Raw genomic sequence first — 144,179 nt, 5'->3', positions numbered from 1 at the left:
GATCAAGTGGAGAGCCTCTCATTTATCCTCTCACAAACAAATCGATTAACTCCACTTTTAGGAAATGTAAGGAGTATTGAAAAATTACTGTCGGAAAATATCTATGAAAATACTTGTTAATGCAGAAATATTCTCTATCCAACCAGGACATGGTTCTTGCAAAGAGGCACCAACTATGCTTGGCCGTACTATCGCAACTGGCAGATCTTTGCACTTGCTTGCTACAATCTGCTCTGCTAAATTCTTACTAAATGCGTATGTATTTGGATAAGTTTTTAAAATCTCTTTTTCCATTAGGTTTATCGAATTTTTGTCGAATTGGTCGCTCATATCTATCACCTCTGAAGGTTTCAAGCTCGTACTGCAAAGTCGATAATAAGTGAACATATTATTCACGTTATAATTATGAATATAATATTCGTAAGTCATGGAACAACGTTTACGTATAACTTATTCTTACGTATAAACTTTTTCCCCAATCTCATGTAGATTAGCATTACTAAAAGCTGTGCTGACGTGGACGAAGCTAATTGGATGCTTTAGTTCGTTCCAAAGTTCGGTGATACGATCTGTACCTTTCGTATTCACATTAATAGCCACGTGTAATGGCTCGTTGAATCTCACAGTGGCCGCGGCGTGAAACACTATATTTACTTCCACAAGTAACAGATTTCTATGTTCTCGCGAAAGACCTAAATCTGGCAGACTCACGTCACCTTTCACGGGATAAACCTTGTTCAAAGCTGAAGGGCGTTTTGCTTTGATGGCATCGTAAATCTAAAGACGAAAAATTAGCAACTCAATTCCAGAAAAGAAAGTCAATCTATTTGGCTCCTGACTGCGTTAAATATTGAAAGGAACAAATATATATTTACGAACCGGATCATCTATGAGCTTCTTAAATCGTTGTTCTATCGTTTCGTTAGTTTTTGGACGAATTAGTATAAAAATGGCAGCGATGCGTGGACACATGCGGATCAGTTTTTCGAGGAGACCTTTTCCAACGAAACCGGTTGCTCCAGTCACAAGGATCCCACATCCGGCGTAGAATTCCTCGAGCGAATTCGTCTTATTCAGTCCTTCGTTTGTCCCATTTTCATTTGTTTCTCGATTGATTGTATCCATGTTTCAAGATCTTAACACTTGCAGTTCCAATAGTTGCCATAAATTGCCATTTCCGACAAACAGTAAGTGGATAAATGTGTTAAATAATATACCATATTGGTTACAGTTGAGATCTTTTCATATATATTACCTTCTAAAGAAATATACGCAATTCAACAATTATTTCGTCTTGCATGAATGATTATAATTTTCATGTATAATATATGTAAAAAAATTTATATCATCATGCTTATGTATGTTACGTTGCATTATTTGTTTTCGACTTGATCTTTACAATACCGAGCTTTTTATAGCACAAACAATAGTGTTACAAAGATTTCATACGTTGAGTATTGTACACGCACATTTATATATAGTATAAAAGTGAAGAAAATTAATATAATCAACTAACAACAATTTTCTAAAAATACTGAACATAAAGCCCTTTTAACTCACAAATACCTATGAAACGATGTTAGATTGATATTCGAAGAGATATTTTGACGCAGCATCTCAATAATTAAAAAGTATAATCATAAAGAATGTGATTAATATAACAAGAGAAATATATTTTATCACCATGTAGGGTATTTTGCTTAAATGTAATAAAATAGTTGCGTAATTATGTGCTCTCTCTACTACCATTTCATCGTTTCTTTTAAATGTTATCAATTTTATGTATGTATACTTCAGTTCATTTGCTTACATTTCAGTTTATTTATTAGAAACAAGGGATCTTACCAGTTAAAATGTAAAACGCCTAAAATACCTCGCATGGTTAATGTTGTTACCGCGCAGCGTATTCTCAATTTCCATAAACGCGAGAATCGAAACAAGTCCCAACAATAACTTGTGAAATATCGTCCCCAAACTCAATTTTTGACAAAAATTATCCGATATCTCGGGCAACTATCTCGTAAAGGCGAATGTTCCGATTACGTCTATTGACTGGTTGTAAATTATTGAAAAATCAAAATAGTGAACGATTTCACTGCGTAAAATGTAAAATACAAAATATTTGAGTATTCAAAAACTTCATTTAAACTATTGTAATAATTAAAGACCCGAATGATATTTTGGTATATATCATATTTATAATAATAAAATTGATAATAATGACATTAATGAAAGACACAATTCAATACAAAATAACAAGGAATCGTCTGTTACCTGATAATATTTCCACTGCGTGTTGTTTACCAAAGATCGATCAAAAGTACACTTCACGATAGTGAATACCTACACGTCTTCCACAGTACTGTAACGATATTCCATTAATCGCTCCTCTAGATTCTTATATTATTATCAAGCCCACCCTACTACTGAAACTGGATAATGATATGCGTTAAAGAGTCGGTTAACTAATTCATCTCCCACATCTTTGGTGTTTATGAAAGTACAAAATATGCTGCTCAGCGTTAATTACATCAACCATGCGAGATATATTTTAGTTGTGTAACATTTTAAATGTCAAGATCCTTTGTATTTAGTAAAATAAACCGAAACATGCGCAGATGAAATGAAGTATACTAATCTAACATTGATTACATATGTATAAAAGATACCATGAAATGATAATGGAGAGATATGTACTACGCAATTATATTATTAAGTTCAAGTAAAATATCGTTCATCGTGATCACATACATTTTCCTTATTTTATTTATCACTTTCTTCATGAATATACTTGTCAATTATTTAGATGCTGTGTCAAAATATCTTTTCGAACATGACGAAACTGTACGGTTAATGAAGCAATTACTTTCATATGAAATTTCATTTATTCAAATACACATCAAGATTGATTGATAGTACCTTTTACACTAAATCTACCGACACATCGTGTACATCTCTTCCTACCTTATCGGGTCAAAATGACCGGTGATTAAAGAAATAACAGTTTTTATGATTTAGTTTTGATAATGGTTAATTTATAACTCAATGTATATAAAATGATGAACTTTCAGAAAATTTCGTCCAAATTTGCTTTTGTTTAATTTCAATTCTAGACTTAAATAAAATTACACTTTTATTTATGTAGAGATATATCTTCTTCAACCTCGCTGCATTTTGTACAAATTATCTTATTATCGAATGTACATTTGCCGCATACATATTTCCCGCATCTTAAACTCATTTTCGTAATTTTGTAACATTTACAATTTTTTATTTGACAAGATATTGTAGTAATGAATCTGAACTTATTGATAGTATTATTACGTGGTCTTTTTGCCACAGTCTTTATACAAAGGTAACGTATGCACCAGGTTTATAACTACTTTGTGAATTCTCTATAAATGGGTCACCATGCTGTAGATACCATTGCAAATTTATTGGCTTCATTCGCTCTTCATTATCAAATCGTATAAATCTTATCCTTTCAGCAAAGTCATTCCTGCTCATTGTTTTCGAAAAAATGCAGGCCCCCAAATTTCATTCCACAAATATGAGACATCTAAATTCTTTGCCTAATACGCACCGCGGGCATATAGCGGAACAATAAATGCATCTAGATTTGTTGCATCTAGCTCCCTCTTGGTCCCTAATACTCTAAATGCTTTTTCTTCCGTATATTTTATTATATGATTCCTTATACGGTGATCAGTGATAAAATAAAATGTCGTCCTTACTTGTCCTTTCATTATATGCCGTTTAGCATATCTCTAAAAATATTATGAACTGATGTCTTGGCAGGTTTGGGACTTGCATCTATTTCTTTCCAAGCTGTCCCATCGGGCCCAGTTTCGATACGTTGGATCTCTACATCAGTCTCAGTCTCTACTGTTAACGATAATTTCTTTCCTTCTTGCTCTAAACGTGAACGATTAATAATAATATTGAACATTCATTCGCTTATAAATAACTTTTCATGTGTTTCCATGCTGTTTTCTCTTGCTGAAGTTTTTTGTTCATCGCACATTCAACATTCTTCTATGTCCGTTATTTTTTTTAATAATTTTTTTTGGAAACTCTTGACATTTTTAGGGTAAATATTTATCACAGAATAATGCAATGAAAGGAATACAAAATTGTTGTCAAATTATATATTCTCCTCCTTCTCCTTTTATGACAACTTTACACAAAACGCTCTGAGATGCTTGCTCTCAGTTTTAGAGATTAGAAGTTTAGATGTCGACTTATTGACTAACAAACTGAGATATATTCTGGTCGAAAGAGCAATAGCGTAAGAATATGGTCTGTGATGGCGATATTTAAGCGAAAATATCGATGAGTATTGGCCGTTCTCCACCAACGGTTCCTCGGGGGTGGAGTTGGGAAAAACCCATTTTTACCGTGTTTTAACGCAATGAACAATAACCCTAAGGAACTTCTTGACATTTAAAATGTTTGTAATAATTGACCGTAAAAGATGCTAAATTTTATGGCGGTTCCTTAGGATTATTATGGGCCTAAGTTGATGCTTTGATACCTAGCGGCCATCTTGATCGAGGGATGGATTACAGTTTATGACAAGATTACGGGCGTAACAGTTGTTATTATTTGTTATTACTGATTTTATTTGTCATCTGACGTGGAGATAACCTTTTCTTTGTACTGATTGCATTTATTTTAAGAATAAATAAAATATTATATCGGCTGGTCAAATTGATCGCCCGCTGTAGGTAGGGCAGAATACAAGTTTTTCTTAGAAAAGAAAAAAGCAAACTAGAAGTAAATACCGAAAAATATTTTGTATGCATGTTTTAGGAAGCATGTTATGTCAGAAATTCTGAAGCGATATGATAACGTTTAAATATGGCTAAATTTGTGTAGAAGTTTGAAAAAGGTCAATTTGACTAGCACTGGTAGGTTTATTGTTAAACATTTATGGATTCTATATCTTGTTGGCTGCTAATTTAAATAATGCTTTTAACATAAACAACTGCAAAGAGTTACGTTCTTTTTGTACTTTGAGCCAATGAGGCCATTTCTCGAATACACGTGCGGTTCATCATTGAGAAGGCATCTCTTCATTACAATTTCATTTGCTGTTTTACAGATAAACAAAATCATTACATCAGTATATCCGACGTCTTTAAATGTGACTTTTCCTAACACTATGTATATTTGTTAATTCTATTGCATTTACATCACTTTCGAGTTTTTGTTTTGTTTTGTTTCGATAGCTAGAGCACTATTAGTTTCATACTATTCACTGAACCGAATAAAGGAAAGAATACATTGTACATGAACGCTAATAAAATATGTGCACAGTAGATATTTGAAACGGAAAATAGTATCATTTACTGCAAAATGTGATGTTCGGATAATAAATCGTTTTTACATTAAAATATTAGGATAATGGGTGCTCGGATTAAGGGGGGGGGGGAGTCTTTAATGGGGACTCAACTGTATACAGTGTTACGATCTGGTGTTGATCTTCGATGTACGTAATTATAATGTGTAATTCTACATGTCGAATCTGCTGTTTCTCGAATTATATCTAAATCAAAACGGTAGTTGCTGTCAGCAGACATACGCGTTAAACTGTTTCGATTAATTCGAATTTCGTTCATTAATTTTTGAAACAAGGCGAACGACTGACTAGAATATTTTCAAAAACTTGTCGTACTATTTTGAATATACCAATATATCGTGTTCCTGATATGTTTACGACGACTGAGTAGAATAAATTCGAAAACTTGTCGTATCCAATTAAGCTCGGCAATATTTTTAGCTGTTTTTTTTGTACGTCATCCTCATGGACACTCCGCTGTTGCAATGATCGCGTAACAGCAGAGTAGTGTCGGACTCCTACCGACTAAAACTCAATGACCATCCTGCGCGTGTGACAGGAATGCTCCAGGAACCTCTTATGAAGTAACTTCCGTTGCACCCCCTTCACGCGGCCTCTTGTTCGAGGATATTTTTTTGATGATGAATAAAAAATATTTATTTGATGATGAATAAATTAAAAATTTTTTGGTGTCCCCGCATAACTCGCTCGCAGAAGAGGCGGAGAACCTCGAGTTTCTGTGGCTCGCTCAACTTCGCTTCTACGATCGCCGAGGGGGTCAATCTTTCACCTATGACGTGCCGCAGTATGTAGCGGGACAGTTCCTACGCCGGACAAAGCTCCAGCGCGTGCTGCGCCGTGTCCCTGCCCTCTCCGCAGTGGTGGCAAATATCTGTCGTCTCCCGTCTGATTTTCCTCAGGAACTCGCCAAACACACCGTGTCCAGTGAGCACCTGGGTCATCCTGAACGTGAACGGGAGGCCGTGGCGGCTTTTCGATGCCTCCCAGTTTGGGAGAACCGCCTCCGCGCCTCGATGTTTGCCTCCCTCGTTGATCAGTTGCGATCGCCACAGGTCCCACGTGTTTTCCTCGGCAGTTCCTAGGTCGCTTGGAGCCGCCTGCTCGGACAGATCTTCTCCCGGATACCATACTCTCCGGCGGGCGTATCTCCTTTTGAGCGCCAGCGCCCGGAGCACTGGGGGGACGCGGCTTGAGCGGTCGCCGACGCGCTGTACACCGTCCGGTATCCCCTAATGATTCTGATGGCGGTTTCCCTGTGCAGCCTCCTCAGGAGCAGGATACTGAGGCGACTCGCCATCAGGTTGTTCGTCCATACCGGGGCCCCGTACATCACTCGGAACCGAACGACGCCCTCGTAAAGTCGGCGCACCGCAGCTCCCGCCCCGCCGATGTTCGGTAGCAGGCCGCATAAGGCATTGGCAGCCGCCGACACCTTCGGAATCAGGGAGTCGAAGTGCGGCTCGAACGTCCACTGGCTGTCGATGACGAGACCCAGATATTTCGTCTGCGATACCATCCGGACGATTTCGCCTGCCATGTTTATGCATAGGCCGGGCGGTGGAGTCCCTCGTCTCTTCTTGTCGTAGAACCAGATGGCCTCCGACTTCGCAGGAGAAACCCTCAGGCCCAATCCACGCACAACACGGATCGCGCACCAGGACTTTAGATTCCAAACTGCTGTACCCTTGATGTTTTAATTCGTTAATATAACTGTATAGCTAGCGTTAACTAGCGTATCAATAGAATTGATAAATACAATTTCAATTTCGGATTAGCCGCTCTGTGCAGGAGTAACAGCTCGGGGAGGATTAAAGTTTTCTTGGAATATTAAATATTCTCAATATCTTCTTGATTGTTGACAATAATAGTCAATAAATAATTTTACTCCAGTAAATGTGGTGCAAGTCCGAAATCGAAAAGGAAAGTGTTACAATGTTTATCTTCTCACCTTGCTTATATGTGGTGTCGATCGCACTCTTGGACTACCGTACGAAGGTAGTGTAGTTGTTAGATGATTGACTATATTAATCGTTGACGATTGTTTTCATTTTAAATGCTTGGTTTTACTTCCTGACTTCCTTACTCAAAGACTATTGTAAAACAATTCACAGCTTCGTATTAACTCTCAACCAATTTTGTACTCGACTCAACTGACTCATACTGACTGAATGACTGAACCCTTAACAAATTTTTAACTGAGTGACGTCTTGATAACTGGAGTCTGGACAAATTTTTAACTCACTGACTACTGTCTCTAAGTGACTACACTTATTTATAGTACGGCTATGATGGGCTAATTGTTACGTGATTATTCAATGCTAGAGCGAAGTTTTGGTACGTGATTACTTTCTTTGGTTCTGTTGGTATCCTTCCAGAAATATTAGGGTTGCAGCTGATGTGATTTACGTGGAAGTATTATTCAAGTTTCCCATTTTCTTTAACTAGTTCTTGTTACCGCGTTCTTTTTGCAGTATTAGTTTCTGCCGATACTAGGTTGTACTCTGCTAAACACGTGGTTACCTTGCTGATGCCGGTACTTGATCCTTATGCGTGAGCTGCTTATTGTACGGTGTATGGTCACAGAGAGCGGTACGTGATAGTGGACGTCTCATTGTTCCTTGTTTCTATTTCCATATTCTTATATTTTAAATTTGTTCAATAATGCCTTGGATTATTGATTTATTGCGATATTCAAATATTTGGATGCGTTGTATCTTTTATTCCCTTTAAGATTTCTGTTTTTAATTCCATATGCCTAGAGTTGTGGCTCGTGCAAATCGCGAGTTACGGCGTAATAAATACGTTACGGCTCGTGTGGAGCGCGAGACCTCAACGAACGAAATCGAACAAATCGTGAGCGCCAGCTTACCTCATACAAGTCGCAGAAAAGGAGATTGTGACATTCGAAATCGCAATCCATTCTGCGTGATGCTTTTTAAGAAAAGTCATAGATTATAGATTAAACCTGTTTACTTATTGAAATCTATAACGCCGTATCGCAAATATGACTCCTTTTGCTTCCATAAATAAATAATTCAAAGAGGCGAGGAAAGAGGCAGAAATAGAGATAAGGATACAAACATTGAAAATTAAAAGGAACCAGAGGAGGATTTGATGGAAAGATTAAAATAGATAGAGCAGAGAGAAGAGTTAGAAGAAATAACATAATGCTTAAGGCAAATGATATGCCAATAGGTCGAAGGGAATGGTAAAAATAGCAATAAAACAAACCACGCAGGTGGAAACTGAAGGAAATGGCAACAAAGAAAAGAAATGATGGTGAAGAAGAATAGGATGAAAAGGCAAGGAAGCAATTTACGTTAATAGAAAGTTAATAAATATTTCGAAAGATTGGGGCAAACCATAATCATACAGGTATGTAAAATAAAAACACAGAATAAAATCTGAAGAATACTAATAGTGTAGAGTAGAGATACGAAAAAAACGGCAGAGAAGATGGAGAAAATAATCGGAAACGTAAAGGAAGAACGGGTGCCGATTGGCGAGGATTTCAACGCAAGGATAAGAATGGGTGGTCCGTTACGAAGCAAGGAAAGAGGAAGAGGAAACGAGGAAGCCAAAGTATAAAATAAATGCACAGAAGGAACGAAACTGTTTGGATGAGAAATTCTGTACGGGAACATGGTAGGAAACGATGTAGGGGATTACAATTTCATCGGCAAGAAGGACAGTTGAGTAACCGATTATGTAATAATACAGCCAATGATAAAACACCAAGTTAGAAGAATCAGAACTAAAGATATAATAGAATCAGACCACTTACCGATGAGGGTGGAGAAATGTAGAACAACTAGCTCGAATATTCAAAGTGAAGAGCAGTGTAAAAAAGGAAAGGTATGAATAACAGAACGAATAGACTAGACTTCGAAAACGAGGAAACAAGCGAAATGATGGAAGAAATAATACGAAAATAAAAGAGGCGCCACTGAAAAGATTTGAGGTGTGTGTGTGTGTGTCCGTGATACTTCTAGATGTTGGTGTAGTTTACTTGCTTAAATTTTTAACAGTGTAGAATGTAAATATGAAAGAGGCAAAGAAAACAGAGGAGCGAAGGACCATAAGAACTTCCGTCATCCTGTTATCGATTAACGTTTAAGTTTCACTAGGAAGTAAGTATACGTACGAAGACGCGTATTTGGTTTCCATGTAGAACGTCATAAAAATCTTTCTGTTACACGCCGACCTAATTGTCTCGCAAAACTTCCTCTCATTTATTCTGATAATTTTTGTACATGATCTTATAATAATAAGATTTTTAGATATTTTCTCTGTCTAGAAACAAAAATTAATAGATATATTTCTTTTTCTGAAGATAAGCCAGAAGCACATGTACCAACACTCCTCATTGCTGTGGTATACATTGGTTTTGTTTCTTCTGGAATTGGTTCCTCGTTATTAAAACAACGTAAAACATAATAACATAATAGATACTATACGAGTAAATATAATATTATTTACTATTTTTACAAATTCAATAACACACAGTGGGATATTGCAAGATATAGCAAAATATCGCAAAACATCGTATAAAATGTAAGATATTGCTCAAGACATGGCGGAAAACATCACATGATACATTACGCAAAATTTGATTCTGAGTTTTAGTACATTCGTGATACACTTGATTGATCAATAAATATTTACCCACAGAGGCACGTTTTTGTTTATCCTCTTGCTCTTTTATAGCTCTCGTTGTTGTTTTTCTTGCTCTCTTCACTGAGCGTAATTTGTCATTTTGTGTTATTCATAGGTTGCGTTGCGATTTTCTGAGGCAAAAGTACGTGCAAGTGTAACATTCTATATTTTCTCTGTGATTACAAGATATCCTTTCTATATTCTACTTATATTTTTGTAGATGTTTTCTGTTTTAATGTTCATCCAAGTTGCTGCTATATTCAATAGATAACGTTGCATGTAACACAAAAAAGGTAAGTTCAGGTGATCCCCGGGATGAATTACGTGAAAAGACATTGCATGTCCTGCCTATTCTGTACTTTGTGTTGTCAGAGACGAAGTTTCCGCTCTGCTACCACAATCGAAACTTGACATGCGCCATCTATGAGTTGCTGTTAGAACTAGAGTTAAGTGTAAGCGATTAAACAGTGGGAGGTTCGTATAATCAGTCATTGCATGGTATGTTTTACATGAAAGATAATCATTTACGTACTATAGCACCATTCACATATAACAAATATTACAAATATAATTATTACTAAAATTTACTTATGTACGGCGTTTTCCATGGGCTTTAAATCTCTACAGGGCAATTACGGGCACAGTATTACTCTAAATCAAACATCAAATTAGCACACCATTCGTGATGAGCTAAAAATTTATGTCTACTTAAGAAGTCAATGGAAGGAATCAGGTATCATGAAAGTCGTTGCATCTACAAAGAGTCTACAGCTCTGCTTTCTGCCGAAAATAGCATCTACGTGATCTAATTTCAACGTTTAATTTTCTATTTAAATATTCTCAATATTCTCTACCTATACCATGACTTTGCACTGCTTGCGATTTAATTATTTAATGTAATTGTATTTTAAATGTGTTTTAGAGGCTTTCATTAAATGTTTTGTTAAACTGGTTAGTTAAATTAATACAAAGTGTCTAAAATTCAATTACATGTTTATTTATCTTTACAATTCCGTGTTATTTATTTTCATTTAATGCAACGATTAGGAATATTCATCAGTCTCTAATACAATTTATCATCGGTATATGACTAATTAATCTCATCACGGCTACTTAAAGGAGTATCCTCGTATATACAGACACTCTTATAAAATTCAAATTATACCTAATAAAATTTGCAATTCAGATAGTTGCGATGGCGCTCGAGGTAGCCTAGACCTTCGTAATCTAGATATAGACGAGGTTATGTCATGACGAAGCCGCAAAAATCCATCTCTACGTAGCAGGTAAACGAGCCAAGGTAAACTATGCAAATCAGGATTGAGAACACAGACTGTAAGAATTTATGACCAGCGAAGAACTATGTCGCATAAATGTACTTGTATTTGGTGACAACATATAACTACCCCCGGTAAAAGAACATTGTTGTTTCGTACAACTACAGTTGTTATTATTACAGTCACATTGCAGATATTAATTCTTGGTACCAATTTTCAATCTGCGAACTCGTCACGAATACCATATAAGGCAGAAGGACGATACAGAGTTTATCGACCTATTAAGTAATTTACGATTTCACGACATAACAATTCCTCAATAGGAAATACTATGCGAGCGAAGGAGAATTCCTGTATTCTGAGAGTTTGTAGTTGGTGCAGCATAAGAATATTCCCGACAGCAAAATTAATGGACGAAAATGATACAAAAATGAGATAGCATAATCACATTGTATACACATTACTTACTCAGTAAGACGAGTTTCGCTAGATATGGAAAAAGATCATTCAAGAATGTTATTTCTGCAAATGTAAATAAATGCAGCGGAATGTTGCATACAATAGCATTATCTGAGAGATCACGAATTATGTTACAACGAAACATGTCAACTCTCACCCTTGTAGGATAAGACGATGGAGAGGGATGGCAGTCAGATGACCTAGAGCCGTTCCACCGCCGTCCCAACGTATCACTACTGGAAGAAGCGACAGCGCTAGGGGCAATGAACTCCCTAACGCCGAATTCAATAGTCAGGAATTAGTAGGAATTGCTAGAACAAGAGGACGCGTGAAGGGGGCGCAACAGAAGTTAATTCATAAGAGGTTCCTGGAGCACTCCTGTCATACGCGTAGGATGGTCATCGTGGAGTTTTAGTCGGTAGGAGTCCGACATTACTCTACTGTTACGCAATTATTAGAACAGCGGAGTGTCCATGAGGATTTCTCCACGTACAAAAAAGAAGGTTAAAACGTGTATAAATATTTATAAAAATTATATGCATCAATGTGTAATAATATGAATTTTGAAAGACAATTACATCCTGATACAAGACAACTATCCAAAACACAATAATACACGATACACAATGCTATAAAGTACAATGCTAATACACGAGCCCTAATTCTGTATCATGTTTAGAAACGCATGAGAACAGTTCCGCAATATGTGCGTTATTAAAAACATATAACTACCTGAAACGAAAAATATCGATTCACCATATATCATCATAAAATCATTTAAAGACGGTTTCCTTTAAAAAATGGAAAAATATTTTAAGTGGAGTACTCAGCAATTTGATAAATTCAATGCCACGATAATTGCAAAACATAATGGTATCAAAACGAAACTTCAATAACAAGAAAAGATCCCGAATAAGCAGACTCAGATTTTAATAAAACTTAAGACTTGAAGAACAGCGCGAAATATTAAACACGTATCCTTTGTTAGTTGCGGTAAATCAAATTTATGAGGCGTAACCATCCTCTAAAGTTTAACCCTTAAAGGATTATCTCGGATACGGTTAACAACAGACAAATATTTGTGAGTAAGAATTTCAACGTATTGAACGAAAATGCGACAGTTAATAAGAAATTTTCAAAATTGTTTGAAGAAATCACGCAGTAATATCTATTTGAAAAGTTGTGGTATCAATGCATATGACAAAGAAAAGTTGCATTTTTTATCACGAATGCTACTATGTATTATGCATATATATGTCGGGTTCACATTAGAATTAGGGTTAGGGGCGTGAAACGAATCTTCGTTTGGGTTACACGTTGTCGTTATGCAATAGAGAAGACATTGATTAGTGCAAATACGATTATTATAGAACCGGACAAGTAACCGTGGTAGTTAGGTACTCGAGAAACTAATGACAATGATCCTAGGTTCAATAACGAATCCGCGGTCGACGGGATGATAGATGAACGTGCTCACAAAATTCACTGGTCGTAAGGGGTTACTCTTTTCGTCGATGAGATCGTGAGAGAGAATGACTTTCCCGTCCCGATGATGCCACAGAGGAAAACTATAATGGGGTGTGTCTAAGGATACGAGATCATCGGATTCGTCGAGAAAAGCCTTCGTTCAGAAAGTAAGAGAAATTGACGTTGCTGCTAATTGGTCAATCTCCATATCGGTGGTTAGAAAAAGATGCTAGCCGCCCTCGAGGGAAAGTTGCTAGTGGGAGATGCCGCTCGTTGAAAAATAGGTCTCCCCTATCTTCCCGTAGTTGGGACAAAGACCGTTTGTCTGTTTGAAGGACTTTAGTTGACTAAATCTTAAGATTTATGACGGGCCCTCGAGCTAGCTGAACATGTACTGTGGATACGCGTCGGTATCTGGTAACCTTCATACCCGAAGAATAGGATCTGCGTGTGGCGAGCCACGGGACAGAAACCGTTGGAATGTTTACTGTCGCGTGCCGCCACAAATATTTCTTTTAAGGAGAGCTATAGAATTACTCCATACATTTGTTAGACAAAGCGTCCATCCCGTGACCGTGGCAACGTTCGGCGACTGGTTGTCGCCTCGAGCCCAAGCTCATTATCACAAATCTCGAATAAATACAATCAGATCAAATGACGACAATTGTTTAATTACGCCTATGATAGAATCTAGATTACGGTCTTAAGGGATTTTTCCGAAGTTCCAAAGGGAAGGCTCCGATGTCCTTTCATCTCCGACATATATATTACAACTATATTATAATTATATCATGTTTCAGATAGAGGAATATGTTTAATATACTGAATATAAAATATTTTTTTCACACTTTCCTGTACACTTCTTTTCATATTGGTCTTTACAATGAACTTTCTTTTAAACGTAAAATATATAATTTTGTTATTCTTTGGTAAATTTATCATTAACGCATAACTGAGCAATCTCTCCACGGATACAGAAGAAGACATTGGTGTGTTATATCAAAGAAAATTCTTCTCTATTATAGGTTTTATGCGGTCGTAAATTACTTTTCTCTAGTATCTTAGAGAATACAGGAAATAACGAGATTGGTCTGTATGGTTTGGTTTCGTGTGGGTCCTTGCGTGGTTTGGGTAACATTATGGGGAAGACAAGTTGCGCAAAAAATTACTACTACATACGCTATCACACTAATAATAAGAAAATTGTTTTATCTGTACGTACATGTCAGCAACAACCGTTTTAAGTTCTGCATATAATTCTGGATGGTGACTCATTTCGATGTAATTCAGCCAACGCAATTTGAATTGTGAAAGCGAGAACGCTGTAGCTGCAGTTTGCTTACCCCCAATAGTGCCAAAATAAAAAGAGGATTCCAATCTTGTATAGAAACTCTTCAATAATCCTTTAACTAATGGCATACAGTACTTGCATTACCTTTTATTAATGTTTCTAACTTTTTTTAAACATACATCCCATAGCACAATGCCACGATGTGGTCCCTTTATTCCCTGGATGATATCTAAAACTTTTACTAGTGGTAGTAGATGTTGTAGATACTCTCCGATATATTCAAATTCAGTGCCCTTTATGTTAGCGTTTAAAGTTTCTCACGAATTTTAAAAATTATTTGCAACGAGATCGCATGGAAAATTCCATCTTGCTATTCCCGTATAGCAAGTTCTGTTCAAAGTATGTCTTAATGTATTTTGCATTATTTTGGCAAACTTGGGACGTGCGATACGTTTCCGTAATGCATTCCATTTGGACATAACGTTGTTGTTAATTAAGAGCAATGTATCACATTTTTCATACATTGCCGCCATGCAATCAATTGTAATACATAAACTTAAAGTATATGCACGTCTAAAATGTTGTAATAAACACGGACTGATATCCAAGGTGAAAGATGCATCGTCGTCTTTATCGACAGTTACATAATTTTCATCTTCATGATTCATTACATGATCTCGATATTCCTGATACAGATGCTGACGATAGTTTCTCAATGTATCTATCACATTCAAAAGTATCTGAGGCATAAGAGTTGTCCGTGATAATTGTAGCTGCTGGCTATAGATGTTGCCTGCTGAGGTACTGCTGTATGTTTCTTCTCATTTTAACACGTTCCTAACCTAAGGCGCTAACCACTGCACTACCGTTGTCCGGTATTAGTTAGTGTCGAGTGGCGGTATTCGTTGTCGAGTGCCGTCACATATCTATACGAATGCTAAACAAACGAAATGGATTTACGGAGCTACCGGCGTTGTCTGTAATTACTGTCTGCATTCTAAAGAACTTTAATCGAATTCTAAGTGAATATGACCAAGAATATCAGATGGAATGCAATTCAACCTAAGCAGTGTACAATGACACCGAGGAACCTCCTTCTTCTATTACACTTATTATCACTAGCTATGTTTCTATGACTCATCATCTTAATTGCGTTTCCATGCTCTTTGATTCTAACGTTTCCAAAAATAAGTCGAAGGTCATCGACAGTTGATAAGGCTGCCATTCAGTGAACAACATATTCGTGATATATATGCGTTGCGTCGTTCCTCTAATGACCGTTCCTTTGCCTCTTTGCTCATTGTTACTTATGAGGAGAAATGTGTAACTAAAGCAATATACGAAATTTCCTTAATTTCATTAGATTTCTTGTTCTGTTTAACAGAAGCTTTATATTCGTGAAGGATTGTACCGTCGTGTTTACGCTTTCAATGTGATTTATAATTAAACGGCGAAGATGATCTTATGAAGTCTACTTGTTTGCAAACTGTCAACATTAAATTAATACAAAATTCTTATCATCTCTGCTCACAGCTGTACCTTCAGCCGATGTCACTGATCCCTCGAAAACGTTCTGACTTTTAATGTAATGGTTCATATTTAAATTCTGTAAAAAAGACATTCATAAACATTATGTAATTTTCCAAATGAATCACTGCAAATATTTCCTATATTATTCCTTTATCATAGAATACTTTCACTCTTACACTTCAAAATATCGACTTTTCATATTTACAACTTGTACGTGATTCGTACTGATAACGTTGCTGATAACATATTTATGTATTACGTTGTTGTGCGTCGAAATATGTCGACGGTTCGGAGGGAGATAAATTCTGATCCTGGAAATCGCTGGTCGGGTGGGAGCTCGAGAGAAGGCATCGCTCGTGACCGAGAGCATGGCAGGGTCATTAGGAATACCCCCGATAAGGTCGCCGTGCCTCAGAAGATGGCAGAGTCAACACTTAACCAACCGAATAAGGGGATCTCCTCTCTGCGAAGAACATCGCTACGTGACCGAACGGGAAGATCTCCCTTCCTGACTTTAGCAACGCGTTATTTTTTCTTTTCTCTCTTTGTTCTTATCATCAGTTATTGTTTACCTAGAATTGTTCCCAATTAATTGCGCTACCCTTTCTGCTTTCATAAAGCACAGTATATAATAAAATACACTAAATTAGTGGTGTTAAAATTAATTAAATATTTACATTATCAGTTATGACTAAATAAACTTATAATCGAACGATACCACACTGTGAAAGAATATCAAAGTGCATTATGAAATTTAGGAGAGAAGACATCCCGCAGACTAGCACAGGCAGGAAAACGAGAGAAGATGGAATCAGTTTCAGAGCTTGGTGGAGCAGGGGATCGACCTGGCGGTAGCTACTGAGCCATACTACGTACCCGACGAGTTTCAAGGCGCGGATGTCTAGGACAACCCGGTCGCCATTTTTTGGACCGGAATTAGGGGAGCATCACTTGCTCGGTAATTGGTCTGGGTCGGTTGTTTGTTGCGACGGGTGGGGGGGGGGGATAAGAAAGTGCGGCCGGGCTTAGTGTCATCGAGGCCGTCCTGCCAAACTAGAAGGTTTGGTTGGACGGCGGCGGGTTTCCCTTGACGTCCAAGGTTATGCAGGTGCTCACCGGACACTGATGCTTCGATGAGTACTTGCATCGTATACGGAAGGAGGCGACTAGGCGATTCTTCGGGCATTGCATGGCGTGGCTTGCGCCACGCCGCTGTGTTATCGTGGAGATAGAGGCTGATCTCTCGATGCCGGCGGTTCTAGGGATCATGTTGAAGAAGAAGGGCTGCTGATGGTCACTACCCTGTGTCCTCCCCCCCGAGGACGCGTAATGCCTATGAAGATTTCCTGCACGTAAAAAGAAAAGAGCAAGGTCCGTCTGAGAAGAAATGATCATTTTTAGCATAATCGTTTAAAAAAATTGCATATAACACGAAACCTATCGTCTATATAAACAGCTATGTAAGCAACAGCTTCATTTTCAACAATATCTCCTATTATTGTTTACGGATCTAGTGAATGACGTCTACAATTTGTTTGTTAATAACAAAATTTTGTTATAACAATAATTGACATAAAAAGCACAAAGGTATATAATTTTCACTTAGCAATGGAATATAAATTATTATTTTGCATCAATAATAATTTTTTGCATACATGTCGTTTAGAAAACAGATGTATTCAATTATACAATATTAACAATACATTTTTTCAGTTAGATCTTAAATTATATTTTTTCCCGATTACTTACAATTTATTAATAATGAATTGAATATACAGGTATTAATTGGACAGAAAATGATGTTTGTTTAACTGAAACTAGATGCGATACTCGTATCTATCTCAAATATCTTTACAGTTATTTGGCAACTCTCGTCACAACGGATCTCTCTCTCTCCCACCCCTCTCTCTCTCCCTCCCTCTCTCTCTCCCCCTCCCTCTCTTTCTCTCTCTCTCTCTCTTTCTCTCTCTCTCTCTCTCATTCACTCACTAGCAACTCTAACAACTCTACAACATTGATAACTCGATCAACTCTCTCAACTCTACTCTTCCATGTCTCGATCAACTCTGACTCTCGCAACACCCTCACTTTTCGACTCGCATACTCTGACGTCTCGGTCATCAAACCCGAAAGCGTCCTTCTGCTCTAACGTTGTTTATTGTTTTTCTCATATCTTTGCAAGAACTAGGTGACTTTAGTCACATAGGTGCTCTTAAATGTAAACGAACCACAGACGGCCGACGTACACGGTTTTTTCTATTTTCAACCGATTCAACGGGAGGTGTTGCGCCGCGTTGATGCCTCGACCTGTCTGCGTCCTATTGATACCGATCCGCCACAAATTCGTTAGATTATGCGACTTTAATTTTAATCGTCAGATCTCTCGATGTATAACGTTTGACTCTTCAGAAGGGACTGATTGCTCTTCGATCATTTCTTTGTCTTCTCTGGGAGACGACCCCCATGTAACGTCAATTCACATCAGAGACCAGGCCACACACCACGGACAGGATGGCACCCAGATGTCTGCATATCCTTGGTGCGCACCCTCAATAGTCTTAAGTGCCCACCAGGAGCCTTGGCATTTTCATAGTTAAGGTCCTTCGGACCAAGCGAGTATTTCCTGTCTTAGATTTCCCTTTACGTTTATTGTCTACCACGTGTTAGCTTAGAAAGTTGGTTTTCTCCACATCTGGTATGTTCCGTTCGCAACTTTCTCGCGAGGGCGGCTAAAACCCTTCCTGGTCCACCAACCGTCTTATTATCCAATCGGAGACGGTGTCTACTGCCCTCACTTCCTTAACCAAAATTGTCATCAACAAATCCGATAGTCCCGTGTCCTTAGACACACCCACCCCTAGCTTTCCTCAGACACAGTATCGTCGGTAAAACTTCACTTATTCTGTATCCTTAGAATAGTCAACATATCTATGTCGGTCTCTACTCTTATAAGTCGCGTACTTAATGTATTGTTGTAATTAAGTCTTACATAACGTGGTTGGAGTGAATTGTGATTTATGTTAATTCAGTGCGTGTTACATTGTGATTGCTGAATTCATAATAAAGGTTGATTAAAACCAAGTTAATAATTGTGTTACGACTCAACTATATTTTATTTTCACCAACCAACCCAAAAATTACGTGACACGCTCGTAGATACATTGTATATGTTCCGTAGGGCAGATAAGACGATTTGCCTGCGACTCTGTAGGACCGCGAGCGACGGTTAGAAATACAGCCTGTGGCGTAACAATTATACATCGTTACCAGATGAATGTACGGAACAAGGCTTTTGGAATTTCTCTGCCCAGGTACTGATTCATTTAAAACTTTACTATTAGTTGGTGCAAATCACAGGTAAATGCGACAACAATGCAGCAATGCTTTGTACAATTGAAATATGACGTCGTTTATTCTATCCTTGACCAGAAATTTATCGTAATGATAGAAAATAATTATCTTTTAATTATCTAACAGACCTCCGAGAATAACAAGTCTCACAGTTTTGCGAATTTGTGTGTTCCTTTTGTGTATTTCCATCCTCTGAGAAACGTATACGTGGCTGAAACAACTGATGCTTTTCGTTTCATGAGAAATAAAACGTTGGATAGAATGCCTTGGTGAACTATCATCTGAATAGCTCATTTTCTAAGCGTTGATAAAGCTGAAAATGGATAATGATTCTTTCTCAAAACGTGATAGGCTTCTGGACTCACGGTGCTCAATATTATGGCAGTACACATGGTTGCCACACTCCACTTGACTCTTTTTTTTTATCATTTATTAGAACATTACTGAAAACTCTCAACGCGAGAATTGATTGTAATTTTAACAAATAAATAAAAAAAAATTTATTAGAACATCTATTTGTTTTTGAATGAATATCCTCTTCAAAATATTACGTACATTTTCTTTGATTATGTTTTGTAATTTGAGATGTTCCTCTTTCTAATCGATTTAATTTTATTTCAGCATTTTGATTTCTTTACTCCTTTTCTTCAGTTATTCGTTTAAATCGTTTGTATCTTTCGTTTGACATTTGAAAAAAATACAAATTATTAAGAAAACTTTTTTTTCTGTTTATTGATAGGTTATAATAGTATGAAAACGTTGTGAAAATGTCAAATTTTATAACACCCTAATTTCTTTAGAATAAATATCTTTATTTATTTAAAGTAGATACTTTACTACACATTACACAAAATTAATTAGAGTAAATTTTTGTGATTCTCGGCTAGATTGCTCAGAAGATGTATCTGCATCACTTTCTATCGATGTGTTAATTACATTAGTTGTAATTGTATTGGGACTGTTTTCACTGATGAAAAAGAAATTTTAGATAGAGTGAATATATTATATTATATAATATACAATAGTACTAGTAGCATATATTAATATCAATAATTGACAATTTGCTAAATAAGCTGATTTTTCTTTGTATTTTCAGCATGGGGAAATGTATAGAGCTTATACGAGCTACAGAAATGTAATTAATTGAACCATTACAAATACATAGAACAAACAAATACTCATATATTATAACCGTGAATACCATTTTGAATGTTAATTTTTTTATTTTAGGCTTCCACCCATCTGAAAGCGATTTCCTTATTTTTAGAAAATAGAAAGAGAAAAACACTCAATGACAAACTTACTAACATTACACATGATATATCTAACTATTTATATGTCGGAGATGAAAGGAAATCGGAGCCTTTCCTTTGAAATTTTGGGAAAATCCTCTAATACTTTAGCCTAGATTCTATCAGCAGTAATTAAGCAATTGTTGTCATTCAATCTGATTGTAATTGTCCGAGGTTTGTGATAGTGAGATTGGGCTCGAGGCGACACAACTGATCGCCGAACGTAGTCACGGTCAGGGAATGGACGTTTTACCTGACGGAGGTGTGGATTGGTTGTATGGTTCTCCCTGGAAATGTGGTTGTGCTGACATACGGCCTCAAGAACGGGCCTAGCCACGTGTGATTTTACCTCGGAGGTGCCAATATAATGGGACACACGTTGTATTAATAATGAAACTCCAGGCAGAAACTGCCTAGCAACGGCGATTGGAACTTTCTCGATGCTTCTAATGAGTATAAAACAAATGAACGCAATTGTAAAGAGTGGAAAGTTTTCATCAGTCTGGCGTGCGATTCGTGCGATCGCCTTGGAAAGTTATACATCGAGCAGTTTATACCGAGCGTCCCAGCAATAGTATTTTGTGCTTGAAAGTATTCTACGCTTAGTAAAGAGTTATCCTTGACCGTGGATTCGTTATCGAACCCAAGAACATTATCAATTGCATCTTGCGTGTTTAAACACCACGGTTGTTCGTTAAACTTTGTAAAAGTCATTTTTGTACCTGTAAATATAATCTCTGTTGTACAAAACGATGTCTAATTCAAAAGAAGATCTGTTTCGCGCCCTAAATTCTAACGATAACCAGACATATACAAATAAAATAGTTCTGATACACACAGAATAATTATGTAAATATGTATATCTATATTATAATATACTTTTAATTATTGCAATTAACTTTATACGGAAAATTTTTTCTATAAAATCAAAAATGATAGAGGTACTATATGGTTGCCATTTAAATGTCCCGCTTTGTATATTCAAGATAGTGGTCAGATGGCGCTCTTGTCACGTAGGAGACACAAGAAATCACGAAACTGACAGATCACCGGTGATTCCTTGCGTCGCAGTTCGACCGTTTCACAAATAAGGTAACGAATTGAACTTTAGACACAGTAGTAAAATTTATTGTACGAATCCAACAGAGTGCCGGTTCAGACTGTTAGAACAGAGAATGTCGAGAGCTGATTTTAGCAAGGTTTATATACTATGGGTTTGGCTCTTATAGAGAGGGTGTTGCCGGGGGTGTCGCCCAAGCCCAGGTCAGAGATCGCCATGCTGTTACTGTTTTCTGACACTGGAACACTCTCTACGTTGTCGTTTCGATGGTCCGCGGGATGTTCGTTAGATCCCCTTGGATTTCCTATCGCAAATTTATGGCTCTGTGACACTCGCTTGGTTCAACCGCCATGACTACATAGAAATCTTTTACTCTCCTACAGAACCACGGTAAAATATACAACGTACTATATACAACGATATAAAGAACACAGTTTGTTTTCCTTCCAAATAAATTAAAAAATGTTTGCGTCTTGTTTGATGTTTTCACGGTTGCAGGATACAATATCTTTTTAAACGTACATATCCTTTCATAAAACTAGCATTTAATTTTACTGTAACACAAACTTAGTTCTCAGATTTCTACTCGGAATAATACTAAACTTTTACGTCATAAGTGTAAATTGCAAAGTAATTAATAAAATATAAAATATAATACATGTATAAATATAAACGTAATCTAACGTTATCTACATGATATGTATATAAATATCTATATTACCATTTTTCATTATTAGCTGTATTTTCGACCAGTTGCGGGGAGACGCGCTCGAGAGGAAACTCGTCAACGGGAGTTGTAAATTCCCGTTACGATTGTAATAATCGACGCCGCGAACAGATCGATCCCCTGATTTCCGTTGAAATAATAGGGGTGATTGAGGTGGTATAACGCTGCGATTAACGGGGTTATAAACTATGTATTTCCAACAACTTTACACAAGATAGTAACGCCGATGCGTAAGATGTCAGTGAAGAATAAATGGATTACTCTTAGATGAGAGAATCAGTGTAGAGGTGATGACTGATCTGAAGACAGAGCTCGAGTCCTGATAGATATGTTGTCGTCGAAGAAATCTTGAGGTGATTAGTCTGTTAGAACTGAAAGATAACTGAACCTCCGCTCTCATGTAATTACGGAGGAAAGCTCGGTGTGTGGGTATTTTTTGAACGAAGGAAGCGGATTCGTTGTTCACACTTTTCGTTATGAAAATTGAGTGTAACGATCCGCGATACCCATTGGTTATGTCCAGCGTTAATGAATGAAGATAGGAGGAGGAAGCCTCCTACCAACATGGTTCATGGGTGACCTTGTTTATGGAAAGAAGCAGCTTTTTCGTAAACCATACTCCACGTAAACCTTATTCCATCCATCGGTCAAGATAATCACCAGATGTCTCAGCATCCTTAGTCGGACCTGCAATAATCCTAAGATCCGTCATAAATTTTAGCATTTTTTACAATCAAGGCTCTTAAATTCCTCAAGTATCATTTAAGTAACGAGAATTTACGACTCTCGTTGGCGCATTCTACCATGAACGCGTCACTCCGCGAAGCGGACGAACAAGTCTATCTTTACTGCGTGTGACGGTAAATCCACATCAATATATTCTTAATCGTATGCGCTCGGCATTTTAATTAGCATAGGTTACTTTTAATGGACTCTGCACCTGCACACTGAACCGCGCGCATGTGTTTATAGCCGATATCAATGAAGTGTGTGGTAGAACAATGAGCGGCCTTGTGTTTTTTTTCATCGATTGTTATGTGTTTTCTTTTGTATCTACTTTCCTATAATATCTATTTGTTTATCTCTCATCCCTGTGAATTCTGTGGAAGGCATAAATCTGAAGGAAGGGCGAGGGCCAATACTCTTGATGTCGACAAGTGATGATTGCGACGAAACACGCAAATGTCATACACTTGCGAATATAACGCCTATCGTAATAGCAGAAGAAGGATTATCATCTACTTGCAATAAGCCTGCTATCGCGAATGAGATTCGTTGCGTGATTAAAAATGTAGTAAGTTGTGGTGCAGATATAATCAACGAGAAATTTGTAAAGAAGGCGATAACAAAATAAATGTTCGAGAATTCAATAACATCATTTAAATTATTGTAGTAATTAATGATCCGATGATATTTTTGATATATATTGTATTGATAATGATAATTGACAATTAATAGAAGACACAATTAAATATACAATGTCAAGGAATCTACAATCGCATGTTACTTGTTGTTATTTCCACTCTGTGTTCTTTACCAAAGATCGAACAACAATGCGACTTCACGATAGTAGATACCGACACGTGTGTCACAGGGCTTTAATGAATTTCGGCGTGAAGCACCTCAAGATACACATACCTTTAATAACATCACCCTCTTACTGAAACGGAATAATGTCATGCATTAATGATACGATTAACATTTTTACTACCAAAACCAAAGTAGAAATACCTTTGAATCATCTTAAGGCGTGAAAAATTGACAGCAGTTGACTTTTTATCATAGATTGCTTCTACGTTTACATTTTAATGATATTTTCATTACGTATAAGTTTTTACTGATTAAGATGAAGGTGAAAATGTTTGAATTGCTAATTGCATCTCATACGAACGATCTATTGTGGTGGTATTGAAAAGAAATAACACACAGTCAGTGTAAAAGATATTCATGCAATAACTAACTGTGACAAAAATTAAAATTATGGTAGAATATCGTATAGTAAGAAATTTTTTGCAAATGAATAATGTTTATATATTCTTACAGGTCTCCAAAATAATTTAAGAAAAAATTTCTGTTACATATTCCTGTTCTGAAAATATTAATAAGAATCTAGCTAATGATATAAATGTATGTGTAATATATATTCGAACAGTTCGCGGTTCATAGGATAAAACGTATATAAATATTTTTAAGAATAATCTGCATCAATGCATAAAAAATGAATTTGGACGGCAATTTCGTCCTGATACAAGGTAACTATCCAAAGCACGATAATAAACGATATACAATGATATGCAACACAATGCTAATACACGATCGTTAATTTTGTATCATATTTGGAAACACTTAAAAATAGCTTTATAGTACAAACATTATTGAAAATATATGGGACCACCTAAAACGAAAAATATCGAGTCACCATATTTCATCAAGAAATCATTTAAAGGAGGTCCTTTTAGGAGAACGAAAAAATATTTCCATGACAGTTTGAAGCCATAAAATCAAATGGAAACTTCCTACTAACAAGAAACGGTGGAGATCGGTTAGATTCTGAATTTGATAAAACTTTGTAGATTTGAAAGGCGGCGCATAATATTAGACTCGTATCTTTTTTAGCTGCGATATGCCTAATGCTAATGCCTAAGAGATTATTTCGGAAGCAGTTAAATGCAGATAAAAATTTGTTAATACAAATTTCACGATGTCCAGCGTATTGAAAGAAACCTCTCTTGTTAATCACAAGTATTCAAAATTGTTTGAAGAAATTACGCTAGTCATGTTCATTTGAGAGATTATGGCAGCAATACATATGACAAAAAAAATTGCATTTTTATTATCAATGCTACGACATGTATATATATGGGTTCTAATTAATGTAAATATCCTATTTATATTCCGATATTTCATTTTGTATTTATTACGCATACGACCGAAATCAGTGTCGCCGACGATCAACGGTACAAGCATTTTCACTGATGATTTGATAATAGTAGTGGCCGTGGATGCTATCGTTCGAGAATGTTTATTAGAACTAATAAGGATTACGATTTTTGTACATTCATATTTTTACTAATCTGATTACTACAAACCAATGCCATTATATATGCATATTGCTATATATCGCATTTTTAATTTTATTACATTCGAAGTCCAATATTGTGGAACCTGAAGAACGAGGTGGTCCATGAGGAGCAGGTCTGCGTTCTGTCCGCAAGAACACAAATGTTTAATTAAAAAATTGGCGAACTGGTCAACAATGAGGTAGGCCGTAAGCAATCATACATGCAATAGATTGAGTTTACGCCTGTGCATTAACATTAATACAATTTGTTATGGAGTCACGAACGTAAAAATCGCAAATATAATGCACTTGTTATCGATGCAGGTACATAATTCCATTCTTGATTAAATCAAAATTAAAATTATCGCATGCAGTCTTTCGCGAACCATAACCCTGATATATCTTGATCGAGGATGTTACTGCATTGGTTATATGGCATAAAAGCGTAGTTGCATCATAAGTAGCATCCGATGGCAAAATTTGTTAAAATTATAAGTTTTGTCTCACATTCGCCGATGATCGATTTAAAATATATTATGTAAACACTTTAAGGAATATACATGAGTAAAGGCGATATTTAATCTTCTTTTTAGGAACACATGGTCGATTTAATCTTTGATATGGATTTAAATGCCGTAATATTAAGTTCTGGATCGCCAAGTTTTTCACTTAGTTGCTGAAAATATATTGTGAATAACGCCAATTTAAGGAGTGGAAGGAGTAGTTTGCGAACCATATATCCCTGTGCTTGGCTTCATTTCCTTACACGAACGAAAATGTCAACTCGAGCATAGTGCAGAACGATTCCAAATGAACGATGCATGGTTAGTAGCTTACAAGTCGTAGAGAAGCAGATTACGGGATTCGCAGACGTAAATCATCCTGCGAGACGTTTTTTAAGAAAAGTCATAGATTGAACATCAAACCTGCATGCTCATTAAAATCCGTAACGTCATATCGTAAACTGCTCCAGGGTGTTTTCGTACTGAGAGGATTAGTATTTCCTCTGAACCTTCGCCTTCATAAATAATTAATAAACAAATATACATGTAAACAATTTTTTTGCAAGTTTACACATCGTAGGAAAATCACACACGCACTGCGGTGGCCGAACTGTTCTGAGATAAATCGTAACAAAAATAGCAATATTCACAGAAAAAATTTATGAGCTGTTAATAAATGTGGCAATACGCTGTCTTCTATGAATCACACACAATTTCTGTACAAATCATTGATCACTTATATTGCGATATTCACATACATACACATGAAATAAAACCCTACATCCTATTTATATCTAACTTGAATAGAAACCTACCTACTACTTATTATGTGAAATAATATTTTATTCAGCATGAATATTACATTTAGTCTGTATTTCGTTGATTGTATCATATATTTTAACGCCGACTGGTCAAAAAACGACAAGGTTTGTGAGTAAACAACTTGAGAATCAAAGTGAGCCTTTAGAACTAATGAGGGATTCTTAGAAAAGTTTTACTTTAGAATTATTTTATTTTAAAATATGTTTATTTTCTATCATCATTGTTTATTTCTCAGTAGACTTTTCAATGGTAAATTATTATTGTTAACGAATAACTATATCGTAACATTTGTATGTTGGAGAATGAAAGAAGTTTTTGTCATTATAATTGTGGCGGATCGGTATCAATAGGACGCCGACAGGTCGAGGCACCAACGCGGCGCAACACCACACGAGCAATCCGCTGGTACCAACCGCCAATACTAGAGGGCTACGACGACAACGAGTCTGTCTAACTTACTAGCGGTCGAATATACGGACGATTGATACAAATACCGCACCTAGCGAGACTCCCTCTACGTCTAAGGCAGGGACTACCGGGCATAGCCTTACTGACGAGTCCACCGGTAGTCCCGGGACGAAACACAAACTAACTCTCTTTTCATCCGCCACATAATGTTGACATTATAATGGAAAAATGTTCATATTCAGTAAGCAGATGAATTACTTACAGCTCTGAAATCATGTGCGTATAAATACCTGCATTCTTATTAAAATTTTATAGAAAAAATAAACAATGTCATAAATGGATTTATTTAGAAAGGAGACGAATGAAAAGACAAAGTGAAAAGGATGATAAATCCCTTCCTCATAAATTGTATTCATATTGTCTTTGGTTCAAAAATAAAAAAGTAACGTTCAAGTAGTCAGTATACAAAACATAGTATTATCCATAACAAAATTATTATACCGGATATTTTGGTGATCTGACGTATCCAGTACAACCTGAAATAACCAAAATATATGTATGTAATATCGTGATGTAATATGTTTACAAAACGTGGACAATAGAGATGTTAATCAGACAGAAGAGACGATTGTGGCTTAACTTGAACTATTCATACCAAACGTACAGAACACAGCGCAATCCACACTCTCTCGGCAACGCCACTCGCAACCTCCGTCTCCGCTCAACTCGCACTCGGCTCCTCGACTCGCACCCTGCTTCTCGACTCGCGCTCTGTTTCTCGACTAACTCTTTCTGGCTGTTGTCGCATTCTGTTGTCCTTTTCCTAGGCCCACCGCACACGTGTTCCGCAGACGCTCGTGGCCAGGGTCACGTAGGTCTTTTCCACGAAACTATGCACTTCAAAAGACCGATGACACATTGATGGGCCCGACGGCGCCTCGGCTCTCGCGACATTGTTCATAGTTCGCCCGATATTTCCCAGGCCTTTCGTCCACGATACTACATTCGGCCATCCTGCAATAACATCTGCCCTCAGATGTTGCCTTCTATCTCGCTGTCATCAGATGCGTCACTTTCGGCATTTAGGACCCAAGGTTTCATAAAATCGAGGTGTGCACGGGTCCTTCCTCAGGTACTGCTTCGCACGCTTTCTTCTTTTCTTGTAATTTCGCAGGTTCCCTTCTAGCTTACCTATGTTTCGCTCGGTTAGGCTACAGTCAAGGCAGTTGGACACCACGTGTTCGACCTTTTCGCGTAACCCCTTGAACCAGAAGTGCTTCTTGACCATAGCTTCTGTTTTGGTAACCTCGAAATGCCCACGCTCGTGCGCTTGCCTGACTACCTGAGCCCGCATCGCCTTCCATACTACTATTAGCACATCGTCCTCACACTCCTTATACAAAATATTGTTTCTTACTACCTGCCCATCGGCCTGACTGCACGTTGCGGCGTCCAAAATCCTACGGACTTCAGTGTCCTTGTTCTGTGCCCTTCTCAACCGTGCAATCAGCCCGTCTTCACTCTCCGTTACATACATAGTGCTCGGCAGGGGGTTCCTACTCGGAGCATCTACATGCTGCATACTTTTCCCCGGCCGATGACACGCCTGATACTTAATCTCGCCTAGTAACAAGGCCCATCTAGCCACACGCACACACAAATCTTTCTTTCTAACTACACCTATCGGACTCGCATACTCCGAGTCTGACGATTTGATGACACCCTCGTTTATCCACGCTTCCATCAGATCATCTACTTCCTTTCTTTCCGACGGCGCCAGTCTTCGCGGTCTTCGCGCTACCGCTTTGTCGCTTTTCAGAACTATTTCCTCGGTTATTCCGACGTCTCGCTTCTTCTCCGGCCTATACCCCCTAACGATATCGCGAATCGCTTCACGATAATGCGGTTCCCGTACGCGTGTCAGGTCTGTTTCGTCGGTCTGTTCTACCGCGTTTACCCCCAGTACATCCGGCGCGTCCTCGTGACCGTCGGTCTGATCGTCGAGTCGTAAAAATGTCACCTCGCCCCGTTTGACTCGCAACTCTACCTGGTCTAAAAAGTCGGTACCTAAGAGTAGACTGTGTCTTGTCATTACCTTATTCGAGACAACATGCAGGGTGACAGTAAAGTCGTACCCGTCAACCGTCATTACCCTTGTAAACTCGCCCCAGGTACTATTGCCAACAGAACCAAAACCATCAAACTTAAGTTTGCAGTTTCCCAGAGGTGGCGATCCTAACCTCACATACTCATCCGCTCGTATGAACGTAAGGTTACTACCTGTATCCACTAATGCCACAAACCTACAATCATCTATCGCCACTTCCTTCACATACTTCCCCTTTTCGGATCTTGACACTACGCAAGTCTCTTTCGGTTGTGCCGTACACCTCGCTGCAATATGTCCAAATCCGCTGCACTTGAAACACCTAACACCTTCTCCCCTCTCCGGACACGTAACACTTAGATGATCCTCACTACCGCAAATGAAGCATCTTCTTTTCTTCATTGCATCTACAGATTGACTGGGCTTCCCGTTCTTCTGGGTTTTAGCCGACTTCACAATCGACTTTGCTCTGCGACTCTTCTGCTCTTCGTACATTACTAACCTCTTCCTCAACTCTTTGATTGACGTAGCGCCATACAATACAGCCTTATTGTTCTCGTCGTCTATTATTCCATCCACTATGTATTCCACCTTTGCTTCCTCCTCCATGTCCACATGGCTGGCTATTTCGAGCATACGATACATGTAAGCCAAACATGCTTCATCACTCTCCTTTTTTGTTTCTTCAAGTTTCTGATGAACTTGCCTACTGTTGACTTTCCTCGAAAATTCTTTCACTAGCCCCCTCTTCAACTCATGCCAAGTCCGGGCATGACACTCGAAGCTCGCAAATATTTTCGCTGATCCCTTCAGCAGCTTCCTCGCGTAGACTGCCTTCTGCCCATCCGACCACATGCACGTATCAGCGACTTCCTCGAACGACTCGAACCATCGTTCGACATTTTCACCTCTGTTGCCACTAAACGACTCTAATGCATCTTCGACGTCTCTAAAACTCAGTGTCGAACCAACACATGCCCTTCGACAACATTCGTCACGGCCCTGATACAACCTTCGCGTACCTCTCTTGTATCCTCTGGCGTTTTTTCTGTCATCTTCATCCTCACTTTCGTCGTCGCTTTCTTCTTCCGACGATATGTCATTACCATCCATGGCCGCTCGTAGCCGTGCGCGTAATTCTACTTTTCTTCCCGTCGTTTTTAAACCCAAACTAGCGAGGCGCTCCTTCAACTCCTTCGTATTCATTTTCTCAACATCCTCACCTTCGTTGCAATCACGCTCAGCTCTCTGTACACTTTCTAAATCTCGTTGACCGGTTAGCTCTTCACCGCCTGTCGATCCCTTACGATACGATTGTCCAGCCCTACACGCCCGATTCAGCCTTGCAATCAGCACTGACCTCGCACCCGATATAGGGAGGTTCATTCGCGCGAGCTTATTCCTCAGCTCCTCCAGCGTCGAACCCTCTTCACCCGACAACCGTTCGTCCCCGACGTTGGCCATTTTTCACACAACACAAACTTAAACAGTCAACGATATCGTCTTTTACCGCACCGCGTACCGGTAAATTCACAACTAGCTCGAATAGCTCTGTTAAACCGTTTCGTTTTCTGTCTTGTCCAATCCCGGCTGAGCCCCCAAAATATGTAATATCGTGATGTAATATGTTTACAAAACGTGGACAATAGAGATGTTAATCAGACAGAAGAGACGATTGTGGCTTAACTTGAACTATTCATACCAAACGTACAGAACACAGCGCAATCCACACTCTCTCGGCAACGCCACTCGCAACCTCCGTCTCCGCTCAACTCGCACTCGGCTCCTCGACTCGCACCCTGCTTCTCGACTCGCGCTCTGTTTCTCGACTAACTCTTTCTGGCTGTTGTCGCATTCTGTTGTCCTTTTCCTAGGCCCACCGCACACGTGTTCCGCAGACGCTCGTGGCCAGGGTCACGTAGGTCTTTTCCACGAAACTATGCACTTCAAAAGACCGATGACACATTGATGGGCCCGACGGCGCCTCGGCTCTCGCGACATTGTTCATAGTTCGCCCGATATTTCCCAGGCCTTTCGTCCACGATACTACATGTATTTATATTAGTTCCTATTTTTTTATTCGAAGATATTTTTATACGTACCTTGCTAATCATTGACGGGCTGTTGACTGAAACTCTTGTTTTAGAACAAATTTCTTAATTCCCATCAGGTAAACTTCAACATACTTCTCTCAATTCATGTCCCGTAAGTCTAGTTTGACCAGATCGCTGTCGTTGAACATTTTCACCTTCCTGGCCAAGTTGGAACAGTTATCCCTTTGGAAAGTCCTTTCGTGCGTGGTGAAAACTGCTATCGATGTGAATAGCTTAATGCCATGTTTGAGAAGTTCCATCATTCTGAAATATCATTTTTATTTATTATTATAGATGAAGTCGGAGATTATCCCAGAAAGATTGCCCTCGTTGTTCGAGGATCGATAGAATACATTCATTGGTATACTATTGTTTACTATTGTATACAGTATTGGTATACTGGAACATTGGTTTACTACCTCAGAGTCTTAAAAAGATATCTATAAAGAACGCACGAAAAACATGCGGAATTACACTCGGACCATTGTACATATATCTAGTAGCTAGGACTGAACAACCTGGATACCATAGCGTATCGTTCAGTGGCATTTCTGTGCTATATTTTTCCATAGCATTTATCATCGGACCTCATCTTTTTAATTGAAACATTTTCATTTGTATACTTATTGGAATTATAATTAAAGTAAAGTTTACTATCATCCGAGTATCTCGGGGAATATTATGGAATTGGAATATGTTACGTCGCGTAACACTCTACCTAGCCCAGGCCACACACCGCGGGCAATATGGCAACCATGTGTCTTCGGATACTCGCAGCGTATCCTCCATAGTTTCAAGTACCTTCCATAAATCTCATAGATTTCCTAGAAAAGGTCCTTTAAACAAAACAAACATCTGGTTCCGAGGAATTTCTAAAGACTATTGTCTACCACGGCTGCACAAGGGAAAGTTGGTTTTTCTCACGCACGCTGCAACTTTCCTCCCACTAACCACTTTCTCTCGAGGGCGGTTAAGACCCTTCGTTTAACCAATTAAAAACGAAGCCTATTCCCTCACTCTCCTAAATAACATCGGCACCAACAAATCCGATGGTCCCGTGCGCTAGACACACCCATCCTTAGCCTTCCTCCGAGACAGCATCGTCTCCCAAGAAAGTACTGATTTTACATCCTTCGAACGATCAACATCCTTCCACTGGGTATACACACTCGTAGATCAGTCACTCATTCATCTCGTACATACGCACCAGCGTAACTGCCTTCGTTATAAGTTGTTGGAATAAACGGTGAAATATAACTTACTCTACTGTGTCATATTCATTTAATCACCTCTGTTATCTTAACCGAAACAGGGGAACGACTACTTCGCGGCGTCGATTCACCGAATCGTAGCGAGAATTTACGCCTCTCGCTGACGCGTTTTCCTCGCGACCGCGTCTCTCCGCGAACGGTCGTAACAGAATAAATATTATATTGTATCGCTATTCTTCTAAACTAATGACATATTGGGATCTTCTGCGTTCGATTGCGTTTCCAGTGTCCAAGTTACTTAAATAAATTGAAACTTTTAGAATACTCTAACATTGGAATTACATTAGTAGAAAAAATTCGTAATAAATATTACTTAAAAGGGTTAGCGTTCCTCGTACAGTTGTAAACTTTAACTTCAAGATCACGATGTAGCGTGGCATGCCATTCAGTACATATTATCGTGTCGATTACGAAATCAACAGGCACTAAGTCCAATCTTGCATCTCTCCTGCCCCGTACTGCTGTTGCACATCCTCTGCCGATTAGCATAATGGTACCTGATAACATTAAATTGGTTTAGAAATTATTTGTGAATTTTGATTGCCAGAAATATAGCGCTAAATAGATAAGAGAGAATTCTCGTAATAATGAGCAACAACAAATATAAACTATAATAATGATGATCTAGTGGAAAGCCTCTCATTTATCCTCTTACAAACAAATCGATTAACTCCACTTTCGTGAAATGTAAGGAGCGTTGAACAATTACTATTGAAAAAAATCTATGAAAATACCTGTAAATGCAGAAATATTCTGTATTCATCCAGGACGTGGTTCTTCCACAGAGACTCCAATTATACTTGGTTGGACTATCGCAACTGACAGATCTTTGCACTTGCTTGTTACTATCTGCACTGCCAAATTCTTACTGAATGTGTATGTGTTTGGATCAGTTCTTAAAATTTTTTTTTCTATTTGGTTGATGGACGTTTTTCCTAATTTGTCACACATATCGATCACCTCTGAAGGTTTCAAACTCGTGCTGCAAAATCAATAATATGTGAACATATTCTTCACTTTACAATTATAAATATAATATTCGTAAACGACGGAACAACGCCTGTGTATAACTTATCCTTACGTATAAACTTCTTCCCCGATCTCATAAGCTGTGCTAACGTGGACGAAGCTAATCGGATGGCTCAATTCGTTCCAAAGTTCGATAACACGAGTAGTACCATTCGTATTCACATTAATAGCTGCGTGCAACGGCTCGTTGAATCTCACAGTGGCCGCGACATGAAACAATATGTTTACTTTCTCTAACTACACATTTCTATTTTCTCGCGAAGGACTTAAATCCGGTAGACTCACGCCACCTTTCACGTGGTAAACTTTAGTCAAAACTGAGGGATGTTTCGCTTTGATGTTGTCGTAAATCTGAAAACAAAATAACACCAGCTCAATTCCAGAAAAGAAATTTAATCAATTTGGCTCCTGACAAGCTTAAATATTGAAAGAAACAAGAAGAATATTTACGAACGGGATCATCTATGAGCTTCTTAAATCGCTGTTCTATCGTTTCGTTAGTTTTTGGGCGAATTAGTATAAAAATGGCAGCGATGCGTGTACGCAGTGATGCATCAGTTTTTCCAGTAGACCTACTCCCACGAATCCGGTCGCTCCAATCACAAGGTTCCCACTATCGGCGTTGAATTCCACGGGAGCGAGTTTGTCTTATTCAATCCTTCATTGGTCCCATTTTCATTTGTTTCTTTATTGATTGTATCCATGTCTCAGGGTCTTTACATTTTCAGTTCTAATATTTGCCATAGATTAAAATTTATAGATATTATATTTGCCATAGATTCCCGACAAACAGTGTTTAGAAAAAGTAAAGAATTATGTGACTTAACAGGCAAGAAAGTATGGAATCCATAGATATTTAAAGAAACTGTCAAGCAATCTTAATCTGTATTTGAATAAATGAAATTTCATATGAAAGTAATTTTTCCCACATCCGAGCAGTATTGTGTCCCTGTTAGTTTTGATACCGGAGGCTCTACTGTATTTCAGATTACCTGGTTGAAATTTTATTGCCACAACAAACTGACGAATGTAATAATGTAAATGAGAACTGCGGTCAATGAAATCAACCATAACATTTAACATCATTACATGTTATATGACATATATTATAACCACATTCTTATTATAATTTTCATATATCCTGTAACTTTATTATATACGTATGAATGTATATATTGTTATATACTATATCTGTCATTGCATACATATATATGTGTAATATGTTTTTATATCATCATGCCTATGTATGTTATGTTGCATTATGTTCTACGGCATTTAGTTTTGTAATTTGTTTTCTGCTTGATCTTTATAATACCAAGCCTTTTATAGCACAAGTTGTTGTGATATAGAGATTTAATACGTTGAGTGTTGTACACGCACATTTATATATAGTATAAAAGTGAGGAAAATTGATATAATCAACTAATAACAATTTTATAAAAATACTGAACATAAAGCTCTTTTAACTCACAAATGTCTATGAAACGATGTTTATATTGTTATTCGAAGAGATATTTTGACGCAGCATCTAAATAATGAAAAAATATAATTATATTTATTTTTTTTTTATTAATCTTAGTCCGTGCCTTTCGGCTTTGGACGACTTCCAGATTACATCTCTTATACAGTATAATTATAAAGAATGTGATCAATATAACAAGAGAAATATATTTTATCACCATGTAGAGTATTTTACTTAAATTTAATAAAATAATTACGTAATAACATACTCCCTCTACTGCCATTTCATCGTTTCTTTTAAATGTAATCAATATTATGTATGTACACTTCAGTTCATTTGCGTATATTTCAGTTTATTTATTAAAAACAAGGGATCTTACCAGTTAAAATGTAAAATGCCTGAAATATCTCGCATGGTTAATGTTGTCACCGCGGAGCGTATTTTCAATTTTCGTAAACGCGAGAGTCGAAGCAAATCTTAACAATAACTTATGAAAATCCGTTCCTAAACTCAATTTTTGTCAAAAATTAACCGATGTCTCACGCAACTATCACGCGAAGGCGAATGTTCCGATTACCTCTACTAACTGGTTGTAAATTATTGAAAAATCGCAATAATGAACCAGTTTTACTGTGTATAATGTAAAATACAAAATGTTTGAGCATTCAAAAACTTCGTTTAAACTATTGTAGTAATTAATGACCCGGTGATATTTTTGATATATATGATAGTGGTAATAATGAATGACTTAATGAAAGATTAGGGAATAACAAGGAACCGTCTGTTACCTGATACTATTTCCACTGAGTATCGTTTACCAAACATCGAACAAATATACGACGTCACGATAGTGGATACCGACACGTCTGTTGTAACGTCGCCCAGAAGCCAGGAATCCGCCGACCTCAGGATATGCATATAACACCTGGTCATGCGATAGCGCTGAGAATAGACAGTAGCCGGACTCCCATCCGTGAGATATACGAATCATAGTGAGGAGGTAAAGATCCCAGTCCTTTAGTCAGTAAGTCAGTCTGTATTTTGCTATTGAAGTGTAACGTCGCCTTGTGAATAAAATATACGAACGGGCTATTGTTAATTCGCCCCTTTTTTATATATATATTACCTCGTCATTTATTACGTGACATTTTGGTGATCCTACCAGGATCCATTCGGTTCAGTGTAAACGAAATCACGATTTCGGCGTACGCGCATCACTGAAGATTGAAGGATCAGCGGACCTCTGCATAGATCAGCTCACATTGCGTGAAAACGACTTCTACGGAAAGCGGACTACGATCATCGTCCAAAACTGAAACTGGTCAGAGCAACATTCACGAAAGGAAAGATACCCAGGTGAAGAACTGGATTCTTTTAAGCACTATCGTACTCGTCGCAACAGCTTCAATAGTACAGATTCCGACGACAGTACAATAACCACTATGAACAAAAGATCAGAAGACACATCTTCTGCTAGCTCTATGGCTATAGGTGTGGATCCAAATATTCGGGCCATACTAGAGGCTATGCAAAAACAAAACGAAAGACACGAACTAGCTTTGAGTAACTTGTATAAACTAATACACGATGAAAGTTAACAACGCATTAGAGAGATTGAACTCTTAGGTAGGAGTCTAGCTTAACTACGAGTAGGAATTCAGTCAATTTCCACATGTGAATTTAACTCCATTATAACTGAAGACGTTAGTGCCAGCATTATTCAGAAAAGGCGACCTCCTGTTCCTAGAAAGACCGAAATAAAACCTAACGAAACGGACAATGCGGACAGTGAAGAAGAATGCGTTAGATGTTTATTCCACGTTTGAACACTGTTTCTGGAACGACGTTTGACTACGTAACATTCGGCAATTTATTCACCCAATTATAGATGAAGAGAATTTCGTATTGCAAGCGATTAAAACCAATATCCCAACCAAAGTTTTTATGTAAAATAGTACATGATTTCATTATTGTATAAGTATCCATCATTTTATCACACGTTATAGGAAAACGTCATTAATAGAATAAGTCTAGAAGTATTTCTTTAGAATACTTTCTCTCACAATCAGAAAGTTACATATGTTGTATTTTATTCTGGAATGCATTATAATAATATCAAGATCAATAGTTGTACACCTCAAGTGTATGTAGTATGTACATGAAATTTATATTCACATGTAGATTGTGTAGATTGAACATTAAATCGTTTCAATTTTTAATTATAAACAGTGTAACGGTAAATCATCTTTTATTGCAAAGTATCAATTTAAATATTATTTAGATACGTAATTATCAGAATTTCGGCAAAAGTTAGTATTATTATATTACGGAAGCAGGTCAATACAATTTTTACTATACTATTAACGTGCGCATCGATTTCTTTTACTTTCAATCGACATCTACATTTAGCACGAAGACAAGTGGATAAGTGATCGTGCATATATTTCTATACACATATGTATATGTATATGTAATTGTACAAGATGAATGTGAGTATTATCACGCGATAACGATTCTGTAAAACGCAATGAGATTTACCCAAATGCCCCGTTGGTTATGCGATCTTTAATAAACTTTAATTTACATAGGTAGGTAGCGTGAAGCAGAGAAAGTGCGAGTCGTACGAGATTTGTCGCATTTAAGAGGATGTTGCACGTAGCGATGCACTTGAGAACGCAGCTCGAAGAAGCAATAAGCCGCGATGCATTTATTTCTTTTAACACAACCTACCTTTCTAAAGATTTATCATTAAGTAAAGATCAATTGGAAATTGTACATTTTATATAGTTAGAAAGTTTATGTCGATCAATTTTTAATTGTCTTCGTTTCATTACTTTATTTTTATTATGAAACATTATACGTAATTCGTTTACCGATATCGGTATATTATTGAATGAGATTTATAATATTTGAATAATTTTATTATTTTGTAATTTTTAGAGATCAATTTTATTTTTAATTTATCTTTGCACGCATAATGATTTTTTTTTATAATTGATTATAGTATGTTGCATAATAGTACGAATACTTTGTTACGTTTATCGAGTCACGAGTTTTAGATTTGTTATACAGGTTTTCGTGCATGTTGCAAACTACAGCGTTCGATAAAAATGTTCAGTCAAATGAAATGGTCATTATTTTATCATCGTTAAATGAATAGAATGTACATATCTGCAACAAACAACAGAATAATTTGGAAATGACAAATTGGAAACGTCGATCATACGCGAATAAAGTTCCAAAAATATTTGCGAATATTTTTAGAAAGTTATTGCATACAAATTGTTCTATTGCACAGAACGATATTTCCATAAAATTCTTTTTAGCATTAAGGTATCAGTTTGTTTTTCCAAACACGTTTACTATCGCTAAAGAAGATGTAATAAACTATATTTTGCGTTCTGTATGGAACAGTGGCAGAATAAAGCAGTCGAAAAAGCGGAAATGAAAATGAAAATCAGAAAATCGAATAAGTATCGAATAAGTATCATTCGAATATTTATGAATAAAAAATTATAATAACCGTAACCACGATATTTGGATAAAATTCGGCGCCGTTAAAACATCGAAAGTCAGACATTGCAATAACACGATATTTGCATCGATGGAATTTTCTATTGAAAATTGTTATTAACTACGATACAAAATAATCAATTGCAGTAAAATCAATATTCTATCACAATAGAAAATACAGGCTACCTTTGCGTGCACACTAAAACTTTCGATCGAGTTGCATTAGTCTGAAATATTTGCTCGGGGAACAGTGTAATCAATACAAAGAAATGCAAGTTCCATTCATTTGACTCAACATGAGACACGAATCTAAATTTGTTCTGTCTCGTTGAAACAGTATGCTTCGGATTTAAAGATAAAAGAAGAAGACGGGAAAAAGGAAAAAATAAACACGAGGTGAATTGTACATTCAGGGGAAAATAGTACGAAAACACGCGCGTAGAATCTATTCGTGTGTGTGTATATTCGTGTGTGTGAAGCACGAAAACGCTTGAGACCGAGCTAGTTCCGTTTTTTAGGGGACAGAATCGCCGATCAAAGTTTAGAAGAATTTACCGATTAACCTCCTGAAATACGTTTTTTCTAGACGTATACGAACAACTTATTACTATTTTATAACGTGTAGAGGATGACAAAGGTGATAGCGTAGTGGATGAAACAAGTGCGTGTACCAACGATGCCTCATTGTACGCAGATAGAGTCATTCGCTGTTAAAGTGTAGTCGACACTTTATGTTCATTTCGAGAGAAATGTTTCCCTGCAGTACACTGTACGTTTATATTTCCGCTGAACGCTGAATAAATTATCATTTTCTATGCTACAACAAACGGCCTTTGAATTTTATTGGAACACCTGCTGCGTAACGAAATTGAGAAAAATGTCGAACAATTTTCGTTGGAAATTGCTTGTTATTTATAAGATGATATAAATTGAAAAATTCCATTTTAGAAATAGATTCGAGATATTTGACGAAAATTATTTATTGAAAATAAACAATTTGAAGCAATGGTATATAGAAACTAGGAATAATAAATATAAATAACATAGCACTTGAATACGGACAAAATAATAATGAGTGAATCGTAATGCGAGATATTCGGATTGACACAACTGCACTGTGCACAATTACACTGTGGACTGCAATTGTTCGATATTTTCATGTAATTTAAAATGTTCCTTGCCCCGGTAGAATATTCCAGAGCTGAGTAAACGAGAAATGCGGAAATCACAGAGAAATCTTATATCCGCGAGCAACATCGATTCGTTTACGATAACAAAGAAAGGGACTCGTTTGTCAACGAGGAAATAATATCCTTTCTTATTTCGACCATGAAACTGTTATCGTTCCAATTTTTATTATTCCAACGCACCGTCAATCTGCCGTATTGCTTCATGACTTGGTCATGAAAGTAAGCAAATGTTCCATAGCTATCGTGCAGTCGGTTTTATCTTGGCAAGCAATGTCATGCCACGAATCTCGTTGATACAATCTCCCTTTCAGCAGTTGTCTTTCGACTTTGGTCTTGTTTCTTGTCCCTCTGCGGGAAATGATCGTCGACTTCATAATTGGTACAGTCTCCTTTCTCGTCAAACTTCCCTGTGAAACTGGGCTACGAACGATTGAAAAGGACAATGAGATTTGTTTTGGTTCCTGGTTCTTACTTTTGTCTCTTAACCATTGAAAGATGGTGCAGGCTTTATTGAGGTCTCATTTCAAGGGGAATCGAAACTTTCAAACGTAACAGAATTGGCAGAATAGGTTTTGTATATGTATCGTAGAGGCTGCAAAACCAAGTGTTTTTGTTCCAGCAATTAAGAAACGTTGCGCATGTCATTATGTGACTGTGAAATGTGTATGCATTTATGAGAAATTTACAGTGGCTACGAAAAGTATATTCAATTGTTTCTTTTATCAAGCTCTGGGTTTCATTTTCACAGTATCGAATTTTTGTAGGCAGATAAAAGTGTTGCTAAATGATACACGATAAACTTGGATCTAATTAATTAGTAACAAAATCAGTGCTGCAATAATATATAAAATGGCTTGCGAATGCTTTTTACAGACACTGTATAAGTGCGAAAATTGAAAGAATACAATTGAATATCAAAAATGTATAAAATAGACAAAATAGCGTACTCGTAATATTTACGTCGTAAAAGGAAAAGAACATTTGATCATCCTTCGAAATGTGAAATAATTAGAAATTCGTTTATAGTTTGAATAAAGAAAATGAAGTATTAATGTGTGATTAACTTGATTGATGGCTTATACAGCAATTGCATTTTTTATTCAAAGTGTGTGACAAGTGATTTGGAAAATAAATAAATACGTAAAAATAATGATTTTAGAATAAAGTACTATTTCCAGAATAGAACTGAGAAGAATAATAGAAACTGTAGACTGAGATTTAATGCTCCACGGCTATGTGATTTTTAAAAATAGAACAGGATCCTAATTTAATGTCGTGACATAAAACTGAATGGGGTAGAAAATTACGTTAAAAAAATACGGAAGGGAGATACATCAACTGGCATCGAATTATTTTAAGGATTTTCGAGTCTTTTCGGTAAGATTTATTCCTGTTTCCCTTTTTGATTTCATGTTTCTTCTCTAATTTGTTATTTCGATAAATTTTCAAGGAAATTTTAAATTGCAGTTATGTACAGTCTTCTTTTTAAAACAATGAAATGTTAAAACCTACTATTTGTAATAAACCAGGAAGGTCATGTTACAAAAGAATTATTTTTTACCAAAATAAGGTTCTCTAAGGTTCTCTAAGCTGTGTCTAATTATTTATAAACCTTTACAAAGCTAAATAAATATCATAGATATTACAAATAGAAACATTCTCATATTTTCAAATTTAGATGAATGAGTCAGAATTATTTCTATTTTTAAATCAATCAAATTTTAAATAATAAGCAATTTTGTAGTCGAATATTATTTTCAGGTAATGTCACTACCACATAGTTTAAATACCGATCCAATATAGCGTTACAAAAATGAAAGCAGAAACAATCATTGAAACGTTCCATTCATTTTAATTAATTATTTCTATTTAATAAATTAAACACAATCTATTCATCTATCTACGCTCTCTGATGTTAAATACTTTATAATACGATAACGGAAGGGTACAATAATACAATACAAAGATATAGATTCCGTCATAATTAATTAACCGCAGCATAATTATCACTTATTAATTTGTGACCTAGAATAAAAATTTATCAATAATTTAGTGATATATTAAATCTCGTTTCGTCTTGAATGAAATGCTTATGAAACGTGATAGAATTAAATAATTAACAAAATAATCAACCATAGCTGCTTCAACTTGCGATTTTTAATAAAAGATGAATCGTAACCGATCGATCAAAATATCAAGACTCTTTTCTGTTTAGATTAAACATGTTCTTAGACTAAGCACGAAAAATGTGACGGATTAAGGAATAGAAGAAACACATAGTCATTTATTAATGAAATGTCGCGGCCATGGCACGGATAGACATCGCGACCCTCCACTAAATATTCAAGAGAGGAGGCGGAATACGGTAGATCCTCAAAAGCAAAATGAAACTATTTTGATGGCGGCATATCCGCCGTCAAAGTGTCTGAGAGACGGCGAAAATCGTATTTTACTAGCGGCTATGTCGCTACTAAAGGAAGGAATACATTGTAAGTACTTCGCGTTGCTAGCTAATGCTGGATATGTGTCAGCATAATTTGCGGTATTCCCAATATGACAACAAAGCTGCCATTTTAATAACGCAATCATGCGTTTATGTACTTTAGTCCGTTGTGTGTTGCATTATTAGACAGCAGATATTTATTCAGCTATGGGAAATACAACGCAAAGATTTGTGGAATGTACATAATAATGAAAACTGTCAAGTTGGAGCATACGAGACGTTGTTTTTTCTCCAAAAAAATCTTTAAATCTTAATTGGTAGCTTTTTCGAGTCATCATACATAGACATATTTAACCAAAGTAATAACTTCTATTTTTTATCGAATCAATGCACGTTCGTAATGACTAAATATGTACATGATTTTATTCTTCCAAATTGAGGAAAATTATCAATCCTGCGATTAAACAAACCTTGAAATGGGTCTGTGAGTGTCTCTGTTTACGGTTCTGTAACCGTGTACATTAAAAATGTTGTTTATAATAAATAGAATAGCGCGGATCTCTTTGACCTTTTTCAAATGCCTTAGGCACATGGGTATCGAAGAGACATAATCAAAATTTACTAAGAGTAGCTAATCGACTGTTTACATATTGTTACGCCGGGCCTCTTTGCCTGGCCCAGGTCACGCACCGCGGGCCAGACGGACACCAGATGTCCGCTTTTCCGTACGCCGTACCCTCAATATCCTTAAGCACCCGTCATAAACCCGCGTCACTTGCCTGCTAAGGTCCTTCAAAACAAACAAACATCTGTGTCCGAAGCATTTCTAAAGACTATTGTCTACCACGGCGGGACAAGGGAAGGTTAGTTTTCTCACGTGCGCTGCAACTTTCCTCCCACTAACCACTTTCTCTCGAGGGCGGTTAAGACCCTTCGGTTGACCAATTAACAGCGAAACCTGTTTCCCTCACTCTCTTAACTAACATCGGCACCAACAAATCCGATGGTCCCGTGCGCTAGACACACCCATCCTTAGCTTTCCTCCGACACAGAATCGTCACTCAACTTCACTTCTTCTACATCGTTGGAAAAGTCAACTACTAAGTATACGCTAATGCCCCGCGGGGCAGTCTAAGCATAACGCGAGAGTCGGTCTCGGTATTGTCGAGCATACACTTCGTTTCCTAAATATCTCATAGTGCTACGTCCACTAACACATTGAATCCAATTATAAGAGCCCTGCTCTAACGCACATATCTATCTTAGCTTCGTGCGACAAGTTGTTAATTACTTACTTCTCTACGTCAGTGTAATCTAAGTGCTGGAAACATATAATTTATAATTCTGTGAATCACAGGGTTATACAACCTCAATCACCCCTATTATCTCAACGGAAATCAGGGGATCGATCAATTCGCGGTGTCGATTGTTATAATCGTAACGGGGATTTACGACCCCCGTTGACGTCTCTCCTTGCGATTACGTCTCCCCGCGATTGGTCGAAGAAACACATATATTCTTAAAATGTATACTTGTACTAAACATTTCCCAGTACGTTTGTAATTTGACCAATGTTGTCGGATTACATTGTGTTATGTTTGAGTGTTTTCTATGACACACACGAGCTACTGTATTATAGAAAGCCATCGAATATTATGATTATTTATAACGACCAACAATGTGATCGTAATATTTCTATGATAAATTTTAGTAACGTCAAGTAAACGTGATTTATAGAAAATGTCTCCTTTTCTCTTCTGTTTCTTTCTTTAATACGGTTGATATATAATGATGCAATGACAAAATTATTTTTTATCAGTACCTTCTCATCGGTAATTTCACAATTTCGGGATAGAAATATACAATTTTGCAGACTAGATTAATTATAGAAAATTTAGTTTATCTATTCTGAACACTTTACCCGTAAAATATATATCTTTCTTTAACCGAACAACACAGACATATAAAAATTGAAAGAAATATCGAATTTGTATGCTTTAGAGGAATTATTATAATAACGTCGTAACATTGAAAAGGTTGCTCTGAAAATGTAACATTTGAATAGAAGGGCATGCTCGTCAACGTTGCTTTCATTGCCTTGATAAAGCGGTCGTTTGAAATATTGTGTATAGCTAGAATAATTTGCGAAACTGGAATGGTTTGTCCGTTGGTGCTTGAAATATCTTTTACTTGAGAAATTTGATGAATTATTCAAGATCCTGGCATTGTGTTTGATATTTTTATTAATACTGTTATGCAGTATTATTCGATCAACGCGTTAATATGTGGAAAATTTCTTGCAAAACCGGCATTAGTGATACGAATTCTGTGGCTTTGCTATATTTGGCAGAATTCTACCAAAGCAAGAGAAACTTCTATGTAGCCTGACTCTGCAGAACTAATTTCCCAAACGTGCTCGTATATTGCTAATTACTGACGAAATTACTATATTTAAAATATTAATTTCGCTAAACCATAGATAATTATAATTTCAAGTCTTTACTTTTTTCTTTTTCCATTTCTCGTTGAACGAATCTTTTATCAGTGTAATAGCGAAGCATTTCTAATTAAAACGGAACCAAACACGATATATGTAATTTGAAGCATATTTGATTATTTAATGATGTTAACTTATTTTCTTTCGTCTATTAAATATATGTACATACATGGAAATGAGATTTAAACTATATCGTGTTTGGTCTCATTTTGATGGGAAAAATCTGACAAATAGCTCAGTGAAAGTTTTATTTAAAAAGAATCAGAAATAAAAAGGTTTCGTTATTGTCTCACGAATAATTAATATTGTTTCATGGACAACTGAATTCGGTTTAGGTCGCACTACTCAGCCGTCGAACTTTATGATGTGTCAAAGGGAATACTATGACCCATTGAAAGAAACTTGGTCCTAGATGTGAGGGTGACTACCGGTCATTTATGGGGAACAGGCGATCAATAATCGACTGTACAATTTTTGTTTCTTGATGAAACAATATGCGAGTTACTTTATGTATCTTTTTCAACAATGTTGCATTTATGCAAACTTTACTCATTATTCCACTGTTTAGTTTTCGTAAGATGGTTAAGAAGTGTGATTTTTGAAAATATTTGTTAAGCAGAATACTATAATGCGGTAATGAGTATTTAATTCAAATATGTAAAAGTAGCAAGCTTTTTCACAAATGAATCTTATCCTTTTTCAAATGTTATTAATATTTTATTTTATATTAATTCATCCTATATAGAAAAAGTTCTGGGTTTACAATTTATGCTATTGACAATGCATGAGTTTCCTTCTATAAGAATTTACTTATAAAAGAATTTTTTCTTATAAAAGATTTCGTTTTCTAAAAACATGTTATATGTTTTAATAAATAGGAAAAAGTATTTTATTTAATATTTTACTTGGAAAAGATCTTTTAAAAGGCACCATTTTCAGATATTCTTATCTGAGAAACTACTGTATTACAGAAAGTACTGTATTGCAGTACAATAGGGTACAAATGATAACGGTCATGAGTGATAATTAATACAAATGATCTTTTGTGTTGCTAACTTCCGTTCGATTGACTCATCTACTACAGTTACACCAAGCAACTTCTATCTACTATTCCAGTATCAAAGCATTCATTTATGACATGGTATTGTTTAAAAGGTTATAAGCTACAAAGAACAGGTATTAATCTTTTTATAACAAAGTGTCATGTTTTCAAAAATTGACAATTTGTTAAAATATAATGGAAATTTATTTTCACGTTCATACATTTTTATCAGTATGAAAATTACACGCTCGACATTACAATTTAACTTAAATTTTGTACATTTTATATTGTGATTGAAATCTTATTTGTTTGATTTGTGATATTTTCATTGATATTAAAATTTTTAACATTTACTTAGTATTTTAGTTAGAATTTTAATTCAGGAAAAGAATGAATTTCTGCATGAAAATTAAAAAGTCTTGGAATTTCCATTTAGTTCGAAAGCTTCAGTGTTAAATACTTCTTAATACTTGTTATTAAATACTTTGCTTAATTTGTCTTTAACTAAGACCTAATAATTCCATCAGTGTTTGTAAATGCTTGAAAATGTTATATAATAGTATCAGCTTCTTTTTAAAACATTTTATAGTAAAATCTTTATAAAATTGTAATATTTTTTAGATAATTTCAATTCATTATATTATACATCATACATTGTAGTCATTTCTAATTAAGTTACTTTTGCGATGTTTAACTTTATTTTACGTATATTCTTATAACTCTCTATGTTACAGGGCGTAAGATGGTCCGTGCGCCGCCTGAATCTTTATATTATATAGTGATATACTACATACTATATACTATAAACTGACTCTTTTGAAGTAATCTTAATAGCTTGAAGGAATCTCTAATCCTTCAAGTGTTTTCGGTTTACGGATAGTCCTTAGAACAAACCTTAGGTTTATTGTGCGCTATTACAAGTTACGGAAAAAGGGGGTAGTTATTTTTCCAATAAACAATGTCACCCACGAGCCATGTTTGTAGGAGACTTCCTCCTCCTACCTTCATTTATTAACGTTGGCTATAACCAATGGGCATCGCGGATCACCACCCTCGCTTTCCTCACGAAAAGTGTGACCAACGAATTCGCGTTTTTCGTTCAAAAAGCACATCTACACCGAGATTTCTTTCTATGGCGGCATTCGACGACGCAAATATCACCACTCGACACTATGTAGCGTCGGACGATGGCAGCGCAGTGGCTGGCGCCTTAGACTACGAACGTTCGGATCCCGGGTTCAAATCCCGGCGCCCGTATTTTTCCGAAGTCCGATTTTTCTTCCACGACATCTGAGTAAGAAGAAGAAAATACAGCAGTACTACACCGGCATGCGACATCTACAGCCAGCAGCAGCTATAATTATCACACGGATATTTGGAAGAAGATGGAGAAGATGGAGAGAAAAGGAAAAAAAAAGTGTGTTTCGTCCAGAGCCTGCTAATGGACTCATCAGTAAGGTTTACCCAGCAGGCTCATGCCTTAGACACAATGGAAAGGAGAAGACGAATAGTGTCGGGGTGGTTTCTCCTTCCCCCTCCCTCTTCACCAGCGACCGCCACCATTGTATCGAAGGCCGGATTCTTCCACCATCTCTAAGCCGACGTTTCTCAAAGAAGCATCAATAACAATTGAGCAAATGATTGCTCCTTTGAGAATGATTAAAAGAAGAAGTGACGGAAGAACAATAAACAATACCAACAATTAACAATAACACTCCTTCAATCAATCCGTGGCGAATATCATCCTCTTTCCTTTCCGTCACTCCATCTTGCCCATATGTGTCAAGATGGTGATAACACGAGGGAGGGCGATGGATGATGTAGGGTGGATAAAGAAAGGAAATGGAGAAGAGAGAAGTAGTGTTTCGTCCGAGATCTGCTAGTTGGGACTCTTCAGTAAGGCTTACCTAACAGACCTGTACCTTAGACACTACTGGGATATGAAAACTTGTGTTGGAAGTTATATTTATTGAAACAAACAGTGTCAATGTGACCACTAGTGAGAAAGCATTAACATCGCTAGGCCCTACGTTGATATCGACGGCCCCCTGGTGACAAGTGTTAAGACGGTGTATTCTACAAACGTAGTTTAAATTAAACCATTATCATGAGTTATGAATAGATTGTACATTTATAGTACATAAATTTAATAATAATAGTAATAAATTTAAAAGTGTAGAAATGCACAGATTGCATAGAATAATGTGCAAAGATATTGAAAATAAAGTTTCTTTTATACTGTTAAGGATTAACGTAATAAATAACGTAATAAAAAACGAGTTATGATACTTAATTGTATTGAATGAAAGAAATTTTTGTTTAAATTCAATTTCCATAATTGTATTTCTGTTATAGTGTTAAATAAAGCTACGAATTTATATAAACATCCACGGTCTAATCATAATAGAGAATCTAATATAAACCAAATTAGAAGAGTATGAAACAGAATATCGGACGTTAGTGAATTCCTGTTTAGAATATCGTTAACGTGATATGTTTCAAAGGAAAAAACAAAAGAAAAAATAGTGCACGGTAATGTTTTTCTGACCTGATGTTTTCTTTCTTTTTCCACATTGTTCACGTACGCAGCATCGCGATGAATCGAACTGTTGAATCTCGGTGACAAATAACAGGAATGACGTGCTGGATGCTAGATGACCTCTATTTGCGCGTTCAATTGCTCGCGTTAGACTTGTACACGGTAATTATACAGAAACACGATCCAACGATTATTGAAAAAGTATTGGATGAACTAAATGTTGATGGAAGCTCTTACGATCGGCAAGTCGTAGACCTCTGTTATATATGTTTCTTACATTTTAAACGTTTTTTTATTCAACAGAATTATGTAATTGTAAAAGATCGATTATGTAAAATAAAGTTTCTGATGGTACTGTGAAAAAGACTTTTCATATGAATACTATGCATATTCTGTATATTCCTGCACCATTAAATTTCGTCGTGTGTCTTAACTGTTTCAAGTCATAGAAAAGGCGTTTATTTGAATGATTACATCATCTAGTCTGATATCACAGAGTTAAACGTGCTGTGCATGTTTACCGCTTTACAAACCTTCCAACTTGTAACATACACGTTTTAGTATGTTCCCGATAAGGGAACCGGACTGCCTGGCACGGCGACTCCGGTGACGAGGCGCGGTGTGACGTGGCCACACATCGCTCCATTAGGCGACGTAACGTTTGGGGGGGGGGGGGGACGGTGTATCACTCACTCCGGTTCCCGTGTGGGTAACCATATAACATATGGTTTTAGTAGGTTGGAGTCCGGCACTACCGCGCCGCTTTTCCCCAGAAGTTGACTCGACTTTACGATATCTCTAGATGAATTCGTTAGGCTATTTGATTTTGCTCGTCAGATTTCTCGATATGTCACGTTTGAATCGACAGAAGGAACTGATCGCCTTTCGATGATTTCTTTGTTTCATTTGGAAGACAAAACAGAAACCACCAAACATCGTACTAAACGGCACACACATAATACAAACAAGACAAGTCAAATACCTAGGACTCCACTTAATCACGACTCACATGGAAACAGCATATCAAAGCAACAATAGACAAAATACAGATGGCAAGGAGACAAATGTACTGGCTAACAAGTCGAAAATCCAAACTAAGCATAGAAAACAAACTAAAAATATATAAAATGGTCATAAAACCAATCTGGACGTACGGAATAGCACTATGGGGAACAGCAGCAATGAGCCATATAACCAAAATAGAGGCAACGCAATCGAAAATACTCAGAACAATAGTAAACGCGCCATGGTACGTTAGGAACGAGGACATACGGAAAGACCTGGGAATACCAACGGTCAAGGAGGAGATTAACAAAAGTGCAAGAAGGCACGGAGATAGAGTAGCAACGCACCCAAACCGGCTGGCAGCGGAAACGGTCGACACATCAAGCATAAAAAGAAGATTAAAAAGGAAACACCCAACAGATCTCACAAAGGACATAACCTAACAAACACGTATTATCTGAGATAATTAAAGAAATAAATCAATCAAATTCGAAGATGGTATCCCACTGGGGGTAGCCATGTTATAATACTATATCACTAAGCTATAATATTTTACCAAATGTTCTACTGGACAAATTGTAAAATGTAAATAAATAAATAAAAAAAAAAATGCACAAGTCGATCGTACGACTGATTCATGTAATAGGTATGATTAATATTCCGATCTTATTATCAACTCATCAATGAGGTATTTGAAATTGGTCCAAATACAATTATAATTTAAAAAATTGTTTTATGCAATTATGCCAGGTATTTGTACAATTGTGATATCACCAGGAAGAAGATGATCGTGAAAACGTAACGAAGATCGACGAGGAAAATCAACAAATAGTATGGAAATATTAACAGAAAGAGGGGAAGATAGTTATGACATTGCCCGTTATAAAAAGTATAAAAGGATTAAATTCAAATATATTATACCGACATTGGAAAAGAAGAGGGTATCTCAATTCGATAATTATACCTTTCTTCTCATCTATGTTTGGCGCTTTCTCCAACACAATGGAGACATCTTCTCTCGTTAGTCCCGTCAGGAAAGATTTTTGCATTAATTTTCCGTCAATTACTATTTTGCAAAAATCCAAACCTTATGTACATGCATAGATTGCTTTGGATTGAACTAAGCTATAAGGATGACAAAGCAGTAAATTTTTTCAATTTGTTTGCGTAAACAACACCATACGTCATTCTTCATTTGATATTCCATTGTTTATCATATACATCAGGGTGGTATCATACATATCAGGGTGGTTGGTAACTGGTGGTACAAGCGGAAAGGGGGTGATTCTACGCGAAAAAGGAAGTCGAAAATATAGAATAAAAATTGTTCGTTTGAGGATTTGTTTTCGAGAAAATCGACTTTGAATTTTCGCTCAGTATGCGCGCGGTACGTTATAAAGAATCTCACTGTAGCTCGTTGTCTCGATGAAAAAATAAAAAAAAAATTTTTTTTTAATTTTTATTCATATTTTCGACTTCTTCTACACCGTTGGAAAAGTCAACTACTAAGTCTAACGCTAACGTCTATCGTGGCAGTCTAAGCATAACGCGAGAGTCGGTTCTCGGTATTGTCGAACATACATCTCCTCTACTAAATATATGTCGGAGACGAAAGGACGCCGGGGCCCCTCTGGAACTTCAGGATAACCTCCTAACATTGTAATCTAGAGTCTACTATAGCCGTAATGAAACAATAGCAGTTATCCAAGCCGATGGTAACCGGATTAGTGACGGTGAGCTTTGGCTCGGGGCGACAGCCTGTCGCCCAACGTAGCCGCGGTCAACGGAACGAGCGCTCCGTCTAACAAAGGTGCGGAGCGGTGTTATGACCCTCATTAAAGGAACTACCCATAGAGGTATCGGACAGTAAAACATGCTAACGATTTCTTAGGACAAGTAATACCTGAGGTTGAGGCACGTACACAGCACAAGTCCCGGTAGCCCGAGGACCCACTATAAAACCTGGGTTTTTCGGCAATTAAGATGTTTTGCAAACGGACAGGCAGCTTCTGTCCCAAATTGACCAATCGACAGCGACGTCGATCCGAGGATCTTGGGTACTTAGACACCCCACCAGAGTTTATCTCGGTGGCGTCGTTGGGACGAAGAGGCATTCCTGACTGAGACCTCATCGAGGAAGGGAATAGCGCCTTACGATCAGTACACGTTTGAGTTAGAGCAAGCATATCCATCCTCCTGTTGACCGTGGATTCGTTATCGAACCTAAGACCACTATCACTAGTGTCGCGAGGGCCTAATCGCCGCTGTTGATTGTCGAATCGGTAGTGTTCATACCCGTTGTATCAGGCCGTATCTTCGTTATAACACGACCCTGGCCAACTCCAAGGGAGGTCTAGCAAATGCCGACAACTCTATTACTGACGCTTCTCTGACATATATTATAGTGCTACGTCCACTAATATACTAAATCCAATTATAAGAGCCCTGCTCTAACGTACATATCTATCTTATCTTTGTGCGATAAGTGATTATCTATTTATCTATGCTCAACAGTGTAATCTAAGTGTTGGAAATATATAACTTATAATTCTGTGAATCACAGTGTTATACAAACTTAATCACCCCTATTATCTCAACGGAAATCAGGGGATCGGTCAATTCGTGGTGTCGATTGTTATAATCGTAACGGGAATTTACGACACCCGTTGACGTCTCTCGTGATTACGTCTCCCCGCTATTGGTCGAAATTCCATTATATGTACAAATATTTGGAATGATTCATTGAATTACTTTTATATTTAGTTTATATATGCTCTATACATTTCTGTCCATGCTGGAAATGTAAAAAAAAAGGAGCTTATTTAGGAAGTTGCGAAAATTATTCAGCGAAAATGGAGCGGGCAATTGTCGATATTGCTATTCCAAATGAGAATTTACCATGGAAGATGAAAAAGATACTCAAAGAAATATAAATTTAGCAAAACATGTATTCTTGTGAAAACAATAGCTATATGTATATTAACTATATGTATATTGATGTTATATGCTACTAGTACTGCATTCATTGTAGCTAAAATTTCTTTTTTCAGCCTCAGTACAATTACTACTAACGTAATTAACACAATCTTCTGACGCTAATCTTCCCGAAACGTGCAAAGGTCTGTTCTAATTAATTTTATTTCTTTCGTTCCTTAGACTTATTGCGAGTCTGAATGAGGAGGTATAGAGATCTGGTGGCCATCTTGACCAAGAGATGGAGTATGGCTTATGTTTGCAGGACGCAACAGTTTTCTATTTGTACCAGTATTTTTAAGTATTTCTCTTTTTGCTAATACTAAAGCATACGTTTGATATTGAATTGTCATATATGCGTCGGAGATGAAAGAACGCCGGAGCCTTTGGAATTTTGGATAATCCCGCAACATTGTAACCTAGAGTCTACTATAGCTGTAATTGAACAATTGTAGTTATTCAATCCGATTGTAATTGTTCGAGAGTTGTGATAATGAGCTTGGGCTCGAGGCGACAGTCAGTCGCCGAACGTAGCCGCGGTTACGGGATGAACGCTTTGTCTAACAAAGGTACGGAGTAATTCTATAGCTCTCCTTAAAAGAAATATTCGTGGCGACACGCGACAGTAAACATTCCAACGGTTTCTGTCCCGTGCCTCGCCACACGCAGACCCTCTTCTTCGAGTAAGATGATTGCTAGATGTCGATGCGTCTCCGCAGTACATGTTCAGCTAGCTCGAGGGCCCGTTATAAATCTTAAGATTTAGTCAACTAAAGTCGTTCAAACAGACAAACGGTCTTTGTCCCAACTAGGGGAAGATAGGGGAGACCTATTTTTCAACGAGCGGCGTCTCCCACTAGCAACTTTCCCTCGAGGGCGGCTAGCATCTTTTCGATGCTACGAAGGCTTTTCTTGACGAATGCAATGATCTCGTGTCCTTAGACACACCCCATTATAGTTTTCCTCTGTGGCATCATCTGGACGGGAAAGGCATTCTCCCTCGCGATCTCATTGATGAAAGGAGTAACCCTTTACGACCAGTGAATATTACGCGTCCGACTTAGATTTTGTGAGTACGTTCATCTATCATCCCGTCGACTGCGGATTCGTTATTGAATCTAGGATCATTGTCATTAGTTTCTCGAGTACCTAACTACCGCGGTTACTTGTCCGGTTCTATAATAATCGTATTTGCACTAGTCAATGTCTTCTCTATTGTATAACGACAACGTGTAACCCAAACGAAGATTCGTTTCACGCCCCTAACCCTGATTCTAATGTAAACCAGACACATATTTATTTTATTTCGCTTTCCAAATGCTTCAGAATAGCGTCTAACATTTCCTACTTTTGTTGCCATTATCGATCTATTATCGCCCAAATAATATATTTACCGGTTCTTTAAGGTCGATAAATTTATCAAAATAATTTACATCGTTAATTATGTAATCGGTACAACTGCTATCTAATAGCCACATTATTTCGTTATCACTTATCTCGTTCATCTCGCTGCTGTGTGCTGCACGCGCCGTTGCCATCCATGTGCCTGCTCCTGAGTTGCCATACTGGCTCGTGTCAGCTGCTGATTGACGATGGAACTTTCCACGTCCCCTGCTCGTATTGCCATTGCTTCCCCTTCCACTGCTGCGACCACGTGTTGACCCACGACGATTACTGTTACTGCTTCCCGCTTAGACGCCATTTTGACACTCTCTCGCAAAATATCCTACTTTTCCACATTTGAAGCATCCTTCCTCTTTTGCAGCAAAGAAAGTTAGTTTTCATTTCTCCTCGATTAGATTTATCTTTCTTCTCCGCTATTTCTATTTTATTCTTCACGTACGCTATCGTTTGATTCTCTTCTTTCACTGCATCTATTATATCCGCTATGTAGCTATACTCTTCAGGTAAAGTATTTAGCATGTAATTTAGTTTTTCCTTCTCACTCACTTGTGTGCCTGCACCTTTTAATTCATTTATTACTTTTTCAAAATCGCTAAAGAACGATGCTGAATCACTGTATTTATCAAGACTTATCTTCTCCAATCTCCTTCTGCACACGATCTGTAGTGCCGTCAACACATTCAAGTACATTTCATCGAACTTTTTCATTATTTCATACGCTGTTTTTTCTTTACTAATATATTCTTACTGTCTATTTGTGATGGCATTGTAAATTATGTTTACTGCCTTCAGATCCTTTTTATTCCAGTCTGGATGGTCTGTTTCAGTCTTCATTCTAGTTATAACAATATCACATTCTTTATACCTCAGAAACATCGTTATTCTTTTCTTCCACATACTGTAATCCTCACCATCAAATATCGGTATCATAATTTCCGATCTCTCCATTTTTATTGATTTCTTATCCTTTACTCAAGCATTCCTACGTGCATGAAGTATTTCTAGTCTACATGTCTCCAGTTTTATTTGTTAGGGAAGTGATACATTTACACTGTACATGAGAGTGTGTGTGTAAGGGTTAGAGGGCGTCAAGGTCTTAGTGGAGACGAAAGACTGTTGCCAGATGTTAGAAGAATCTAGGATAGTCGGTTGGCGACCAGCGTACGTGCAAGACGTTCTTCAGAGAGTAATATAGATGTATAACTGTTGTGTGGGAAATATAGTCAATAATTTGTATTCCCAAATCCTCGAATTTCCTTAACAATACCGAATATAAGGTATTTTTTTCACACTTTCTTGTACACTTCTTTTTATATTGGCCTTTACAATGAACTTTCTTTCAAACGTTAAATATAAAATTTTGTTATTCTTTGGTAAATTTATCATTAACGCATAACTGAACAATCTCTCCACGGATACAGAAGAAGATTCGTGCGACGGGTATACTTCCGTGGGGGCCACGTAACCAACGTATGGTGACGCTCTTCTTGTTCGAGTTAAGACGTTCGTCACCCAGCGTGTTTCGGCTGTTTCCTGCGGGGCCCAAATCCGACCGTGGCTTCCTCAATATTCGAACTCGATGAAATTCTATTTATAATTTTTTTTTAACTCACTACTTCGTCATCACTACTCTCCCCACTTCCAAATATATTTTCATACTGCTTACTGAACATTTTGAGGATGAAAAAATCACTGATGTACGTCTCACAAGTATGCGTCAAAGATCTCAGATATCTGCCATGAGATCCCTCGGAATACTCTAGCTGGAAAGTTTATCGCTTTTTCCATTTCAGAACTAAATATATTTGTCGGAGATGAAAGAACATCGGGATTTCCCGTCTGTAATGTTGGGAAATCCCCCAATACCCTAGTCCAGACTTTTACTATAGCTACACTTAAGTAATAAAAATAAGAAATAGTTTTAATGTTCCAATCTGGCTTTACGACGATGGGTTCGGACTCGAAGTGACATAGCGGATCACTGGACGTAGCCACGGTAGGATTTGGGCCCCGCAGAAAACATACCCGAAATACGCTTGGCGACGAACGTGTTAATAGAAACTCAATTATAGGTTTTAGATTGTGATGATCTAAAATCGGAAAAGTCATCATCTGTGCTATCAATATCGTCTGACGGTGCCTAACGAACATAGAAGGGGGAAGACAAGTTGCGCAAAAAATTACTACTACATACGTTATCGCAATAATAATAAGAAAATCGTATCTGTACGTACAGAGAAGATTAAAAAGGAAACACCCAACAGATCTCACAAAGGACATAACCTAACAAACACGATGATGGTACCCCGCTGGGGGTAGCCACCCACATGTTATATTAGTATACCGCTATAATATTTTACCAAATGTCCTACTGGACAAATTGTAAAATCCAAATAAATAAATAAAAAAAAAATCTATACTTACATGTCAGCAACAACCGTTTTAAGTTCTGCATATAATTCTGGATGGTGACTCGTTTCGATGTAATTCAGCCATCGCGATTTGAATTGTGAAAGCGAGAACGCTGTAACTGCAGTTTGCTTACCCCCTGTATTTTCGACCGATCGCGGGGAGACGCAATCACGAGGAGAGACGTCAACGGGAGTCGTAAATTCCCGTTACGATTATAATAATCGACGCCACGAGTTGATCGATCCCTTGATTTCGGTTAAGATAATAGGGGTGATTCAGTTAGTATAACACTGTGATGCACAGAATTATAAATTATATATTTCCAACACTTAGATTACACTGTTGAGTAGGTATAAATAGATAACAACTTGTCGCACGAATATAAGATAGATCTGCACAATAGACAAGGCTCTTATAGTTAAATTTAGTATGTTAATGGACGTAGCACTCGAGGATACTTAATAGAGATGGTGAATGTTCGACAATACCGAGAACCGACTTAGATAGTTGATGTAAGTTATACTTCTCTAGCGTTATGCTTAGACTTAGACGTTAGGCGTTAGATTTTGTACTTAGTTGTTGACTTTTCTAGCGGTGTAGAAGAAGTAGAGTAGAGTGACAATGCTGTGTCGGAGGAAAGTTAGCGATGGGTGTGTCTAGCGCACGGGACCATCGGATTTGTTCATGACATTTTTGGTCAGGAAAGTGAGGGCAGTATACATTGCTTCTGATTGGATAAACGTATGTTGGTGGACTAGGAAGGGTCTTAGCCGCCCTCGATAGAAAGTTGCTAGTGGGAAGCATCGTACGTGAGAGAAACTAACTTTCCCGTGTCAAGCCGTAGTAGAGAACAGTCTTTAGAAAAGAATTTGGAAAAACGATATTTGTTGGGTCTGAAGGACCTTAGCTAGCAAATTACTGGGATTTATGATGGGTCCTTGAGACTAGTCAGGGTACCCAGCAAGGATGAGCGGACATGTGGTTTCCGTGTGGCCCGCGGTGAATGGCCTGGTCTAGGTAGAGGGTCGCCCCCAATAGTGACAAAATAAAAAGAGGATTCCAATCTTGTATAGAAACTCTTCAATAATCCTTTAACCAATGGCATACAGTACTTGTATTACCTTTTATTAATGTTTCTACCTTTTTTTAAACATACATCCCATAGCACAATGCCACGATGTGGTCTCTTCATTCCCTGGATGATATCTAAAACTTTTACTAGTGGTAGTAGATGTTGTAAATACTCTCCGATATATTTAAATTCAGTGCCCTTTATGTTAGCGTTTAAAGTTTCTCACGAATTTTAAAAATTATTTGCAACGAGATCGCATAGAAAATTCCATCTTGCTATTCCCGGTCTGTTCAATGTATGTCTTAATGTATTTTGCATTATTTCGTCAAACTTGGGACGTGCGATACATTTCCGTAATGCATTCCATTTGGACATAACGTTGTTGTTAATTAAGAGCAATATGTCACATTTTTTATACATTACCGCCATGCAATCAATTGTAATACATAATCTTAAAGTATATGCACCTCTAAATTGTTGTCATAAACACGGACTGATATCCAAGGTGAAAGATGCATCGTCGTCTTTATCGACAGTTACATAATTTTCGTCTTCATGATTCATTACATGATCTCGATATTCCTGATACAGATGCTGACGATAATTTCTCAATGTTATCCATCACATTCAAAAGTATCTGAGGCATAAGTGTTGTCCGTGATAATTGTAGCTGCTGGCTATAGATGTCGCCTGCTGGGGTACTGCTGTATGTTTCTTCTAATTTTAACACGTTCCTAACCTAAGGCGCTAACCACTGCGTTGTCCGGTATTATTTAGTGTCGAGTGGTGGTATTCGTTGTCGAGTACCGTCACATATCTATACGAATGCTAAACAAACGAAATGGATTTACGGGGCTACCGACGTTGTCTGTAATTACTGTCTGCATTCTATTAGAACTTTAATCGAATTCTAAGTGAATGTGACCAAGATTATCAGCTGGAAAGCAATTCAACCTAAGCAGTGTACAATGACACCGAGGAACCTCCTTTTTTTATTACACTTATTATCGCTAGCTATGTTTCTACGACTCATCATCTTAATTGCGTTTTCATTTTGAATCTACTTTTCCAAAAATAAGTCAAAGGTCATCGACAGTTGATAAGGCTGCCATTCAATGAACAATAAATTCGTGATATATATGCGTTGCATCGTTCCTCTAATGACAGTTCCTTTGCTTCTTTGCTCATTGTTACTTGTGAAGAGAAATGTATAACTAAAGCAATATACGAAATTTCCTTAGTTTGATTAGATTTCTTGTCTGTTTAAGATAATCTTTATATTCGTGAAGAATTGTACCGTTATGTTTTCGCTTTCAATAAGTGTTACGCCATTTGTCTTGCCATAGGTCATATTCTTAACCGTCGATCGTGGCACTACAATGTCGCTGACGGATCGTCGCGTCTGCCCGGCAAACAAAGAACGTAGTGGCAAGCACATGGTTCATTAAGCAGGGCGACTTCCAGAAACGTCGGCTCGTGGCCGTTATTTTACCTCGCGTAAAAGAATGTGGCATGATCCGAACGTAGTGGGGATCGTCTTCCAGAAAAGACGAAAGAGATCGAAGGGCGATCAGAACTTTTCGAGAAGTTGAACCGTCAACACATATCATCCGTCGCACTTTACTCATCAACCAAAACGCAGTTATATTTTTGTTCCATTTATATCTCGTTATTTGTGTTAAATCTGTGCAATTTCATTGAACTACCCTTATTCTCATAATAGAAATAAGGGGATCGATCAGTTCGTGGCGTCGATTATTTAATCGTAACGGGAACTTACAACTCTCGTTGACGTGCTATCTCGCGATCGCATCTCTCCGCGAACGGTCGAAACAATGTGATTTATAATTAAACAGTGAAGATGATCCTATGAAGTATACTTGTTTGCTAACTGTCACCAATAAGTTAAAACAAAATTCTTATCATCTCTGCTCACAGCTGTACCTTCAGCCGATGTCACTGATGCCTCGAAAACGTTCTGACTTTTAATGTAATGGTTCATATTTAAATTCCATAAAAAAGACATTGTTAAAGATTATGTAATTTTCCAAATGAATCACTGCAAATGTTTTCTATATTATTCCTTTATCATAAAATACTTTCACTTTCGCAGCTCAAAATATCAACTTCTCCATAAAAAATTCCATAAAAAAGACATTGTTAAACATTATGTAATTTTCCAAATGAATCACTGCAAATGTTTCCTATATTATTCCTTTATCATAAAATACTTTCACTTTCGCAGCTCAAAATATCAACTTCTCATATTTACAACTTGTAGGTGATTCGTACTACTCCGTTGCTGATAACATATTTAGGTATTACGTTGTTCTGCGTCGAATATTCAGTTAATGCAATACAAAAGGTCAAGTATGTACATGATTATAGATAAAATGTTATCAGCAGAATAGTAAGAATTTTACAAAATTCAAATGAAATCGAAAATAATTAGCAGTTACTCCTAATATTATTTAAATAGTATTGCAATCGTTATTTGAATAATGTATTCGAATACATAACGATAAATTATTCAAGCGGCTACAGAAATTAATTTCCTATGAATAATAAATAGTTATCATCCGAATAAAATTTTCGGCCGAAAGGAATTTATACGAATAAATAGTTTGAATAAATATTTATTCGGAATTATTCTTGCGGAAACATAATTTAATTTTGGTGGTCGGAAAATATGAAGGTACAATATTCTGCATTTGACGTAATTTTGGATAGCGTGTTGGATTCTGTCATATGGGAATAAAAAAGGATAGTATTGCCAATGGTCTTGTTAATAGTAGTAGTAACTTGGTAATAGAGTAATATTCGTTGCACTATATATTTTTACGATGAGATGAAAGCAAAGTATCCTTCAGTTTTCTACAGAGTATATCTCCTGAAAGGTGATGTGAGTCTGTCGGATTTGGGTCTTTCGTAAGAACATAGAAATCTGCTTTAAGAGAAAGAAAACATAGTGTTTCACGTCGCGGCCACTGTGAAATTCAGTGGGCCGTTACACGTTGCTGTTAATGCTAATATGAAAGGTACTACTCGTGTCATTGAACTTTGGAACGAACTGAGGCATCCGATTAGTTTCGTCCACATTAGCGCCGCTAATGCGAATCTACATGAGATCGAGGAAAAAGTTTATACGTAAGGATAAGTTATACGCGGACATTGTTTCGTGGTTTAGAAATATTACATTTATAATTATATCATGAAGATTATGTTCACTTATTATTGACTTTGCTGTACAAGCTGGAAACCTTCGAAGGTATGTGTGACAAATTCGACAAAGCGTCCATCAACCAAATAGAAGAAAAGATTTTAAAAACTGATCCAGACACATACACATTCAGGAAGAATTTAGCAGAGCAGATCTGCTAGTTACGATAGTACGGCCAAACGTAATTGGTGCCTCTTTGGAAGAACCATGTCCTTGCTGGATACAGAATATTTCTGCATTTGCAGGTATTTTCATAGGCCTTACCCGTAGGATAACGATAGAACAACGATTTAAGAAGCTCATAGATGATCCGGTTCGTAAATATATATTTGTTCCTTTCAATATTTAACGCAGTCAGGAGCCAAATTGATTAACTTTCTTTTCTGGAATTGAGTTGCTAATTTTTCGTCTTTAGATTTACGATGCCATCAAAGCAAAACGCCCTTCAGCTTTGAACAAGGTTTATCCCGTGAAAGGTGACGTGAGTCTGCCAGATTTAGGTCTTTCGCGAGAACATAGAAATCTGTTACTTGAGGAAGTAAATATAGTGTTTCACGCCGCGGCCACTGTGAGATTCAACGAGCCATTACACGTGGCTGTTAATGTGAATACGAAAGGTACAGCTCGTATCATCGAACTTTGGAACGAACTAAAGCATCCAATTAGCTTCGTCCATGTCAGCACAGCTTTTAGCAATGCGAATCTATATGAGATTGGGGAAAAAGTTTACACGTAAGAATAAGTTATACGCAAACGTTGCTCCATGATTTATGAATATTATATTCATAATTATAGCATGAAGAATATGTTCACTTATTATCGACTTTGCAGTACGAGCTTGAAACCTTCAGAGGTGATGGATATGTGCGACCAATTCGACAAAAATTCGATAAACCTAATGGAAAAAGAGATTTTAAAAACTTATCCAAACACATACGCATTCAGTAAGAATTTAGCAGAGCAGATTCTAGCAAGCAAGTGCAAAGATCTGCCAGTTGCGATAGTTCGGCCAAGCATAATTGGCCCCTCTTTGGAAGAACCATGTCCTGGTTGGATAGAGAATATTTCTGCATTAACAAGTATTTTCATAGATATTTTCCGATAGTAATTTTTCAATACTCTTTACATTTCCTAAAATTGGAGTTAATCGATGTGTTTATGAGAGGATAAATGAGAGACTCTCCACAAGATCATCAATATGATAGTTCAAATTTGTTGTTGCTCACAATTACGAAAATTCTTGCCGATCTATTTAGCGCTACATTTATGGTAATCAAAAATCACAAATAATTTCTAAACTCATTTAATGTTACCAGATACGTTTCTGCTAATCAGCAGAGAATGTGTAACAGTAATGTGGTATTATTGGTATATTCAAAATTGTACAAGTTTTTGAAACTATTCAGTCGTTTGCCTAGTTTCAAAAATTAACGAACGAAATTCGAATTAATCGAAACAGTTTAACGAGTATTTCTGGTGGCAGCAACTACCGTTTTTATTTAGATATAATTCGGGAAACCCCAGCTTCGACATGTAGAATTGCACATAACGGTTACGAACATCGAAGATCAACACCAGATCGTAACACTGTATACAGTAGAGTCCCCATTAAAGAACCCCCCCCCCCCCTTAATCGGAGCACACATTATCGCATTATTTTAATGTAAAAACGATTTATTATCCGAACATCACATTTTGCAGTAAATAAAACTATTTTCCGCTTCAAATATCTACTGTGCACATATTTTATTAGCCTTCATGTACAATGTATTTTAATGTATTCTTCCCTTTATTCGATTCAATGAATTCTGATTATAAGACTTTAATATGAAACTAATAGTGCTCTGGCTATCGAAACAAAACAAAACAAAAACTCGAAACTGGTGTAAATGCAATAGAATTAACAAAAATTAGGAAAGCCACAATCATAGACGTCGGAAGTACTGATGCAATGAACTGGTTTCTCTGTAAAACAGCAAATGAAATAGTAACGAAGTGGTGCCTTCCCATGATGAACCGAGCGTGGCGTTCGAGTAGTGGACTCAATGACTGACAGTATAAAAAGAAGGTAGCTCTCTGCAATTAATTATGTTGAAAGGATTATGTAACTTAACAGCCAAGAGGACATAGAATCCATAGATATTTAACACAAAACATGCCAGTGCTAGTCAAATTGACCCTTTTCAAACTTTTATATAAATTTAACCATATTTAAACGCTATCATATCACTTCAGAATTTCTGACATAACATGCTTCCTAAAACATGCATACAATATATTTTTGGGTATTTACTTCTAGTTTGCTTTTTTCTTTTCTAAGAAAAAATCGTATCCTTCCCTGCCTACCGCGGCCGGTCAATTTCACCAGCCGGCAAAATAATTAAGTTATTCTTAAAATAGATGCAATCAGTACAAAGAAAAAACTATCTCAACGTCAGATGACAAACAAAATCGGTAGTAACATATAATAACAACTGTTACGCCCGTAATCTTATCATAAACTATAATCCATGCCACCAGCTGTGAAAGCATATCAACTCAGGCCCATAATAATCCTAAGGAATTGTCATAAAATTTAGCATTTTTTATGGTTAATTATTACATACACTTTAAAAGTCAAGAAGTTTCCTAGGTGTACTGCTCGTTGCGATAAAACAGAAGCTATGGTCAAGAAGGACTTCTGGTTCAAGGGGCTACGCGAAAAGGTCGAACACGTGGTATCCAACTGTCTTGACTGTATCCTAGCCGAACGAAAATTAGGTAAGCAAGAGGGATATCTTAATCCGCTGGACAGAGGCGACACGCCGTTAGATACTTACCATATTGACCATGTAGGCCCCATGACAGCTACAAAGAAGAGATACGCGCACATCTTTGTAGTAGTGGATGCGTTCACGAAGTTCACGTGGCTTTATCCTACTAGGTCTACTAATACCGCGGATGTTGTCGACCGACTGAAGAAGCAAGCCGCTATTTTTGGGAACCCACGACGAATCATCTCCGATCGGGGAACAGCGTTCACATCCAACGCTTTCCGAGAGTATTGCGATGGAGAAAATATAAAGCATTTATTAATCACGACGGGGGCGCCGAGGGGGAACCGGCAGGTAGAGAGGGTAAACAGGACTCTCATACCCATTACTAACTAAACTGACTGCCCCTAAACTCGATGATTGGTATAAACATGTCGACCAGATTCAGAAATACCTGAATTGCACCGTAAACAGAAGCACGGGGAAAACTCCTTTCCAGCTACTGGTCGGGGTCGAAATGCAAGTCAAGGAAGATGCGCAAGTTAGAAAGCTGATCGACGAAGAGTGGGCCGCGAGGTTCGAAGAACAACGCCGCGAGCTACGTGAGGACGCGAAAAGGAAGATCGCCGCAACTCAAGAGGAGAATCGGCGAAATTACAATAAAAAAAGAAAGAGTGCGAAGCAGTACCAAAGGGGGGACCTTGTCGCCATAAAGAGAACACAGTTCGGCGCAGGGTTAAAACGCGGGGGCAGATTTTTGTGTCCGTACCGGGTAGTGCGAGCCATGCGGAATGACCGCTACACCGTGGAGAAAGTAGGAGAGCATGAGGGACCCGCGCACACCTCGACGACTGCCGATTTCATGAAGCCTTGGGTCCTGAACGCCGAAGATGATGTCACGTAATATAACAAAATAAAAAAGGAATTTGAGGTGAAAAATAAAAAAAGAAAACTTTATTTTTTTTCTAACATCAATACACTTTACAATCTACTTCCGAACTCCAGGCGTGACTTTCTAAGACTGACTCTTATGATTTTACTTTCGATCGGATCCGATTACTTTCTTTTGTCATCCCTCAACATCCCCACCGTCCATGCATTTGCTAGGCGTCCGCGATCGTTGCCACGTGCTCTTTCTTCTAGAACCTTCGGTGGAAGGACCGTTGGGATGTTGATGGTTCATTAGGCACTTCAGCGATATACATTGTCGTCGAGTGCCGCCACATCTTTATCTCTATCGTCAGTCCGTCGGATTTGAAGTATACCGGTCGTGACAATGACGCATCCGAAGACAGCGAGAATGAACACAACATCTGAGGGCAGAAGTTACTGCAGGATGGCCAAGTGTAGTATCGGGGAGAAGGGCCTAAGAAACATCGAGTTAACTATAGACAATGTCGCGAGAGCCGAGGCGCTGTCGGCTCCATCAATGCGTTATCGGTCCTTCAAATAAATAGTTTCGCCGAAAAGGCCTACGTGACACTGGCTACGAGCGTCCGCGGAACACGTGTGCGGTGGGCCTAGCAAAAGACAAAAGAATGCTACAACGGCCAGAGAGTCAGTTGAGAAGCAGAGTGTGAGTCGAGCGGACACAGAGTGTGAATCGACGCGCGACGATATTATAATCGGTCCCTTTGTTCTTGAATATCGCTTATTTAAACTACACTAAACTCTATTTATATTCCTTTTGTTATTGAATATCGCTTATTAAACTACATTAAACTTTAAATCTACCATCATTATTTGTCCTTACTCTAAGAATCTATACGTTACTACATTCATTACTACAAAAAACTTGTCAAATAAAAAATTGTAAATGTTACAAAATTACGAAAATGTGTTCATGATGCGGGAAATATATATGCGGCAAATGTACATTCGATAATAAGATAATTTGTACAAAATGCAGCGAGGTTGAAGAAGATATATCTCTACATAAATAAAAGTGTAATTTTATTTAAGTCTAGAATTGAAATTAAACAAAAGCAAATTTGGACGAAAGTTTCTGAAAGTTCATCATTTTATATACATTGAGTTATAAATTAACCATTATCTAAACTAAATCACAAAAACTGTTATTTCTTTAATCACCGGTCATTTTGACCCGATAAGGTAGGAAGAGATGTACACGAAGTGTCGGTAGATTTAGTGTGAAAGGTACTATCAATCAATCTTGATGTGTATTTGAATAAATGAAATTTCATATGAAAGTGATTGCTTCATTAACCGTACAGTTTCGTCATGTTCGAAGAGATATTTTGACACAGCATCTAAATAGTTGACAAGTATATTCATGAAGAAAGTGATAAATAAAATAAGGAAAATGTATTTTATCACGATGAACGATATTTTACTTGAACTTAGTAATATAATTGGGTAATACATATCTCTCCATTATTATTTCATGGCATCTTTTATACATATGTAATCAATGTTACATTAGTATACTTCATTTCATCTGCGCATATTTCACTTTATTTTACTAAATACAAAGGATCTTATCATTTACAATGTTACACGACTAAAATATATCTTGCATGGTTACCGCTGAGGATATTTTGTACTTTCATAAACACGAAAGATGTGGGAAATGAATTAGTTAACCGTCTCCTTAACGCATACCACTATCCAGTTTCAGTAGTAGGGCGGGCTTAATAATAATATAAGAATCTAGAGGAGCGACACATCGATACAGTACTGTGGAAGACGTGTAGGTATTTACTATCGTGAAGTGTACTTTTGATCGATCTTTGGTAAACAATACGCAGTGGATATATTATCAGGTAACAGACGATTCCTTGTTATTTCGTATTGAATTGTGTCTTTCATTAATATCATTATTATCAATTTTATTATTATAAATATGATATATATCAAAAATATCATTCGGGTCTTTAATTATTACAATAGTTTAAATGAAGTTTTTGAATACTCAAATATTTTGTATTTTACATTTTACGCAGTGAAATCGTTCACTATTTTGATTTTTCAATAATTTACAACCAGTCAATAGACGTAATCGGAACATTCGCCTTTACGAGATAGTTGCCCGAGATATCGGATAATTTTTGTCAAAAATTGAGTTTAGGAACGGATTTTCGTAAGTTATTGTTAGGACCTGCTTGGACTCTCGCGTTTATGAAAATTGAGAATACGCTGCGCGGTAACAACATTAACCATGCGAGGTATTTTAGGCGTTTTACATTTTAACTGGTAAGATCCCTTGTTTTTAATAAATAAACTGAAATGTAAGCAAATGAACTGAAGTATACATACATAAAATTGATAACATTTAAAAGAAACGATGAAATGGTAGTAGAGAGAGCACGTAATTACGCAACTATTTTATTACATTTAAGCAAAATACCCTACATGGTGATAAAATATATTTCTCTTGTTATATTAATCACATTCTTTATGATTATACTTTTTAATTATTGAGATGCTGCGTCAAAATATCTCTTCGAATATCAATCTAACATCGTTTCATAGGTATTTGTGAGTTAAAAGGGCTTTATGTTCAGTATTTTTAGAAAATTGTTGTTAGTTGATTATATTAATTTTCTTCACTTTTATACTATATATAAATGTGCGTGTACAATACTCAACGTATAAAATCTTTGTAACACTATTGTTTGTGCTATAAAAAGATCGGTATTGTAAAGATCAAGTCGAAAACAAATAATGCAACGTAACATACATAAGCATGATGATATAAATTTTTTTACATATATTATACATGAAAATTATAATCATTCATGCAAGGCGAAATAATTGTTGAATTGCGTATATTTCTTTAGAAGGTAATATATATGAAAAGATCTCAACTGTAACCAATATGGTATATTATTTAACACATTTATCCACTTACTGTTTGTCGGGAATGGCAATTTATGGCAACTATTGGAACTGCAAGTGTTAAGATCTTGAAACATGGATACAATCAATCGAGAAACAAATGAAAATGGGACAAACGAAGGACTGAATAAGACGAATTCGCTCGAGGAATTCTACGCCGGTTGTGGGATCCTTGTGACTGGAGCAACCGGTTTCGTTGGAAAAGGTCTCCTCGAAAAACTGATCCGCATGTGTCCACGCATCGCTGCCATTTTTATACTAATTCGTCCAAAAACTAACGAAACGATAGAACAACGATTTAAGAAGCTCATAAATGATCCGGTTCGTAAATATATATTTGTTCCTTTCAATATTTAACGCAGTCAGGAGCCAAATTGATTAACTTTCTTTTCTGGAATTGAGTTGCTAATTTTTCGTCTTTAGATTTACGATGCCATCAAAGCAAAACGCCCTTCAGCTTTGAACAAGGTTTATCCCGTGAAAGGTGACGTGAGTCTGCCAGATTTAGATCTTTCGCGAGAACATAGAAATCTGTTACTTGAGGAAGTAAATATAGTGTTTCACGCCGCGGCCACTGTGAGATTCAACGAGCCATTACACGTGGCTGTTAATGTGAATACGAAAGGTACAGCTCGTATCATCGAACTTTGGAACGAACTAAAGCATCCAATTAGCTTCGTCCATGTCAGCACAGCTTTTAGCAATGCGAATCTATATGAGATTGGGGAAAAAGTTTACACGTAAGAATAAGTTATACGCAAACGTTGCTCCATGACTTATGAATATTATATTCATAATTATAGCATGAAGAATATGTTCACTTATTATCGACTTTGCAGTACGAGCTTGAAACCTTCAGAGGTGATGGATATGTGCGACCAATTCGACAAAAATTCGATAAACCTAATGGAAAAAGAGATTTTAAAAACTTATCCAAACACATACGCATTCAGTAAGAATTTAGCAGAGCAGATTCTAGCAAGCAAGTGCAAAGATCTGCCAGTTGCGATAGTTCGGCCAAGCATAATTGGCCCCTCTTTGGAAGAACCATGTCCTGGTTGGATAGAGAATATTTCTGCATTAACAAGTATTTTCATAGATATTTTCCGATAGTAATTTTTCAATACTCTTTACATTTCCTAAAATTGGAGTTAATCGATTTGTTTGTGAGAGGATAAATGAGAGGCTCTCCACTAGATCATCATTATTAAAGTTCAAATTTGTTGTTGCTCACAATTACGAGAATTTTTACCGATCTATTTAGCGCTACATTTATGGTAATCAAAAATCACAAATAATTTCTAAGCCAATTTAATGTTACCAGGTACCTTTGTGCTAATTGGCAGAGGATGTGCAACAGCGATACGAGGTATGAGAGAGGTCAGATTGGATCTAGTGCCTGTCGATTTCGTAATCGACATGATAATATGTACAGCATGGCATGTCACGCTACATCGTGATCATGAAGTTAAAGTATACAACTGCACGAGTAACGCATGCCCTTTTAAGTAATATTTCTTACAAATATTTTTCAACTAATGTTATTCGATTGCTAGAGTATTCCAAAAGTTTCAGATTATTTAAGTAACGTGGACAATAGAAGAACAAACAAACAGAGAAGATCTCAATATGTCATTAGTTTAGAAAAATAGCGAAACAATATAATATTTATGTCATTTCCATAATATTTCCCGAGATACTCGTATGATAATAAACTTTGCTTTAAGTATAATTCTAGTAATTAATAATAATGTTATTGTTTCAATTGACAAGGTGGGGTCAGCTGATAGATGCTATACTAAAGTGTAGCACAGAAATGCCACTGAACGATACACTATGGTACCCAGATTGTTCACTTATAGCTAATAGGTATATTCATCGCGTTCTGTGTGTAACTCCGCGTGTTTTGCCTGCGGTCGTCATAGATATCTTTTTAAGACTTCGAGGTAGTAAACCAATGTGAGTGTTCCATCGATTATCAAACAACAAGCCAATCGTTCTGGGATAATCTCTGATTTCATCTATGATAATAATTAAAAATGGTATTTCAGAATGATGAAACTTCTGAAAAATGGCAACAAGCTGTTCTCATCGGTAAAATATTTCACCATGCACGAATGGACTTTTCAAAAAGATAACTGTTCCGACCTGGCGAGGAAGGTGAAAATGTTCAACGACAGCGATATGGTCAAACTAGATTTACGGGCTATGAATTGGGAGAAGTATGTTGCAATTTACTATATGGGAATTAGGAAATTTATTCTGAAAGAAGATTTTAAGTCAACAGCCCGACAACGATTATCAAGGTGTGTATAAAAGTATCTTCATATAAAAAAATAGGAATTAATATAAATACATATATTTTCGGTTATTTCAGGTTGTACTGGATACATCAGATCACCAAAATGTCCGGTATAACGATCTTACTATGGATAATATACTGTATCGTGTACTGACTATTTGAACGTTACGTTTTTCTCGTTCAAGCAAAAACAATATAAATACAATTTTACGAAGATGGGGCTTATAATCCGTTTCATTTTGTCTTTTCACCTGCCCTATTTCTAAATAAATTCATTTGTGACATTGCTTAGGATGGATGCATGTATTTGTATTCACAATCAATCAGTAACTTACACAATTTCTAAACGAAGAGTTTCACGAAATTTCGGAATGCGTTTGCGCGTATTCATTGGCGCACTCCTTTTGTCATTACAAATGTCAAATAACATACGAATGAGAGAAGGCATATTTTAACGGTTTCTATCCTTTTGCAAATCATCATACGGAGGGTTTCTAACCTCGGACGTCTTATTTTATAGAATTTTCCGAAGTCCAGATTTGTCAATTTATCTGAAAAATCATTATATATCTTTCTATATGCGAAAAACCTGCTTTCCGTACCTCCGTGTCTCTTCTTATCAATGATATCCAACTTCTCACGGGTTCCAAGGGCACACATTTCCTTTCTAATGACCTTGCGGATCATCTCGCGTAAGAAAATGTAAAATGCGAACGCCTGGGGCGACCGCCTGTCCTACTTTATCTTCGCCTGTGGAAGGAGAAATCGCAGATAACGACCATAAATGATGTGTGGTAAACTACTATAGGTTAGATACTAATTTTGATTATTCGAAGAAAAACTAGAGACATAACGTGTTATAATCACGTAAAATCACAGAATATCACAAACTACGAGAATGTCTACAACTTTTACGGTCATGCATGTGCCACGTCATAAACCGTACGGAGCTTTTTGTCTTTCTTTTTTACATAAAGTTTGATATCTCAAAGGTGCTTCGAAAGAGTTTACTGCGTACGATAAACTTCACTTAACTTTCAAGAAAATATTAGTATTGTAATCGTAAAGTGTTAAGGACTATAATTATTCAGCAAAATGAAATAAAATTTACTCTTTGAAGAATAATACAAGAAGAATCGATTTCGAGAAATTGGGAATGGCTTTTATAATCTTACAATTGAAAGAGTAGGGTATTCGTTCGGAGAACTTTGTAGTATTAATAGACTATGCTCAGACGATAAAGGGGTTTTGTCAGATGCGTAACACATGCTTGATGACTCCATTTATGTAGAATCGACGAAAACAAAGATTATGTTATAATGTCGAAAATCCGAACTCCAGGTGATTTGTATTTTGTAGGAATATTTGAACTTTATGAACGTGAATTTTCATGAAAATGGTGTAACATTTTACAACAAAACTTAACGATATCATTCGGTGAGATTTAATTACTTAGTGATAAATTATGTACAGAAACATACACAGTATGTACATATATTGGAATTGGAAGAATTACAAAAGTTTGTAATTACCAATTACAAAAATGAAAAAAAATTATACGTAGTACTAAGAACTAAACAAAGATTAAGCAATTATTTACTATTCAATAATGCATATTGAACGATTGATGTATAAGCTGAAACTTTCAAGAAACATATTTTTTATATCCTTTATATCTTGTGTCGAGCGGTGGACGTAAACAAGTACACGAGATAAAGAAAGATTTTAAAGGTCAATGTGACTTTATACTACGATCTTGAAATGACCCTCAATCTTTAAACCTGCTGTAACAGCAACAAACATTTCCTTGATCAATGCTGAAGAAGTTCTCAGTTGTTGTAACAAATACTAAATATTCAATGAATAGATACTACAACGATATAAAATCATTATTACAGTTAAATTGATATCGTAAATATGTTATTTATTCTTAATACTTAGGGTGTTCACTGTTTAAACCTTATTCATGTTTTTGATTGAAGTGAACACTTTTGAAGATAACAGTGTCACTGAATTGTACATACATAATATATTATCTATACACGTTATTATACTATACATGCATATTATATTATGGAATTGATACCTACTTCGGCTTATATAAATGATGAAAAAGTGTTATTTGTAAATTATTCTTGATACGTTATCTTTTCTGCTCAATAGTTCTTATAAAACAATTAATTACATATGTTACAATTTTCACACCTTTCATTCCATAAACATACAAACAATATCAATATATGTATTATATTGTGAAATATAGCTACTATTTAATAATTTAGTATTTTTATGTACCTTGTGGTACCCTTTTAATGTGCGTTCTAAAGTAACGTATTTCAACGAAGCTTTTATTGAACGGAATCTAAAATATTTATTCATCGAGAACACCTTTTAAGGAAGTTCCCACCGATAACATTTCTTTCCATAACAACTCCACAGGAACAGATATTTTCTTAAACGGACATATAAGTACGAACAGAATTTTTTAGGAAATGAAAGTTAACTGCTTATTTTCGATCCTGTTCTCTGTAGATATAAAAGCGCAAGGTTACATTTTGCTAACAGAATGACATTTACTTGAATAATGACAAAAATAGTAATACACAAACAAATAAAAAAGATTTATGTAGTTACGAAATGCATTTTTGTTAATAATAGCTTGTAAGTGCAATGATGTAAGTAGATTCGATTTTTACACAACTTTACGAATAAGCTTAAAGCGTCTGAATACAGAAATCAATCTTCTAGCACATGTTGATCCAAAAAGAAGGTACTACCACAAAACAATAATGAAAATTCAAATTCTAATTTAAATACATATAATTCGATAGACACAATATTCACAACATCAGTGTACTATATACTCTTACCTCATTGGATACAACCTCCAGAAGGCGCGATGAACTGCGTTAATGTTGGAAGCTACTTTTCCTTTCTTTTTTTTTTATACGTGGGGAAATCCTCCTGGAAAGCGGCGGGGTAGTGTCGCACTTTACCGACTAAAACCCTACGGTGGTCCGCTTGACGCTCAACAGGAATGCCCCGGGATCCCTTTCGAATTACTGCCGGAGCTCTCCTGCTTCTTCTGCCATTCTGGGGAATTCGTTCATAGATTAGTTCGGGCATTGGGAGGAACCACCTGTCTCAACGCTATCCTCTAAGCCGTCGTGCGAGTCCGAGGAGATACCAGAACCTCCTCGACGTGTCGCCCCCTATGACCACCTAGGGCGGAGCTGAACCCTACAAGGATGGGATGTTCTCACCCTCTCCCACTCTGTCTGCTCCTTCACGAGCATTACTCCTTCGCAATAGGAGCGGACTGCGAGGAACACTTGTTGCCGCCTTAGCATCGCTTTCACAACTGACGAGGGTTGCGGAACAGGTGCGTGGTGGAGCTAAGAGAAAAGACAAAGGGATGCTAAAGGAGAAAGACGAATTAATAGGCAGTGTTAGCTGAGAAGTCAAAGAGTGTGAATGGAGACGTCAGAGAGTGGGAATTGCGTTGTCGAAGTAGTGTTGCTAGCATTGTCGAGGGAGTATGATCCGCGTGAGAGAGAGCGTTATGGAATTAACGTTAAACGAAGAATGTTATCCCTTATCCTAAGTTGTAGTGACTGTACATAAATCACGAGAAACTACACTAAACAGGACAGTAATTGATCTTGGCAAAAAGAATTCCTCAAAGAACCAAATCTACGTGATTCTTAGTCGTGTTAAAACGTTAGATGGTCTAGCTACATCTGATTTAGCACTTAACAAATTTCTTAATGAATCGTATGACGAAAAAGTACTTGCAGAAATGCAAAGATTACAAGGACTTGCTTCGCCAAAAAAACAGTTGAAGTTTACTTGCTACGAACAATGTGTCAAAAAACGATCCAAGTATCTTTGAAACGAGGAGTTATAAAATACACGAGACAAGTCAGCATTGAATGACAAACATATATTTAGAAACGGGCGATATACTCTCCCAATGAAAATTTTGTAAAACAACCGCCCAATTTCATCACTTCCAGCAACTAGTTTGTAGACAAACGATAGGATAGAACCAAATGAAGCGACGAATAAGACAGGTCATGTGCAATAACGATAAGGATAAGGAAATTGAACAAATTTCACAAGAGAGACGAATCATTAGACTATATCAACCTAACCCCAACAAATTGATCCAGCACAGATTGATTGATACGCATACATAAAAATTAGATTTTTGTGGCGCACAGTACTTGACAATAATCATGCGTGAAAAATTCTTTAATGGGATCAACGGAAGACATACCCTACGCGAAGCATCTTAATATCAGTTCAACGATTGCAGAGCAATCACTGCAAAATTAACTAAAAAAGATTATATCACGAGACCAACAGGAGAATATGCTGTATGAGATGCAACAAGAACCATTTTGGTTCATCAAGCCGTTCCATGGAAATCGATAGACATACACGAAATCGGTATATCATTCATCGATGAAATTAGTGTTTTAAAACAGAACATAGTTTAGAATAAACAAATCGGAAAAGTTTTCTTAATAAGATTAACGAAAGAATATATCCTACAAGATGCATGAAAAAAAGGAAAGAAAAAGATATACTCATTGAATTAGAAGTACTGTCTCTCGAAGTCGATATAATATAAACATCATCTAATCGGATAAAGGTTTATCCCAATTATAATATTTGTAATTGTTATATTTATATATTATAACTATATTATAATTATATCATGTTGCAGATAAAGGAGCATGTTTAATATACTGAATATAAGGTATTTTTTTCACACTTTCTTGTACACTTCTTTTTATATTGGCCTTTACAATGAACTTTCTTTCAAACGTTAAATATAAAATTTTGTTATTCTTTGGTAAATTTATCATTAACGCATAACTGAACAATCTCTCCACGGATACAGAAGAAGACATTGGTGTGTTATATCAAAGAAAATATACGTCGAATCAATGGATAATCCTTTAACATATGCAAATCACCACTTTCGCGGAAGAAAATTTTGTGATTTCCAATTCTGTATTAACACGTTCGTCGCCGCGTCGCACATATTCGTGCGACGGGTATACTTCCGTGGGGGCCACGTAACCAACGTATGGTGACGCTCTTCTTGTTCGAGTTAAGACGTTCGTCACCCAGCGTGTTTCGGCTGTTTCCTGCGGGGCCCAAATCCGACCGTGGCTTCCTCAATATTCGAACTCGATGAAATTCTATTTATAATTTTTTTTTAACTCACTACTTCGTCATCACTACTCTCCCCACTTCCAAATATATTTTCATACTGCTTACTGAACATTTCGAGGATGAAAAAATCACTGATGTACGTCTCACAAGTATGCGTCAAAGATCTCAGATATCTGCCATGAGATCCCTCGGAATACTCTAGCTGGAAAGTTTATCGCTTTCTCCATTTCAGAACTAAATATATTTGTCGGAGATGAAAGAACATCGGGATTTCCCGTCTGTAATGTTGGGAAATCCCCCAATACCCTAGTCCAGACTTTTACTATAGCTACACTTAAGTAATAAAAATAAGAAATAGTTTTAATGTTCCAATCTGGCTTTACGACGATGGGTTCGGACTCGAAGTGACATAGCGGATCACTGGACGTAGCCACGGTAGGATTTGGGCCCCGCAGGAAACATACCCGAAATACGCTGGGCGACGAACGTGTTAATAGAAACTCAATTATAGGTTTTAGATTGTGATGATCTAAAATCGGAAAAGTCATCATCTGTGCTATCAATATCGTCTGACGGTGCCTAACGAACATAGAAGGGGGAAGACAAGTTGCGCAAAAAATTACTACTACATACGTTATCGCAATAATAATAAGAAAATCGTATCTGTACATACAGAGAAGATTAAAAAGGAAACACCCAACAGATCTCACAAAGGACATAACCTAACAAACACGATGATGGTACCCCACTGGGGGTAGCCACCCACATGTTATATTAGTATACCGCTATAATATTTTACCAAATGTCCTACTGGACAAATTGTAAAATCCAAATAAATAAATAAAAAAAAAATCTATACTTACATGTCAGCAACAACCGTTTTAAGTTCTGCATATAATTCTGGATGGTGACTCGTTTCGATGTAATTCAGCCATCGCGATTTGAATTGTGAAAGCGAGAACGCTGTAACTGCAGTTTGCTTACCCCCTGTATTTTCGACCGATCGCGGGGAGACGCAATCACGAGGAGAGACGTCAACGGGAGTCGTAAATTCCCGTTACGATTATAATAATCGACGCCACGAGTTGATCGATCCCTTGATTTCGGTTAAGATAATAGGGGTGATTCAGTTAGTATAACACTGTGATGCACAGAATTATAAATTATATATTTCCAACACTTAGATTACACTGTTGAGTAGGTATAAATAGATAACAACTTGTCGCACGAATATAAGATAGATATGCACAATAGACAAGGCTCTTATAGTTAAATTTAGTATGTTAATGGACGTAGCACTCGAGGATACTTAATAGAGATGGTGAATGTTCGACAATACCGAGAACCGACTTAGATAGTTGATGTAAGTTATACTTCTCTAGCGTTATGCTTAGACTTAGACGTTAGGCGTTAGATTTTGTACTTAGTTGTTGACTTTTCTAGCGGTGTAGAAGAAGTAGAGTAGAGTGACAATGCTGTGTCGGAGGAAAGTTAGCGATGGGTGTGTCTAGCGCACGGGACCATCGGATTTGTTCATGACATTTTTGGTCAGGAAAGTGAGGGCAGTATACATTGCTTCTGATTGGATAAACGTATGTTGGTGGACTAGGAAGGGTCTTAGCCGCCCTCGATAGAAAGTTGCTAGTGGGAAGCATCGTACGTGAGAGAAACTAACTTTCCCGTGTCAAGCCGTAGTAGAGAACAGTCTTTAGAAAAGAATTTGGAAAAAACGATATTTGTTGGGTCTGAAGGACCTTAGCTAGCAAATTACTGGGATTTATGATGGGTCCTTGAGACTAGTCAGGGTACCCAGCAAGGATGAGCGGACATGTGGTTTCCGTGTGGCCCGCGGTGAATGGCCTGGTCTAGGTAGAGGGTCGCCCCCAATAGTGACAAAATAAAAAGAGGATTCCAATCTTGTATAGAAACTCTTCAATAATCCTTTAACCAATGGCATACAGTACTTGTATTACCTTTTATTAATGTTTCTACCTTTTTTTAAACATACATCCCATAGCACAATGCCACGATGTGGTCTCTTCATTCCCTGGATGATATCTAAAACTTTTACTAGTGGTAGTAGATGTTGTAAATACTCTCCGATATATTTAAATTCAGTGCCCTTTATGTTAGCGTTTAAAGTTTCTCACGAATTTTAAAAATTATTTGCAACGAGATCGCATAGAAAATTCCATCTTGCTATTCCCGGTCTGTTCAATGTATGTCTTAATGTATTTTGCATTATTTCGGCAAACTTGGGACGTGCGATACATTTCCGTAATGCATTCCATTTGGACATAACGTTGTTGTTAATTAAGAGCAATATGTCACATTTTTCATACATTACCGCCATGCAATCAATTGTAATACATAATCTTAAAGTATATGTACCTCTAAATTGTTGTCATAAACACGGACTGATATCCAAGGTGAAAGATGCATCGTCGTCTTTATCGACAGTTACATAATTTTCGTCTTCATGATTCATTACATGATCTCGATATTCCTGATACAGATGCTGACGATAATTTCTCAATGTTATCCATCACATTCAAAAGTATCTGAGGCATAAGTGTTGTCCGTGATAATTGTAGCTGCTGGCTATAGATGTCGCCTGCTGGGGTACTGCTGTATGTTTCTTCTAATTTTAACACGTTCCTAACCTAAGGCGCTAACCACTGCGTTGTCCGGTATTATTTAGTGTCGAGTGGTGGTATTCGTTGTCGAGTACCGTCACATATCTATACGAATGCTAAACAAACGAAATGGATTTACGGGGCTACCGACGTTGTCTGTAATTACTGTCTGCATTCTATTAGAACTTTAATCGAATTCTAAGTGAATGTGACCAAGATTATCAGCTGGAAAGCAATTCAACCTAAGCAGTGTACAATGACACCGAGGAACCTCCTTTTTTTATTACACTTATTATCGCTAGCTATGTTTCTACGACTCATCATCTTAATTGCGTTTTCATTTTGAATCTACTTTTCCAAAAATAAGTCAAAGGTCATCGACAGTTGATAAGGCTGCCATTCAATGAACAATAAATTCGTGATATATATGCGTTGCATCGTTCCTCTAATGACAGTTCCTTTGCTTCTTTGCTCATTGTTACTTGTGAAGAGAAATGTATAACTAAAGCAATATACGAAATTTCCTTAGTTTGATTAGATTTCTTGTCTGTTTAAGATAATCTTTATATTCGTGAAGAATTGTACCGTTATGTTTTCGCTTTCAATAAGTGTTACGCCATTTGTCTTGCCATAGGTCATATTCTTAACCGTCGATCGTGGCACTACAATGTCGCTGACGGATCGTCGCGTCTGCCCGGCAAACAAAGAACGTAGTGGCAAGCACATGGTTCATTAAGCAGGGCGACTTCCAGAAACGTCGGCTCGTGGCCGTTATTTTACCTCGCGTAAAAGAATGTGGCATGATCCGAACGTAGTGGGGATCGTCTTCCAGAAAAGACGAAAGAGATCGAAGGGCGATCAGAACTTTTCGAGAAGTTGAACCGTCAACACATATCATCCGTCGCACTTTACTCATCAACCAAAACGCAGTTATATTTTTGTTCCACTTATATCTCTCTATTTGTGTTAAATCTGTGCAATTTCATTGAACTACCCTTATTCTCATAATAGAAATAAGGGGATCGATCAGTTCGTGGCGTCGATTATTTAATCGTAACGGGAACTTACAACTCTCGTTGACGTGCTATCTCGCGATCGCATCTCTCCACGAACGGTCGAAACAATGTGATTTATAATTAAACAGTGAAGATGATCCTATGAAGTATACTTGTTTGCTAACTGTCACCAATAAGTTAAAACAAAATTCTTATCATCTCTGCTCACAGCTGTACCTTCAGCCGATGTCACTGATGCCTCGAAAACGTTCTGACTTTTAATGTAATGGTTCATATTTAAATTCCATAAAAAAGACATTGTTAAAGATTATGTAATTTTCCAAATGAATCACTGCAAATGTTTCCTATATTATTCCTTTATCATAAAATACTTTCACTTTCGCAGCTCAAAATATCAACTTCTCCATAAAAAATTCCATAAAGAAGACATTGTTAAACATTATGTAATTTTCCAAATGAATCACTGCAAATGTTTCCTATATTATTCCTTTATCATAAAATACTTTCACTTTCGCAGCTCAAAATATCAACTTCTCATATTTACAACTTGTAGGTGATTCGTACTACTCCGTTGCTGATAACATATTTAGGTATTACGTTGTTCTGCGTCGAATATTCAGTTAATGCAATACAAAAGGTCAAGTATGTACATGATTATAGATAAAATGTTATCAGCAGAATAGTAAGAATTTTACAAAATTCAAATGAAATCGAAAATAATTAGCAGTTACTCCCAATATTATTTAAATAGTATTGCAATCGTTATTTGAATAATGTATTCGAATACATAACGATAAATTATTCAAGCGGCTACAGAAATTAATTTCCTATGAATAATAAATAGTTATCATCCGAATAAAATTTTCGGCCGAAAGGAATTTATACGAATAAATAGTTTGAATAAATATTTATTCGGAATTATTCTTGCGGAAACATAATTTAATTTTGGTGGTCGGAAAATATGAAGGTACAATATTCTGCATTTGACGTAATTTTGGATAGCGTGTTGGATTCTGTCATATGGGAATAAAAAAGGATAGTATTGCCAATAGTCTTGTTAATAGTAGTTGTTACGTCGCGTAACACTCTACCCAGCCCAGGCCACACACCGCGGGCAAGATGGCAACCAGACAGACTTCTTCGGATACTCACTACGTACCTTCAATAGTCTCAAGTACCTTCCATAAATCTTAGGAATTTCCTAGTCGAGGTCCTTCAAACTGAACAAACGTCTGTTTCCGAAGCATGTCTAAAGACCTTTGTCTACTACGGCTTGACAAGGGAAAGTTAGTTTTTCTCACATATGATGCAACTTTCCTCCCACTAACCACTTTCTCTCGAGGGCAGTTAAGACCCTTCGTTTAACCAATTAACAACGAAGACTATTCCCTCACTCTCTTAGCCAAAATCGTCACCAACAAATCCGATGGTCCCGCTAGACACACTCATCCTTAGCTTTCCTCCGCCACAGCATCGTCTCCGAACATCACTGATTTTACATCCTTCGAACAGTCAACATCCTTCGACCGGGTTTACACCCGAAGATCAGTCAGTCTCAATCAAGCATCTCGTCAAGCAGTCAGCAATTCGAATACAGTGAGTCGACAAATCCATCAGTATACGCGATAATCCGTCCAGAGACTGAGGTCGCACTCATTCGTAGTCATCTCATAACAAATATTCATTTTGTGTTACACCGAAGTTGTTGGTCTGTGAAAATATATAATAACCTGTTAGCAACAGCGTTATCTTTCATTTAACTACCCTTATTATCCTAAAAGAAATAAGGGATCGAGCGATTCGCGGCGTCGATTAGCAAATCGTAACGGGAATTTACGACTCCCGTTGGCGCGCTTCTTCGAGATCGCGTCTCCCCGCGAACGTGCGAAAACATTTATTGCGAATTTTTTTCAATTAATGCAACCCGATTGATCTAAAAGTTTCTATTTATTTAATTAACGTGTACAATGAAAGCGCAAACGAACGTAAAGTACAAAAGTCCACTTTTGTTCTCAATACGTTAATTTAGAAACATAGTGGTGTAATATAATATTTATTTAAATTGCATAATATTTCCCGAACTACTCGGATAGTAAACTTTACATTAAGCGTAATTCGATTAATTGCACAAATTAATTAACTGCTTTAATTGACAATATGGGGTCAGATGAAAGATGCTATGGTAAATTGTAGCATAGAAACTCCACTGAACGATACGCTATGGCACTCGGGTTGTCCAGTTATAGCTAACAAACATATTTACAACGTTCTAAGTGTAATTCCGCATGTTTTGCCTGCGTTTGTCATAGATATCTTTTTAAGACTCCGAGGTAGTAAACCAATGTGAGTATTCTATCGATTCTCAAACAACGAGAACAATGTTTTTGGGATAATCTCTGACTGCATCTATAATGATAATTAAAAATGATATTTCAGAATGATGAAACTTCTGAAAAATGGCAATAAGCTGTTCAGCATATTTCGCCACGCACTAATGGACTTTCCAAAGAGATATCTGTTGCGACTTAGCGAGCAAAATGAAAATGTTGAACAACAGACTAGACGACAAACTAGATTTACGAGATATGGGTTGGGAGAAGTATGTTGGAATTTATCAGGTGGGAATTAAGAAATTTTTTCTGAAACAAGACTTTAACTCACTAGCCCGACAACGATTATCAAGGTGCGTATAACAGTATCCTCGAATAAAAAAGTAGGAACTAATATATATCGGGTTAAGATTGGAATTTTGGGCGCGTAACAACTCTTTGCGTGGATTAGCCATCGTTTCACAAAGCCGAGATTATATTTACACGTATATACAAGACTATCACAAAGCTTAACAAATAATAAGTCTAATGAATAATAAGTTTAACGAATAGTGAGTTTAATGAATAATATGATTTACGAATAATAAGTTTAATGAACACTATTAACAATGTTTTTGGGTTCAAACGAATCCACGGTCAACGGAATAACTCTTTACTAAACGTAAACTAATTTTAGGCGCAAAATACGATTGTTGAAAATGCTCGATGTGTCACTCTCCAAGGCAATCGCACGAATGCCAGCCTCGTGGAGATTTTTCTCGCTGTACGATTGCATTTGTTTTCTATACTCGTTTGGAAGCATCGAGAAGGTTCCAAACGCCCGTTGCTAGGCAGTCTCTTTCCGAAGTTTAATACACACTCGTTGGAAGCATCGAGAAAGTTCCAAACGCCGTTGCTAGGCAGTTTCTGCCTGGAGTTTGATTATTAATACAATGTATGTCCCATTGTATCGGCACCTCCGAGGCAACATCACACGTGGCTAGGCCCGCTCCCGAGGCCGCATGCCACCACAACCACATTTCTCGGAAAACCCATACAACCACTCCAGACCTCCGTTAGGCAAAACGTCCATCCCGTGACCGTAGCTACGTTCGGCGGCCAATTGTCACCTCGAACCCAATCTCGCTATTACAAATCTCGAACAATTACGGCTATGATAAAATCTAGACTAGAGTACTAAAGGATGTTCCCAAAATTTTCAAGGAAAGGCTTCGGCTTTCCTTTCATCTCCGACATATAAATACATATATTTTCGGTTTTTTCGGATTGTACTGCATACATCAGATCATCAAAATATGCGGTATAATAATTTTGCTCTGGATAATATTGTGTTTTGTGTACTGACTATTTGAAAGTAACCTTTTTCTCCTTTAAGCAAAAACAATATAAATACAATTATACGAAGATGGGGCTTATAATCCGTTTCATTTTTCTTTTCACCCGCCCCATTTCTAAGTAGATTCATTTATGACATTGCTTAATAAGTGTGTATGTATTTATATGCACACGGTTTTTGATTTATAAACAATTCATACACGACGATTTCTTTGTTCCTCGATGTTTGAAGTATAATAATATTTGTGAACGTTCATGCATCATCTTTAAGTGTTCATTTCTGCATAAAAATTCTACATGTCTTTACGTAATGCTAAATAACAAAAGAATTATATAGAGAAAAATAGTAACCTTTAGTACTAATTTGTATATTAATTCTGTTCACTGAAAATAAATATTTTTCCTTACAATGATAAAAACTTCTTTCATTCTCCACCAAACAAAAGTTAAGAGATTATTATGCGATAGCAACAACCACTTATCATTGAAAAGTCCTCTCCTCCACAATGATGATAGAAAAAATATCTTTTAAAATAAGATAGTTCTAAAAGCTCACATTGGTTTCTGAATTGTTTGTTCACAAACCTTGTAGTTCTTTGACCAATCAGCGTTAAAATATATGACAACATCGTCGAAATAGGGAACAGACGTGACAGTTAGAACTGGACAAAATACTACTTCACATAACAAGTAGTAAAAGTGGGCACGCACCTACAATAACCTTATCATTCACATATGTTATCAAGATTATGAAGTTATTGTTAAGGAATAGAGAGGATTCGGAAATACATGTGGCGGCACTCGACAACAAATACCGCCACTCGACACTAACTTCTACCGGACGACGGTAGCGCAGTGGTTAGCGCCTTAGGATACGAACGTTCTGGACCCGGCTTCGAATCCCGGCGCCCGTAGTCTGATTTTTCTTCCATGGCACATATATGAGAAGAAAGCAGCAGTATATAGCGACGTCTACATCTTCAGCCAGCAGCTACAATCATCAGAGACAACACTTACACCTCATACAAATAGTTTACTTTATTTCACACATAACAGCTCTACATATATATTACACTCTGAAGACTTCGATAACCTTCTTACACGCATGCTTGTTGTCAACCGATTCTTCTAGATTTTTCTAACAGCATCCAATCGTCTTTTGTCTCAACTGAGACCTGGACACCCTCTGACGCTTACAAACACATTCACATGTACAGTGTAAATGTATCATCTACCGAACAGTTATATATTAGCCCTCGCTCGCTGTTCGTAATAAAATATATTCAGACTTCTTCTGTCGAGATATTACTATTCACAGTCAGCTTATCGTACTCAAAATACTAACGTTCGCCGACGATACGGCCATACTAGTGAGGCACGCAAATTCAGAAACGGCTGTCGCACTACTACAACAACACATTACAAAAATCGAAAAGTGGCTGCAAAACAAACAAATAAAAACGAACACCAGTAAGTGCAATCACATAACATTTACACTTAGAAAAGGAAAAACACCAGATATCCAACTGAACGGCGCCCGCATAGCACAAACAAAGCAAATCAAATATCTAGGAATACATTTAGACACACACCTTACATGGAAGCATCACATAAAATCAATAATAAACAGAATACGTGAAGAAAGGAAGCAGATGTACCGGTTAACCAATAGAAAATCTAAATTAAGCGTAATGAATGAACTAAATTTATACAAAACAATAATCAAACCAATCTGGACATATGGAGTCCCACTATGGGGGACGGCAGCAATGAGTCACATAAATAAAATAGAAACAGAGGAAGCAAAAACTTTAAAGACAATAGTCTCCATGCTACGTCAGAAATGAAGATTTACGAAAAGATTTAAAAATTCCAACAGTCAAGGAGGAAATCGCTAGATATGCAAAAAAGTATAAAGAAAGACTTGTAACACACCCAAACCAGATGGTTGCTGAAACGAATAAAACCATAATAGAAAGAAGACTGAAGAAGAAGCATCCCGCAGACCTCACAATAGAAATAAAATAAACAACTTGGAAGGTGGAACCCCGCTGGGTGTAACCATCCACATGTTATATTATTATACCACTAAGCTATAATATTTTACCAAATGTCCTACTGGACAAATTGTAAAATTTTAATTTAATTAATTAAAAAAAAGAAAAAAATATTTATACCGAACCGTTTCCCAGCCAGCGAAAGTTATTAGACATTTGGAAAAATACCTTTCAGTACAAATGAACGAAACCGTTTCAACCAAAAGCAAAATGAAGTGCTCCGAAGGTCTATTTGGCTCTGCTTAACACGGGAATGCCTTTTAAGCGATTTTTCGGGGAAATGGAATGAAATGAAGCTAATATCGGAGCACTGTTGGATAAAAACAAAAGATACACGCGATGCGGAGGGAATCACTGACCATGCTGAAATAAAATGAAACTAACATAGCATAAGAAGGAAATACAAGTGAAATTTTAAAGAACATTATAGAAGGAAAAAGAAGAGATAGTAGAAACAAGGTGTTAAAGAAATTATGAAATATTAGGTTGAAATAGGATAAAATGAGATAAAGAATAATTGCAAAAGAAAAGCTAAAAGGAGGAAACACCATATTGCATAAGAAAAATTTAAGTAAACATAGGTCAAAGTTTCAATGATTTTCGAGATATTAACATCATTCTGCGTTAACGTCATTGTGGGACGTAGGAGTCAGCTTTTTTTTTTTATTTATTTATTTGGATTTTACAATTTGTCCAGTAGGACATTTGGTAAAATATTATAGCGGTATACTAATATAACATGTGGGTGGCTACCCCCAGCGGGGTACCATCATCGTGTTTGTTAGGTTATGTCCTTTGTGAGATCTGTTGGGTGCTTCCTTTTTAATCTTCTTTTTATGCTTGATGTGTCGACCGTTTCCGCTGCTAGCCGGTTTGGGTGCGTTGCTATTCTTTCTCCGTACCTTCTTGCACTTTTGTTAATCTCCTCCTCGACCGTTGGTATTCCCAGGTCTTTCCGAATGTCCTCGTTCCTAACGTACCATGGCGCGTTTACTATTGTTCTGAGTATTTTCGATTGCGTTGCCTCTATTTTGGTTATATGGCTCATTGCTGCTGTTCCCCATAGTGCTATTCCGTACGTCCAGATTGGTTTTGTGACCATTTTATATATTTTTAGTTTGTTTTCTATGCTTAGTTTGGATTTCCGACTTGTTAGCCAGTACATTTGTCTCCTTGTCATCTGTATTCTGTCTATTGTTGCTTTAATATACTGTTTCCATGTGAGTCGTGAATCTAAGTGGAGTCCTAGGTATTTGACTTGCCTTGTTTGTATTATGTGTGTGCCGTTTAGTACAATGTTTGGTGGTTTCTGTTTTCGCAGTGTGTATGTAATGTGTTTGCATTTTTCGGGGTTTGCTTTGATTTGTTTTGTTTGAAGCCACTTTTCTATTTTTGTGATATATTCTTGTAGTAATGTAACTGCTGTTGCAGGGTTAGTGTGCCTGACTAGTACAGCTGTGTCATCCGCGAATGTCAGTATTTTGCTGTTGTTAGTTGTTGGTATGTTAGCCCTGTATAATGTGTATAAAATTGGTCCTAGGACGCTTCCTTGCAGAACTCCTGCCTTGATTTCTTTAGCTTCCGAGTGTATGTTTTTGATTTTTACTATGAAGCTTCTGCTGCTTAGGTATGATTTGATTAGTTGGTATATCTGCTCCGGTAACTATTTTCTGATTGATTGTAGCAGGCTAGTGTGGTTTGTTTTATCGAATGCTTTTTCGATGTCCATAAAGAGTGCCGTGCAGTATTGTTTTGTTTCCAGCGCCTGTAGGATTTCATTGACGAGTCTGTGCGTTTGTTCTATTGTGGAGTGTTTGTTTCTGAATCCGAATTGGTGTTCCGGTATTAGATGGTTCTTCTCTATTATTAGTGTTATCCGGTCGTAGATTATTTTTTCTAGTATCTTAGAGAACGCCGGAAGTAGTGAGATTGGTCGGTAGGACTTGGTTTCGTGTGGGTCCTTGCCTGGTTTGGGTGTCATTATAATTTGTGCCAGTTTTCAAGCTTTTGGAAAGTATTGTATTCTTAGTATTGCGTTTACTATTATTGTGATTTGTTTTATCGCTTTTGGCGGAAGGTTTTTCAAGATTTTGCCGTTAATTAGATTGATTCCTGGTGCTTTATTGTTTTTTGTTTTCTTAATTATGTTTCTGATTTCTTGTGCTGTTGCTTTGGGTATGGTGTAGTGATTGTCAGTTGGTGTACTAGTAGTTAGCGCATCCTCGTCCGTATGACTATGGTAGTTGCTGTTGTTGATGTTGTGTGGGCTGAATGTGTTGCATAGGTGGTTGGAAAATTCTTCAGCTTGGTCTTCGTTGCTTCTTGCCCATGTGTTGTCTGCTCTTCTGATTGCTGGTACCATTTTTGTTGTCTTCTTTATTCTTTTTTGTGGCTTTCCATAGGGAGTAGTTGTGCTGTTGTCCTGTGTTGTCCTGTTGTGTGTGGAGATTGTTGTGTGTCCCGTTACGAAGCGGCGGAAAAAGTTTGCCTTGAAGTTGCTTTCTTACTAGACAGCCTTTGTAACTCGCTGGGTGATTTCCACCGCAATTGTAGCATTTTACGTCGTTTATTTTTCCCGTGTGTGGGCAGTTCGCTGTTAGGTGCTTTTCTGCGCACTTGACACACGCCGGGTTCCTGTTGCAGTAATTTTTAGTGTGTCCATATTGTTGACACCTCATGCATTGTGGTATGTCTTTTTTGTGCCTGGGTGGCTCGACTGTGATTAGTGTGTTTAAGATTTTTCAATATCGAATATTTCCTTCTTGTTATTTTTAGGTTCTAATTGTATTAAGAATAACGGTAGTGGTTGCTTCGTATCGTACCTTGTAATATTGTTTATAGTTCTTGTTTGGTGGCCCATCTTTGCTAATTCGTCGCTTAGTTTTTTTTTGTGTTAATTTTTGGGTGCAGTCCTCTTATAACTACTTTGTAGCTCCTTTCCGTTTTGAGCTGGTACGTGTGGTATATGGCATTTTCCCCCCTTAATTCTTTTATAACTTTTCTGTAATTTTCTGGTGTGTTTGTTTGGATTTTTATTTGTTCTAGTTTTGTTTGTTTTATTGTGTAACTATCCTTTCCAACAATATTGTTAAGTTGATCGATAGGCGGGTCTATTATTTGCGCCTCAACAAATATTGGTGGTGGTTTTGTGATGTGTGTTGATTGGGTTGTGGTGTTGCTTGTTGGGTCGTCGTCTGATTCTTCTGTTAGCGAGCTGAAGGAGTTTCTTAGCGGCAATTCTTGCAGCCATCGCTGCTTTTCCTTATCTGGGTTGGCTGTTATTTTTCTTTTTTTTGTTATAGCTGGCTACCTTCCAGCTTTCGTCCTGTTGAGTTGTTGCTTTCTTGTTTTTCATGTCGACTTCTATTGTGGCTGAGCAGTCCTTGGTTTGTTGGTTGACTTGTTTTTAATGTATCTGTTGTTTTGTGTATGTAATATTGTCTTGTTTGTTTATAATTCTTATCGGTAGAATATTTTGCATAGTTGGTTTGCTAGTCTTCTTGTTATAGGACACGGGTTTCCACCGTTTGGCTATAGGCATAACCGTTCGTAGTTTTCTCTTCCCCACTTGCCGCACTTTCTCCGGAGCACTGTTTCACACGCCCGTTTAGCTCGGCTGCTCGGGCAGAACTCATATATAATATTGATTACGTATAAAAGAAACCATGAAGTGATAGTGAAGAGATTATGAATTTACGTAATTATTTTATTAAATTTAAGAAAAATCATCGATTATAGATTATACTCATTGTTATTTATTGATGTTTACTCATTGAAATCTTTAACGACATATCGGAAATATGCTTCCTTTTGACGCCATAAATAATTAATGAATAACAGCATATATAAACAATGTTTATATAGATTTCATATACACACCGCAATCGTCTTGTCCATGGGTGCACAGAAAAATCACATACGCACATTTTCCACGCTAATTACTGATTACTACATATTACAATATTCATATACATGCACATAAAATAAGAAATGAAAAAGCCAAAGGAAATTGCGAAAAGATCGTTTAAACTTATACTCGAAGTTTTAATTAAGATATCCTCTCTTGGAGTGATGTGTAATAACACAAATTAATGTACAGCCACATGAAAAATTATATTGTTACATCTGCACTCCAGCCGACGCTACCTGACAGCTAGCGGCCCACCTACTGTAACTTCGACCAATCGCGGGGAGACGTAATCGCGAGGAGAGACGTCAACGGGAGTCGTAAATTCCCGTTACGATTATAACAATCGACACCACGAATTGATCGATTCCCTGATTTCCGTTGAGATAATAGGGGTGATTGAGTTTGTATAACACTGTGATTCACAGAATTATAAATTATATATTTCCAACACTTAAATTACACTGTTGGGTAGGTATAAATCGTAGATAACAACTTGTCGCACGAAGGTAGGATAGATACGCACAATAGAGCAAGGCTCTTATAGTTAAATTTAGTATGTTAGTGGACGTAGCACTGTAGAATACTTAATAGAGGAGGTGAATGTTCGACAATACCGAGAGCCGACTTAGATAGTTGACGTGAATTACGCTCCTCTAGCGTTATGCTTAGACTTAGACGTAGGCGTTAGGTTTTGTACTCAGTAGTTGACTTTTCTAGCGGCGTAGAAGAAGTAAGGTAGAGTGACGTTGCTGTGTCGGACGAAAGCTAGCGATGGGTGTGTCTAGCGCACAGGACCATCGGATTTGTTCATGACATTTTTGGTCAGGAAAGTGAGGGCGGTATACATTGCTTCTGACTGGATAAATGTAGATTGGTGGACTAGGAAGGGTCTTAGCCGCCCTCGATGCAAAGTTGCTAGTGGGAAGCATCGTACGTGAGAAAAACTAACTTTCCCGTGTCAAGCTGTAGAAAATAATTTGGCAAAAAGATGGGTCTGAAGGACCTTAGCTAGCAAAGTACTGGGATTTATGATGGGCCCTTAAGACTATTGATGGTACGCAGCAAGGATGAGCGGACATCTGGTGTTCGTCTGGCCCGCAGTAGTAGGCCTGGTCTAGGTAGAGGGTGGCCCGACGTAACACTGAGCACGACAAGCTGCAATCTGAATTCCAGAGAAGGAAGTAAAGTTAATCAATTTGGCTCCTGGCAAGCTTAAATATTGAAAGAAGCAAAAATAATATTACGAACAGGATTACCTATGACTAGATTAAAAATACTTCTCAGCTTCGCAATGACTACTGTTTTTCTGAACTTGATATTAACTCTCGACCAATTCTTTATTCAAATGCAAAAGCTGACTGATTCTCGACTGATCTTTACTGGCTGACTTTAACTGACTCTCAACAAAATTTCAACTAATTAACTAACTTCTCTGAGTAGCTCTTATCTCTAAGTGGCCACCCTTATTTATACTAAGACTATGGAATAATTGTCACGTGACGGTCACAGGGTTTTGGTACGTAATTACTTCTGCGGATGCTGCAATCTTTGTTTCTGCAGGTGTTCTCCTAGAAATATCAGGGATTCAGCTGATGTGGCTTTTGTGGAAGCATTATTTAAATTTCCGTTTTTTACTAGTTTTTACTAGTCCGTGCTGCTGCATTCTTCCTGCAGTATTAGTTTCTGCTGATGATAAGTCGCTCTCTGGTTCACGCATACGCGGTTAGCTTGCTGATGTCGGTACTTGATCCTTTGGCGCGTGCTAGTTGTTTATCGCTGTTGATGCTGTGTGACAAGGTCGTAGCATCTCATCACCCATTATCTGCTTATTATACAGTGTATTGTGGTGGGGATAGCGCGTGTGTCACTTAAGAGACACAAGAAATCGCGAAAATAACAGATCACCGATGATCTCCACGTGTCGCAGTTCGAACGTTTCACAAGTAAGGTAAAAACCTTGAGCTTTAGATATGGTAGTAAAATTTATTGTACGAATCCAACAGAGTGACGGTTCAGAGTGTTATAACAAAAAAGATGTCGAGTGCTGATTTTGGAGGGTTCGTATATGTTACGCAACGAGGCTTACCATAGGCCGCACTACATTGTCACAGACAAATCGTCTTATATGACCGACGAAAAAATATACAATGTAGCGACAAGCGCATAGTTGTCATCAAGATTGATTTTTGAGTTAAAGATCTCAGTTTATCGCGGGTTTTTATTAATATTTGCGGAACGTTACGACCCTTTTTTCTCTGTGTTTCCTATATCTCGGAAACTAAAGTCGAGCGATGTATTTACAAGAATATGTTTTTCATGATAAGTTATACAACATATTTAAAATTTATCGAAATCGAATGCTTAGCCTCGTTTACGCATAACTACCTTTGATGTATGTATTATGTAACAAAATCAGAATTTAATTTCATTGCAAGAAAATTGTTGATTTAGTACAGATGTCTTGAAAGAATATTACGAAACTTCTACATTATAAATGTTATATTACGTCTAACGTCATCTAAATGATATATGGATGTGCATGTTAATGATGTATATATGCATATAAGTTTTTTTATTACTAACATTTAGATGTTAATGAGAAAATGATACATAAAGATGTCTGGAACTGAATAATTTATCCTTTATTTGCGAATACATTTTACATCGTTTGTAACATAATTATTATGCAGTATGTAGTAAAGTTGGCCGGGCCCGTGGGGAGGATAGGAGCGCGGAAAGCCTCGGGTCCCGACGGAGTCCAGGCCCGCCTGTGGAAGGACATCGCCGGGGTCTTGGCCCCGAGACTAATGCGTCTGTTCAACGCCTGTCTCGGGGCAAATTCGCCGCTTCGTGGAAGGAGGGGCGGATGGTCCTGCTACCGAGGCAGGGGCGCTCTTCGGACACGTCTTCCACCTTCCGGCCGGTGTGCCTTTTGGGCGAGGTTGGCAAGCTGCTGGAGAGAGTGTTGGCTGCCCGCCTAGAGTCGCATTTATCCCGGAGTGCTCCCGAAATGCACGACGGCCAGTTGTGTCGCCCGTGTCCGCTCCCTTGTCGAGGGGGCCGGGCGGCTTGGATACATAGCGTTGGCCATGTCGCTGGAAGTGGTCAACACCTTCAACAGCATCCCCTGGGACAGGATATGCCGGGCCCTCAAGTTTCATCGGGTACCCGTATACCTGCGCGTTGTGGTCCGGGCGTTCCTCCGGGACCGGAGTATCGTCTACACCGTCCGGGGCGAAAGGATGACTGGGAGGGCGGTGTATCGCGGGCTCCCGCAGGGTTCGGAGTTGGGTCCGTTACTGTGGAACATAGCGTACGACGGAGTGCTTCGGACGCCGATGCCACCGAACTCGACACTGGCGTGCTACGCAGACGACACGTTGGTGCTGATCTGGGGCATGGCGTGCGGCAGAACCGTCCGTCTGGCGGAGCTGGCGAGATCAAGGGATTGGGACTGAGGGTATCCCCTGAGAAGTCCGAGGCAATGTGGTTTTGCCGCAAGGCCGATCACGGGCGCCTCCCGCGGGTTATCGCCTGAGGCTGGAGGAGGCTGAGGTCGAGGTCGGAACCGGCAAGAAGTATCTGGACCTGACTTTCGACAGACACTGGACCTTCGGCGCTAGCTTCGAGCGCCTGGCATCGTCCGTCGAGGCGACGGAGAACGCCTTAAGACGTTTGTTGCCATGGCTGGACGGGCCCGGCGTCAGAGTACGCTGGCTGTACGCCGGCGTGGTACGATCGAGGCTCCTCTACGGAGCTCCGATCTGGGCGGAGGAACTGATGGCCAGCTGTCGCAGTCTCCTAACGGTCAGGAGGCTGTACCGGACGGTGGCCATCAGGGCAGTGAGGGGCTTCCGCACCATTTCGACGGCAGCAGCGGCGGTGCTCGCCGGGGTTTCCCCGTTCGATTTGCAGGCCCTAAGGTGTCGCGAGATTTATCTCCACACTCGGGGTTTGTCGGGCGGGGTCGGCCCAGTGGGCGTCGACGTTAGGGTTCGGGCTCGACGGGCTTTGCTCGACAGATGGCGCGCCAGCCTCGACATAATGGAGTAATTAAATAAAATACCGCTTCTGCCCGCCTTTCATTCTATGGCTGCTCGCTTTCCGTCAGCTTACCATTTTCCACGCTCCACCAGCACATTCAATGCTGCTCTCGCTCAGAATTGTCATTCATAACATTTATTAATAAATTGCGAAACAGTGCAACACATCCCGTAATATTCAATACTGTTAGGGAAGTGATACATTTACACTGTACATGAGAGTGTGTGTGTAAGGGTTAGAGGGCGTCAAGGACTTAGTGGAGACAAAAGACTGTTGCCAGATGTTAGAAGAATCTAGGCTAGTCGGTTGGCAACCAGCGTGCGTGCAAGACGTTCTTAGAGAGGAATATAGATGTATAACTGTTGTATGGGAAATATAGTCAATAATTTGTATTCCCAAATCCTCGAATTTCCTTAACATGGTAGCAGAGCGTGGTTACTAGTTTTGCAAGATATTTAGTGCGTGGTTACGATCTTGCGAGTGAGTTTTCAGTAAAGAAAAAAAAAACTTTCAGAAAAAAATATACTTCGAGCACGTAGGAACGCTTGAGTAAGAAAAGAAAAAAAGAAGAATCAATTAAAATGGAGAGATCGGAAATCATGATACCTATATTCGATGGTGAGGATTATGGAATGTGGAAGCAAAGAATCACGATGTTTCTCAAATATAAGGAATGCGAGGTTGTTACAACTAGAATGAAGAACGAAAGAGACGATGAAGACTGGGACAAAAAGGATTTGAAGGCGATTAATATAATTTATAGTGCAATATCGAACAGACAATTGGAGTATGTTAGGGAAGGAAAAACGGCGTATGATATAATAAAAAGGTTCGATGAAATGTACTTGAAAGAGTCGACGGCACTGCAGATCGTATGCAGAAGGAGATTGGAAAACATAAGACTGGAGAACTACAGTGATTCAGCATCATTCTTTAACGATTTTGAGAAATTAATCAATGAATTAAAAAGTGCGGGCGCACAAGTAAGTGAGAGGGAAAAGCTGAATTACATGCTGAATACGTTACCCGAAGAATACAGCTACATAGCGGACATAATAGACGCATTGAAAGAAGAGGATCAAACGGTAGCGTATGTAAAAAATAAAATAGAGATAGCAGAGAAGAAAAATAAATCCAATCGAGGAGAAAGGCAAACCAACGCCTTTTCTGCAAAAAAGGAAGGATGCTTCAGATGTGGAAGATTAGGACACTTTGCGAGAGAGTGTCAAAATGGCGTCCAAGCGGGAAGCAGTAACGGCTATTGGCATAGGCCAACACGTGGTCGAAACAGAGGAAGAGGGAACAAAGGCAATACGAGCAGAGGACGTGGAAACTTTCATCGTCAATCAACAACCGGCACGGGCGAGCATGGAAACTCAAGAGCAGGCATATGGATAGCAACGGCGCACGCAGCAAGCAGCAGTGAGACGAATGAAATAAGTAAGAACGAAATAGTGTGGCTATTAGATAACGGTTGTACCGATCACATAATTAATAATATAAATTATTTCGATAAATCTATCGACCTAAAAGAACCGGTAAATATATATTTAGGCGATAATAGACCGATAAAAGCGACAAAAGTTGGGAATGTTATAAGTTATTTTGAAGCATTCGGAAAACAAAATGAAATAAATATGAGGAAAGTATTTTACGCGAAAGAAATGTCCGCAAATTTGATTAGTTTAGGTAAACTAACAGACAATAAGAATACGGTTATTTCCAAAGGAAATATTGCGAAAGTAATAGATGAGGATAATAAACTTACAGCTGTAGCGTTCAAAGAAAATGGGACATATAGAATAAAAAGTATATTGAAAGGGAAGAAGCACTTAGTAAACAGCGCCGAACGTAGTGGTATGAGTAAAAAGGAAAGATGGCATAGGATGCTAGGACACGTAAATTTTAAATATTTAGAGATTTTGGGTAAAGAGCAGCTAGTGACTGGCATACCGAATGAATTTGAAAAGGAACTTTTGAAATGTAGGGTGTGTATAGAAAGCAAAATGCATAACTTACCTTTCAAAAATAATCGAACTAAGGCTAGGGAAATAATGGAAATTATTCATACGGACGTATGTGGTCCCTTTAAGACCACCGGATTCAATGGAGAAAAATATTTCATTTCATTTATCGATGATTATAGTAAAATAGCTAGGATCTATTGTATAAAATCAAAAGATGAGGCCTTTGATTCTTTCGTACAGTTCGTAAATGAAGCCGAAAATTTAACGGGCAAGAGGTTAAAAATATTAAGATGCGATAATGGTAAAGAATATTTAAATAATCGAATTTATAAATTTGCTAGGGATAAAGGTATAAGAATAAATAATTGCCCAACATACGTACATGAATTAAGCGGGACAGCGGAAAGGTATAATAGAACAGTGATGGACATGGCGCGTTGCTTGTTAGCGGAAGCGAAAGTACATAAAAGGTACTGGCCGGAAATAGTTTGTACAGCGGCATACTTGAAAAATCGAATATTAGCGAATACTATAGAAAGAAAGACACCTTTTGAAATATTCTTCGGGAGAAAACCAAGTGTTAAAAATCTACATCTATATGGAAGTAAAGTTTTTGTAAGAAGGCCAGAACAAAAAAGAGTTTCCAAATGGGACAAGAAGGCAGATATGGGAATTCTATTAGGATATAGTGAAGTAGGATACAGAGTCTTATTAGGTGGGAAAATAACAATAGCTAGACATGTAGAGGTCATAGAGACAGACACTAAATGTATCGGTTTTGAGGAAAATTCATTAGAGGCAGATAGAAATGATAGCGAAGATAACTATTCATTGGATGGTATGGATAAGGAAGAGTTAGAAGGTAGGAAAGATGAAAATAATAGTAGTATTGAAAGCTCAAACACTCCTAGGAGATCTACACGTATTAAGAAAACTCCAGTAAGGTATCCAGAAAAGGAAAATATTTGCGAGATTCATGCAAATTATTGTAAAGTAGATATCCCTCGTACATTTGAGGAGGCGATTTGTTGCGAAAATAATGAAGTTTGGAAACAGGCTATGGATAAGGAAATAGAATGTCTCTATAAGAATAAAACTTGGAAATTGGTAGAAAGGGTAAAAGGCAAAGAAGTATTAGATGTAAAATGGGTTTACACGAAAAAATCAGAGGACAGGTATAAGGCTAGATTAGTGGTAAGGGGATTTCAACAAAGAAACGTAGCCGATGACATATATTCTCCAGTGGCGAGTAATCAGACCTTTAAGATATTGCTATCATATTGTTGTCAAAATGGATTAATAATTGAGCAAATGGATGTAGAAACTGCCTTTTTAAATGGTGAAGTAACCTCGGAGGTATATGTAAATCAACCAAAGGGATATGCGGACGGAACGAATAGAGTTTGCAAATTATCGAAAGCGCTTTATGGGTTAAAAGAAAGTCCGAGGGACTGGTATGAGTGTTTTGATAAGTATGTGACGAGATTAGGTTTTAAAAAGAACAATATAGAGCTGTGCCTATATACTTATGGAGAGGGAGAAAATGTTGTTTATTTGTTAATATACGTAGACGATTTGTTGATTTGTAGTAAAAACAAAGGGAAGATACAAAAAAAAAAATTATTAACTGATAAATTTGAAATGAAAGATTTAGGTGAAGTAAAAGAATATCTTGGAATAAATATAGAGTATGATTATTTAAAAAAATGAAATGAGATTAAGCCAAAAGAAATACATAGAATCATTAGCAAACAAATATAAATTACATAACAGCAAATTGTACTGTACACCTTAAAAATTGAAAAAGCTGAGATAAATAGAGAGGACATTGGATACAAGAATTTAATTGGCGCATTGCTGTATATTAGTGTAAATACCAGACCCGATATAAGTTATAGTGTGAATTATCTGAGTAGATTTCAAGATTGTTGTAACGAGACACATTTTAAATATGCCTTGCGAATATTGAAATATTTGTACCGGACTAGAGATTTAGGGCTACATTATAAAAGAAATGAAAAGTGCGAAACGATAGATTGTTATGTGGACGCTGATTGGGCAGGAGATCATATAGATAGGAAATCGACTTCTGGGTATGTAATTAGATTGTATGGAAATGTAATTGGATGGAAGTCTAAAAAACAAAGGTGTGTGACAAAAGCCTCGACGTATGCAGAGTATGTAGCTCTATCGGAAGCGGTGAGCGAAGTAATGACTATCAGAGAACTAATGAAAATCTTCGATGTAAATGTAGACGATAACCCTGTAAAAATCTATGAGGATAACTCTGGAGTAATGAGTATAGCAAAATACGTAACTTTTACAAAAAATTCTAAACACATCGAAGTTCATTACCACTACGTTCACGAGTACGTAAAGGAAAATAAGATAAACATAATAAAAATAAGTACAGAAGAAAACACTGCGGATATTTTTACGAAGGCACTGTGTAGAGAGAAATTTGAAAGGTTTAGGTCATGGATGAATGTAAAATAAGAGAAATGTAAAGAAAGCGATAAATGTTAAATATTTTGTTAATTCGACAAGTATGTAAATAAAATTAAGTGTACAGTATAAATGTAAGGAGGCGTGTTAGGGAAGTGATACATTTACACAGTACATGAGAGTGTGTGTGTAAGGGTTACAGGGCGTCAAGGACTCAGTGGAGACAAAAGACTGTTGCCAGATGTTAGAAGAATCTAGGCTAGTCGGTTGGCAACCAGCGTGCGTGCAAGACGTTCTTAGAGAGGAATATAGATGTATAACTGTTGTATGGGAAATATAGTCAATAATTTGTATTCCCAAATCCTCGAATTTCCTTAACAAATACATATGTATATTGTACAGGGTGTGCAGAAAGTAAGTGTAAAAAGAATCAGTCGTATCGTAATTTTACTCTTTCGGATCACCGAAGATTTGTAAAAAATAAATTGTTAATGAACGATGTTTCGACCGTTCGCGAAGAGACGCGATCGCGAGATAGCACGTCAACGAGAGTTGTAAGTTCCCGTTACGATTAAATAATCGACGCCACGAACTGATCGATCCCCTTATTTCGATTATGATAATAAGGGTAGTTCAATGAAATTGCACAGATTTAACACAAATAAATTAATGTTTATTTCAACAACTTATTAACTAGAGAGATATAAATGGAACAAAAATGTAACTGCGTTTTGGTTGATGAGTAAAGCGCGACGTATGATATGTGTTGACGGTTCGACTTCTCGAAAAGTTCTGAACGCCTTTCGATTTTTTTCGTTTTTTCTGGAAGGCGACCCCCACTACGTTCGGATCACGCCACATTCTTTTACGCGAGGTAAAATAACGGCCACGAGCCGACGTTTCTGGAAGTCGCCCTGCTTAATGAACCATGCGCTTGCCACTAGAATGTTTGTTTGCCGGGCAGACGCGACCATCCGTCTGCGACATTATAGTGCCGCGATCGACAGTTGAGAATATGACCTATGGCAAGCCGCATGGCGTAACAAACGATCTTGACCACGAAATTCGAGGTCTAACATTTTTATTGCTATGTACTCTATTCGTCACGAGGAAGAAGAGTCTCAAAAGAATCATGGATCGCAAATGACCCCTTCTCTGAGGAACAAATGTTAAACTTCATATTGACATTTACTTTTACTAAGAAAAATATCCTACTATCGATGAAGCTGTAGAAAAGTGTACGTACGTCAGAATAAAAAGAATAACGGAACACTTTTCCATGTAGAGAAAAGGTTAACCAATGATACGATTTACAGTGACAATGTGAACTTGGTGAGCAAGAACTTAATATTGCGACGTTTAAATCCGTATCAAAGGTCAAATCGGCTGTGCATTCCTAAAGAAGAACAGATTAATTGTCGCCTTTACTCGAGAATGGAATTATGTGCCAGCAACAATGACATGTGCATTATATTTGCGATTTTTATGTTGACGACTTCGTAGAAAATTTAAAGCAGTACAAAGTTAAATCAAAGGCGTAAACTCTGTCTATTTCATACACGATTGTTCACGATTCATGTCATAGTCGACCAGTTCGTCAAGTTTTGAATGAAACGTTTGTATTATTGCGAACAGAATGCAGACCTCCTCATGGGGCATCCCGTTCTCCATATTCGACACCACTGGACGTTGCTCAGAATAAAATAAAAACTGCATGTAATTTATGAAATATAAAAAAGTCATAATGCTTGTTAGTTTCAATAAATTCTCGAACGATAGCAATAATGGTTACTACTATCGTAGATTGATGTGTTAAGGAACGTTAATGTCGGCCGTCGTAATAAAAGAAAATAAAATTGCAGAATATAAATAAGATATTTACATTAACTAAGGAGGAAATCATATATATATGTCGAAGACGAAAGAACACCGGAGCTTTAGAACTTTGGATAATCTGCAACATTGTAATCTAGAGTCTACTATAGCTGTAGTTAAACAATTGTAGTTATTCAATCCGATTGTAATTGTTCGAGAGTTGTGATAATGAGCTTGGGCTCGAGGCGACAGTCAGTCGCCGAACGTAGCCGCGGTCACGGGATGAACGCTTTGTCTAACAAAGGCATGGAATAATTCTATAGCTCTCCTTAAAAAGGAACTAGTTGTAACACTCGACAGTAAACGTTCCAACGATTTCCGTCCTGCGGCTCGCCACACGCAGACCCTATTCTTCGAGTAAGATGATTGTCAGATGTCGATGCGTCTCTGCAGTACATGTTCAGTTAGTCCCAGGGCCCGTTATAAATCTTAAGATTTAGCCAACTAAAGTCCTTCAAAACAGACAAACAGTCTTTGTCCCAACTCCGGGAAGATAGGGGAGATCTATATTTTTCAACGAATGACGTCTCCCACTTGCAACTTTCCCTCAAGGGCGGCTAGCATTTTTTTCTAACCACCGATATGGAGATTGACCAATTAGCAGCAACGTCAATTTCCCTTACTTTTTGAAGGAAGGCTATTCTCGACGAATCCGATGATCTCGTGTTCTTAGGCACACCCCATCATAGTTTTCCTATGTGGCATCATCAGGAGGGAAAGTCATTCTTTCTTGCGGTCCCATTGACGACAATAGTAACGCCTTACGAGCAGTGAATATTACGCTTTTTATTAACAAAAAGTCCGACTTAGATTTTGTGAGCACGTACATCTATCATCCCGTTGACCGCAGATTCAATATTGAACCTAGAATCATTGTCATTAGTTTGCCGAGTATCTAAGTACCAGGTTATTTGTCAAGTTCTGTAATAATCGTATTTGCATTATTCAATGTCTTCTCTATTGCATAACGACAATGTGTAATCCAAATGAAGATTCGCTTCACGCCCCTAACCCTAATTCTAATGAAAACCAGACATATACATATGTAATATTGATTCTACACTAGCGACGAGCAAAAGTGTTAACACACTCCGCTGATTTTATGTAAAAGGCGATAGATAATACGACTAATTTTTCAAGTGATCGGTAAAGATTAGGTTACAGTAACTACAAGCTGCGCCTGATTAACGAAATGTAATAGTTCATTTTCATTAACATTAATAATGTATAGAACATTTTACAAACATGGACATCTCAAACCATGTTGACAGTTTTGCACTTTAATTATACTCGTCGAATTATGATTTCAACCTTGTATTTCGTCCACTTTCCTTTTTTTTTTTCAATGCTTTTAATGTACGAAGCATACTGTCAATTAAATTTTTAATTATTTGTGGTTCAATATTGTACCATTCTTGTTGTGTTCTTTCCCATAATTCATGAACACCTGAAGGTGCATTGTTATATTTTGCCAGCCTTCTTTTCAAAACGGACCACAAATTTTCGATCGGATTCATATCAGGACTTTGTCCTGGCCACTTCATCACAAAAAAATTTTGATTTTCTAGTCAGGTTTTAACTACTTTAGCAGTATGCTTAGGATCCCCGTCTTGTTGAAATACTACTTCACGCTCATTATATCCAATAGAATTAACTACAGAAGGTAAATTACTTTGTAGAATGGTCAAATAATGCTCTTTTCGCATTATACCTTCGATTTGAACTAAGGGACCAACACCTCTGTGAGAAAAGCAACCCCAACACATAATAGAGCCACCTCCAAACTTCATAGTTTGTTTTATACCACCTGGTTGATCATTATTCTCGGATGAAGTCCAATACCAGGACCTTCTCTCAGATTCGAATCTGTTAATTTTTGTTTCGTCACTCCATATAACTGCTTTCCAATCTTCGGCCGTCCATTCTTTGTAGGTGTCAACAAATTGTTTCCGTAATTTAATATTTTTGTTTGAAAGAGCTGGTTCACTTTCTTTTTCCTTCGCTTATAAGCCAATTCTCTTTAAAGAGCGACGAATGGTCCAATCGCTAGCACTTATTTCGATTTCCTGAGCAGCAATTTTTGGTGTTTTGTAACTATTCGACCGAATACAGTGTGCAATTTCACGTGCTGCTCTATCCGAAATAAGTCGCGGTCTACCGTTTTCTAAAGAATTTGGTGCACTAACATACTTTTTTCTTATTCTTGCAACTATCGTATGACTGACACCATATTTCTCTGCAACTTGCCGCAACGACAAAGCTTTATCACACAAACAAATAATACTGTTCCTTTTACTAAGTAGCTTCATCTTGGATTAAGCATATCAAACTGAAAAGTAATGTAACAATGGTGTGGAACCGTTGACTGCGAAATAGTGGATAATCAGTGCTTATTGACAGTTTCGTTTCCCTGACATTTACATGCTATCATAAACGTTTCTGACGAAACGTGCAAAACTATAAACATTGATTCAAAGCGCAATTATTATAAAATATTCTGTACATTATTAATGTTAATAAAAATAAACTATTACATTTCGTTAATCAGATGCAGCTTGTAGTCACTGTTACCTAATCTTTACCGATCACTTGAAAAATTAGTCATAGTATCGCCTTTTACATAAAATCAGCGGAGTGTGTTTACAATTTTGCTCGTCACTGTATGTAAAAGAAACTATGAAATGGTAGTGAAGAGATTATGTATGGCGCAATTATATTATTAAGTACAAGTAAAATATTCTATATTGTGATAAAATATATTTCCCTTATTTTATTTATCACGATTTTAAAAATCCACTTGTTAGTTATTTAGATGCGACAAAATATCTCGTCGAATTATAATATAAACATCCTTTCATCACATTCAAGTGTTAAAAAAAACTTTATGTTCAATTTTACAAATGTCAAATTTCACTTATTGTTATTAGTTATTACTCAATATATAACTTTTTTCACTTGTATACTATATAGATATATAGGATTTACATTACGAATAACAGTTCCGCCCGAGCAGCCGAGCTAAACGGAAGTGTGAAACAATGCTTCAGTGAAAGTGCGGCAAGTGGGTAAAAGAAAGTGACGAACGATAACGCCCATCGCCAAATGCTGGAAAATCCAAAATGAAACAACAAATACCGCCAATAAAATTAACAAGCAAACGCGAAACATATTTCATAAACAAAGCTACAAAGATAACAAACCCAAGTCAATCACTAAACCAAGAACAGGAGTGCTCAGCTATAAATAAAATAGAAATGGGAACATTACAAAATAATGTAGTATCGTGGACGAGAGGCCTGGGGGGTGGGTCATCGTGTCAATTAGAAACAAGCGGTTGCTGAGCATGTGCATAATGGGGCTTAGACAAAAGATATGAGGCTAACAAAAGACAAAGTGTAGCTAAGGGACATAAACGAATTAACGGCAGTATGAGTTGAGAAGCCAGAGAGTGCGGATTGCGTTGTCGAGATAGTGTTGTTAGCGTTGTTGAGAGAGAGTTGAATCTGTGTTGACGAGAGTTGTCCGTGTTGACGCATTAATTATTATACGTTGTTACGATTAGTTTATGTTAAATAACCATTGTTTTCTGTTTAATCCATTTATTATTAATAAATTAATTATTATATTTACGATACTATAATAATGACGAGAATAAAATCAACAACGAAATAACCCACCCCGATGAAAGCTGGAAGGTGGCAATTTACAACAAAAAACGTAAAATAACAACAAGCACAAACGTTAGGAAAGCTATAGAAGCAGAAAAGCAACAATGGCTACAAGAAATTACTCTCCGAAAATCCTTCAGCGCACTGGCAGAACAGAAAGAAACAGATCCAGCCGAAAAACCAATAACCCACATCGCCAAACCACCACCAATTTACATAGAGGCCCAAATAATAGACCCCCTCATTGAACTACTGAACAACACGGCAGGAAAAGAAACATACAGTATAAAACAATTAAAACTAGACCAGGTAAAAGTACAAACGAACACCCCAGAAACATTTGGAAAAGTGACAAAAGCACGAAAAGAAAAACATGCCGGGTATCACACTTACCAACTCAAAACTGATAAAAGTTACAACGCAGTAATCAGAGGATTACATCCGAAAACAAATACAAACGACATATGTGAGGAACTAGCTAATATCGGACAAAAGGTAAGAGCAATGATCAACATAACCAGATATGATTCTAAACAACTATTACCGCTATTTCTAATAGAACTCGAACCTTCTTTTTTGTACGTGGAGAAATCCTCATGGACACTCCGCTGCCGCTAATAATCGCGTAACACCAGAGCAGTGTCGGACTCCTACTGACTAAAACTCTACAATGACCATCCCACGCGTATGACAGGAGTGCTCCAGGAACCTCTTATGAATTAACTTCTGTTGCAACCCCTTCACGCGTCCTCTTGTTCGAGCAAGTCCTAATAATTCCTGACTATTGAATTCGGCGTTAGGGAGGGGGCCATTGACCCTAGCGTTATCGCCCCTTCTAATCGTGGTCCGCTGGGATGGCGATAGAGCGGCTGTAGATCGCTTGACTGCCAGCCTCCTCCATCGTTTTATCATACAAGGGTGAGATTTTTTCTTTCTCTCCCTTTCTGCTCGCACCTTCGCGAGGATAACTCGCTCGCAGAAGAGGCGGACGGCCTCGTATTCCTGTGACCCTCTGAACATCGCCTCTACAATCGCTGGGGGGGGGGGAAGTCAATGTTCCTCCTATGGCGTGCCGCAGAGTGTAGCGGGGCAGCTCCCGCGCCGGACAGAGCTCCAGGGTGTGCTGCGCTGTGTCCCTGCCCTCTCCGCAGTGGTGGCAGATGTCCGTCGTCTCCCGTGCGATTTTTCTCAGGTACTCGCCGAACACGCCGTGTCCAGTGAGCACCTGGGTCATCCTTTATGTGAGCGGAATGCCGCGGTGGCTTCTCCATTTCTACCAGTTTGGGACGACCGCCTTCGCGCCTCGATGTTCGCCTCGGCCGGCTCGGTCAAGTCTTCTCCCGATTCCATATACTCCAGCGGGCGTATCTCCTTTTGAGCGGCGGTGCCCGAAGCTCCCGCGGGCGGGGGGGCTAGTGTGACATCAATCACATTTCAACCTACATCAGTGATAAGACATCGACCTCTGACCTTCGGACTCCCTTTGATACATCACCACCTTATCATTATAGCCTACACCAAGGCTGTGACGCACCTTAGTCCACATCAGAGATAGGATATCGACCCCCGACATTCGACAACTTTTCCACATCATAACCTACACCTAGCACCTCGACATCCTAAAACCAAAACGTTTGTAAACTGTTCTTGTTGTAGTCGCTGTTCTCGTACAACCCCTTTTCTCCAGTTCAGTGTTATTCTTGTAAGTGCTAAAATTTATAATAAAATTTGATAAAAGAAAATTTATAGTTGGGTTACCACTCAGCCTTCTCTTCTCTTACAAACCAAGTATCAATTTTACGTGACACTAGAGCGGTCGCCGACGCGTGGGACACTGTCCGGTATCCCCTAATGATTCTGATGTCGGTTACCCTGTGCAGCCTCCTGAGGAGCAGTATGCTGCGACGACTCGCCATCAGATCGTCCGCCCATACTGTGGCCCCGTACATTACTCGCGACCGAACGACGCCCTCTTATAGTCGGCGCACCGCAACTCCCGCCCCGCCGATGTTCGACAACAGGCCACACAAGGCATTGGCAGCCGCCGACACCTTCGCAATAAGGGAGTCGAAGTGTGGCTCGAACGTTCACTGGCTGTCGATGACGAGACCCAGGTATTTCATCTGCGATCCCACCCCGACGGTTTCGACTGGTGTGTTTATGCTTAGACCGGGCGGTGGAGTCCCTCGACTTTTCTTCTCGTAAAACCAGATTGCCTCCAACTTCGCAAGGGAGACCCTCAGGCCCAGTCCGCGCACAGCACGAGTCGCGCAGGCCGTTGCGATTTCGTTGATGTGCAGCGTCTCGTGCCAACCATGCCTCCCCCCCCTGACCAGAAGCATAGTGTTGTCCGCATAGCACACCATAGCCGCGCCCGGGGGCAGCGGGCATCGCAGTACCTCGTCGTACGCGACATTCCACAGGATCGGTCCCAACACCGAGCCCTGCGGAACGCCGGGCTCGACGGGCCGCCTTTCCTCCCCTTCCTTGCTGGCGTGGCATATGTACCTGTCGTCGAGGTTGGCTTGGATCAGCCGGACGAGGTAAGTAAGTAGGTATTCTCATCTTTTGTTTCGGGTGCTTTCCGGAGCGTAATCTTAGCGCTATACAGTACCTGGCCATCCCATAGGGCCATAGGGGTTGGGCACGCCCAATTAGCGCACAAGGCACCCAGTGCCGTGATACCTGGATTAGCTAAGCCTGGCAGGTGCTGCCGCTCGTCTCAAGTCGAACAGGGTGTTTTCTAAGCCCTTCCGTCTCTCCAGGACGGTTCCGCAGCAGGTGGGACGCCGCTCACCCGCCGAAGGCCATTCGGGGGAGCCAATACCTCTTAAATCGGCCTTCTTGCCAGCATCTTGACCATCAATCACTGCCACCACGAGTCCAAACCCATAATTGGTCGAGCAGAGGGGTCGCTACTCCATTCGGGCATACACTCGATCCCCGCGGTATCATCCTAAGTCATTGGTGGGACCATCCTGTGGATGTACGGCCACGTCACTACCGGCCGGTGACCTGTTAACCGTGCTCGGCAGTTCCAGATGGAACTCACGTAAGCGGGGTCCTCAAGGTACAAAGTACCCGGGAACTTATCCCGACGGTCCCATCCTTAGCATCAGGATCGTGGGTGCGCTACTACCCAAGGCCACGTAGAGAGAGTGTAACCGTACTTAACGCCTTACACTCCCGGCAACCTTTCCTGTGATGTACATAGTGGACTCACGTAAGTGGGACGCTTGTCCCGACAGTTCTCGCTGGCTGCGGGAACGTGGGTTTGCCAGCCCCCATAGACTCACATAAGCAACTTCTCTCTGCGGGAACCCGGACGAGGTAGCTGTGAACCTTGAAGTGCTCCAGGGATGCCACTATCCTGTCCCATGGTATGGAGTTGAACGCGTTGACGATGTCCAAAGAGACCGCCAGCGCCACACCGTTCCGAAAAACGATATCCTCCGCGAGTGCCCGCACGCGTCTGATAGCGTCAATCGTCCAGTGTCCCTTCCGGAAGTCGTACTGGCTTTCGTGCCAGCCTGGTACCTGTCCTGTCATGTGTCGCTCCAAGCGGGTGACAACCACTCTCTCGAGGAGTTTGCCGGCCTCGTCCAGCAGGCATATCGGCCGGTAAGCCGACGGCGAAGTCGTCAGTCGCCCTCTTTACGGAGCAAGACCAGCCTCGCCGCCCGCCATGCCCGGGGGTAAACTCCCTCTCTCAGGCATCTTGTGTAGAGGCGCCGAAGTGTGGGAGCCATGAAGCCCATTACTTCCCCCCAGATCCGGCCACGTCGCGGGAGTCCATTCTTCTGGTCGCCTCCAACATCTCTTCCTCCGTGATTGCACAATCATCTCTCCATTCGATCGGCCGTGTCGTTTTCCGCGACTGTTCTGCCGCACAATGGAACTCGAACCTAAAAATAATAACAAAGAATTGTTTGAGATTAAAAAAGTTCTAAACACAATAGTAACAGTGGATACACCTAGACATAAAAAAGACATAGCGCAATGCATACGGTGTCAGCAATATGGACACACAAAAGTTACTGCAACAGAAGCCAGGCGTGTGTCAAATGTGCAGAAAAGCACCTAACAATAAACTGTCCATACATAGGAAAAATAAATGAAATAAAATGCTGCAACTGCAATGGAAACCACCCAGCTAGCTACAAAAGCTGTGTAGCCAGAAAACAACTACAACGTAAGCTGTGTCTGCTGCTTCGAAACAGGACACACAATAACTTTCACGCGCAACAGGATAGCATAAAAACTGAGACAAAACCATATTTATAGCACGTAAAGAACGATAACCACAGTAACACCAATACCGTTGGTAGCCGAAGTTACGCGCAAGTAGCCAACCGATCGTCACCCTTGGATAACCAAAATCAGAACAATAACAGCAACGACACTACAGAGATCAAGGAACTGCTCAAACAATCCATCAAAAACACCGAAATGCTAACAAAAATGATAAGCGAACAAAACGCAGTTCTCAGACAGCAAACGCAACAAATCACAGTCATGTTACAACTTCTTACAAACATGCTAAGCAAAAAATAAAAACGGATACGCTGAAAATAGCAGCCTGGAACTCAAACGACCTACAACAACGGGCCCTAGAAACCAAAACATTCCAGTATAACAACAATATAAACATATTACTTGTTTCAGAAACACACTTCACTCCAAACAGCTACAAGAAAATACCATGCTACACCATATATGATACTAAACAACACTCAGGAAAAGCACACGGAGTGACTGCAGTGATAATAAGAAACGATATCAAACATCACTTACACAGCCAAGTAAGAAAGGAATATACCCAAGCAATCACCGTTACAGTACATACTAGTAGCAACCACTTCCAGTTGTCAACAGTATACATACCACGGCGACACAAAATGACAACACAAATGTAGGAAAAGCACTTTCAACACTTAGGTGACAAGTATATCGCAGCTGGAAACTACAATGCAAAGCACACGCTATGGGAATCAAGAACCACTACACCTCGAGGTAGAACCCTGGAAAAATACGTTAGAAACAACAACGTCATTATATTATCCACAGGAACACCGACATACTCGCCGATAGATCTGAACAAAATACCTGATCTACTCGATTTTTCAGTTACAAAGGGACTAAACGCAAATAAACTAAAAATAAAACTCAGCCTCGAACTTAGCTCCGATCATATGCCTATAATAATTGCATACAGAAACAAACCAATACTTTATAGCAAACCAGAGACACTATACAACAAAACCACCAAGTGGCAAACTGTTAAAGAAATAATCGAGAGTAAAACCAACTGCAACATCCCATTGAAAATACCCGAATACATCGAACAGACAGTAGTAACATTGACAGAAACTATCCAAGAAGCAGCATGGGCAACCACTATACCTGAAACAACCAACAGACATACAAAAATAATTCCACCAGACATACTTGAAAAAATCAGAGGAAAAAGAAAAGCGAAAGCAAAATGGCAAAAACATAGAACACGAGAAAACAAAAAACACCTACACAAACCTGCAAAGGAAACAAAAAACAAAATAAAACAGCACAACAATAACGAATTCACAAGATTCACAGAGTCACTCTCTGCACACGAGAATTCCAAGTACTCCCTATGGAAAGCCACGAAGAAAATAAAGAAGCCAATAAAACTAGTCCCAGCAATCAGAAAAGCAGATAACACATGGGCAAGAAGCAACGAAGAGCAAGTTGAAAAATTTTCCAACCACCTTTACAACATATTTGCACCACATAATATCAACTTACGAGATTTTTGCCTCTTACTGTAACCAGTCTGCTGCCCCATTGGCTGTGCTTGGCGTTATAGTCTCCTCCAGCTATGAATCTATTGCTCAGGGTGTCCAGGAAGTTATCAAAGTCTTCTTTGGCGATGGAGTGTCTGGGAGGGCAGTATACTGCTGAAGTGGTGATTGTACCATGACAGTCTTCTGTTGCTACGTTTGTTGCTTGGAGGTAGTCTTTCTGTAATGATGAATGTTCGTAGTGCTTAATGCTGGATTTGATTATGATTCCGGCTCCTCCATGGGCCTTTCCGCTGGGATGTTGGGTATGGTAGAATTTATAACCGCTTATATTCAGGTAGTTTTTGTCGGTGAAGTGGGTTTCCGATACGAGCATTACGTCGATCTGCTGGTGTTTTAGGAAGAGTACTAGTTCAAATTTATGTTGCGCTAGACCGCTGGCATTCCAAAGAGCTATGCGTTTTGGTTTTATTTTGCGTCGGGGCGTATTAATTTATCCATGATGAGTGTTAATAGTGATAGGAAATTATTTATTTGTTCTGATTGTTTGTCTATTAGCTTTTAAAGCCTGGAGACGTTGTCTGTGTTTGGTGCATTGGGGACACTATTTTGAGAATGGTCCCTGTGGCTATGCGGATCATTTTGATTTCCTTGTACTGTTTGGGCATAGGAGATTGAAGTAGTAGTGAATTTAGGAGGTCTGAGTATTTGATTGGCTGTCTCTTTAGCTCTGAGTTTAGAATACTTATTTATATATGTCGGGTTTACATTAGAATTAGGGTTAGGGATGTGAAATGAATCTTCAATTGGATTACACGTTGTCGTTATGCAATAGAGAAGACATTGACTAGTGCAAATACGATTATCATAGAACCGGACAAGTAGCCGTGGTAGTTAGATAATCGAGAAACTAATGACAATGATCCCAGGTACAATAACGAATCCGCGGTCGACGGGATGATAGATGAACGTGCTCACAAAGTCTAAGTCGGACGCGTAATATTCACTGGTCGTAAAGGGTTACTCTTTTCGTCGATGAGATCGCGAGAGAGAATGACTTTCCCGTCCCGATGATGCCACAGAGGAAAACTATAATGGGGTGTGCCTAAGAACACGAGATCATCGGATTCGTCGAGAAAAGCCTTTGTTCAGAGAGTAAGGGAAATTGGCGTTGCTGCTAATTGGTCAACCTCCATATCGGTGGTTAGAAAATGATGCTAACCGCCCTCGAGGGAAAGTTGCTAGTGGGAGACACCGTTCGTTGAAAAATAGGTCTCTCGTATTTTCCCGTAGTTGGGACAAAGACTGTTTGTCTGTTTGAAGGACTTTAGTTGACTAAATCTTAAGATTTATAACGGGCCCTCAGGCTAGCTGAACATGTACTGCAGAGACGCATCGACATCTGGCAATCATCTTACTCGAAGAATAGGGTCTGCGTGTGGCGAGCCACGGGACGGAAATCGTTGGAACGTTTACTGTCACGCGTCGCCACAAATATTTCTTTTAAGGAGAGCTATAGAATTACTCCATACCTTTGCTAGGCAAAGCGTTCATCCCGTGACCGCGGCTACGTTCGGCGACTAACTGTCGCCTCGAGCCCAAGCTCATTATCACAGCTCTCGAAAAATTACAATCCGATTGAATAACTACAATTGTTTAATTACAGCTATAGTAGATTCTAGGTTACAATGTTGCGGGATTATCCAAAATTCCAAAGGTTCCGGTGTTCTTTCATCTCCGACATATATAAGGTTTTGTAGGCTGAGCAACCTTTGTAGTTAGCAGGTTGGTCATCTTGACAGTGGATGCACTTCGCTGTGGTTTCTGGTGATTTAGTGCACTGGTCCGCAGAGTGTGTACCTGCACATTTAACGCAGCGGAAGGAATGGTTGCAGTATTTCTTTCTTGTGATCGTACCTTTGGTACCTTTTACATTGCACTATCTCTTTTTTAACAAGCGGTGGTTCGAATTTTACTATTGAGTTCATTAGACGACTGATGTAAATTTCCTTATTGTTAAACTTTTGTTTTATGTCGATAAAATATAAGGATAACGGGTCTTTCGAGATTCTATGCCTTATGTTACTAACGTTGATTACTTCGTTACCGTGTTTTAAGATTTCGAATTTGAGTTCATCTATGTTGGCTGAGTGGTGGATGTTGCGTAGAACCACTCGGAAAGGTCTTTCGTGTTTAAGCTGGTATGTGTGGAAGTTGGCGTTCATAGTCTTTAGTAGTTTTGTGAGCCTTCTATATGAGCCTGGTTTGGTCGGCAGAATTTTGACTTGGTTATTATTTATTTTTAGTTTATATTCCTCTTTGTTGATATCTTTCTCAATGGACTTTACCATTGTTTGTATATCGATGACATCATTAACAAATATAGGTGGGAGAGGGGAATTTTTTGAGTGTGTTGGTTTGTTGGTGGGTATGCAATTTCCATGGAGTCGTTTGTGGATTCCAATATGGCGTATCTGTTATGTGTGGTTACTTGGTTTGTTGACTGTTCGTTCTGGGTGGCGTTTGTGTTTATTTTTGATGCTTCTATTTTTCGCTTTTTAGAGCTTATGGCGTCATTACTACGGGGGGATCTGTTGCACTTTTGTCATGGAGGATGTAGCTTGGAGCAATTGTGGATTTGCTCAGGAGAGCCTGGTCGTGATTCCTGGGCCATCATCGAGCTAGTTAATTCAAGTTGAATAACTAGTCGAGAGCCTATGAGGCTAGGATTCGGGTAGAGGTTAGGAGCGTAGGAATTTTTCTTTAAAAGAAAACGCTTCGGCACTCAACAGCGAACTGAAAAGAATTAAAAAAAAAAAAAACATTGTGATTAGGATTAGGGGAGTGTAACGGATCTTCATTTGGATTAGACATTGTTGTTATGCAATAGAGAAGATATTTACTAGTACAAATATGATTATTAGTACAAATGTGGATATTCCATAATTGACAGGTAACCGCGGCGATTAGACACTAATGACAATGGTCTTAGGTTCGATAACGAATCCGCGGTCAACGGGATAACAAATGTACTTTCTTCCAAGTCTAAGTCTACTTGTCTACGATACAAGTGTTATTAAACTAGCTCTTTGTTAAAACGTAAAATATTCGCTGAGCGTAAAGACGTAACTCTCTAATGAAACCTCACGAGAGAATGACTTTCCGTCACGATGATGTTGCAGAGGAAAACTATGATGGGGTGTGTCTAAGGACACGAGATCATCGGATTCGTCAAGAAAAGTCGTTCGGAACGTGAGGGAAATTGACGTTGCTGTTAATTGGTCAATTTCCATGTTGGTGGCTAGAAAAGGATGCTAGCCGCCTTTGAGGGAAAGTTGCTAGCGGAAGCATTGTTCGTAACAAAAATAGATTTCTCCGATCTTCCCATAGTTGGGACAAAGACTGCTTGTCCGTTTGAAGAACCTTAATTAACAAAATCCTAAGATTTCTAGCGAGTCCTCAAGCTAGCTGAACCTGTACTGTATAGGTGCATCGACATCTGGTAATCATTTTGCACGAAAGAACCGATGGAATGTTTACTTTCGAGTACCTCTACAAATATTTCTTTTAATGAGGGTACCCCATACCTTTGTTAGACAAAGCGTTCATTCCTTGACTGCGGCTACGTTCGGCGACTGGCTGTCGCCTCGAGCCCAAGCTCGATATCACAAATCTTGAACAAATACAATCGGATTGAATAACGACAATTCTTTAATTATGCCTATGATAGAATCTAGATTACGGTGTTAAGGGATTTTCCCGAAGTTCCGAAGGGAGGGCTTCGGTGTTCTTTCATTTCCGACATATATATGTGTACAGTATTTAACGTATCAAATTTCTATAAAACAGTAATTTCTGAAACACAAGGCTTGGTATTGTAAAGATCAAGCAGAAAACTAATTACAAAACTAGAAGACGTAGAACGTAATGCAATATAATATGCACAATCATAATAATATAAAAATATAGCACATTCTTGAAGATAAACTAAGATGAAAATGGAGAACAAGATAATTGCGCTTTGTTTTTCACACGATAGATGGGCAACAGCTTACCTCGTGCGAATCGTAAAGAAGAAGACTATGACGTTCGGAGGTGCAAACTAACCTGCGCAACGTTTTCTAGGAAAAATCATCAGTTGCAGATTAAACCCGTCTACTCATAGAAATCTATAACGGCACATAAATAAATAATGCATGCGGAGCACATATAAAATATGTTTATACACATTTCAAATACGCACGCGTTCACGCGTGGGGAGAGAAAAATCACATACGCAACAAGCATTCTTCAGGTGCTACTAAATATAATCGAATACTGTTTCGCATAAACCATACACATTTTCCACACAAATCACTGACCACTGCATATTACAATATTCACATACATACACCTAAAATAAAAAATGAAAAAGGCAAAGGAGACTACATAAATATTGTTTAAACTAATACTCGAAGGATTAAAAAAGGTATCGTTTCATGGAGCAATAGATAATAATGCAAATTAATGAACAGCCAAATTAAAAGCTGCATTTATTGCGTTGAATATCTCTTTTTCGGTGAAAATCTACCATAAAGAAAAATGATTCAATTATTATCATTATTTAATTATTTCATTTGACGAAACCATAATTATTAAATTATGTTGCTCTTTGTAAAGATTATCCGTAGACTTCTTTAGAAAGTAATGCACAAAAGGGTATCAACTATAACCAATTTTCTATATCATTTAGAACATTTTTGCACTTACTAATTGTTGGGAATGTTAATCTATGGAAAATAAAGGGACTGCAAGTGTGAAGATCCTAAAACATGGATACAATCAATAAAGAAACAAATGAAAATGGAATCAATAAAGGACTGAATGAGACGAGTTCTCTCGAGGAATTCTACGCCGATAGTGGGATCCTTGTGACTGGAGCAACCGGTTTCGTCGGGAAAGGTCTCCTGGAAAAACTGATCCGCATATGTCCACGCATTGCTGCCATTTTTCTACTAATCCGTCCTAAAACTAACAAAACGATAGAACAACGATTTAAGAAGCTCATAGATGATCCCGTTCGTAAATATATTCTTGTTCCTTTCAATATTTAAGGCTGTCAGGAGCCAAGTTGATTAACTTTCTTTTCTGGAATTTTCGTTTTCAGATATATGATGCTATTAAAGCAAAGAACACCGCACTTTTCAACAGAGTTTATCCTGTGAGAGGTGACGTGAGTCTGCCAGATTTAGGTCTTTCGCGAGAAGATAGAAATCTGTTGTTAGAGAAAGTGAACATAGTGTTTCACATCGCAGCCACTGTGACATTCAATGAGCCGTTACACGTGGCTGTTAATGTGAATACGAAAGGTACTGCTCGTGTGATCCAACTTTGGAACGAAATAAGGCATCCAATTAGCTTCGTCCACGTCAGCACAGCTTATAGTAATGCGAATTTACCTGAGATTGGAGAAAAGATTTATACGTAAGAATAAGTTACGCGCAAACATTGTTCCATGGTTTATGAATATTTTAATTCTAATTATAGCGTGAAGAATATGTGCACTTACTATTAATTTTGCAGCACGAGTTTGACGCCTTGGGAGGTGATCGATATCTGTGACAAATTAGACAACACGTCGATCAATGAAATAGAAGAAAAGATTTTAAAAACTTATCCAAACACATACACATTCAGTAAGAATTTAGCAGAGCAGATTGTAGCAAGCAAGTGCAGAGATCTGCCAGTTGCGATAATGCGGCCAAGCATAATTGGCGCCTCTTTGGAGGAACCATGTCCTGGTTGGATAGAGAATATGTCTGCATTAACAAGTATTATAGATCTTTTCCGATAGTAATTTTTCAATACTCCTTATATTTCCTAAAATTGGAGTTAATTGATTTGTTTGTGAGAGGATCAATGAGAGGATCTCCACCAGATTATCATTATTATATTTCAAATTTGCTGTTGCTCACTATTAGGAGAACTCATTTCTATCTATTTAGCATTGCATTTCTGCTAATCGAAAGTCACAAGTAATTTCTAAATCAATTCAATACCCAGGTATCATTCTGCCAGTCGGCAAAGGGTGTGCAACAGCGATACGGGGTACGAGAGATGCAAGATTGGATTTAGTGCCTGTCGATTTCGTAGTCGACACGATAATATGTACTGCATGGCATGTTACGCTACATCGTGATCATGAAGTTAAAGTTTACAACTGCACCAGCAACGCATACCCTTTTAAGTAATATTTCTTACAAATATATTTCAATTAATGTAATTCGATTGTTAGAGTATTCCAAAAGTTTATTTAAGTAACGTGGACAATGGAAGTGCACACAAACGTAGAATACGAAAGTCCAATTTTGATCTCAATACGTTAATTTAGGAAGATAGTGATGTAATGTAATACTTATTTAATTGCATAATATTTCCTGAGATACTCAGATAGTAATTAACTTTACTTGAAGCGTAATTCGATTAATTGTACCAATGTAATTATTTCAATTCGCAAGATGGGGTCAGATGAAAGATACCATCGTGAAATGTTGCATAGAAACGCCACTGAACGATACGCTATGGTACCCGGGTTGTCCAATGATAGCTAATAGATATATTTACAACGTTCGGAGTGTAATTCCACATATTTTGCCTGCGTTCATCATGGATAACTTTTTAAGACTCCGAGGTAGTAAACCAATGTGAATATTCTACCAATCCTCGTACAACGAGAACAATCTTTCGGATAGCTTATATCTTCATCTGTAATAATAACTAAAAATGGTATTTCAGATGGATGAAACTTCTCAAAAATGGTAATAAGCTGTTCATATCGCTACAATACTTCATCTTGCACGAATGGACTTTTCAAAGAGATAATTGTTCCGACTTAGCGAGGAAAGTAAAAATGTTAAACGACAGCGATGCGGTGAAACTGGATTTACGGGATATGGATTGGGAGAAGTATATTGCAATGTACCAGGTGGGAATTAAGAAATTTATTTTGAAAGAAGACTTTAACTCAATAGCCCGACAACGATTGTCAAGGTGTGTATAAAAGTATCTTCGTATAAAAATATAAGAATTAATATGAATACATATATTTTCGGTTATTTCAGGCTGTTCTGGATACAGCAGATTACGAAAATATGCGGTATAATGGTCTTACTACTGATAATATACTGTATCGTGTACTGACTATTTGAACGTAATTTCTCCTGATTAAACTAAAGGAATATAAATACAATTTTCTGGAGAAGGGATTCATCATCCTTTTCATTTTGTCTCTTCACTCGTCTCCTTGCTAAATAAATCCATTTGTGACATTGCTTGTTTTTTCTATAACATTTTAATAAGAATGCAGTTATTTATACCCATATGATTTCTGAGCTGTAAGCAATTCATCTGCTCGCTGACTATGAACATTCTTCCATTACAATGACATTATTATAATGACAGAAACTTCTTTCATCCTCCACCAAATAAAAGTTACGAGATAGTTATTCGTTGACAATAATGTACAATAATAATTTACCATTGAAAAGTCTACTGAGCAATAAACAATGACGATAGAAAATAAATATATTTTAAAACAAGATAGTTGTAAAGTAAAACTTTTTTAAGAATGCTTCATTTGCTCTAAAGGCTCACTTTGGTTCTCAAGTTGGTTGCTCATGAACCTGGTAGTTGCTTGACCAGTCGGCGTTAAAATATATGATACAGTCAACGAAATAGAAGCTAGATGTGACATTCGATAAAATATTATTTCACATAATAAGTAGTAGGTAGTTTTTTATTTAACTTTGTTGAAGTGGTTACTACGTCTAAGAAAACTCTACATCTGGTCTTTTTAGTTTTCTCAAGCACTGAAGCCATCGACAGCGCGTAGACAAAAGATTGCGACGAAGTCAGGCCATACACAGTAGACAGGCGACGTTGGCTTCGGGGTTTTTCAGTTATTGAGTAACACAGCTAGCGTGCGGATCTGGACCAGCTCAAATTGTATTCTTACTTATTACACTTCTATTTAAATATATTTTCTGCCTTACAATTTATCCACGTGTTTTCTCTGTTTACACATTGAATAACCTCAACAGGTTATGGTCCCAGGGCTGTAAATTGCAAGGTAGCAACGTGAAGTGAATAAATTGTTAAAGTGTTGTGCTTAGTAAAATAAGGGATAGTGCTAAAATGCAATCAGCAAGTACGAAGATCGAGATGTTACGCGGCGAAGAAAATTGGCTCCAGTGGCGTTTTGTTATGCGTACATTTTTGGAGGAAGATGACGACCTGATCAATGTGTGAAGGGAATCTGTGTCATTCAGGTAACAGCGCGGCGAAAGAAATCGCTCGTGAAAGATTTTTGAAAGCAGATCGGTTAGCGAGAAAATTAATCGTGACCTCAGTAGGAAGGAAACCGTTGGATCTTCTTTTATGTTGCACAACAGTACATGAAATGTGGAAAAAGCTGAATACAGTATATGACATGAAGTCGAACGAGAATTTAAATATGGCCCAGAAGCAGTTCTTTGATTTTAAATGGGAAGAATCTGAAAATGTCTCGTACAACCTATCAAAGTTGGAACTCATAGCGGCAAAGATGAAAGCCCTTGGGAGTGAAATTGGCGAGAAAATGCTGATAACACGCATTTTATCGGTGTTACCAAACAAATTTGATCATTTTCACAGTGCGTGGGATTCCGTGAAAGAAGAAAAGAAGACCTTAGACAGGCTTAGTACCAGGCTGATGACGGAAGAAATCAGATGGAAGAAAGACGACCAGGAAACATCGGTGGCACTGGTAACAAAAAGTAACAATTATAAAAGGGAACAGCAGAAGCAGTCAAGTAAACGTGAACACGAGAAACAAGGACCAAGCTGCTTCAATTGTGGAAAAGTTGGATTGCTTTAGATGCTTTATATGCAAAAGGAAAGGCCACACCAGTAAAAACTGCTTTAAAATAACAGAAGAAGCAACAGTAGAGACAACCAGGAACCCAGAAATCAAAATCGGGATCACAGCGGAATTGGTCTATTAGGAAGTACCTCAGCGATACAAGCGGCAAACCCTGATGTTTGGATAATCGACTCAGGAGCTACGGATCACATGACAGGACGACGGGAATGGTTTAGCGTCTTCGAAGAATCCGATAACACGGTGAAGATAGAGATCGGCGATGGTACATTCATGGATGCGTGCGGCAAAGGAAAAATCAGAGTAGAGACTTTTGTGGACAGCAAATGGGTAACATGTACAATGAACGATGTGCTGTACGTACCAGGTATGAAAAGAAATCTATTTTCCATTAGATCTGTCGCAAGAAGGGACATAGATTTCTGTGTTTCAAAGGAAGGGGCCAATTGTGTATTTTCACAAAATCAGAAAATAATAGCAAGAGGTTCAGTTATTGGAAATTTGTATAAAGTAGATATGCGAGTTATCATACCGTCAGTTTGTAATTTTAGCAATAGAGCGGAGTCAAACGCGGACACGTTACAGTTATGGCACGAACGGCTATGTCATCAAAATATCAGGCATGTTAAAGAGTTCTTAAAGAATTCAAATATGAAAGTGGTAGAGAATAGTAACTTTTTCTGTGAAGGTTGCGCGTGCGGGAAACATCATAGATCGAGTTTTCACGAGAAAATCAATCGGGCGACTAAACCTCGCGAAATTATTTATACGGATGTATGTGGACCTATAGAAGTAAAGTCATTAGGAAAGAAACTGTATTTTCTGACATTTAAAGATGATTTTTCCAAATTCACAAAGATTTACTTCTTACGACTTAAGTCAAAAATAATTGAAAAATTAAAAACTTTTTGCCTAGAAGTTGAGAATCAATTTAACGATAAGATTAAAGAAATTCATAGTGAAGGAGGGAAAGAATTCAAAAATAAAGAAGTCAAAGAATTTTTAAGAAGTCAGGGAATTAGGCACACAATTAACGTCCCATACACTCCTGAACAGAATGGTGTCGCAGAAAGGGAAAATAGAACAATAGTAGAGGCAGGTCGGTCGATGCTATATTCGAAACCAAATCTACTGCTGTTTTTATGAGCCGAAGCCATGAACACAGTAGTACATGTCATAAATAAGACGGGGCCGACAAGACAAGACAAGAAAACACCATATGAACTGTGGTACGGGAAATCGCCGAATTTAGAAAAGTTTAGAGTTTTCGGTATTGAGTGCTTTGCACACATACCTGCGGAGAAGAGAACGAAACTAGACAAAAAGGCTAACAAAGAATATTTGGTAGGCTATTTAGATGACGGACGAGGGTATCGAGTGTACGTGCCAACAGTAAAAAATGTAATATTAAGCCGTGACGTAATATTTAAGCCTGAACTAGAAAATGCGAAATTCGTAAAATTAAGTTTACCGAAAATTGTCGAGCGCGAAGATGTGAGTGCGCAGAGCGATAGAGCATGTTCGTATGAAAGTGCAGAGAGTGAACATGAAAAACAACCGCATGGAACTGGCGACAATGTGAGACAATTGAGAGATACAGATAGGATCAAACGAACCGATTTTTATGGTAACCCAGTAACGTACGTAGCGGAAAAATTACCGGTGGATTTTAACGAAGCGATGAGATCCGAAAAGAAAGAGTTATGGGAAACTGCTATGAATGATGAAATGAAATCGCACCATGAAAATAAGACGTGGATTCTTGTAGAAAAATCTAAAGATCAGAAGGTACTTAGCAATAGGTGGGTTTTAACGATAAAGCTAAATACGGACAACTCGGAACGATACAAAGCGCGACTAGTAATAAAAAGCGCGACTAGTAATAAAAAGCGCGACTAGTAATAAAAGGGTGTTCACAGAAAGAAGGCATAGATTATAAGGAAACATATAGTCCCGTTGCTCGGTTTGACACAATTAGATTAATGCTCAGTATTGCAGCCAAAAATAATTTACACCTCAGACAGTTCGACATTAAAACCGCATTTTTATATGGAAGTCTGAAAGAAGATATTTATATGAAACAACCTGAAGGTTATGATGATGGTACAAATCGCGTTTGTAAATTGCTAAAAAGCCTATATGGCTTAAAGCAGTCTCCAAGATGTTGGACGGAACGTTTCACAAAATTTATCTCGAACTTAAAATTTTATCAGAGTAACGCAGATCCTTGTTTTTATATTTATACAGAAGACGACAAATTAATGTTGATGACCATATACGTAGACGATGGACTGGTAGCAGCTTCAGACGAATCTCTAATTGATAAATTTTTCGATGATTTAAATAAAGAATTCAAAATTACGAGTTCGAAAGAAGTAAAAAGTTTTCTTGGACTTGAAATTAATAGATTAGAAGATGGTTCAATATTCATTCATCAGAGTAGGTATATCGAAAACATATTGGAAAAATTTAATATGAATGAGGCAAACAGTGTTTCTACACCTATCGAGACTAATTGGAGCGAAAGTAACATAGGCGATAATGATTGTAACGCACCATACAGAGAAGCCGTAGGGAACTTAATGTTTTTACAAACTGTAAGTATGCCAGATATTAGTTTTGCAATAAATATAGCGGCGAGACATTTAGAGAATCCAAACCAGTATCAGTGGAAATTAGTTAAACGAATTTTGCGCTACATAAAAGGGACCGCAGACATGGGACTCTTATATACAAAAGCAGGCAGTCTCGAAACCTTTAACGATGCTGACTATGCAGGCGACAAAGAAACAAGAAAATCGACATCAGGCGGAGTATGCAAATGTGGCCATCACATGGCAATGTAAGCGACAACAATGTATAGCTCTATCTACGACCGAAGCTGAATATGTCAGTGTAGCCTCAGGAGCGAAAGAAATTATGTGGCTAAAGAAAATATTTCTTGAATGTAAAACAGAGATCCTTAAGTATATGCTATGCGTAGACAATACTAGTGAAATGAAATTAATCAAGAATCCAGAATTCCATCAAAGAAGTGAGCATATTGACGTAAGATACCATTTCTTGCGAAATGCGGGTGTCGAAGTGATTATTACTTCTCAAAAAAAAAAAAAAAAAAGAAAAACCCTACATGATCTGTTTAGTCTTCTAGTTTTTTGTAATAAATTAATTTGTATGGAAAAGAAAAAGGCGGCTGGCAAGTGTACTTGAAAAGGCATTGACAAATTAATTTTCAGTTATTTACGACAAGAGTTAGAAAAATATTAAGAGATAATTTCTAAATTTGAGATAACTGTTTGTAGGGATGTAGAGTTTTAGGGAGGGTGTTGAAGTAGTTACCACTTCTAAGAAAACTCTACATCTGGTCTTTTTTAGTTTTCTCAAGCACTGAAGCCATCGACAGCGTGTAGACAAAAGACTGCGACGAAGTCAGGCCATAAACAGTAGACAGGCGACGTTGGCTTCGGGGTTTTTTCAGTTATTAGGTAACACAGCTAGCGTGCGGATCTGGACCAGCTCAAATTGTATTTTTACTTATTACACTTCTATTTAAATATATTTTCTACCTTACAATTTATCCACGTGTTTTCTCTGTTTACACATCGAATAACCTCAACAAACTTAAATTTAAATATCATATAGGTTTTCATTTCATGTGTATGTATGTGAATATCGCAATGTACAGTGATCAATGATTTGTACGAAAATTGTATGTGGTTCATACAAGAATTGCCACGTTTATTAACAGCTCATAAATTCGTAATGCGTATGCGATTTTTATGTGAATATGGCTATTTTTATTACGATTTATCTGGGAATAGTCCGGCCACCACAGTGCGTTTGTGATTTTCCTACGCTGCGTAAACTTGCGAACAAATTGTGTACATGTGTTGAAGTTGACTGATAGAAGAACAAGTGGATGAATTTGTAGTAGAAAAATTTAAATAAATAAAGGTATAAGTATAACTACAAGTATAGTGTATAAGTTTATGCTGATCCATGTCCTCACTCTCATAGTGTTACAATAAAATATAGATGATACTGGTGGTTGTAGTACACATCGTCGTCTTTAAACCTAAAATAAATTAAGTAATTGTAATATTGAAAGTATAGAAGCTGATGAATATATTTTAATACTGAATAATTTGATAAATTAAGAAAGAATAATACTCACATGTGCTATTTATTACCATATGAGTATTGGGCGTCATGATAAATAATTGGAAAGTACGTTTGAAAGACCGGGTTTATTGACACTATTTTCTTCAGGAGTCATTTATCGTGCAATACTCAGAAATTAATTAATTATGAATTAATTAATAAATGGTTAATTGCCAGAATGTTGGTAGTATAGCTTTTAAGTATATAAGAGATATAAGATATATACATCGTGTAATGTATACATAACGATAAGTATTACTTAAAATGGTCGTTGAATAAGGTCATTTGGGTCAGAATAATATAAAGTCAAATTATGAACGAAAAGGAAAGTAAATAGAATTTAGATATGACTAATAAAAGCGAGAAATTATACGAGCCCCTAATAACAATGACTCAACAGATTAAGGCTGTTTAATTTGTTTTGGTTTTGCTGAATGTCGTTAATGGTATATAGTTAAGTTAATGTTAATTGGTACCATAACAGCATTTAATATTGACTTCAAGATGACGATGACAGTTAAATAGGAAAGATGTAAATAATTATATTAGTTTTATGCAATTATATATATGATGAAGTGATAAGCGAGCTGGTAAAATTAAGCAATGTACACGCATACGATGGCACATCGACGCCAATAAGAGTGAGGTTAAAGGAATTATTGGGTGATACGCAATATGCGAACCTAGCAAAATTATACGGACAATGGAAACAGAATGACGACAATGTGACAATATCGGCAACGTAACTGAACATGATAAAGCAATACCGGCTATTATAAGGAACTACGTCCCTTAATTATAAAAAAATATTGATAGAGTGACACGGAAGAATAGAATTACTGCTCAGGGGGGTTTCAAAGCCTCCAAGCGCCGTCGGTTCGGCGAGTGGTGCCTCCCCCAGGTTCGCCCCGACGATCATCACACGACTGGGTAAAGAACGAGGAAAGGACGGTCGGTTCCAGGGCCGTTTCTTGCTCGGTCAGAGCGACCGGGATCATACGATCGATAGCGATACAGAGAAGAAACTCGAAGAAACATCGTTGATTCCGATCGGCAAAAGAGAGAGTGCCAAGGAGTTACTAAAGGGGAAGGTGGGGCAAGACATCAAAACGGAGATTGAATTTCAAGCGGAGTTGACCGACCAGACTAGCTATCTAACCCCAGGTACTAACAACCTCAGGAAAGGATCAAGCGCGGAGGAAATGGAGAAGGTGCTAGTGAATAAGAGGGCGTTGGGAACCAAAAGAGGAGGAAACAGAAAACTGGAGGAAGGCTCTTTCGCTGACGAAGGTAGAGGTCTGTCATCAGGTATTCGCGACGTCAGGGGACTCACGAGGAGTCTGGAAGATCTAACAATGAACATAGAGTTAATGATGAGAAGAATCACAGCTTCGAACAAGGGTGATCCTATGCTCGAGAAGTTGAACACGGAGAGCGTGACAGAAACAAAAAGGGTCAGAAGGTGGATCAACGCGAACCCCGAGACGAACTTGGACTTTGCGACAGGAAAACCGTGGCTACGCAGATGACGCCTAAGGGGTATGAGGAGACTGGCGTAGCAAGGTATCGGTAATCAGTCAGACTGAGGCAGTCCAATCAGCGAAGCGAAAGGTCATATCACCACTGGAGGAAAGGAAGGCATGCCACATGAAAGAGTCGAGAATGCAAGAGGCGATAACCTACGCCGAAACCTGTAGCACGGATAGCGAGGACAAATGGACGCTCGTTAACCCCTTGACCTACTATTTACATTCGAGAATTTTGGGCCAAAAACGTGAACAAGCTATTATACGGGATGGTTGGTAACTGGTGGTACAACCTGAAAGGGCGTGATTCTACGTGAAAAAAGAAGTCGAAAATATATGTCCGGTTAACATTAGAATTAGGGTTAAGGGCGTGAAACGAATCTCCACTTGGATTACACATTGTCGTTATGCAATGGAGAAGATATTGGCTAGTGAAAATACGATTATTATAGAACTGGACAAGTAACCGTGGTAATTAGATAGAGAACTCGAGAAACTAATGACAATTGTTGAAGTGGTCACCACTTCTAAGAAAACTCTACATCTGGTCTTTTTAGTTTTCTCAAGGACTGAAGCCATCGACAGCGTACAGACAAAAGAATGCGACGAAGACAGACCATAAACAGTCGACAGGCGACGTTGGCTTCTGGGTTTTCAGTTATAGGGTAACACAGCTAGCGTGCGGATCTGGACCAGCTCAAATTGTATTTTTACTTATAATTACACTTCCATTTAAATGTATTTAATGTAAATATATTTAAGGTAAAAGTAATGTTCACTGCTCGTATGGTGTTACCCTATTCGTCAATGGGATCGCAAGAAGGAATAAATTTCCGTTCCGATGATGCCATAGAGGAAAACCATAATGGGGTGTGTCTAAGGACACGAAACCATCGGATTCGTCGAGGATAGCCTTAGTTCAGAAAGTGAGAGCAATTGACGTTGCTGCTAATTGGTCAATCTCCATATCGGTGGTTAGAAAAGGATGTTAGCCGCCCCCGAAGGAAAGTTGCTAGTGGGAGACATCATTCGTTGAAAAAATAGATCGCCCCTATCTTCCCGTAGTTGGGACAAAGACTGTTTGTCTGTATGAAGGACTTTAGTTAACTAAATCTGAAGATTTATAACGGGCCCTCAGGCTAACTGAACATGTACTGCGGAGACGCATCAACATCTGGCAATCATCTTACTCGAAGAATAGAGTCTTCGTGTGGCGGGCCACGGGACAGAAACCGTTGGAATGTTTACTGTCGCGTGTCGCCACAAATATTCCTTTTAAGGAGAGCTATAGAATTACTCCATACCTTTGTTAGACAAAGCGTTCATCCCTTGACCACGGCTACGTTCGGCGACTGGCTGTCGCCTCGACCCCAAGCTCATTATCACATCTTACATTATCAAGCTCATTATCACATCAAATCTCGAACAATTACAATCAGATTGAATAACTACAATTGTTTAATTACAGCTATGGTAGACTCTAGGTTACAATGTTGCGGGATTATCCAAAATTCCAAAGGCTCCGGTGTTTTTTTATCTCCGACATATAGAATAAAAATTTTTTGTTTGGAGCTTTGTTTTCGAGAAAATCGACTTTGAATTTTCGCTCGGTACGCGTGCACTTTATCACGTCTCGTTATAACGAATCTCACTGTAGATTTAAAAAAAATTAAAAAAAAAATTTTTTTTTAATTTTTATTCTATATTTTCGATTTCTTTTTTCGTGTAGAATCACTCCCTTTCCGCTTGTACCACCAATTACCAACCACCCTGTATATTATATTATATATTATATTTGGCCCGAACATTGTACTACGGTCTATGCCCGTAATATTTACGTTTGGTCTGATCATCTACTACGGGCTATGGCCGTAGTTGTAGGTTAAGGGGTTAATCGGCGTAGGAGGCTTAGGAGCCGAATTGAAAGCACGACGGGAGGAAGGACCGTAGTCAGGGAGAAAAGAGAGAGAACTCCAAGGAATAGGAGCGAGATTATCCTTGTTAAAGTGAAGCGGGATAACAATTGCATAGATTCCTATAGGGAGGACGTTGGGGGCGAAGAATGCCTTGAAGGAGACAACTGGCGTCAGGAAGACGAGGACTGGGCACATCCTTATTGAACTAAATAACAAGGTAACGGTTGGGCAGGTTGCGGAAAACCTGAAAAAGGCGATGTGTCAGGGGATGGATGTTGTACCTTTGGCGAATAGGGAGACCCTGGAAATCAGGATTATTGATCCTATCGCCACAAAGGAAGAATTCGCAGAGAACATATCCACTGAACTGAACATAAAGGAAGAGAGATGCATAGAGGTGAAGCCCCTAAGGATGACGCCGTGGGGAACCCAGCAGGCGGTGGTTGTGCTGTCTGCGAGTACTGTTCCCGGGGACAGACCAACGATCAAGATTAAAACGAGATTGACGATTGCGTCAGCGAGGATTCTGCCCAACTTAGTGAGATGCTATAAGTGTCATATGCTGGGGTATACTGCGGCCAGGTGTACGATAGTGAGCCTTGGTAGAGAATTGTGCAGATGATGTGAGGACAAGGACCACACTATAAACCAGTGCACGAAGGAACCAAGGTGTGGTATCTGCCTGAAGGAAAATAAGAATACCCTGAGGTATATTACCGGGTCCCAGGAGAAACCTGTAGTAAACGAGAGGACGAAGAGAGGCAATCCTAGCAGAAGATGAGGATTTTGATAATAAACTTGAATAGGTGCAGGCTTGCAAACGAATTGATGTACCAGTATGTCTGCGAAGCTGGAATAGACGTTGTATTCATATCGGAGCCTTGTAGGCAGCAGATATATTGGTACAACAACGACAAGGGTGATACGTCATTGTAGGTGACGCTCTTCAGAGGGAAACAATCAGAGATTGATCTCTAGATATGGAATCGTAGGAGTCAGCGTGGACAACGTGCTTTGCATTGGGGGTTATTGCTTTCCCTATATAAATATGAAACAGTTTAATAGCTATGTCCAGGTGTTGGACACTCTGATTCAGGCGGCCAAGAGGAGTTACCCAGCAACGATGATCTCCGAAGATTATAACTCAAAGGCAACCGCATGGGGAGTCCATGTAAATGTAAATGAAATGAAATGGCAGACGAACCAGTCTCTTGAACATGTTCGCGAAGAATGTGATCGTCCCGATCCGGTTGAACGAAGATCATGAAGGAAGAGGCGAACAATAAATTAAGTACAACATTGGGCGGGATCGTGCGGTGATATGCCGGAAGACCGAGTAACGGGTAAGCGGATCCCCAAGGTAATCGAGATAAACGTGGAGGGGCCCCTTCTAACCACGAAGTAAGAGATTAGATACCTTGGGGAACAGGTAGATAACTACAGAAGGTTCGGGGCTCATTTGTTGAAAGTGTGCAATAGGACAGATACCCTTATGGGAGCATTGAGATCGTTACTGCCCAATGTTAACGGTCCCACCGACTCTGCAAAGAAGCTCTATTCTGGAGTCTGGGAAGTCTGGTCGGTGGTGTTCTGTGTGGCGCCTGTATGGGCCAAGACGGTAGTAGTGAAGAAGAACAGAAACACTTTTAAGAGGGCGCCAGGGGCCGTATTGATAAGATTATCTACGGCTTATCCGCACAGTGTCCCACGCAGCACTGTGCGTGCTTACGGGCACCTTGCCCATTTTCTATACGGTCGAGCCCCGGGTCGAGAAGTATCCGATGAAGAAGGAATAGCTACAGTCACTATACGATATCCGTTCCAGAGAAGACACAGTCTTGTATGAAAGTATCAAGGCTCTGGAAGAACGTATGGAGCGTATTGGAAGGAGGAGGACAACTGGACGAAGAGGTTGGTAGAGGAAGTCTCTATATTCAAGAAGCACAGGAGGTATATTGAGCGGTTTACTATGCAGATCCTGATCCTTATGCGCACCCACGAACCCGAAGCCAAGGGTGGGACCATCGCGGTAAGCTCAGGGACCGGACCATCGGCGTTGACCGATGCCCGTCGTCTTGGGCCCTCGCTTACGTAGGTTCCATCTGGAACTGTCGAGTTCGGTTGGCAGGATCTCCGACCGATAATGGCTGTCCATCCACACCGCTAGTCCTACCAATGATTGAAGTTGGGATCACCGTCGTCGAGTGAATCCCGGAGAGATTTGCGATCCCTCAACTCGGCCAATTTGAGTTAGATTCGTGGAGGTAGTGGTTAAAGGCCAAATGTTGGACAGATGGCCGATATGGTGTACTTGGCATTCGCAATGGCCGTCGGCGGGTGAGCAGCTTCCCAACTGCTCCGAAACCGCCCGGGAGAGACGGTAAGGCTAGGAAAGGAGCCCCGTTCGACCTGAGATGAATGAAAGCCCCTGCAAGCCTAACTAATACAGGTAGCAAGGTCTGGGTGCCGAGTGCACTGGTTAGGTGTGATCACAACCCCATGGCCCTAGGGGTGCCAGGGTCCAGTATGGAGACTTTGCCGAGGTACGGACCTGTAATTGGAGCTGCTACTAAAGCGGCAGACACTAAATGTATCGAAGGATGATCAGGAAGGTAGTACGCTCCCGCTGCTGGTACTGCAATAGTGACAGTGACGACGCCGAACATGCGCTGTTCTACTGCCCCAGGTGGATAAGGGAAAGGAACGAATTGAAGAATCACGTCGGTATATCAATGGCAATTGACAATTTGATCGTGCTGCTAGTGAAAAAAGAGGACAACTGGACTAAGTTCCAGGTTTTATGTAATAAAATAATGAAGTCCAGGCTTGCGCAAGAAGAGATCGAAGAGAGGAAAAGAAGACGATAGAATAAGACTGAATAAGAGAGCCCATCGCGGCAATAACATCTTTGTCACCTGGTCTCAAATGATGAACGGACTTGGGAACTTTGGGAGTCCTACCACCTAAAGGTTTTAGAATAAAAGATTTAGGATACTCAGTTCCTGGAATTATATCGAGCGATTACAACAAATACTTGCAATTGTACCAAGCTACGGTAATGAATCTATTTATTTAAATATAATGACAACTTAAAAATATGGCGATAAAATATTAATTGGAGATAGAAGGATCTGCCATGCTTCAATACGAAACAGCCACTGCCAGTGTTTCTAATGGAACTTGAACCGAAAGCTCATAACAAAGAAATTTGACATTACAAAAATCCTAAACACAATAGTAACAATCGAGCCACCCCGTTATATGTAGGACATACCGCAATGCATACAGTGTCCGCAATACGGACACACTGAAAACTATTCCAACAGAAACCCGGAGAATGTCAAATGTGAACGAAACCACCTAACAATAAACTGCCCATACACAGGAAAGATAAACGAAGTAAAATGCTATAAGTGTAATGGAAACCTCCTAGTAAGCTATAAAGCCTGCGAAGTCAGAAAGCAACTACAACGAAAACTGTTTCCATCGCTTCGAAGTAGAACATGCGGCAACTAGCCCATCCAACAAGAAATTGCAGAATCAGAGCCAACACCAAATGTACAAAACGTAGCGAACTCTAACCATAGAAACATGAACACCTTTGGTATCCAAAGTTATGCGCAAGTAACTAATCAAACTCTACCCTTAAACAACCAGAACCAAAACGACAAGTATAACGACGCTACAGAAATCAAGGAACTGCTCAAGCAATGCATCAGAAACACTGAAATGGCAACAAGAATGATAAGTGAGCTAAACGCAATACTCAGACAATAAACACAACAAATTACAGTTATGCTACAACTACTTACAAACATGTTAGGAAAAAAATAGAAATGGACATGCTGAAAATTGCAGCTTGAAATACCAATGGCCCACAACAACGGGCCCTCGAATCTAATACATTTCTGTAGAACAATAATATTGACATATTACTTGTTTCAGAAGCTCATTTCACACCAAGAAGCTACGTGAAAGTACCATATTACACCATATATGATACCAAACACCCCCCAGGAAAAGCACACGGAGGGACCGCAGTGATAATAAGAAACGACATTAAACACCACTTACACAGCCAAGTTAGTAAGGAATATACAAGGTGGTTGGTAACTGGTGATACAAGCGGAAAGGAAGTGATTCTACGCGAAACAAGAAATCGAAAATTTGATCAGTAGTTGCTCGCTTGGAGCGACATGTGGCGGATCGGTATCAACAGGACGCCGACAGGTCGAGGCATCAACGCGGCGCAACACCTCCCGGACGATCTGCGGGTACCAACCGCCAACACTAGAGGGCTACGACGACAACGTGTCTGTCTGTCTAACTCGCTAGCGGTCGAATATACGAGCGATTGATATAAATACCGCACCTAGCGAGACTCCCTCTACGTCTAAGGCAGGGACTACCGGGCATAGCCTTATTGACGAGTCCACCGGTAGTCCCGGGACGAAACGCACTCTCTCTCTCTCTTTTCAACTGCCTCATTGGTGACCACCGACAACGAACACGCACCTTTGGAGAAGGAGTCAGGAAAGGAGCCAACCACCGACGACCACCAAGCCAGGAAGTGATGTAGCCATTGCAATAGTTCATGGGCATCACCTCCAGCAGCACGTCAGAGGAGGCGACAACCACCTCGTCCCCACGACGATCAGCCTTCCATCATCGACGACGAGCCATTCCCTCTAACTTGTATCGCGCTATATAGCTTTGGGGTCACGCTATAGTGCTAGGGGGAGGCTGTGTGGCGGATCGGTATCAACAGGACGCCGACAGGTCGAGGCATCAACGCGGCGCAACACCTCCCGGGCGATCCGCGGGTACCAACCGCCAACACTAGAGGGCTACGACGACAACGTGTCTGTCTGTCTAACTCGCTAGCGGTCGAATATACGAGCGATTAATATAAATACCGCACCTAGCGAGACTCCCTCTACGTCTAAGGCAGGGACTACCGGGCATAGCCTTACTGACGAGTCCACCGGTAGTCCCGGGACGAAACGCACTCTCCCTCTCTCTTTTCATCCGCCTCAGACACATAGTCGGCCAGGTGCCAGGTTGGCACGAAAGCCAGTACGGCTTCCGGAACAGACGCTCGACGATCGACGCGGTCAGACGCGTGCGGACACTGGCAGAGGACAGAGTTTCCCGGAACGACGTGGCGCTGGCGGTTTCCCTGGACATCGTCAACGCGTTTAACTCCATGCCGTGGGACAGGATACTGACGGCCCTGGAGCACTTCGAGGTTCCCAGCTACCTCGTCCGGCTGATCCGGGCTTACCTCGACGACAGGTGGATTTGCTACAGCAGCAAGGAGGGAGAGGAAAGGCGACCTGTCGAACGCGGAGTCTCGCAGGGCTCGGTGCTGGGACCGATACTGTGGAACATGTGGAACTGTGGAACATGCGAGCGATGCCCGCTGCCCCCAGGCTCGGCCATGGTGTGCTACGCGGACGCGGTGTGCGCATCGGCGAAATCGCAACGGCCTGCGCAATCCGTGTCGTGCGCGGACTGGGCCTGAGGGTCTCCCCTGCGAAGTCAGAGGCCATCTGGTTCTTCGACAAGAAGCGGCGAAGGACCCCACCGCCCGGCCTATGCATAAACATGGCAGGCGAAACCGTCCAGGTGGGATCGCAAATGACATATCTGGGTCTCGTCATCGACAGCCAGTGGACGTTCGAGCCACACTTCGACTGCCTGATTCCGAAAGTGTCGGTGGCCGCTAATGCCCTACGCGGCCTGCTACCGAACATCGGCGGGGCGGGAGACGCAGTGCGCCGAATTTACGAGGGCGTCATTCTGTCCCGAGTGATGTACGGAGCCCCGGTATGGGCGGACGACCTGATGGCGAGCCGCCGCAGTATCCTGCTCCTGAGGAGGCTACACAGGGTAACCGCCATCAGAATCATTAGGGGATACCGGACGGTGTCCCCCGCATCGGCGACTGCCCTAGCCGCCCCCCCCCCCGTGGGAGCTCCGGGCGCTAGCGCTCAAAAAGAGATACACCAACCGCAGAGTATGGCATCCGGGAGAAGATCCGACCGAGCAGGCGGCTCCGAATGGCATAGGAACCGCTAAGGAGGACACGTGGGACCGGTGGCGATCCCAGCTGATCAACGAGGGACGTGAACATCGGGGCGCGGAGGCGATCCTCCCAAACTGGGAGACATGGTGAAGCCGCCACGGCCTCCCACTCACATTCAGAATGATCCAGATGCTCACCGGATACGGTGTGTTTGGCGAGTTCCTGAAGAGAATTGGACGGGAGACGACAGACATCTGCCACCACTGCGGAGAGGACAGGGACACGGCGCAGCACACCCTGGAGCTCTGCCCGGCGTGGGAGCTGCCCCGACACTCCCTGCGGTACGCCACAGGAGGAACACTGACCCCTCCAGCGATCATAGAGGCGATGCTGAAAGGGCCGCAGCGAGCGAGTCATGCTCGCGAAGGAGCGGGCGGAAAGGGAGAGGAAGAAAAACTCCCACCCTTGCAGGATAAGACGATGGAGAAGGATGGCAGTCAGGCGACCTAGAGCTGCCCTAACGCCGCGCCAACGGACCACGCCTGAAGGAGCGCAGCGCTAGGGGCAAGGACCCCCCTAACGCCAGCTCAATAGACGGAAGATACTAGGACCGGCTCGAACGAGAGGACGCGGGAAGAGAGCGCAACGGAAGTTAATTCACTGAGGTTCCTGGAGCACCCCCGTCGCACGCGTAGGATGGTCATCGTGGAGTTTTAGTCGGTAGGAGTCCGACACTACTCTGCTGCTACGCGTTCTGCAGCAGCGGAGTGTCCATGAGGATTTCTCCACGTACAAAAAAAAAAAAAAAAAAATGAAAAAAAGTCTAGCACACAAAATTATGCATATCTCAATAATAATAAATAGGTGTATAAAATATATAGTAATATTTAAGAACACTTTATGTGAGTATAATTATAATATATGCACCTATATCTTGCTAAGCATGTGTCTCGCTCTACGCAATGTATTAAAAGAACCTCCTGAGATATCGTGACTGTTCCTGAGTAATTTCGAGAAAATCATACAAAAAAAGCGGAAGCGTTGGTGAAGAATATCGTAAATTCTTCATTGTGAATGAACTCTCCACTATTACCTTGATAAGTAACATAATTGAACGACTTTAGGAATTTGGTAAGAGGGTAGAATAGTTCTGGAAAGACAAAATCATTTCAACATCCAAGGAGAAACGTTAGAAGAATTGTAGAAACATAAAGTTGAAGATAATCGTAGACATAGTTGAACTTCTTTCCTTTATTTACTGTATTGTTTGTTATTTAAAAATGTTTTATTTAGTTCTAACGCGAGTGATTTGGATATATTTCGTATATTAATATACCCGTTTAGAGATAATTTGGTAGAAAATCAAATGCGACGATTGACGAAGCACCAATAGAGGAATTAGAGCGGTTATTTTTGCGCAGGAAACGATGTTACAGTTTAATCAATTATCATCCATGTCAATATTTCTCATTTGCCAAATTGTCTCATTTATTATTCTATGTGGTTGTATATTATTTACCAATATAACGTATATCGTTGTCTGCGCAGCGCAATAATACTTCAATTTGTCATGATAAAAGAATCAGTTCTAATAACTACATTAGTTGATTTCTCACGATTCCTGTGAAATCTTGAAGATACAGTATTTAGTATATTATTTGGTATATAATTAAATTCTTAAAAAGACTAGCATTACCGACATGGAGATATTCATTTTCAAAGTTGAAAGTTTTATCATATAGTCGATTTCGATTAAAATAGTAGAGGTGGTTGAAAGGAGATACCAGCTTAAATATACATTTTATTCCCACACCGTTTCCTCGAAGAATATAAGGTGAAAAGATGACTAACAAGTTGAAATGTATACTGTTCGAAGAAATGACCGCAAGTGAAGTTATATTCTGTGAAGGCGGTATTTATACGGAACTAGTGATGGGTGCTGGTCGCCCCACTAACGCGAGGAACATAACAAACATTGAACACGAGAAAAATCCGCCTTTCCCATTTTTTACCGGATTGAACAATAATCCCAATGTACTTCGCGATTTGAAAGATGCTTTACAGCAATCAAAGCCCTTGATGGTAAAGTAAAAATGCTTAATTTTATGGCCGTTCCTTCGGATTATTGCGGTTCGACTAATTATATTTATACAGCTGGTGGCTGTCTTGACCGAGGGATGGATTCTGGTTTATGTACAGGGTAACGGGACGTAACGTCAACCCCAGTGGAGAGGGTACCGATCAAATCTTCTGTGAATGTAGAATTACTTGGATCTCCCACCCAAATCCCTCTCGATTGATGGTTGTCCGGATTCCGCTGGATCGGGTTGGGTCGGTAGTAGGACTAGCCGTTTGACGTCTCGATCCAAATGCTCGTTGTCGTCTGAACAGTGGCCGACCGGATAATGGCGTTGGAGTCTGGATGGACCTTGATGACTCGGCCCAAGGACCACTACATTGATGGTACGTGATCTTCCCTGATGATGACGATCGTACCTTCCTGTATGCCGTTACTGCCCTTGCTCCATTTCCTTCAACTGGTCAGCTCGTTTCGATACTCCTGATGCCACTAGCTCCAAATGTGCTGCTTGAATTATTGTAAGCGTTGCCAGCTGGATAGACGGTTAGATGAAACGTTCCTGAAATCTCGCTCCCGAAAGTTCGTTAATGAATCGCCAATAAGAAAGTGGCCAGGAGTACGGACAAGGAGGTCATTGGGATTGGTGGAAATTGGAGTCAGTGGCCGAAAATAGAGAATTGATTCGATTACGATAATGAGAGTTGCGACTTATGATTTTGACAGGATGATTGGATGTTTCTGATGGAATAGCATCGGCGAGTGGCTGAGTCGACCCCCGACTCGCAATATCACTTCGATGTCGAGAAAAGGGTTGAGCAGCTGGAGCTCCCCCCTAACAGCTGTGTCTCGATCTTTTTGTAGAGTAGAACTCGGTAACTAACTGTAACTAAAACTGTATCTAATGTAACGAACACGTAACTCGCATTTGTCTGCGATTACGCTATTTTCGTCCAATGAAGCCAAACAAAATATTTATGAGAAATTCACGTGTCCGACACAAACATGGAGGGGCGAGAGCTTTGTCGAAGTAAACGTTCCCACTAACTAAAAACAAGCATGCACATACACATGAATGCTTTTGGCTCCCATTGATACTTCTTTAATAAATACTTTATCGAATGAACGTCGTTTATAATTACAGGATGCTAAAATGATGTGTCAAATTTCCAAGTCAGTATGAGAGTCACATCGGGCCACAAAGGTGCAACAGGTACATTATCTTTTCTTATCTTGCCTATGTTGTGTCTAGCTATTTGTCTGTCTCACTTACAGTGGTTATCATCTGATTATGTTCTCTTTTCAGCCGGTAGGTGGCACCGTTTTACCATTCCTTATCTTATTAATTTTTCTCATATTATGGTACCGATCTGCCGTTTCTGTTTATCGCCTCTTATTTTTCTGGACAGTTTCAACTTGCTTTCAAACTGCTTTTTCTCTCACTTTCTTTCTGTATCTTTACTTTCTCGGATTAATCACTTCTTTCTCTTACTCTTTTAGTACTACTCCATCTTTTTCATTAAACCATGAAAGCTACAATTTTATCTTTCCTCCTTTATTAACACGTTGTTACGACCGTTCGCGGAGAGACATGGTCGCGAGGAAAACGCGTCAGCGAGAGGCGTAAATTCTCGCTACGATTCTGCTAATTGACGCCGCGAATTAGTCGTTTCCCTGTTTCGATTAAGATAACAGAGGTGGTTCAAATGAGTTTAACACTGGATTAACAGGGTTAATATAAACTTGTACATTACGGCGTGATAATCGGCTTCGAATTGTTTATCACATTGGAATCGACGGCAGAGAGATGCGAGTCGCTTCATCGCCATAGCTTTAGAGGATCCAAGCGAGGGAGTTGTTTCGTTAAATGGGAGAGCGACAATGTATCGCCCTTCGTTGGTGCGTTGGACGTGATTCCGGAAGTGTTTCTCGCATTGTCGTTCCGCCTCCGAAATGTGTGAAGTGGGCGCACCTTCGTCGATTTCTCGAAAACGGGCGGGGTTTGCCTGTAAAACCGTCGTGGAGGCGTGAAATGTGTGTGTTGACGATTGCGAGGTTGGGCTCCCGCCGATGACCCATCCGAATCGCATTTTTTGTAGACCCAAATCGGGCCCGTTTGATTGACTGATATCAAGTTGACCGATGCAGAGTGATGCTAGCGTTGGTCCGGCGCTCAATAAGATTTCGATCGGAGCAGGTCTATGAAATCTTGGATCGGCTAGTTGGAGATTCCTAGGTATTTGTATCGTTGAGCGATCTACGGGTTGATCTGGGACCCAAGTCGGTATCGTTGATATGATTAGGAACGTCAAGGTGCGTTCGTATGTGCCGTCAATGGAGGTGATCGTGGCCGTGATATAGCGTTTCGAGGTCGTCGATAACGTGTTGAGGGTTCCGATTTGGACCGAACACTTCCGTTGGTAGAGTTCATGCTAGAGCCGGTGTCTAGCTGAGCTCTACAACGGAATGGTTGAATTTTATTATTTAAGATGTTGGCCTGCGCTGTGACTAACAAATCGCGATGTAGTGATTCAAAAGGAAGCGAGGTTAGTGAGTCCGTTTTCTATGATTCGGTTCCTAGCAAAGACGTCTGATGTGGTCATTGCTTTCCTTGTCGTTTAGGACTGGACGATATGTTTGATCCGGCTACATTTGTTCGCGATAAGCGAGATTCGCGTTTCGGTGACGTTCGAGGAGACGTTCGGGGAGACGTTCGGGGAGACGTTCGAGGAGACGTTCGGGGAGACGTTCGGGAAGACGTTCGGGGAGACGTGGATGCTCGTCTCGAACGATGTGACGAACGAGGGGATGGTGAACTAGGTGATGATCGTCCGTTGGATGATCGGTCGCTCGACTATTGATCGCTCAATGATCGGCCACTATATGTTCGTGTTTTTATCGCGGTTGATGTTGAGTTTGTCCTATCGCCGTTCGTGTGTGTTTTAAGAAAGTCTACCAAGTGCGTGTATGACCGCAGTTTTTGTCAGGTAAAGTGCGTTGCCACTTGCGAATGGTGGCGGAGGGTAGCTTCGATATGAATAATTTAATCAGAACAATATTTGATGATACTGGTTCACCTAGTTTCTCTAAAACTTGAAGATTTACTTTGACCGTCTCGAGAAAATCATCTACGGCCTCGGGTGTCTCCTTGGTTATTTTCGTATAGTCAAAAATTAGGTCCCAGTGGCACATACATACTTGACGGTGACAGTCAAATTTTTCTCTAAGCAAATCAATCGCGATTGAATAATTTATCTCTATAATGTCTAACGATTGGATGCTTCACGCGGCCTTTCCGGTCAAGGACGATCGGAGATAATGAAATTTTTGTACGGGTGTAAGTCGTTCACTTCGATCTATAGTGAACGAGAAGGAGTTGTAAAATGAATGCCAATTCTCGATGGTAGAATTGTCCAGTTCTGGCCGAGCAGAACTTCAGAAAAACAGTGCTTCAGAAAAAGTGCGGCAAGTGGGGAAGAGAAAGTTACGAACGGCAACGCCCATAGTTAAATGGTGGAAACCCGTGTCTTCTACTAAGAAGACTATAAGCAAATCTAAAATGAAAAAGCACATCTCACCAATAAAAATAATTAACAAAGACGAGCAATACTACATAAATAAAACAACAAACATATCAAAACCAAGCCAATCAATAAACCAAGAACAGGAATGCTCAGTTACAAACGAAGTTGATAATGGAAAACAATAAAGAAATAACCCAACGGGATGAAAGCTGGAATGTGGCGAGTTATAACAAAAAACGAAAAATAGCAGGAAATTCAGATATAGAAAAGCAGCGATGGCTGCAAGAATTACCACTAAGAAACTCCTTCAGCTCACTTACGGAAGAAATAGACGACGACCCAGCAACCAAAAATACAACTAAATCAACGCACACTACAAAACCACCGCCAATATTTGTCGCGGCCGAGATAATAGACCCGCTTATTGATCGACTAAACGATATATTTGGGAAGGAAAACTACAATACATAATAAAACAAACAAAAATAGAACAAGTACAAATACAAACAAACACCCCAGAAAGTTATAGGAAAGTGATAAAAGAATTAAAGGAAAAAATGCTATATACCACACGTACCAGCTCAAAACGGAAAGGAGCTACAAAGTAGTTATGAGAGAACTACTTCCAAAAACTAACACAAAAAAACTAAGTGACGAATTAGCAAAAATTGGCCACCAAACAAGAGCAATAAACAACATGACAAGATACGATACGAAGCAAACACTATCCTTATTCATAATAGAGCTGAAACCTAGCACCAACAACAAGGAAATCTACGAAATCAAACAAATTCTAAATACGATAGTAACAGTGGATCCACCAAGCCATAAAAAAGATATACCACAATTCACGCGGTGTCAACAATACGAACACACTAAAAATTATTGTAACAGAAGCCCGCAATGTGTTAAATGTGCTAAAAACAACCTAACAACACACTGTCCTTACATAGGGAAGATAAACGAAGTTAAATGTTGCAACTGTAATGGAAACCAGCTATAAAGGATGTGAAATCAGGAAACAACTACAACGTAAACTGTGTCCACCACTTCGCAATAGATCAGTCGATAACTACCAACCACAACAAAGTATAACGGAAAATGAAGCAACATTAAAAGCACAAAATGAACAAAAAGCTATAAACAGTAACACAGATCCCCAAGGAAACCGAAGTTACGCGCAAGCAACGCAAAACATTAGACACGCAACGCCCATGAACAATCAGAGTCAAAGCAACAACAACGAAGACGCTACAGAAATCAAAAAACTACTAAAACAATCAATCAATAACACCGAAGTACTTACAAAAATGATAAGCGAACAAAAGGCAGTCCTCAGACAGCAAACGGAATAAATTACAGTTATGCTACAACTACTTACAAATATGCTGAGCAAAAAATAAGAAATAAAAATGGACATGCTTAAAATAATAGCCTGGAACTCTAACGGCCTACAACAAGGGGCCCTAGAAACTAAAACATTCATGTATAACAATAATATCGATATACTACTCGTTTTAGAAACACAATTCACTATAAAAAGTTATATAAAAATACCGTACTACACCATATATGATACCAAGCATCCCTCAGGAAAAGCACACGGAGGGAACGCAGTAGTAATAAAAAACGACATTAAACATCACTTACACAGCCAAGTAAGAAAGGAATATACCCAAGCAACCACCGTTACAGTACAAACTAGCAGCAACCACTTCCAGTTGTCAGCAGTATACATACCACGGCGACACAAAATGACAACACAAATATAGGAAGAGTATTTTCAACACTTAGGTGACAAGTATATCACAGATGGAAACTACAATGCAAAGCACATACTATGGGGATCAAGAATTACTACACCACGAGGTAGAACTTTGTCGAAAGTAGAAGTAGAGGGTAGAAAAGGGTAAAACTACATTAGAAAAAATAACCTCAATATATTATCTACGGGAAGACCAACATACTGGCCGACAGACCTGAGCAAAATACCTGACCTACATTATTTTGCAGTTACAAAGGGACTAAACGCAAATAAACTCAACGTAGCACCCAGTCTCGAGCTTTCCTCCGACCATACACCCATAATAATTACATACAGAAACAAACCAATACTTTACAGCTATTCAGAGACGCTATGCAATAAAACCACCAAATGGCAAACATTTAAAGAAATAATTGAGAGCAAACTCAACTGCAACATCTCATTGAAAACATCTGAAAACATCGATCAAGCAGTAACAACATTTACAGAAACTATTCAAGAAGCAGTATGGACAACCACTATACCTGAATCAACCAATAGACAAACAAAAATAATTCCGCCAGACATCCTCGAAAAAATGAGAGAAAAACGAAAAGCGAAAGCAAAATGCAAAAACATAGAACAAAAGAAAACAAAACACACCTAAACAAACTTGCAAAGGAAATAAAAAAGAATATAAAAGGGCATAACAATAACGAGTTTACAAAGTTCATCGAGTCACTATCTGCACACGAGAACTACAACTACTCCCTATCGAGAGTCACAAAAAAAATAAGGAAGACAATAAAAATTGACCCAGCAATCAGAAGAGCAGATAACACATGAGCAAGAAGCAACGAAGAGCAAGCTGAAGAATTTTTCAACCACCTAAGCAACACATTTACACCACATAATATTAATAACAGCAACCTCAATTGTCATACGGACGAGGATACGCTAACCACTAGTACATCAACTGACAAACATTACACCATACCTAAAACAACAGCACAACAAAATTAGAAACATAATCAAGAAAACAAGAAATAATAAAGCACCAGGAATCGACCTAATCAATGGCAAAATCTTGAAAAACGTTACGTCAAAAGCGATAAGACAAATCACAATAATAGTTAACGCAATAGTAAGAATACAATACTTTCCTAAAATTTGGAAACTTGCACAGATCATAACGTTACCTAAACTAGGCAAAGACCCACATGAAACAGAATCATGCAGACCAATTTCATTACTTCCTGTGTTCTCTAAAATACTAGAGAAAGTAATTTACGGCCGCATAAAACCAATAATAGAGAAGGAAAAATTAATACCGGATCGCCAATTCGGATTCAGAAAGAAACACTCCACTATAGAGCAAATGCACAGACTGGTCAACGAAATAATACTAGCACTAGAAAACAAGCAATAGTGTACAGCCCTCTTTATGGACATAGAGAAAGCATTCGACAAAATAAACCACGAAAGCCTTCTACAAACAATCAGGAAACAATTCCCGGAACAAATATACCAATTACTAAAATCCTACTTAAGCAGCAGAACCTTCGTAATAAAAATCAAGGATACATACTCCGAAGTCAAAGACAGCAAGGCAGGGGTTTCGCAAGGAAGCGTCTTAGGACCAATACTATACACACTATACACGGCCAACATACGAACAACTACCAATAGCAAAATACTGACATTCGCGGACGACACAGCGGTACTTGTCGGGCACACTGACCCTGTAACAGCAATCACATTACTACAAGAACATATCACAAAAATAGAAAAGTGGCTACAAGTTAAACAAATTAAAGCAAACCCCAGTAAATGCAATCACATTACATTCACACTGCGAAAACAAATACCACCAAACATCTTTCTTAACGACACACACACATTACAATTAAGGCAAGTCAAATGCCTAGAACTCCACATAGATACACAAGTCACATGTAAATAGGATATTAAATCAATAACAGATAAAATACAGATGGCAAGGAGGCAAATGTACTGGCTAACAAGTCGAAAATCCAAACTAAGTATAGCAAATAAGCTAAAAATATACAAAATGATCATAAAACCAATCTGGACGTACGGAATACCACTATGGGGAACAGCAGCAATGAGCCATATAAGCAAAATAGAGACAATGCAAACTAAAATTCTTAGAACAATAGTAAACACCCTATGGTACGTTAGAAACGAGGACATTCGGAAAGACCTGGGAATACCAACGGTCAAGGAGGAGATTAGCAGATGCGCAAGAAGGTACAGAGAAAGAATAGCAATGCACCCGAACTGGCTGGCAGCGGAAACGATCAACACATCAAGCATAGAAGGAAGACTAAAAAGAAAACACCCAACAGATCTCACAAAGGATATAATCTAACAATCACGAAGATGGTACCCCGCTGGGGGTAGCCACCCACATGATAATCAAACAGCCAATAAATTCTACTAAATGTCCACATCGGACAAATTGTGAATATAAATAACTAAAAAAAAAAAAAAAAAAAAATTCTCGATGGTACCGTCGAAAGCAGGTAAATGAATTTCTGGTAATTTAATTGATGTCGGCTCGGCGACATTAGACGAATCGCAGCTGGACGATTTCTACGACGATGCTGGTGCATCATCCATGAGAGCGTGTATTCGTACTACGCACACATCGTAATATGTGTTTGTTATTTCGGAAACGCGCGCGTCTTCCTCCTCGCCTAGATCTTCTAATTCTTCTTATAATAGTCTGTATTGTTTCCACGTGTCTTTGAGCAGTGTCGTGTAGGCCTGTAAAGACGCCTTATTCGTTTTGCTGGATTCTTCATATTCATCGAGTCGTTTCGATGAAGTAGTAGATCGGCCGATTTGAAAGCCTCGTCTCCGATGCAAGAAGGTAATTTTGTCTGTGTTATCCATTGATATAGCGGATTGCAAAGACAATACAATAAACGAGCGTACCTTGTAGTTGTGAGTTTAAATGTTACTCGTCGCCGTATGCGTCTCGTTTGACGTGTAAGACGTGTCCTTGCGGAAGTTGACCCTCTAGTTGTTGGCTTGAGGCTGCGTGGTTGCGTTCTTCAACCATCTGGTTATGCCTCTTCAAAACTGACGGTCTCTGGTGTTCCTGACTTTGCTGGAGTGGTTACGCTTCTGCTGCTGTTTATGTTGGATTCACATGGCACTGTATTGTAGTGGTTGTCACTGTCAACACTTTTCACTTGCCACTGAATCCGGCTCGAAGGACCAAATGTTACGACCAATCGCAGGGAGACGCAATCGCGAGGAAATACGTCAACGGGAGTCGTAAATTCCCGTTACGATTATAAGAATCGACACCACGAGTTGATCGATCCCCTGATTTCCGTTAAGATAATAGGAGTAGTTAAGTTAGTATAACACTGTGATTCACAGGGTTATACGATTTTTATTTCCAACACTTATGAAGTACATTGTTGAGTAGGTATAAATCGTAGATGACAATTTGTCGCACGAAGATACGATAAATATGCACAATAGAGAAAGGCTCTTATAGTTGAATTTAGTATGTTAGTGGACGTAGCACTAGAGGATACTTAATAGAGGAAGTGAATGTTCGGTAATCCCGAGAACCGACTTAGATAGATGATGTGAGTTAGACTGACTTGTTGCTCTTATGTTAATATTGAAGAAAATTCGGTGTGGGCGTACCCTTTTGAATGAAGAACGCGGATTCGTTGTTCACACTTTTCGTTAGGAAAAGTGAAGGTAACGGTCCGCGATGTCGATTGGTTATGACCCACGCTGATGCTTGAAGGGATGAGTAGGAAACGTCCTACCATCGTGGTTCGTAGGTGACCTTGTTCATGGGAAAAACCAGCCTGTTTTATTAAACAGCTATTCGGGGTTTCCCAATAGGTGCGTACCCGCTTTCTCCGTGTTTTTAAGAGCGCCTAATAAACCCAAGGACCTCTCCAAAAAACAGATGTGCGCCGAAAATACTTCTAGGCCTAAGAAATCCTCCAGGACAAACGGATTGACTGAAGACACATGTTGATACAACGCAATGAAGAGTGAAAAGCTATGGTGGGTCCTTAGGTTTATTGAGGGTCGGAATGACGATCCACAGACCGTTGGCTGTCCGGTCGCGAGGGCTGGAGTGCAGATGTCTTAGGCGACATAACACTCTGTACACACTCTGATCACATTGTCTGTCCTAGTCCACTCTCCCCGTTTCTGGTTCACACGTGGTCTATATTACGATGGTCAGTTCGAGTTCCTACACAATTTAAATGTCCCGCTCTATATATTCAACACAGTGCTCACATAGCGCTCACTTGGATCAATTGCCATGTCTAAACAGAAATTTGTTATTCTCTTGGAGAACCATAAAGAAGCAGTCGAAATTCCACCATGTTTACGGCATTGTTTACTTATCCAAATAAATTAAAAAATGTTTGCGTCTTGTTTGATTTGACGTTTGTGCGATTGCAGGATATCTTCTTAAATATATGTATTTACTTAATTGGAATTTAATTCCGCTGTTACACAAACTTAGATATTTCTCAGATTTCTACATACAATACTACTAAACTTCCACGTCATAAATGTAAATTGCAATGTAATCTGCAAATCAATGATATAAATATGCATGCTAACTTGTTTTACTACTAACGTTTAGATATTAATGAGGAAGACGAAGACATAAATGAGTTAAGAACGAAATAATTTATCCTTTACTTGTAACTATATCGGCATAAGTATCAATATCTATCCATTCATATAAAATGAAGAATGACGTATGGTGTTGCTTACGCAAACAAATTGAAAAAGTTTACTGCTTTCTGCAATACAATGATATTCTGTAATTATTCATAAATCGATTTTGGTGAAATTTAACACTAAGTTTACGGGACCCGCCAATTTGAAATCCTTCAAACTTCGAAACGACATATCCCAAAAACCATTAATTTTAACCATTTTGCATCGTAAATTAATCATTTCATCTAAAGAATTTATACACACAATTATTTTTTCCTAGGCTTTCTAATCTTTGAAATCTATGTAGTATATCTATCTCTACGAAATTCGTCAAATTGACGGGCTAGCTGATTTCATAAATAATCCGTTTTTCAAAGACAGTGTGCAAAAGTTTCAGTTGTTGTAGACATTTTCCATTATTGTCTCCGCTTATTGTAAGTATTTACAATAGGATAATTGAATTTGGGCACAGTATTTTCTTATTTTGACCAATCTTGACCTTTTCTAGCAATCAAGAGTAAATCCAAGGGTTATAATAAGATATTGAACAAAATTGTCAACATCAATGAAGATTGTTTTGAGGATACCTCCGAAGAAGATTAGTGTAATATCGGAAAATAAAGATAGAAAGTTTTTCCCGATTACTTACAATTTATTAATATTAAATTGAATATACAAATATAAATCGGACAGAAAACGATATTTATTTAACGGAAACTAAATGCAATACTCGTATCTCTATCAAACAACTTTACAGTTATTTTACCACCCTCGTCACAACGAATCTAACACACACACTCTCTTTCTCTAACAACTCTATCAATTCTCACGACTCTACTCTTCGACGACTCGATTACCTCTAACGACTCTACTCTTCGACGACTCAATTAGCTCTGATTCTCGCAACACGCACAGTTTTCGATTCGCCTTGGATAGCGAAACCGTCCTTCTTCTAACGTTGTCTATTGTTTCCCTCATATCTATGTAAGAACTACCAACTACGTGCCTTTAGTCACGTAGGCACTCTTAAATGTAAACGAACCACAGAAAGACGACGTACACGGTTTTTCTATTTTCAACTGATTTCTAATTCGAACTACCTTACGATATTACATTAGTATGAATTAGGCCAAAGCGAAGCTGTCAGTGCAAGTTCTGAATACATTGAAAGTGGAAAAATAGAAGGATCTTCGGATAGTGAAGAGGAACACTTCTTGAAAGAGTGTGGTAACAAGAAAAGGATGCGTATTCTCTCTAGTTCTGAGTCCGAGGATAAAAGAACATTCCAAGCACATTCCAAAATGTAATAGGTGAAATTGAAATTGCAATTGACACAGTGGATAAAACTGAAAGCAGGCAGATCCAGGGGTAGGACGCCCGTTCGTATGATATTCAAGGATATCGCAGGGCCTATTGGCTGTGCTAAGAGAAGTATTATGTCGGGTTGTGTTACTAGTGCTTTCGAATTGATAATTGACAAACACATAATGGAACACATAAAAGATTGCACTGAAACCGAGGCGCATCGAGTTTTGAAAAAAGACTGGGCAATCACAGTTGCTGAGTTGCGTAGTTTTCCAGGAATTCTATATGCCCGCGGCGCATATGAAGCGGGATCATTGAAAGTCTTCGAAAGATTACAAACAGATAAATTTGCGCTGGTATCCGAAATATGGAACAGATTTATAAGTAATAGCCAAGCTTGTTACAAGCTATATGAAAATATCTCAATAGATGAACAATTATTTCCAACGAAAGCCCGATGCAGGTTTATCATATGTTATTCTTCTTAAAACCTAATCTCATCACATATGTTACGTCGCGTAACACTCTACCTAGCCGAGGCCACACACCGCAGGCAATATG

At 38.7% G+C, this 144,179-nt stretch overlaps 5 protein-coding genes across 7 annotated transcripts in view; 3 read left to right on the top strand and 2 right to left on the bottom strand.

Annotated features, from left to right (window-relative positions):
* LOC117165130 (putative fatty acyl-CoA reductase CG5065) overlaps positions 1-1,157 on the bottom strand; it is a 2,774-nt gene extending 1,617 nt beyond the window's left edge. Inside the window, exons 1-3 of the mRNA XM_033348586.2 lie at positions 880-1,157; positions 461-777; positions 114-361 (exon numbers count right to left, since the gene is read on the bottom strand). Of these exons, the coding sequence (XP_033204477.2) occupies positions 114-361; positions 461-777; positions 880-1,125 (811 nt within the window). The 5' untranslated portion in view covers positions 1,126-1,157. The remainder of the gene's footprint in view (positions 1-113; positions 362-460; positions 778-879) is intronic.
* Positions 1,158-27,676: 26,519 nt separating this feature from the next.
* LOC117165135 (uncharacterized) lies at positions 27,677-34,729 on the bottom strand. 3 transcript variants are annotated; one of them, XR_013060572.1, is made up of 7 exons: positions 34,217-34,729; positions 33,819-34,117; positions 33,472-33,719; positions 33,051-33,234; positions 31,476-31,730; positions 27,922-31,419; positions 27,677-27,802 (listed from the first exon to the last, which is right to left on the bottom strand). XR_013060572.1 is itself a non-coding variant. In XM_076625997.1 (6 exons), the coding sequence occupies exon 6, from the start codon at positions 30,835-30,837 to the stop codon at positions 28,336-28,338; it is 2,502 nt and encodes an 833-aa protein (XP_076482112.1). In that variant the 5' UTR covers positions 30,838-31,419; positions 31,476-31,730; positions 33,051-33,234; positions 33,472-33,719; positions 33,819-34,117; positions 34,217-34,729; the 3' UTR covers positions 27,863-28,335. The 3 variants fall into 3 exon arrangements, 2 of the variants coding, with proteins under 2 accessions (XP_076482112.1, XP_076482113.1); XM_076625997.1 differs by lacking the exon at positions 27,677-27,802 and having other exon boundaries at positions 27,863-31,419; XM_076625998.1 differs by lacking the exon at positions 27,677-27,802 and having other exon boundaries at positions 27,863-31,419; positions 34,221-34,729.
* Positions 34,730-60,349: 25,620 nt separating this feature from the next.
* LOC117165171 (putative fatty acyl-CoA reductase CG5065) lies at positions 60,350-61,643 on the top strand. Its single transcript, XM_033348632.2, has 5 exons — positions 60,350-60,465; positions 60,536-60,586; positions 60,656-60,851; positions 60,954-61,270; positions 61,370-61,643. Exons 1-5 carry the CDS (start codon positions 60,350-60,352, stop codon positions 61,641-61,643), a joined length of 954 nt encoding a protein of 317 aa, XP_033204523.2.
* Positions 61,644-66,004: 4,361 nt separating this feature from the next.
* Positions 66,005-69,662, top strand: LOC117165143 (putative fatty acyl-CoA reductase CG5065). The gene is made up of 8 exons (XM_033348598.2): positions 66,005-66,074; positions 67,208-67,470; positions 67,573-67,889; positions 67,989-68,236; positions 68,474-68,657; positions 68,923-69,108; positions 69,201-69,455; positions 69,527-69,662. The coding sequence occupies exons 2-8, from the start codon at positions 67,225-67,227 to the stop codon at positions 69,603-69,605; spliced, it is 1,515 nt and encodes a 504-aa protein (XP_033204489.2). The 5' UTR covers positions 66,005-66,074; positions 67,208-67,224; the 3' UTR covers positions 69,606-69,662.
* A 42,847-nt stretch (positions 69,663-112,509) lies between these two features.
* LOC117165132 (fatty acyl-CoA reductase 1-like) lies at positions 112,510-114,880 on the top strand. Its single transcript, XM_033348588.2, has 7 exons — positions 112,510-112,758; positions 112,848-113,164; positions 113,264-113,511; positions 113,744-113,927; positions 114,199-114,384; positions 114,476-114,730; positions 114,802-114,880. Exons 1-7 carry the CDS (start codon positions 112,513-112,515, stop codon positions 114,878-114,880), a joined length of 1,515 nt encoding a protein of 504 aa, XP_033204479.1. The 5' UTR covers positions 112,510-112,512.
* Positions 114,881-144,179: the final 29,299 nt, after the last annotated feature.

This window comes from Bombus vancouverensis, chromosome 17 (assembly GCF_051014615.1).
Source record: "Bombus vancouverensis nearcticus chromosome 17, iyBomVanc1_principal, whole genome shotgun sequence".
Lineage (NCBI taxonomy): Eukaryota > Metazoa > Arthropoda > Insecta > Hymenoptera > Apidae > Bombus > Bombus vancouverensis.
Note: the sequence above shows the minus strand (reverse complement) of the source record. Positions and strands in the feature narration are given on the sequence as shown.

What these genes read in the sequence shown, in the direction of transcription:
- LOC117165171 (XM_033348632.2), top strand. Translation starts at nt 60,350, where the DNA reads ATGAAAGGTACTACTCGTGTCATTGAACTTTGGAACGAACTGAGGCAT. An exon ending in CAAGCTGGAAACCTTCGAAG is followed by an intron (nt 60,587 to 60,655) that starts GTATGTGTGACA and finishes AAACTGATCCAG; the next exon opens with ACACATACACATTCAGGAAG. An exon ending in AGAAGCTCATAGATGATCCG is followed by an intron (nt 60,852 to 60,953) that starts GTTCGTAAATAT and finishes TTTCGTCTTTAG; the next exon opens with ATTTACGATGCCATCAAAGC.
- LOC117165135 (XM_076625997.1), bottom strand. Translation starts at nt 30,837, where the DNA reads ATGGCCAACGTCGGGGACGAACGGTTGTCGGGTGAAGAGGGTTCGACG.
- LOC117165132 (XM_033348588.2), top strand. Translation starts at nt 112,513, where the DNA reads ATGGATACAATCAATAAAGAAACAAATGAAAATGGAATCAATAAAGGA. An exon ending in ATTGGAGAAAAGATTTATAC is followed by an intron (nt 113,165 to 113,263) that starts GTAAGAATAAGT and finishes TTAATTTTGCAG; the next exon opens with CACGAGTTTGACGCCTTGGG. An exon ending in CTCCGAGGTAGTAAACCAAT is followed by an intron (nt 114,385 to 114,475) that starts GTGAATATTCTA and finishes ATGGTATTTCAG; the next exon opens with ATGGATGAAACTTCTCAAAA.
- LOC117165143 (XM_033348598.2), top strand. Translation starts at nt 67,225, where the DNA reads ATGGATACAATCAATCGAGAAACAAATGAAAATGGGACAAACGAAGGA. An exon ending in AGAAGCTCATAAATGATCCG is followed by an intron (nt 67,471 to 67,572) that starts GTTCGTAAATAT and finishes TTTCGTCTTTAG; the next exon opens with ATTTACGATGCCATCAAAGC. An exon ending in CTTCGAGGTAGTAAACCAAT is followed by an intron (nt 69,109 to 69,200) that starts GTGAGTGTTCCA and finishes ATGGTATTTCAG; the next exon opens with AATGATGAAACTTCTGAAAA.